Here is a 144,179-nt window from a genome sequence, read left to right as displayed (position 1 = left end):
GAAATTACTAAGGTTAAGCAGGTTCCCACAGTGTATTCAGACAGCCAAAGCTGTATACACTTGTGTAAAAACCCAGTTTTTCACGACAGAACTAAACATATTGAGATCAAGTATCACTTTATCAGAGACAAAGTGACCCAAGAGCTAGTTTCAGTTCAAAAGATACCAACAGAAGAAAATCCTGCTGATATGGGAACCAAAATTGTCACCCTTCACAAATTCAAGCTTTGCATGAATTTGTTAGGGGTAGACACTGGAGGATAACCTAAAGGAGACTCGAGCTAGGACCCTCAGAGAAGATCTAACCTAGTACAGGTTAACTTATATGAGGAATCAGGTGGAATTTGTTGGAATTAATTCCCCATATAAGTCAACCTGTAACTATTACTAAAGTTAAAATAGTTAGTTACAATCCTAACTAACCTACCAGTTTTACAATCCCACATCAAGACTGTTAGCAGTTATTCCCTAACCGACTTTTCTCAGCTACAATACATATAAATAGAAGAACAAAACAGAAGAGACTTACAGCTTCAAAATACTTCTCAGATCTCCAGAGAAAAGACGATGAAAACCTTAGACCTAGAGAGAGAGAGAGTTTCTCTCATGTGAAAATAGAAAGAAAAGAGTGAATTAGAGAAGAGAGAAGAGAGAGGATCTGTTCGATCCTGAGTGAAAGAAAATAAAGAGAAAGCTTGAGAGAGAGGTTGTACATACCTGGTTTTGAAGAACTGAGAGCTACCAGACGATTACTGTGTCTTGGAGCTCAGAAACTTGATGTAAACATCGATCTTGATAGTGGATTGTGGCTGATCTTTCTCTGAGGCAGCTCACCAAGGACGTAGCCCCAATTTCAGGGGTGAACCTTGTAAAACTCTCTGTGTTTGTTATCTCTCTCACCCTAATCTTTGCACTTGTGTATTGCTTCATTTTCTGCATAATTTTCTTCATGGATCTGCTGAAAATCAGAGTTGATTCTCTCTGATTTTCTCTCAAGTTTTTTGCTAAACTTTTGCCCTAAGTTTTTCTCTGTGTTTCTCGAAGGCTGTTCAGACACAAAGAACAAATTAGTAAAGTAAAGGAAACAATAAAATAACATATAAAATCTTATACGTGTCAATTGTGTGTGGATCCAAAATTCAGAACAAGAAAGGTCAAAATTGACCTTGTGAAATAACCTGTGTGTGTGTGTGAGTTGTGTAGGATATATCTGTAATTTCCTACAACTAACTTGTATTTATACTAGATTAATATTACAAGCAATGATGGTAACATTACACATTACAATCAAATCCTTATATGTCATAAATCCTTAACACTAATTAATCTACAAATAGAACTAACACGATGTGGGAAGGATGTAAGGACATTGGTTTAAAAAGTTTGAAATTAATTCGTGTTAGGTATTGGGCAATACATCACCGTTTCATTTTTTAATCGCTTACTAATTTTCTTATATAGTGTGGGAAGCACCTAAAGTATAATTACCTACTAAATAAGAACCACGTTGACACATTGTTAGTATTTGTAATGAAATTGGATAAAGTGTGTCAGTTTTATTTTAAAATAAATTAGCAATGAAAGGTAGTTGATTCATGTTATATATAGTATTTTATTTCCACATATTATCAATGTAGGACTAACTCTAATACACCCTTCTCACATTTGGACTTGAGTGTAAGCAAAATAAAAAAGCTTTAAGAGACATACCACAGGGTTGGAGACATCGAATATTTTTAATTTAACTCTCATACCATGTTAAAATTACAAGATATGATGTATAAGGTTCCATCTCAAAATTATACCACACCTAAAAACTGACTACTGCTCGAAATATAAATATGTAATATAATCTTATGCATATATCGTATATGTTTTTCATAATGAAAAAAAGATGTATTTCTCCCGTTGGTTTAAATGCATTATATAGGCAATGCACTGAAGGTAGTAACAGGAAGAAAGACGTTACTTGAAGGGAACTTAGAATATAGGATCGTGAGAATGATGCTAAAAATCAGACTTCTGTTTACCAATTAATCAAACACATTTTTAAAAGAAACTATTTTAATTAATTAAATAAATAAATAATAATTTAATAAATAATTTTTCTTTTTATTTTGCTGTTTTTGTCTTTTCTAATTACAAATCCTAATTAACCCTTCATTTTGTTTCCAACAGAGAAAACAAAATGATACAACAAAAAGTAACACCAAATAACCTAAAGAGACACAAAGAAAGTAAAACAAAAATGATGAGAGAAAGAGAAAACAAGTAACTTATGTGTAGGTGGAAGTGGTGGTATGGTATGACCGTGTGAGAGAGAAACAAGTAGAAGAAGGATTTAGGAATGTGTCTTTAAGGAAACATCCGAGGATGACTCGGTGCTCCCTTAATTCCATAACATCAAACATATAAACAAAGAACACTATCACTTACACCTCTACCTCTACTTAAGGATGGTGGGTGGGGATCACCAAAATTTTAACAATCTTTTTAATATTTTTGTGATTCATAGTAATTAGGAGGTTTCACGTAACCATGTAATTAAATGTATTTTCTAATGATCACTACTAAAAAAAATGGTTTCTTGATTGTTTAAAATAGTTGGGTGAGTATTACCGTCGGATAATATAATTGACGCCTATTCTACTAACGTAAAATTGGGTGAAATAGACATTGCTGAAAAAAAGTTGGTAACAAATGTTACTTACCTTTTAAAACTAACAAGTATACATAACGATGGTTTAAAAGTGGCGGTATTCTCAATTATAGGCATCAATTTTAAACACTCACTTAATTTTATTAGTGACAATCTTTGAGAAAAAAAAACAAATTTTTTATCTATCATATTATTTATTGTAGTAGTGAATTCTCATAGTCCTCTAAGAATGAGTGCAATAGTGTAATTACATATACTATTTTTAGATAATTATAATATTAATTTTGGATATAATTACCAAACATGAAAATAAAAATTCATATGCAATTATTACAATTATATAGTTACTTAAACGCACCTAAATTCTTTATAAAATAGTTTTGTGAATTATTAAACTTTTAAATTTTCTAACAAAGTACTTTCTTGATAGAAAATAGTTGTCCAAATAAATACCAAGGCACATCGTTACAATTTTACTACATCATTTAAAAATAACAACAAAACAATAAAATTACAATATATATATATATAACAAGAAAATATCAATAGTCTGTATTTTTTGTATAAAAAGTCTTATAAACTGTAAAAATATTTAAAATTTCGTACAATCTTGTAATATATATATATATTTTTTTTTTACATTTTTGAATATTTATAAAAATTTTCCTTTTATAGAAGTCTAAATTTAATTTGAAGTTATCAGAATGTTCACAGAGAAATTACCCCCATATACTATTTTTTTAACTTTTTTTTTTTTTAATTTACATTTTGGGTTTCTAAAGTGGTTTCTCCGATAGTTTCTATGTGGGTTGCTATACGATTTTTGGTTGCGATTTAGGTTGCTCTGCTAGTTGCAGTAGAGGTTTTTATGTAGAATTCTATAAAAATGCAAAAAAAAAAAAAGTTTTAAAGTGTAAAAATGAAAAAAAAAAAAACTCTATTTTATATAGGATAAATCAAATATATGATTTGATTTTGATTTGGTTTATAAAATATATAATTAATTATTTAAAAATTTATTAGATAATTAATTATAATTTTTTTAATTATTAGATTTTGATTACTAAATATTCTAATTACCTGATTAAATTAAAAAATTAATTGTCAAAATATTTTGACAATTAATTGTGACACACATACTGATGGAGTATAGAATACCGATTCCCAACTCACTACTCATTCTATATATTACAATAATTATATATAAAAGAGTTAGAGAGAGCTTGAAAGTGCAATTACCGATTCTAATGTTGTTTTCGATTTTCTTTTTCATATTTAGAGGCTTGTAGATCAAAGCTCTACGAATCAATAAATGAATGTATTTTGATCTTATTTTCATTACATTTATATATGTGTTTGATATAAATTTAATTCTTAATTTCATAATCGTTCATATATATCATATAAAATTATAATATAATTAAGTTTTATATATTTAAAAAATATAAGAGAATTCAATCGGATTTTTTCTTAACAAATTTATTAAATGTATATCTTAGAATATCTAAAATAATTTAATTTTTATTTTTTTGTTTATTAAAATATAAATTTTATAATTATTTATTTATATTTTAAATATGGTAGACATTTTTTATAGTCTAAATTTACATTAAATTTTATATATTTAATAAATATAGAATTAAATTAAATTATTTTTTCTTATTATTATTTAAATTAATAATTTTTATCTTTTTATATATGAATATCTATTCTATATAAAGTGTGTCTATATAGCCGAATTTTAGTTTATGAGAAATTCATGGGTGACTTTTTATTTATATTAAAAATAAAATAGTCTATGAGAAATTCATGGGTGACTTTTTATTTATATATAATAAATTAAAAATAAAATAAATCCCCTTAAATCAAAAAAAAAAAAAAAACATCATTAAATAAAAACAAAAAAATGACTCAACATCAAATCTTCAATTACACAGCATGTAAATTACTCAACATCAAATCTTCAATTACACGATACATGTAATTACTCAAACATCACATCTTTCAATTATAAAAAAAAATGACTTTTTAGGAGGGAAAATATGATTGTCTAATAGAGCTAAAACAATATGTTTCTAGTGTGATGAAAAATTAAAGCAACAATTTTGTTAATATCAAAAAATTTGTAAAATCCGAAAGAGTTTGGGCACAAAGAAATGATGTTTCTTTTTCTTACTCTTTCTAGAATCAATATATGAACAATAATTTGAATTAATCTTATAATCTTAATTTTTTAATTCAATTAATAATTATTTGTTACGTAATTATTAAGTCTTTTCCCTTTAATTTTTCTTTTGTTGATGATGCTAATTTATTCATATTTTGATTTCTACAATTTTTATGTTCAGACCATTAAGGTAGTGTTCTACTAGGGAATCTAACGAGTTTCGCCCCTTCGCTAATGGCCTTTAAGAGTTCAAATTCCAGTATTGTATAAATCTTCAATTTGTTCTATTTCTTATATTAACTGAAATTTTGTTACTTTTTTTTTTTTAATTTACAACTTTATTAGTGACATTCATGGAAATTAGGGTTTCTTTGAAATATACAATTAATGAGCATTACTATTTGATCATAGTGTGTTTTCCATGGCTGAAAACCTCAATAATCTTAATCATTTGATATCAAATAAAATAAAATTATCATTATGTATACATTATGGTTATTTAATGAGTAATTAGCGTGTTGAAATTGTCAAGCTAATATTTAGAATTGTTTATAATTGAACTGTTTCTTTGTCAAAATTAATATTAAGTATATTTATATGTTTGTAGGTTTATCTATTTTCTTTTAGATCAATCATACTCATATAGCAAAAAAATCATACTCATATAGACATGTTATTTTCATTTTGTAATTTAGATCTTCTTAGTCATTATTTAGTTCACTTAAACCTTTTCCGATTATAGTAAGTTTTATTTCTTTTAGGTACTCTATTACAAAGATCTGTTTTACATGTATTATTTATTTTTGACTATGAGGATGTGGATTTCTTTATTGGGAAACATATAACGTGACAAATTATTGTTAATATATTAAATAATTATTTTTGATTAATGGGCTTCATATATATAACTTTGTATATTGAATTTTTTATTCAAATAATTATTTTTAATTTTTACGTGATTATTTATTGTTCATATATCTAGAACCCTATTTGATTAAAGTTAAAATTATAAGATTAATTAATTTGTGATTTCTTCCTATACACATAATAATAATCTCACTAATAACTAATAATATTTTTTCTTTAATTTTTAATTGTATAACTTTCAAATAACATAGAAAAAAATTAGCATAAAATTTAATATACGTGCCTCGCACGTAGTTTTTTGCTAGTATGTATAAAATTAATAACATTTATTATACTCATCTTTTCTTATTAAAAGAAAAAAAATTGTGTGGCGGCCATCAATGGATGCATCCCAACGAGAGTTCAATTAAAGTCGAAGCATGTGGAGGTACCGTATTATGTCCAGTGTCACTTGGCAAGTGTATTATGCCTTGTTTGGTTACTTATCAGTTTGCTTGGAGTTATTGGTGTGTGGTTGTTTTTGGCCTTGGATCCTATGGTTGCCGATTCTTTTGGGGAATGGATCTGTTTTTGCTTGATTGGATAGGAGAGAGTGTGGTAGGATGATTATGTTGTGTTGGGCACTTTAGTATATGCTAATCAACTTTTGTAGAAGGGAAAAAAGAATCTTATGGATGTTGTTGTTAATTTATGTCGGGGTCACTCTTAATCAATGGAAGAAGCTCAGGATATAAGTCTTCTTCCATCGATGAATACTTCGTGTCTTGCGGAAGGTGCTAAGCTGTGGACTAAACTAGATGTTGACAATTTCAAGATTAATATCGATGCAGCTATATTTGAAAAGGAAGACAAGTTTGGATACAATGGAGTGATTAAAGATCATCATCGTTTTGTGGTGGCTGGTATTTCAGGATTGAAGGAGGGTATTGTACTTCCTGAGTTGCTGAAGTTTTAGCTTTGAAGGAGGTGTTGTCGTGGCTGAAGCGAGATTTTCCAATAGTCAGTAGCATCGAGACCAATTGCTTGGTGTTGCTCCAAGTAGTTCGTAGTCTTAAGGTGATGCAATCTACATTTTGGAGGTGTTGCGGAAGATTGTAAATATCTTTTTGAAGTTTTTAAGTTATTGTTTCGTTAAATTTTGTTAAACGATCTGCTAATGTAGTTTCTCATCAACTTACGAGAGCTTTACTTTTAAATGCTAATTGTATTTTTTCGAGCTCTAATATCTCGAGTGATGTTTCTGTCATTATTGAAATTGAGCTGGTCTGAAAAAATATTTCAATTAAAATAGTAGTATTTTTTTTTAAAAACTAAAAATAGTACAAAACAAAAGAGGTGTTTGGTTATACTTTTGTTTTTTAATTTTTTAATCACAAAAATAAAAATAAAATTTGTGTTTTCAAAATTTTGTTTTTTTAAAAAATAAAAATGTGTTCTATAATTATTTTTTTTTAATTTTAAAAGTGAAAAACAAAAGTGTGTTTTATAATTTTTATTTTTATTTTTATTTTTTGATTTTATTTAAGTGCGGTCCAACTTCAGATTTGGGGCCGGGGTTTGAGTTTGGGAGTGTGGCCAGGGCCAGAATCTTTGTTCCAAAATCTACGTTGGGGTCGAAGTCTAAAATATTGATTAAGAAAAAAAAAATTATTAGAAATAATTTTAAAAGTTTTTTTTATTTTGTTTTTAAATTTTTTAAAATTTTAATTTACAATTAAAAAATTGAAATATCTTTTTGGAAAATATTTTTCATTTTTTAATTAAAAAATAAAAAATTAAATAAAAATCCTACATATATTAAAAGAGCCAATAAATATTACTATTCATGAAAAGGTCAACCAAAAAGAATGGTTTAATGGGATTGCACCTTTTATTCCTTCCATGCACCTATATATATTAATAAAATATTAATAAAATTATTCAACAATCAAAAATTTACTACACTTTCCATAATTATATACCCCTCTCTCATCTATTCTACATTTTATCACTATTTTCTTCCTTTTTTTTTTTAAAAAACTTATTTATGAATCTACATCATTCAAGAAATCAGTATATTAGCTTTTTTTAAATGTATTTTGCAATTTAATAATAAGAAACCACAATAAATTTCTTTAAATAAAAATAATTTTATTCTAAAGAGGAAAGTAAATTTATAAATAATTACAAAAAAAAAAAAGAAACTAATAATGTTTAAATGACTACCAAAAATACTATTTTTAGTGATATTTTCACTAATAGTCCAAACAAAATTACTTGTTACTAAAAAATAATATTTAAATATAAATTGTTATTAATTTAATTTTACTCACAATATATTATTAATAATTATAATTTTTGTGATTAATAATTTTAGTCACGGATTTTTTAGAAATAAGAGCATCAACAATAGGAGCAATTTTTAGTGTTGCTTAAGTAAACCCATTATTAGCTCTTACCCAATTATTTATTTTTTTTTGAAATTATTTCACAAATACAAAAACAACAAAAAAATTACAAAAATACGGTTTCATGGAATTTTAAATATTCTTACGATTTTTTTTGATTTTATTTATATAAAATACGGTTTTTTTATGTTGTACTCTTGTTAATTTGTTGTTGTTTTGATGTTATTTTTATGTTACTTTTATGTAGTTTTCTTGTTATTTTCGTGTTGTTTCTATAAAAAATTGTAAAAATATATATATAAAAAAAATTAAACGTAAAAATGTAATTTTTTTTTACATTTTTACCTTATGTAATTATCTCAATTTTTTTCTTTTCATAAAAAGAAAAGAAAAAAAGCAAAGCACCATAACTATACAACAACGACTCAATTACGTTAACTTTACAAATTTCTCTACCTTTCTCCTCTACCTCCACCCTGAACAAGTAACTCCCCATACAACTCCCATTGCTTTAATGTAGGAATGATGATTTATGTTAACACACAATTTTTTTTTATTATTTTAATCACAAATTTAATTGTTACCAAAAGTTTTTTTTTTTTTGAAGTGTATATTAACTTAAATACGCATATGTTTACCATGACAAAAAATACATATTTTTAATTAATATTTATACCTTACAATAAAAAAATTACTGTTAGACTTTCACGCCCTACCTCATCTCATCTCTTTCATATATTTATCCTTTTTTTTTCTTCATTTTTTAAATTTACACTGTTAAAGATGAGCACATTAATTATTTTTTTTTAGAAAAAATGCATATGGTAATTTAATAATTAGAGACCATAAGTAAATTTTTTTTAATAACATTATTTTATTTTGAAGAACAAATTAAATTATAAATAATTACAATATATATTAGCATAGATTTGTATATTTTATTATGAAAAAAATACATATTTTTAATTAATATTTATAGCTTTCTCCGATAATATCTCATGTGTATTTAATTTAATAATTATTTTAATTATAGTAATAAATTTTGAAATAACTAATACAATTATATATATTAGCTTAATATGTAATTTTAATTTACCTTTATCATTATGTTTTTCATATTAAATATCTTTGCTAAATATTAATATATGCTTATGTGAATTTAATATAATATTTATTAAAATAATATTAATATATTTTAAATTAATTGATACTTAAAAATTTCTTTAAAATATAAAAAAATTTCGAATAGAATTATACATAGTAATGATGGTTTAAAAAAAAATAGTAATGTTGGTAACTATTACCTTTTTGATAGTTGCTATTTAGTAAATTTTTTGTGTTATATATTTTATTTAGAAAAATTTTGTATTCTACCATATTTAATTTTAATTGAAGGAACTTTTTATTATTATATCAAATTTTTATGTATGTGTAATTTCTAATTTTACTTTAAAGTTTAGTATCAAATGTATTATTTTTTAATTTTTTGAACAAATCAAATGTATTACTTTATTAAAATTCTTTATTATTATACCATTTTCTAAGTATGTATTTTTTTTTTCTTTTATTTCAATGTCTTCTAATACATATTGTATTAAAATTATATGGTCGATATATATATATATATAACAAAAAATATTATCAATAATAATTGTAATAACTATTTAAAAATTTTATTATCAAATATATTTATGATACAAATTATTGATATTCATAATTTACTTTCAATTAATTTTTTGATAATACCTACGATCTTTATATATTTTTTTAAATAATTTATCTTCATAATAATAACATATGATTTTTTTTTTACATACAATCTTCAACTCTATATATTACACGTGCAACGCACGTTCAAAAACTAGTATTGTTAAAAGGATCAAAATGTTGACCTTTTTTTTTTTTTTTTTATAAAAAAAAAAGGAAAAAAAGAAGCAAATGTTATTGTTTTCTTCCACACTAAAAAACTATATTCTTTTTATTTTGAAGTGGAAAGACTCGAAACACCAGAAATACCATTCCCAGACTCCCAGTAAAAGAAAGCTGCGAGTAAAGTAACGAAACAAGGAAACAGAGAGATTGTTGCACTGCAGCGTCACCCAGTGGAAGCTACAAAGCAAAGCAAAGCAAAAAGGGTGGGTCGGTGGGAGTTTGCCAAGCGATAAAAGCTGGCTTCGGATATCTGGAAACGTCTTTTCCCACGACGACGCAGGGCTCCGCTCATTCCACATATTCAAATCGGCTTTGCCCCACTATCTTTCCTCCCTCCCACTATGCAGATCAACGTCTTTACGCTCTGCTCCGGCCTTAAATTCCTTGGCTATCTTATGATTCTATTGGTTGCCGCCATTATTGCCGTCTCTTACTACGCCGTCGTTGTCTTCATCTGCGGAAATCAGCTCCTCCGTGGTGGTCTTCACTCATTTTTCGGTTTCTCTGTCATCATTATCTTCCATGCTCTGGTAATACTCACTAACTATTCGCTTCACACCAAGTTTTAATTTTTCACTTTTGGGTTAAATGGGAAATTAGGAATTTTGCTGTTCAGATTTTAAGTTCTGGTTTTCTGTGAAATTGGTTGAATGATACATTGGTAGTTGTCACGTAATGGCTTTCTGAAGGTGTGTTTTTTAAATTTTGAATTAATTCCTTATTAGGATCCAGAAAAGAAAGTCATAAAAATAAATTCGTAACATAGTCTCAGTAATTGGAATGCTTTCAGCAATTGCTATTATTTCACTAACTTGAATCGCGTTTGATTGTTGGATTCACTTCACACTTATTATTTATTTATTTTGCTCATTTATTTTGGGAATAGACTGTTAAACTTATTTGTTCACAAAAGAGTCTTTATGAGTAACTGGTTTAAACAAAATCATTATGGATCAAAACACTTGTGAATTTCCCCTGGTCAGCATACTCCAATTGTAGTGAAATCGTCTGTGGTTTTTATCTTTTTAACAGTACTAATTACCTACAAAAAAAAAAAAAAACATTTAAAGCAGGCTTCTTGTCACTCACTTATGAGTGAGGCTTTTTGTTTTGCAGCTTATCTTATTATTATGGAGCTACTTTAGGGTAGTTTTTAAAAACCCAGGTACTGTCCCTGAAAATTGGAAACCTTCAGTGGAGGAAGATAATTTGCAGGCTAGTACTCATCCTACACATTCAGATCAGGTAGCTCCTGATGCTTCTTCTTCCACACAGTCTTTAGATGGAATAGAAAGAAGACAGCCTGGCTATTGCACTCGTTGCCAAATTGGCAAGCCGCCACGTTGTCATCATTGTTCTGTTTGTAAGTTAGACCTTTTGATGATTTGAGAGCTGTTTGTAAGTAAGCTTATCGATAGGTTGAGAAATTCCTACGATGCTTGAATCTTGGAGTTGATCATGTTATTGATTCAAAAGTTTTATAGTTCTTAAATATTGTGTTTTTGTAGGCCAAAGATGTGTGCTTAAGATGGATCACCATTGCATTTGGGTGGTGAATTGTGTAGGAGCTCAGAACTATAAGTTTTTCCTTCTTTTTTTGGTAAGCTCACATGCTCTATTCAATTCATTACTTAATCGATAAGGCCGCTAAGTGTTTCAAGATTTATATTTTATGCTTATGGAATTCTGTGTTTGAAGCTAGGAAAAAACCCTTCACACAAAGACAGAGTGATTGGCTCTTTTCTTCAATTTGTTGTTTGACTCTTTTATCCTGCTTTTTTTTATTTTTTTTTACTTTTTGGCATAAAGCTTTATACGTTCCTGGAGACGACATTGGATACTTTAGTTTTGCTGCCTCATTTTGTCAAATTCTTTGGTGATGCCAAAAATCGTTCCACTTCTGCTGGAAATCTTGCTATTGTTTTTACAGCTTTTGGTAAATAGTTCCCTTATTAGTTGGTGTTTTTTCTCTGGATATTAACCCTGCTTCCACTTTTTATTCAAGTTGCTAACGATTGACAATGTTTTATTGCAGTTCTTAATTTGGCCTTTTCATTGAGTCTTCTTTGTTTCATTATTATGCATGCATCCCTTGTATCTAGCAATACTACATCCGTAGAGGTAATATCTACAAATTTATACTTTATGTAACTTTGATCTTGCTCATTATGCTATCTGTATATCCCATTTGGAACTCCATACAGCATGCCCTCTTAACTTTGACATGCTCTGATGTGATTTAATAGATTTTATTCCATTTTTTTAGTTAAATGCATGCTTGGTTTGAGTTTGAGTATGGCTAACTGAAAAAGAAACCACCTCACACACTTTTGAGACGGCTCATTTTCACTAATTATTATTGTACATGGCAGATTGTCTCAATATTAATTTATATGAAAACTTCTGTAGGTTTATGAGAAGAAAAGAGCAGTAAGATGGCAGTATGACCTCGGAAAGAAGAGGAATTTGGAGCAGGTTTATTTAATACAATTATCTTTCACGTTGTATTAAGCAGCCCATCGTTTTGCTTCAAATTTTAGATGCCTCAGTGATATTGTCTTCTCGTTAACCATATTCATTCTTCTACTTATTTCTTTTTTTTTTTTTTTGCCTCAAGGTTTTTGGAAAGAAAAAGGCACTCTGGTTCTTCCCATTGTTCTCAAAAGACGATTTGGACAACATACCTGCACTTGAAGGCCTAGAATTTCCAACACGTGCTGATGTTGAGGTTTGAGGCCTGCAAGCTTGGAAGCACACAAGCTTACAACTGACCATCCAATGCATTATGGAATGATTTTCATGTATGACAAGGTGTGTGTCACAATTTGTTGCCAAATTACTACTTACAATTAATGTTGTTGTGTGAAGTTGTATATACATTGGTTTTAATTAATTCATATAAAATTGGCATATGTTTTGGTGTGCTAAGTTGAAGTGGAACATCATGATACCATAACTGACTAGTGAAAAACTGAATTAATCTTTTTAGGATCTATTTCATTGTCATATTTAACATGATTTAATGTGTTAATTATGTTATTATTTTTTTTATTTATTAATGTGGGGAGGCTGTTAATTTTATATTGACATTATGTCTGTATTAGCTGGGTGGTATGCTATGTCTAGGCACACTTTACCATGGGCATAGCCATTTTGGGGGACATAAACCGTGTTTTCTTAGTCACGCAATGCTTTCTCATCTTAATTTAGGATCTCTGTTTTTATCTAATAGCCAATAGGGCTGAGTTCTGGTTTCAATCTCTATTATTTAGTTGGACCATGTTATTAAATTAATAACTATAGGCTATTGAATCGAAAAAAACATTGTTATATAACTAGATTTTTGACCAATTTAATTCTGATAATTTTGAAGGCAACCTGTTGAATTTTCAAGGGGCAATAGAAATGAAAATTGGGGAGGGAATATGCACTCTCTTGAGTAATGTTATTTTTTTTCCATGCAGATACTAAAAACCATGTTTATGTGAATTTGAATTTGAAATTAAAGATGAGTTTTTTAAACGTTGCACACCTTATTTATTTCACCAATAATCTAATAGTTTATTATATATTTGTCAACTGGTTTTTTTGCTCTAAAACAGAGGAACATTATTGGCTGACTGAACTGAAATTTTCATGTAAAATTATACTTGAGTGATTGTGTTTTGTATTTGAGGTGGAAAAAATAAGGCAAGGCCAGGCAGGTGATGAAAGAATTAGAAAAAAAAAATGAATATGGAGAATCATGTGAGTGAATGAGATTTGGGTTAAAGAAATGATGAAATAAAAGTTTTGATTAAAATGATTGCTAGTTTGTGAAAGTGTGGAAACAGAAGTTACACTTTAGCTAAATATCATCGTATTAAATCTGATTTTAATTAGGTTATAAACATGTTTTTTGTTTTAAATATTAAAGCACTTGGTATTTATTCTTTTAAAGGTTTTCCTCAGGACCCTGAACTAATAATAGTGGATTAGTCGTTTGTGAGTGAGAATATAATTTGGCAGAATTTTCTTAAGCTAGAAATTTGGTTGTTCCTTCTATATTCTTTTTACTCTTATTTATAGGAATAGGATAATAATTATTTTTTTAATATAATCTTTACAACAGTTATGAAATATGAAGATTTTTCACGTTTCATATATCTAACTAATTAACTACTTCAATTTTAAATATACCCCCAAGTAATGTAAAGTAAAATAAAATCTTTATGTCACTTGAGTAAATAGAAATTGTATAAATGCTTCAAATTATATTTTATTTAAAATTAACTAAAAATATGGCTTTGATTATTCGTTGGTCTAAGTGTTTTTTACCAACGATCCATTCGATTCGATTAACCTAACTTATAAATGCCTGATCCTACTTTTGCCTCGATTATGTTGGGTTAAATACGCTTGGTGCAGGATTTTGAATATTGAGAAAAACTCTTCGCATGACTAAATCACTTATCTTAAATAGTCTTTCTCGAACCCTTTAATTAAAATGTCTTGCGATTCTTTGTTGGTGTGCATCATTGCGTATATGAGACTCATCTCGTTTTTTTTTTAATCTAATGATTATTGCCACAATTATGAGTTTTGTCCTAGTTGTAAAATTTGTGCGTATGGGTTGCAATATTAACTTCAACTGGTAGTATTACTTCTGAGTCAAATGCTAATAAAAATAGTATGTGTCCTGTCGCAATTTTCTCAGTTGTCTGATGTGTCCACAATACTTGTGGCGATTCAGCAACCCCCCTCTCCCAGCAGGTAAAGAACCCATGAGGTTAATTCCCCATATTGCAGATAAGTAGGGGGAAGTCATCATGTACAATTCTGTAGGAAGTACTCGAAGTATACGAGAGAATCTCTGACACTTATCACACTTTTATTTGTGTCCTTATTTATCGTAGGCCAATAGTACTACTGTCGAATTATCTATTTAGATAAGCTTTGCCAACTAACATGATTTCTACAAAAGCCCTCATGTATTTTCTTAATTAAACTCTCGATTTCTGCTGGGAGTACACATCATAGTAATGGCATTGAGTTACATCTTCGGTATAATTTTCATTCCACAATTGTGTATCTCGGGATCTTGTACATCAAATTTCTAGCCTCATTTTTATCAGATGGAAGTTGACCAATTGTGAGATATTTGAATATTGAAGTCATTCAAGTTGGGTTCGCATTTATCATCTCGACATTTTGGTCATATGTTTCGTAAATGCTTTGGTGCTGGAGTCTCTCAATCGGTACTACGTTGATGTTATCATTCTTGAATTGTGAAGCTAATTTTGTCAGGGCATCGACGTTTGAATTCTGTTCTCTTAAGACTTACTTGATTTTATAATAATCAAACTTCCCTAAGTTATGTCGAACTTTTTCTAAGCATCTTGTCATTTTAGTCCCTTTTGCTTGGTATTCTCTCCACATTTATATTACGACGAGGGACATTGGTCGACACATGTTGAGTTTCATGTATCTCAACCATTTGGGCCTACAATTTTTTTTAATAAATTGTTAGAGTTGAACAGAAATTAAATATATAACGATATGCTAAAGGATATAAAGTTATTTGCAAGCAGTTGTTGTGTGTGTTCATCACGTATTTGTTGTTCTTGTGGTGGAACTATTGTGACTGGGAATACAATTTGGTAGAATTTCTTTAAGTTAGAAGTTTGGTCGTCCATTCTACATTGTTCTTACTGCTATTTATAGGGATAGGATAGCAGTTATTTTTTAATATAATCTTTACAACGGTTATGAAATATGAACATTCTTTATGTTTCATATATCTAACTAACAGGCAGAAAATAAAATGCAATCGCTCCTATTTTAAATAAGATAACTGCCATATTTGATTTAGTCTTTGTATTATATAACATGCGTTTGCTAAGGAGCTTGATTGTTTGAAGTGTCGTCCTTTAGAAATTTGCCAACACTTATACTTCGTGTGACTTATCTCTATTGGAGAACGAATTGATTACATTTTTTAGGTGAGAAGAAAAGCGAGCTTAAGCAAGTTAAGCCTCTCAATATATATAATGTCAACATCAAGATTCTTCTTGAATGTCTTATGAGCTTAGGCCCCTCAATTGCGTATCATGAGTATGTTAAGCACCTAACAATGAATGCTTTTAATATCAACTTATCCCAAGGAGATGGCACGTTAGCTTTATATTGCGAGGAGGATATATATTAATATCTCTGAGTGTTTTTTTTAAACGAAAATAATCTTTATATTAAACAGAAATATCTGCTAATACAATGGACTGAAGAGCAAGGGGAACATCACTCTCAGTAAAACGACGACTTGACCAATAAAAAGCACCACGTGCCATACAGTGCGCGGTTTTGTTAGCAGACCGGTTAACATGACCAATAGAAACACTACTTAAAGAAGATAAAATAGATTGACAATCTTGAACAAATAGACCAAAAATATAAGGCATAAAAACCGAACTAAGAATAGCTTGAACAACTAAAATGCAATCTGTCTCTAAAATGACATTTGACTTGTTATTCTTCTTTATCCAACTAATTACCTCTTTGACACTTAGAATTTTTGCAATCTCGGGTTTGCAACTGACAGAAGAAATAGTTGAAAATGCCTCAACTATTCGACCATCACAGCTGCGTGCTACAAACCCAGTACTAATCTCATTTGTGTCTTCAAAAACCGCCCCATCCACATTAATTTTTAACTGTCCAGCAGCCGGTTTGGACCAGTGGTCTCTCGCCTCAGCGCGATTGGAAGCTAGGGAGACCAAGTCCAACCGCTTAGAGTGAGCACACTTCCATTGTCGAAGAGTGGTTCGAGCCAGCCAAACAACCTCAGCAGCATTACAACTTTTACCATTCCAAAGCATATCATTCCGAGCCTTCCAAATTACCCAACCAACCATGACAGCTTTTTCAACCAACCCCATATTGCCTACTGCCAACACTTCCATAAACCAGTCAAAAAAATTGGTTGCTGCAGAATGACCAACACCTAACGCAGATCTGAGCCAACACGAATGAGCAAAGGAGCATTGAACCAAAACATGGAATATTGACTCTTCCCCACAGTTGCACAACACACAATGTAAATCCACAGGAACATGTTTACTATGAAGTTGAGTACGTGTAGGCAAACAACCTGAAAGGGCTTTCCAAGCAAAATGTAAAACCTTAGGAGGAGTTTTAATCTTCCACAACATCTTCCAAACATCATCCTCCATGGAGGAGTTCCAACTACCATTGACTGACTGTAAGTGATTATAGGAACTTTTGACAGTGAAAAAACCAGTTGGATCCTTATTCCAAAACCAACTATCACTCGCAAGATTAACACTCAAAGGCACCTGTTTGATGAGCTCAACATCACGGGGATCAAACAAGTCCTCAATAAGTTCCAAGTCCCATTGTCTACTATCTGGCTTCATGAGTTGAGACACTTTACAATTGGCCAGTGCCGGATGAGTAGATACCACACACGGGTTGGCCTCAGACAAAAGCCAAGGTGTGTTAAGCACCGCAGTAGATGAACCAGGTCCTATTCTCCTACGGGTACCGTCCCTGAGCAGCGCTTGTGACTCAAAGACACTGCGCCATATAAAGCTCGGATTGCCACCCAACCCGGCCTCCAAGAATGAACAGTTAGGAAAATATCGAGCCTTATATATCCGACCCACAAGGGAATCTTGGTACAGAAGCAACCGCCAACCTTGCTTACCCAACAAAGATAGATTATAATCACACAGACTCCGAAAACCCATCCCACCAGAGTTCTTATGTTTGCATAGTTTCCTCCAACTAAACCAGCTCACACCCTTCCTACTACTCGAGCTCCACCAATACTTAGACATAAGGCTTTCCAAATGTGAACAAGTTCTCAGAGGAAATAAGAACATAGACATAGCAAAACTGGGCAAAGCTTGCGCTACAGTTTTTATTAGAACTTCACGCCCAGCGGTAGACAAGAAATGACCCTCCCAGCTTTGAATGCGCTTCTGCATTTTATCTTTCAAAAACCCCAAAATGGCATCCTTTTTTCTTCCCATGACACAAGGGAGGCCAAGATAAGTACTACTTTCATCAACAAGTCTCATTCTAAGAATCCCACACAATCAGTCTCGAGTAGCATTAGGCACATTAGTACTGAAGAAAACAGGACTTACTGAAATTAACTTGTTGACCAGAAGAGATCTCAAATAGTTGAAGCAGATGTAATATATTCGAAGCCTCTCTATCATTTGCATGACAATAAACATAACTATCATCTGCAAAAAACATATGAGATATAACCGAAGTACCATTAGCAACCTTGCAACCTCTAAGCCTACCATCCCGCTCGAACTTCCGTATCAAAGATGAGAAGCCCTCAAAACAAATAAGAAATAAGTAAGGTGATAGAGGATCACCTTGTTTAATACCCCTCCCAGGAACAATCGGTCCCAGCTCATGTCCGCCATGAATTATTTTATACCTCACAGAGCTAACCGTAGCAATAATAATATCAATGAACCGCAAGTCGAATCCCATTTTACTCATCATATCTTGAAGAAAGCCCCACTCCACCCGATCATAAGCTTTACTAAGATCCAGTTTGAGCGCCATATAGCCTTCTTTACCTTTACGCTTTCTTTTAAGATAGTGCATAACCTCAAACGCTATCATAATATTATCAGTAATAAGGTGTCCCAGGATGAACGCAGATTGATTTGAGGATATGATCTGAGGCAACACTTCTCTTAAACGATTCGCAAGCACCTTAGACACTATCTTATACAAGACGTTGCACAAGGATATGGGCCGAAGGTCACCCATTGAAGTAGGCTGTTTCTTTTTTGGAATCAATACAATATTCGTGTCATTCAGTCCATCAGGAATACTGCCATTCGCAAAGAATTGACAAACTTGGTTCATAACATCACTCTTCACTATTTCCCAGTATTTTTGGAAAAAACCAAGGGTCATACCATCAGGACCAGGAGATTTATCAGGATGCATATTAAACAGAGCACTTCGAACTTCTTCTTCCAAAACCGGCCTAAGTAAAGACAAATTCTGATCCACGGTAATCGAAGGAGTAATCTCCTCTACCACAGTTCAGTAATCGACCACATTTGAAGTAAATAAGTTAGTGAAATAATCAACCATAACGTTCGGCAACTCTTCCTCCCAAGTAACCCAATTACCCACATCATTCATAAGCCGAGTTATAGTATTGTCTTTCTTCCTAGAAGTAGCTTTAGCATAAAAGTACTTACCGTTACTATCACCTTCTTGAAGCCACAACTGTTTAGAGCGTTGGCGCCAGAACACTTCTTGTTGATTCATAACTTCACTAAGATTCAGTTTAGCCTCCCGAAACTTCTGAATGGATATAGCATCACGCCCCTTCTTCCAATACTGGATTTCCCGCTTGCAATGGCTAATTCTTTGCTTAAAATTGCCTGTATAATCTCACCCCCACACTTGAAGAGATTCCCCACAATAAGAAATTTTCTTCATAGCATGCTGACCCTCACAAAGTACCCAATTATCTTTAACAACCTGGCGGCCCAGCAGTTCACAAAGCCAGGCACTTTCAAAACAAAATTGACGAAAGGACACCGTCACAGAACGTACCGTCGGTTCAAGAAACAGCAGGCAATGATCTGAAGCAGAGACTTCCAGATTATGTAGCTGAGCCATACGAAACCTCTGGAACCAGTTGGAACAAACAAGAGCTCGATCAAGACGAATCTCAACCCATGAATCGGTGCCTCTCCCACGCTCCCAAGTGTAAGGATACCCGATTAGCTCCATATCAACAAGATCACAGTTAGACAAAGCTTGATTGAAACCATCTACCTGTTGGAAATTATTTTACCAGGATCTTAGATCTACTCACAAGTATGTTGATTAACACCCTAAATATGAACTTTCTAAAACGATGAAATAAACACATATAAAGTTTAGGAAACCTTACATTGGGTGCAGCGGAATTAAATGACTCCTTCCGTTCAGATCTCTAACCCTTGTATCCTTTCTGTCGCAGAGTATTATCAAGATCTAAACCTGGATCTCTTTCTCTGAATCTTTGATGCTGAAAATCTTTCTTCACGATCTTCCTCGCTATGATTGAGGTATTGCTTGCTGTGTGTGGGCACTACTCTAATCACTAAGGGGTTTCAAAATTCTAAGGAAGAAGAGAGAGAGAGAGAGGCGGCCAAAGGTAGAGAGAGAGGCTCAGGTTTTTCTGAATGAAAAGTGTAATTTTCCTGAAGCCTTCACTACCTATTTATAGCATTCCACTAGGGTTAGGTTTGAATTATTTGGCATTAAAATAATGAAAATATCAGAGGTAAAACTCCTATAAAAGTGGCCGGCCATGGCTTATTGGATTTGGGCCTCACTTTTTGCAATTTTGCAGTTTTATCACTTTTGTATCTGATTTTCTCAAAAACGCCAATTTTCTAATTCAACCATTTAAATGCCAATTCTAACTATTTAATAACTATAAATAATTATTAAATAATATTTTCATTTATCATATTTATTAATTGAACCATACAAAGTATCATAATTAACAAATATGCCCCTAATAACTCTTTCTTTACAATTTCGCCCTTACTTAGTGAAAAATTCACAAATTGACATAGTCTAATTTGAGAATTATAATTGATTAATCAAAACCAATTACGTGAGTCTTACAAAAATATTATCTCAACTAGTGCGGGGACCATGGGTCTATATAACCGAGCTTCCAATAAGTAGATCAAGAATTTATCACTAAAATTCACTAACTTATTAATTCTTCGTTGAATCCACGCATATAACTTAGAATTGCACTCTCAGTATATAGAATGCTCTACATGTTCCACCATATAGACACATCATTAGTTATCCATCGTTATAATCCTAATGTGATCAATGATCCTCTATATGAATGATCTACACTGTAAAGGGATTAGATTACCGTTACACCCTACTATGTATTTTATCTTTAAAACACTTGACCCCGTATAAATGATATTTCAGCTTATGTGAAATGAGTACTCCACCATTTATGTTCGTTTGGTCAAGCTCGAAGAAGATCATCCTTTGCTTACTATTTGTCAGATAGAAGCTATAGATTCCATGTTTATGTTAGCGCTCCCACTCAATTGCACTACCGTATTCCCAAAATGTACGTATCACCCTGACCTAAAAGTAGGCTTAACTAACAAATCAAAGAGCACGAATAGCCTTTCAAGATAGAGCCTAATCATAACGAGATTAAGAATATTTGATCTAGGATCAACTAGGCGATATTGACTTGAATAGATTTTACGGTAAGTTTAATAAATCTAAGTCAAAGTTCAATATCGGTCCCTTCCGATGCATACTCCATGCATCCAACCTGAGCTTTACTTTAACCAATGCTCTGGAAAGAACATAGCACTTCTCCAAATGCAAGTAAACTCTGTTGTAGATTATCATATCAGTAAAACCACGTGTCGATAAATCTAGGAAACTTTATTCACATAGTCATGTTTACTTTCCAATGTGTTGACAGCACAATAAACAGGATCAAGTATGTGAAAAGGGTTTCAGATGAATTCATACATTATGTACATATAATCATGAAATAAATCATGTGAACCATGCAACATTAAATGTTATTTCTGATCTATATTAATAAGTAAATCTGATTATATTGAAATGAGTTTTATTTAGGGCATAAAACCCAACAACTTTTACATTCAAAGGTCCGCAGACATCAGAATGCACTAACCCTAGAGGGATTTTGGCACGCTCTCCCTTTGCAGAGAAAGAACGTTTAGTCATTTTTTCTTCTAGGCAGGACTCACATACTGGCAGTTCACCTAAGACGATATTTTTCAATGGACCGCCTCTGGTTAGCCTATTGAGTCTATCAAAGCCTATATGACCTAAACGTAAATGCCATAGATAAGTTTGATAATCATTATCAATCTCTTTTCTTTTGAGCTTTCTAGGTTTAACTACATTGAAAAGTTCACTATTTAGTGAGATTTTAGTATTCGGTCTTAAAACATAAAGCCCTTGTTCCATGGTAGCAACACATATTTGAAATCCATTACGAGAAATTGAACAATTTGTACTCGAAAAATTCAATATATAAGATTGTGTTTGCAAACATGAGACACTAATCAAGTTTCTACTAAAGTTTGGAATAAATAAAACATTTTCTAAAATTAAAAATCTTTGTTGAAACTTGATGCGGGCTTTTCCTCTAGCTTTGACCGACACTAATTTGCCATTGCCAACTTTAAGCTTTAACTCCCCTGGAAGCAGATTTTCCCAAGTTTCAAGCAACTGCAGTGAAGAACATACATGGTTAGTAGACCCAGAATCAACAATCCAGACGGATTTGTCGTTCTCTAAAACACATGATTCAAAGACAAAAGCATTACCTTCGTTTGAATTATTTAGAAGCCTGGGACATCGTTCTTCTTGATGTCCCTTTTCATTACAATTCGAACATAGAAGATTATGTCTGATAATTGTACTTGAAGTAGCAGCTTCGTTAGATCCTTCATACCTAGTCCTTTTCCTCTGATTATGAATTGCAAACCCAGGGGGATCTATTGCAATCAGATTCCGTTCATGGGCTCGTAATTCTACTTCGAGTTTGTCCATGTCGGAGGAGTTGAAATTGTTGATCATATAAGAAATAACAAATTCATTATACTCCGGAGGAAGACTATTAAGGATGAGTTGGACCCATTGTTCTCTTGATAAATCAATCCCTAGTAGATTTGCCTTTTGGAACTTCAGATTCATCATCAACAGGTGCGAGTTTATGCAACTATCACGAGGCATTTTCACACTATAGAGTTCTTTTGCTAAGATACTAACTAGGAGAGGATCGGGGTGAGGGTTATTCATAATGACACTACAACACATCAATAAAACAAAAGTAAGGTTTTGGTTCATAAATTCATACACATGTTCAGAAAATAACAAATAATCACATATGTTATAGAAATACTAAATCTAACATAGTTTATTTTCCAAGGTCTTTCAACAAACTGATACAGTGTCCCGTTTAGGCGAGAGTCAAAGCATCATCCATTGAATAGAGTTGTCAACTCATCTAAAATGATAATCATTCTAGCAACCTTTTATTCGATCAAGATTGGAATTCAGCGTTGTCTCATTTAGGCGAGAGTCAAGGCAATTTTATCTTATGAGCTTCCACCATTGTTTCATAATTTGCAAGTCAAGTATGGTCGCCACCATTCGGGTGATCCATACCATACAAAACACTTACAAACTACTTATCTTTCGAGATTAAACAGTGCGAAATTGCTAATGAACGTTCCTCCATTAGGGAGGATTACTCACTAAAACAAACGCGATGTAAAACCAACAATGGAGATCGAATATCTCTTGATTAAAAGCTCATTTTTTAAAAAATATATGTATTTTGTATAATCATTTTATTCGATATTATAATAATGAAAAATTACAAATTAAAGTTGGTTTAAATAAAAAATCAACTTCAATTAATTTTCAATTATAATTTAATTCGAAAAATAAATTCGAATAAATATCGAACAAGTTCCATATTATAATAATGAAAAATTACAAATCAAAGTTGGTTTAAATAAAAAATTAACTTTAATTAAATTTCAATTATTATTTAAATTCGAAAAATAAATTCGAATAATAAATGGAACAAATTTGAAAATATCTTGTTTAAGTTGTTTTAGAAGAATCTAAAAAAAAATCAACTTAAATATCTTTCAAATCAGATTTAATTAAATTAAAATTAAGTTATAACCACTTAATTTGAAAATAATATTCCATTTTCAGTTAATATTCGAAAAGATATTAACTCAAAAAATATCTAAAATATTCCATTTTATGTTAATATTCGAAAAGATATTAACTTAAAAAATATCTAAAGAATCTCAATAACCAATGCCTAAAATTTCTCAACTTAATTTTGAAATTTTAAATCCAAAAGATATTCAGATTTAAGTTGGTTAGTTATAGATGTCGTACCCACTACTATGGCTCCCAACTCTCACACAAGGCTCAAAAGAGAGGAATTTAACCTTAAAATGAACAACTGTTATTAATTGAATAGGCCCAAAAACTAAATGGGCCTAAATAAAATCTATCAAGAACTATGACATTTTATTTAGCAACAACAACGTATATGCATCTATAATGAAATTAAACACATAGTCTCACACAGGCACACTTTGGATGGGTCCTATCATATTGCTAGGTCATACACAGATGAAAGAAGATTGTAAATATACCGGTTACAAATTATTTACTTGACCAAGGGAGCCATGAGTTAAAATCAGATCATTGGATCTGTCAACAAGTTAACCATGACTATTTGCAATTAAGCAATAATAGGTTTTAAAAACTTACAAACAAGCTAAAAACACATACTCCTGCAACAAGTTTAGCTAGATAGTTGGATGTAGGATTTATTTAATTTTAAATAAATAATTTCGAAAAATAATTAATTAAATAAATAAAAATTTATTTTCGAAAAATTAAAAAAAAATTAAAATTAAACTTACAATTTTGAAAAATTAGGTTTCAACCAACTTAAATATCATTTCAAAATTTGCTAACTACTTTTAAAAATTAAATGTTATTTTATAAATAAAAATTAAATAAAAAATTAAAAAAAGATAAATGAATATCTTTTCAGATTTTAAATGTAATTTAAATAAATAAAATGACAAAATTTAAAAGTTAGCAAAATATCTTAAAAGTTAGCAAAATATCTTACATCTATTTAAAATTACATGATTATAGTTATCTTATTTTAAATTTAAATAAGGTCAAATTATTTAAAAAAAAAATTAATTTAAAAAATTTAAAATCTGACCTTAAATTTAAAAATAAGATAAGATATAATCAAATTTAAAAATAAGATAGATAATTAAACAAAAAAGATAGATATTGACTATTTCAAATTCAAATTACACTAATATCATGAATTAATTTTAAAAAAATATTAAATAAATTAATTATGATAATTAGAATTGAATTAAGAATAGTAAATGTATAAATACAGAACTACACAAAAAATCGGAAGTTAATTCCATGAAAAAAGCATGAAAAAATGAAGAAAAACGAAAAAATTGCAAGCTGTACGGACGGGATGCTGTGCATACCCGTCCGCGCGCGTGCATGGGTGCTGGGCCGAGAATCCACGGCGGAATGAGTGTCACGCACGATTTCCGCGCGCGCAGGGGAGATTCAGCTCAACCCCGATTTTTTCGAAACTTCAAAAAATCATAACTAATTCAAATTAAATCGAAATTGAGTTCTGTAAAAAAGTAACTTGCTTAATTTTTTCCATACTATCCAATAAAAATAATTCGAGAAAAATATATTCAATTATTTTTCACGAAAATTCACAAACATCAATCAATCATCAAATAACACTCAATACAACATGATACCATCCAAAACATCAAACAATCGTTTTAAAGTCCAAATTTCTTGCAAGCAAATCAATTACCATGGCTCGAGGCCGATTCTTTGAAATTATTTTACCAGGATCTTAGATCTACTCACAAGTATGTTGATTAACACCCTAAATATGAACTTTCTAAAACGATGAAATAAACACATATAAAGTTTAAGAAACCTTACATTGGGTGCAACGGAATTAAATGACTCCTTCCGTTCAGATCTCTAACCCTTGTATCCTTTCTGTCGCAGAGTATTATCAAGATCTGAACCTGGATCTCTTTCTCTGAATCTTTGATGCTGAAACTCCTTTTGCTGAAAATCTTTCTTCACGATCTTCCTCACTATGATTGAGGTATTGCTTGCTGTGTGTGGGCACTACTCTAATCACTAAGGGGTTTCGGAATTCTAAGGAAGAAGAGAGAGAGAGAGAGGCGGCCAAAGGTAGAGAGAGAGGCTCAGGTTTTTCTGAATGAAAAGTGTAATTTTCCTGAGGCCTTCACTACCTATTTATAGCATTCCACTAGGGTTAGGTTTGAATTATTTGGCATTAAAATAATGAAAATATCAGAGGTAAAACTCCTATAAAAGTGGCCGGCCATGGATTATTGGATTTGGGCCTCACTTTTTGCAATTTTGCAGTTTTATCACTTTTGTATCTGATTTTCTCAAAAATACCAATTTTCTAATTCAACCATTTAAATGCCAATTCTAACTATTTAATAACTATAAATAATTATTAAATAATATTGTCATTTATCATATTTATTAATTGAACCATACAAAGTATCATAATTAACAAATATGCCCCTAATAAGTCTTTCTTTACAATTTCGCCCTTACTTAGTGAAAAATTCACAAATAGATATAGTCTAATTTGAGAATTATAATTGATTAATCAAAACCAATTACATGAGTCTTACAAACAATATTATCTCAACTAGTGCGGGGACCATGGGTCTATATAACCGAGCTTCCAATAAGTAGATCAAGAATTCATCACTAAAATTCACTAACTTATTAATTCTTCGTTGAATCCACGCATAGAACTTAGAATTGCACTCTCAGTATATAGAATGCTCTATATGTTCCACCATATAGACACATCATTAGTTATCCATTGTTATAATCCTAATGTGATCAATGATCCTCTATATGAATGATCTACACTGTAAAGGGATTAGATTACCGTTACACCCTACTATGTATTTTATCCTTAAAACACTTGACCCCGTATAAATGATATTTCAGCTTATGTGAAATGAGTACTCCACCATTTATGTTCGTTTGGTCAAGCTCGAAGGAGATCATCCTTTGCTTACTATTTGCCAGATAGAAGCTATAGATTCCATGTTTATGTTAGCGCTCCCACTCAATTGCACTACCGTGTTCCGAAAATGTACGTATCACCCTGACCTAAAAGTAGGCTTAAGTAACAAATCAAAGAACACGAATAGCCTTTCAAGATTGAGCCTAATCATAACGGGATTAAGAACATTTGATCTAGGATCAACTAGGCGATATTGACTTGAATAGATTTTACGGTAAGTTTAATAAATCTAAGTCAAAGTTCAATATCGGTCCCTTCCGATGCATACTCCATGCATCCAACCTAAGCTTTACTTTAGCCAATGCTCTGGAAAGAACATAGCATTTCTCCAAATGCAAGTAAACTCTTGTTGTAGATTATATCATATCAGTAAAACCCCGTGTCTGATAAATCTAGGAAACTTTATTCACATAGTCATGTTTACTTTCCAATGTGATGACAACACAATAAACAGGATCAAGTATGTGAAAAGGGTTTAAGATGAATTTATAAATCAAATAGACAAGCGATTGATTAAGTGAACTAAAACATACACAAATGAATGAAAAATACTTATGTTTCTTTATTGATGTTAAATAAAATAGATTACATTAAAATTGAGTTTTATTTAGGGCATAAAACCCAACACTACCAGCATCTGTGGATATCTATTACCTCCTCTTTTATCTGCATGACTAGTAGTATTATTTAAATCGCCAATAATGATACACCAAGGAAAAGAAGATTCCAACTTTAATGATCTCAATAAATCTCAGGTTTTATACCGAACAACTCTATTAGGTTCTCCATAAAGACCCGTTAAACGCCAAGGAGAAGAAGCTACTTCCGAGATTTGAATATCAATGTGATGAAAAGAATAGCTAAGCAGCTGCACATCGTCCTCATTACACCAAAGCATGGCCACCCCACCACTATGTCCTCTCGCATCAACAAAATACAATCCATCAAACCCCACCGCAACCCGTAACCTTTCTAACTTGTCCTTACGACAGAGAGTTCTCAAACAAAAACAGAAAATTGAGTTTCTTTTGGATAATATCTCTGAGTTAATTTATTTTTATATATTTTAAATTTAATTTATATTTATATTCATATTCTTATTTTTATTTTATTTTTAAATTTTCATTCCTTTCAATTAAATACCACATAAATGTATAGTTTTATGTTCCATATAGAAAGATTCATATTGTTTTAGGTTTACAATAGGGCAAGCAGAGAACCAGTTGAAACTCATGACTTATAACCGTTCCCTATCCATGTTTATTTAGGCAGCCAATTAAAGACTTTTTGAGCTGATATTTATTCTCTTGACTTTTTTATTTATTTATTTTTATTTTTTCTTTTAAGATCACTTGACTTTTATGTATTAGTAAAGAAACAGTTAACTTATGTTTTAGTAAGTACTACACGTATCTTTGATTAGGTGTAGGGGTGGTAATTCATGTCATGATTACTATAACATGATATGAACTTGATAGGAATTATTGTGGTTATAATCATAAAAAATAGACGCAAGTTAAAATTAGATTGAACTCGGATAATACGATTATTAATTGGGTCAGGTTAAAGGTTAACATATATAATATGAAATTGACATGAATTGACCCATTTATATATAATATATTATTAAAATTATTAATTTATAGTTAAAGTATTATTAATTTTCATAAAAAAATATATAAATTAGGAAAAAATTACTTACAAGAATATAAGATAAATAATTAATATTTTGATATTATAAGAATTTTATTTATTTTATTGATTATTTGTGATAAGTTGAACATAAATATATAATCGACACGTGAACACGATAAGTTAATACGAGAATATGATTGATTGAGTTAGATTTTAAATTTTTTGACACGCAATATATATACTAGGTGAATGTACGTGCCGAGCCACGTATTGCTAATTTCATTTAAGATTTTAGTCTTTTTAAAATTTTAAATATATTTTATTTTTAAAGATTACGAATTTTTTTCTTGAAAAAATTAAATATTTATATTTGAAATATCTTTATATTTGAAAAAATTAAAGATAGAAATAGTATTTCTGCTAAACCATGACACTTGAATCATCGGGGCGAATTAACACCAACCAATAAGAAAGAAAAAAAACAGAGAACGGTTTCAAGGTGGAGTATTGTGTTTAATATATGAATTTGCACGATCAGATTTAGAACAATTACAAATAATGAGAAAGTAAATACAGAATTAAATCTAATCAAATTTAAATATAAATGGTATATGATTTAGATATTTTTAATTAATCTATTTAATATTTAATAATTATTTAGTCAAAAAAAATATCTACAAACATCATAGTGAAAAAAATAATAACAATAAAAAAAATAGTTATCCTTATATGATAGAAAAATAGAAAAATTAAATTTTATCATCAATTAAAATTAATAATTATACCTGTATAATTAATAGGTTAAAAAAATAGTAATGACCTATATTATAGATAGATATATAGATTATGGAGTGCAAATTGGACTAATTTGATGACTCTCTATTGCCAAAAATTTATTCACATTAGAATAGAAAAAAAATTAATAAAGCAATTAAAAAGAATAACATCACATTATGTATTGGAATCAAAAAAATAAAGATTTTTTTAAAAAAAATAAATAAAAAAAATTATTAATATTCTCCCTATATAGGTTTGTTAGAGAGATATGTGGCTAAGATGATTTTTTTAATTTAAAAATAGATTATTAATATTTAAAAGATTGTTTAATTTTTTGGATTTAATTATTGGGTTTATTTGTTAACTGGAGATCAAACCTAATCGTTAAATTTAACAGAATATTATTTTATTTTTAAGTATATTCTGTTAAACCAAAAAATGCCGTTAAATAGACACTTTTAATATATAAAGATATGGTTGAATTAGGGTTGACAAATTAAATATATCAACCTAACACAAATATAACACAACACAAATTGCTAGCTACCCCTAATTAAATGTGGTATTTGTGGTCAAAAGTATGTTAAATAAAATTATAATACACTGCGGCCGGTCTTGAGATAATTGCCACAATAGATTATATCCTACATAGAGGTAGTACTAAATTAATAACAAGTTTTTGTAATTATTTACTAGACGTGATAATAACATGACAATATAATAATAAAATATCATTTAATTTATCTATATGTTTTTGAAGCATATCTATAAAAACTGTGAGATAATGAAAATAAATGATGATAACGTGGATGAATGGTTTTCCTTAATTACCATTTTCTTTTCTTGCTGAAGAAATTAATTATTCTTTCCACCAAAAATTAGTGAAAGAGAATTCTTACATTCAAATGCCATTCTAGCTAGTATTATAATTATAACATTGTTAATACACCAATGCTATGATACCAGTACATATCAAAATCATGCATTCAATATATAGTTATATATACATATATATATGTTATAGATTAAAAGAGAGCTCATGTAACATGCAGGGCGTTGCTTTCATGGTTAGTTGCAAGAGCAGTATAAGCCACGTATTATTGCATTGTATATAATAGCATATATAACTCCCATCTCCAAATCCAACCCTCTCTCTCTCCATATATATATATATATATATATATATTTATATATATAGAACAAAACATACTGGGGAAGGCAATATTCTATTCGTAGCCGCACCTACATAAACCCTCCTATTCTAATCTAATAATCTCATCATCTCACATTTAATTTGTCCCTTTCTTTACCGCTTCACTAGTTGATCCCTCCTAATTCTCCTCTTTTTATATTTTTTATTTATATAAATAAATCTTAAGAAAAGTAACTCTGAAAATGACATGTTGGGATCAATAATCTTGTATATATACATTATTGTATTTTTAATTAAATTGGCCTTACTTTTTTCTTAGTAGTTTCACAATCAACAAGCTATAGATAAATAGATATATCATTATTGTAGCTAAATAATATTAATGCCCATTACAAGTAGAAGTAGCCATAATATTTTCCACACATGTATACATCACCAACTTATAGTCCATCTTCATATTGGCATTGACCAAACTCATAATACATTTATTTTTCCAATCTGTTTTTCCAGTTTGCTGAACTAAAATTTGAACAATCATGACATAAAAAAATGTCAGGAAAAAGATGAAAGGAGAATCATGTAAGTATCATAATTTTTCAGGGTCAAGAGAGGATGATGTATAAGCGGGCAGTGAAGGAAGAGCGGGTACTGAAATATTAATGTTGTTTGTAACAGTTTGGTGATGAGCAGAGGCATGAGAAAAGACCAAAGAGACCCAAATAATGAGTGGGGTAATAAGGAGAATGAGTCCAAAGGGCACCATCCATAGCTGTCTATTATCAGCGTGATATTCAGATTCCCACCAAGCTAGTATCAACCCACCTCCCAAACTCACTAAAAGAGACACAAAACAACCTATGCTTACCTTCACAATCTTCTCCACTACTTTCTGATTTGTATCTGATGATGATCTAATAATCTCTGCCTTGTTCGATCCCATCAAAATAAAAACACTCAAGTAAAATATTATATTCCTGTTGTCAAAGAAAATAACCAATTTAAAATAAAAACCCCTGTTTTGAATTTCTACATATTCATAAAGAAACATACAACATACCTAGTATTGGTTGAAGCCGAAGGGATATGAATCAAAACTCAGAAGGGTCTTGAGTTTTGGAGAGAGAGAGAGAGTTATATAAGTAAATAAAGTAATTGGGATATATGAAGCTATATATGAGACGTGGCTTTCTATTAAAGTTGTTATTTGGTAAAGGGACTAAATATGTAAACCAGAAAATGATTACGTCTTTCAGTATTTAATTAACTCAAGCTAGCCACAGGTGAAGTGAAGCTATCTGGGGTAGTATTTGTTTTAAATGAAAAAGAGTGGGTTGTTACATACGGTTCATTTAAACTACTTTTTTCTAAAAAGAAATAATACTTGGGGGGTGGGTTAAGATATTGAGTTATTATGATTATAAAAAGAAAGTTTTGTGTAATAGTTATTCTTGTCAGTGTAACGTAGATGGCAACCATAGCTGGACTGCGACGTTTTGGCACTCTGTTTTTAAATTAATGCTCTCTTTATATATAAATTCAATTGTTTATTGTTTGCACTTATTGCTTTACCTCTATATATGGCACTCTATATATACCAGTTTTATAAATGACTTAATAATCTTAGTAGGGGTGTACGTCGGTCGGTTTAGTCGGGTTATAGCATATTTTTATTAACCCAATATAAATATCGGGTTGCAAAATTTAATCGTAACCCGCCCAATGAAAATTTAGAAAAAGTTCAACCCGCCCAATGATTTTGTCGGTTTGGTCGGGTTAACCCGTCCAAACCGTTCTTCATTTTTTTTTTTATAATTATTATTGTTCGTTTCTAGAATTCAAGTAACAAAAAAGTTAAAAAAATAAAAATATATTATTTATATTTCAAGTTAAATAATGCTATAGTTTAAATTAATTTTAAGAACTTTAATATAAGATAAATATAATTGAGTAAACATAAAATAATTGAATAAAATAATAAAAAAAGTGATAATATAGTGTAGATTTTAAACTTTAACTTCAATATCCAAATACATTAAAAATTATTAACTATAAAATCTAAGTTTTAAGTTAAAAATTAAAATGTCCAAACTTTAAATACAAAATAATTTAACTAATAAATGTAATTTATATAATATAAGATATACACTTTTATTAAAAAATATATAAATCGGTTTAATTCGGTTTATTCGGGTTAATTGGGCGGTTTAGAATAATTTGTAAACCACCCAATATATTCATTGGGCGGGTTGGATTTTCATTATATTATTTCGGGTTGTATTTTTTGTCGGTTTATTCGGTTTGGTTTGGGCGGTTTATTCGGGTTGAGCGGTTTGTAAATTTTATTGAACACCCCTAAATCTTAGTCACAACCTGACTAAATTGGAAATATAAAAAGCTACACTTTTAAAACTCTAATCGCCTTAGTAGATTATAGCTTCATTTCACAAAAATATTGTCGTTGGGATAATTATTATTATTATGACTTTTGATATTTTGATAATGCTGTCATGAAAAAATACGTCAGTTATAGCCGATTTGACTTTGTGGGGTCACTATACTGGTTTTCGGAAAAAAATGATATTAACATATTGTTTTAAAAATATCTGCTCTTACGAAAATATTTTAACACAATTAATTTAAAAATAAATTATAATTAATCCCAATAAAAATCAATTATCAATTAGTTCGTAAAGGAAACAAACAACCCATTAGTTTAGTGAAAATATGACGTGTATAAGTACAGTGAACATGTGTGAATATACTATACACGTCATATGTGTACGTGTGCGCATATACTGTACACGTGTGATTATATGCACACATGGGCATGTCTACACAAAATATGTAGTTGCCTATGTCGTTTTTCTCATGAAAAATGCTAATGTTCAAACTTGAAAGAATTCAAACGACGGAAGAAATATATGAGCTTCAATTCAGTACTTTTTTTAATTAAAAAAAAGAGAGTAATTGATGGTTAAATCCTCCTCACTTTTATTTTACTTGAATTTAATTTTTTAAACTTAAATTTTGGTAGAAAAACTTACCAAACTCATCTTCTGTTTGTATTTTTAAAGTAATGTATTAGTTTATCATTTTGCCTATGTAGCTAGTGACACATCACCGCTAAAATTCAATATAATTACTAAACACTACAAAAAATTGCTATTTTTAGTAATAACGTTTTAGTCACAATATAATTTTTTTTGTGACTAAATGTGACTTTTAGTCACAACAAAAAATTATTTGTGACTAAAACATAGTATTTAGACACAAGTTGTTACTAATTTAGTTTTATTCACAACAAGCATTGTGACTAAAAATATATTTACTCACAACAAGTATTGTGACTAAGTCTAAAACTACATTTAGTCACAACAAATTGTAATTTTTGTGACTAATACCTTTAGCCACGGATATTTTAGTCACAACATAAGAATAATAATTTATAATTAATCACAACTTGTACTTTTAGTCACAAATTTCGTTGTGACTAAAAGTAAATTTTTTTATAATTACATGTATATCTGTACACGAAAGTACAAATATCACATTTATATTGTTTAATTAATTTATATTATTTTAAAATTAAAAAATAAATTAAAATAAAAAACATTTCAATTTTTTATTAACTCTTAATAATAATAATAATAAAACTTAATTTCTCTCTCTCTCTCTCTCTCTCTCTCTCTCTCTCTCTCTCTCTCTCTCTCTCTCTCTCTCTCTCTCTCTTTTCTGTCGATACACCAGACCACCATAACACCATACCTACCACTACCACAATACCACCATTCTTGCCACCACCCACCACCATTACCACGAGAACTATGTTTACTCTATTATTCAAAATTAAACGATAATAAAAAGGAGAATTATTTTACTTTTTTTTAAGACCAAAATTAACAAATAAAATTAAGAAAATAAATGAAATGTGATACTATGATATTCAAGAAATAGTTAAAAGTTAATCTCCACCCTCAACAATCATCCTTATTTACTAATAACGAATGTGATTTCAATTTTCCAATCAAATTATTAATTCCGCAGATAATATTAAAGCAAACAATTATCCCAACCACCCTATTACAAGTAATTAAGGTGAAGTGCTCAATAATTGACTCTTTTAACTAAGTAATAAATCTATGAAGCATATAATTTATTTAACTTAGATAAAACTTTAAATTCATTGGAGATAGATTAATCTAGGCAATAAATTAATGAAGCATATAATTCATTTAATCTAGGTTCTATTATTCATCACAATTAAAAATACTTTTGACAATATCAAAATTACAATTTATCGCAAACACGTAGAATCCTAAACTATTAGGTGAATAATAATCCTAAGATGATAATAGATTAAAACAAAACTTAATTCAGTGATCATCTAAAGATTAAAATAATAATCATGGAATTGAAAATAAAAGAATAGAAACAATTCAATATAATGGAAGCTAAGAAAATAACATTCATCATAAAAATTAAGAATTCATATCTCGGGCTTTGAAATAACCCTTAACTAAAAAGAAACTACTCCAAACTAGTCATTATAATGAAATTAATTCATAATAAAAAGTAAAAGATTAAGAAGAAGAAAAGAAACTATGGTGATGAACAATTGATGACGCAATCTCCTTCTTCTTCTCTTTCTTGCTCTGAGTTTCTCTCTCAAAAACACAGCCTCAAAGTCCCTAAAAACGAACCATAAAAGTCCTATAAATACTCCCTAAAAATCCTTTGATATAAAAAAGATAAAATTTTAAAAAGAAATCTATAATTGTGTCCTTGTCGCGCCGAAGGGAAGTGTTTGTCGCGACCACACCTTCCTCTCCACGGCAAGCATTCTCCTTCGTCGCGACAACATCGCCTTGTAACAATTTTACTCATTTGTTGCTGCAGTGAATCTCTAACCTTCGCTACAATGTCAAATCTCAGATTTTGGGACTTTATGAATTTTCAAAACTCTAGAAAAATATCGTTTTGGTGAGTCCTTTTATCCTCCAAACATTACCTAGTCATAAAAACATCAAATCAATTAACTTTCACTCAATTCACTTTTAAACTCCCAAAAAATTATAAAACTACGAGAAACACTAAAGATGTTAAGAAACAACACACTTTAAATATGAAAAGAATTAACAATTTTATAACCTAAAGTGCTCTTATCATTGAGTGTGATGAGTTGTGACATCAATTTTTAACAAAGAAACCTTGCTATTTTTTTTCTTTTCTAAAAGTTACTTGTTAAATGATTATATTCTTTCTTTTTGCTTTTCAGGAAGTAATTCGAGACCTGTAATTTTCTTGAAGAAATGATTTTATTAAAGCATTAATTTATTATGAAGTAGAGTTGAATAAAAATAACAGCAACTCAAATTATAAAGTGGTTAGTTTACATGTTCTAAATATATATTGTTCACTACATAATCTTAAAAATTTGATAGAAGAAAAAAATAACATGATATGTTGTTATGCTATATGAAGTAGTTTAATTAGGTAGAAAAGTAACTTAATATATGTATTTTGGCGTTCTATTTAGCTTTGCTAAATAACCTAATAAGTAGCATCAAATTTCAATTGCGTCGAGATTTTATTTTGTTTTACGTATTTTTTTTACTTACAAAAATTAATATATATGTTTATTTAATAGAAAGAAAGTAATCTATGCATGCTTTGATTTATAAAATAATTTAGTAATTTTGTTAAATTTTCTTTCTAGTTTTTCATAACTTTTTCTTTTCTTTTTTCAGGAAAAACAAATAATAGCATTTCAGCACTACAAAATGTTTTTTAGCATACAAAAATAAAGCTTTGCATTATTATGATTTATAAAGTATCGTGTTACCTCATAAATAGAAATATTTTTAGTGTGTTGAATAAGTAAAGATTTTCTTTTCTTTTTTTTTTTAAAAAAAAGCCTACTTATTTATAACTATAAAAAATCATAAATAATAGTAATTTGTCCCTTACAAATAGAAATTAATCCTTGAAAACAAGCAATGTTTTTCATCGAAAATAAGAATCCAACTTATGTTCATACAAAAAACATAAAACTACTACATCTTCTTCTTATTATTAGGCTTTTCAAGTGCCTCTTCATCAGTCTTGTGCCCTTTCTCTTTCTTCTTTTTAGCATGATTGTAAAGACAAACAATAAGTCGACTATCACAACAATTGGTAATGTTTAATTTAGGAAATATGTCATTTATGGTCCTATGAACTATGTGATCAACAAAAGCAATTACAAATGCACCACAATTATTGCTACAAATATGTACTTGTTGAGCAACACCTTTTACAAATTTTAATGCTAAAAGATGAGACCTTGCAACTGTATACTACTACAACCTTGGCCTTTAGAGGCTGTTTTTTCACTCCCACTTATAAAAAGGGAAGCTAAAGGGTGTGAAAATACCCGTTTTTTTCGAAATTGACATTTAGAGGCGGTTTTTTGATAAAAACCGTAGGTATAAAATTGCATTATACCATTTAGAGGCGGTTGGGAAATAATTTTTTTTTTTTTTTAGGTTTAGCCCTATGCCGTCGGTTTCTTTATAGGAACCGACGGCATAGGGTACACGTGTTTGCTGACACGTGTACCCTATGCCGTCAGTTATTCTATAATAACCGACGGCATAGGGTTATATATACAAACCCTATGTCGTCTTCCTCATTCACCTCACGCGAACCAAACCAGAGAGCACAGCCACCACCAGAGAGAAGAGAAAACCCTTGCCAACCACCCCTCCGCCAGCCCTTTTCTCCCCCATTTCTCAACCATTTCATCCCATTAATTTTTGTTGCAAAATCTTCTATTTTCGATACTTAATCCTATACACCCAAAAAGTTTTAATTTTTTTCCCTATTTCACTGTCATCCGACCACCATTTTTTGTTGAGAAAACATTGAATCTCAACCTCTTTTAAGGTATAAATATAGTTTCTATTCATTTTTATAATGTACATTGTTTTATTTTTAGTTTTTGTAAATTATTTTTTGGGTTTTTTAATTTTAATGGTAATATTGTTGTGTTGTATGTGTATAGTGCCCGGATTTTTTACGGAATTGCTCGTCGGATTGCGGTTATTAGGTAAAAATTTAAAGCTCAACATATAGTATATATATGTAATTTTATATTTTATTGAATATGTGTGTATATAATGTGTGTATATTAGTGTGTGTATAGTTTAGAAATAAAAATTTTAAAATTAAATTAGTGTGGGAAATAATTTTTTTTTGAGATAATAGTGTGAGATATAATTGATTATATATATATGTATGTATAATTTAGTAACTAAGTAACTTGTTACTATTTTTAATAACTAGTTATAAGTAATGAAATAATTATTTTTGCAATTTCGTTGTATTTGTTTATATTGTAGGTTCGGTATAATTTTGTGTGTAGTGTATTTGAGCTTGCATTGATAGGTATATACTTTAACTAACTTTTTCTTATTATATAATTAATTATCAATGCATGTTAGTTGAGTTTGAATATCTTAAATATTCATCCGTAGTGAAGTAGGTTCTGCGAATACATGTACTGCGGTCGGATGGGTGGATAAATTTTGTATTGGTTATCTGTTTTGTTTGTTATTTTAGGCACTTTTAAAATTTTTGGGAACGTCCAATTACGGTAGTTGTCTTTGCCGAAATTTCGGTAGAATTAGGATAAATCTTACTAAAAAAATATTAATATTTACATCACCCAAAGAACTAATTAGCTATAACATAGTAATAAGATGTTAGGTCACTAAAAAATAATCTAACCATTTGTTATGTTAGCTTACTAATCTAGTGAAAATGGTGACCTTAATTTTAAAATTTCTTTCAAAATTGGAATCAAACATGCCCAAAAATTCATCTTTGCCATAACTAATAAAAAAAATAAAAATAAATCCCAATATCATTTCAATCATCTTCTTTTTGGGTATAATTGATGACCATTGTAATGATTAGCTACATGGTCCACAACATGTTTAACACTTTACTAAAATCACAATCCTTAAGCTAAAAGTCATTCATCATTACACATAATAATAGTAATAAAAAAAAAAGTTACTTAATTATGGAAGAAGAATACAAATGCAATAACAGATAAAAATAATAAAAGTAAATTAAAGCAAAAAACACATTTCTTATGCTTAAATCATTGATTCATTGTTCTGTTAACCTAAAATAGAAACCCAAAGAAATCGAACGAGACTTACTTCCATTAACATACTCCAACTCGGGAATGACTTGATATATAGCTTACTTTATATTGTGGTTGTGAATGCTCCTAAATCATTAACATATTGTTTATGCTTTTAATATTTCATATACACTACTTGTTATATATATAGCTAACTTTGAAGTTTGTTTGTTAATGGTGTAGACATGGCGAACTCGGAATCAGGATCTGATTCGGGAGCAGAAAATGAGTGTCCAACCACAATACCTACACGAGGGCCGACGCAAATGAATGAAATATCCAAACTAATGGATCGGGGCAAAAGAGTGGCCCTCGAAGTTAATGATAAAGGTCAATCTTGTGGAAAAAGCTACGCGAAGCTCGTATCCACTACGGGAGTCGGATGTCGGCAGACAATAGGGTTGGCTTATAAAAATTGGAAAGAAGTCAACCAGACTCTGAAAAATAAAGTTTGGAAAGACATTCAGGTAAGCTATTATTTGTTAGAATTTTGATTTGTTTTTCTATTACTCCAAATGTTGACTCTAACCGTGTTTGTTTTCCTTCAAAATAGACGGGGTTCATTGTGCCGGACACCTTCAAACATGATTGTCTCATCCTAGCTGGGAAGTTAATGAAAGACTTCAAGAATAGGATGACAAAAGACATCATAATGCCCGCGTTGAAAGAGAATGATCTGGGACGACTAGCACAAGTCCCTGAAAAGCACCCGGAGATCGACGCTGCTGATTGGTGCAAATTTGTTGAAAGTCGACTAACTCCTGAATTTCTGGTACGCTAATTATATTAACACTAAGATAAACTCTTAAATACAAGTACATGTATCTAATGTATTTTTTTGGCATTGTAGGAATTGAGTAAGGTGCAACGTGAACGTTCCTCAAAAATTCAATCCAGACATCGAAGTGGTCGGAGTGGAATGGTGAACGTACGGGAAGCTGTGGTAAGTAATACTAAAAATTTAATGTGCTATAATGTGCTATAACGTGATATACAATTTAATTGGTACTCATTTCATTGTTATAACGTTATGTAGAAAAAGGACCTCGAAGTTGCAGATCCTCCCCGCCACCGTGTTTGGATTAAATCTCGCACCAAGAGTAGAAAACTTGTCACTGATTACGACAAGGAAATTGCCGAGAAGATAGTAAGTATATATTAATCCTTAATTGAGTTCTACTCATGAGTTAGTGTATATAATTCATATACTAATTGCTTGAATATATGCGTGCATTAGGCTCAATTAGAGGAGAAGCTTAGTCAGGGACAAATTCGGGTCCGGGGCCAAAACGATATCCTCACGCGGGCGCTCGGGACACCGCAGCATCCCGGACGTGTCGTGGCCGCTGGGTATGCTATTACTTCAAATGTTATTTATTTAGTTACACAAATGAAATCGTTGCTAATTTGCATTTTATGATTTGTAGGTTCCTGACCAGGGCATCTCAACTGTTCGGCAGGAAGAAAAGGGAAGTGTTTGATGTTGTGGCTCGGCAAGCGAAGGAGATTGAACAATTAAAAGCCGAAGTCGAATCCCTTAAGCAGCAGAGGAACGCTGCCGAACAAGAGGAAGAAGGAGAGGTGGCTGGTGAGGCGTATGTTCCACAACCATACGCTCCTCATGATGAGGTACAACCACAAATTTATGCTGAGGAGTTCATTTCCCTCAACGACCAAGGTATCCTATACAATTTTGATGACCATGCGGCCCTTAATCAGCAAGTACATCTCTGCTCTGACAACATCGACAATATTGTGGCCCGAGGGTATTTGTACGAGCATGTGGGTAAGATCAAAGTTCACTGCCAGGATTACGATGATTCACATGCTCAGATCATGGTTTCGGAAATCCTGCAAGAGGACGCTGAAATCCCAGTCCCAATTGAAGAGTTCAGATATGTTAGGGACGTGTACCAGATGTTCCTTCCTTGGCCTAAACACTTAATTTTAACAACCGAGGTAACTTCTCAACTGAAATTAATTATTAATGATTAGTGGAGTTTGAATATCTTCAATATTCATCCGTAGTGAAGTAGGTTACTGCGAATATATGTCTTTGCGGTGGGATGGATGAACAAACTACTGTTATATATGTGTTATTTGTCGTTATACAGCCATGTTCAAAATTTTTGGGGTCATTCAATTACAACCGTTATGCTGCCGAAATTTCGGTAGAATTTAGATAAAATTTGATATATATATATATTATGTTCTGTTTTGTTTAGGGTCCACTCGCTCAACCGCCCTCAAGACGTGATGCGTCAAAGGGGAAAGCTCCGATGCTTTCTCCACAAAGCCGTGGTGCACGAGAAGATGAGTTGTTCACGGAAGAGAAGATGGCGTTGATCCCTAATTCGCTAAAATGGATGATTCATGAATTCCTAAGGCTCAAAGATAAACGTGATATAATCACAATTTCTGTCCCCCGAGGATTCATTGCACCGCGTACCCAGATCATTTTATACGGAGAGGATTTGCGACAGTTGCTACGTGTAACTACATCGGCAACTGTGGAATGCCGTTTGGAATGATGTATACTCTTCTTTAATCTAATTAACATTATATCAAATTATAGTTAAATTATTATAAGGCACTAACACTTTTTTTGGCGAGCACATATGGGAGAGCATCAACGGTACGAGAAAAATTTTCAAGTTTTACGACCCGCAGCTTCTCACGGTGCATGGGATCAGCGATGAAGAACAGAGTCAGTCTTTTGACGATGCGGCAAGACGATTGGCTAATTGGTTATCATTAATGAACAGCAACCACCAAATGTTCTTTATTCCTTGGAATATCGGGTAAACTTTATTAAATTCTTTAGTGCTAATTGTTCATTTCTATATTATGTCTTCAAATTATTTTTATACTATCTTACTTATATTCCAATATAATTTTCTAGGATGCATTGGACGCTAGTGGTGGTTGCGCCAAGGAAAATTATCCATTTAAACCCTGTAAAAGGCCGCCCAATTCCCGAAGAAATAGAACAAATGATCGGAAGGTAATTATTTAATGACTTCTTATGTAACGAATTTAAATTAACTAACGAATTGAAATGCTAATATAATTTTCCCAAACAGGGCATTCATGTATATAGGGGACGCACATCAGTATCTTGGCCCGTGGCAAGGAATTTCACAAGCAACCGTCCAAGACAACCTAAAAGCCAAGAATGCGGTTTTTATGTTTTGAAATATATCAACGACATCGTCGCACGTGCCAACCCCAACCGTTACATAGAAGATCAAAAAGCTGTAAGTTTTAATTATTGATCATAGTATATAAATTTTATAATAACAAATATATAATATACATATACATAAACTAATATAAATTTTTAATTTTTTTAACAGTTTGGGGGTAAGAAGCAATACGATCCAAAAACAGAATTGTTATCACTACAGCGAAAGTGGATCGAACAATTGATGGCGGTGATTCACGGTGACGATTGAGGTTCAAAGGTCGAAGAATTTTTCTTCATTATGTAATTTTTATAGATTAACTTGTAATTAGATTTATTAACTTATTAATATTTTTAACTAATTTTACATGTTTGTGTAATATTTAATTATTTTTATGAAATCAAATTATATTTTTACCCAAATTTAATTACTATTTAATTTAAAATGTAATTAATATATAATTAAATTAAATAAATATGTAATTTAAAATTTAAATAAATATGTAATTTAAATTAAATATAATAATATATAAATTAATAAATATAAAATTAAAATTATATAATTAAATTAAAAAAAATGAAAAAAACTGAAATCTGCTCACTTTTGGCGTCGGTTCCTACAACCCCTATGGCGTCGGTTATTGGCTAGGAACCGACGCCATATATACCCCTATGGCGTCGGTTCCTAGCTAATAACCGACGCCATAGGGGTATATATGGCGTCGGTTCATATAAACCCTTTAGCGTCGCCCTGATAGGCGTCGGTAGCGAATTTCGCGAAAACCGACGCCTAAAGGGCTTAAAAACCGCCTCTAAGGGGTGTTTTTGTAGTAGTGATATGGATCTTGATTAAAGTCTATGGCTGCTCTCCTATTATAGAAGTCAATACACTCAAAAACAAAAGAATCAACACAGAGAATGCCTCAATATTTGCCTCAATATTTTTCCCAATAGTTTTCTTATTCTTCTTCTGAGTCATTGAATTATACACCACCAAGCATCTCTCCTTAATATTAAAATGTACAAGAATATAGTGTTATTTTACTCCAAATCCCTTTGCTTGGAAAATCACATAGTGAGCAACCTGGATCAATTAATGAAAGAGCCTTGTACATTATATAAAAAGTAACCTAGAACTATAAGAGTGAATATGAGATTAGGTAAATCTACCTTACCAAACAATAAAAACTATTAGGTAAATCTAAATCTACAAATTAAAGCTATTAAGTTACCCTAATCTAAGATAAATAATCTAAAGTAATAATGACTTATAAATCTACAATGTTACTTTGGAAAACATACTATACTTACATATTGGTACAATAATTTGTAACATTTCTTACTTTGAAAAATATGAAATAACCATGACTTATACATATTAAATAGTTTAATCCATGTGATTTGTCTTGATAAATGTATATGATACTCATCAAATATTAGCAATATTTAATGAATCCAAAAGAGGTAACCCCTTGAATGCTTTATAAAGTAATCTGGTTATCTAAAAAAGTAATCTAATACATGTATTTTGACATTACATTTCACTTTATAAAATAATATGGTACCATTAAAATTGAATTTTGTGTGTAGAAATAACCTAATATGAGTTGTTACCTTGTAAATTGAATTTGATTGAGAATGCTGGCTTTATGAAGCATAATAAAAATGCTAAATATAATCATTTACTTAATTTTTTAAAGTAAACAAGTTAAGTTGTAAATAATAGAAGTAATTTGCTACCTTGTAAATTGAATTTTGTTGAATTTGTTGGGTTATGATAGAATTTTACGAAGAAAGTAATATGTTTATTTACAAAATAAATCATGACATATGTATTAATAATATATCTAATTGAATAACATGTTAATTTGAAAAGTAACCTACTTGTTTATATATTAGAACTTCAAAAAGTAACTTGATTTTTTTATTTTGGATTTTGGTATACTTTGTTGAGTTTTAATTACATTTTTGCATAAACTAACATAACTGATGAATTTTAGACATTGTTGTTGCTTCAAATAGTAAATTGGTACTTTTACCTATGATTTTTGTGTAGTTTGTTAATTTTAATTTTATTTTGCATAAAGTAACATGTTAGTTTGTAAGTAATCTAATATCTATATCAATCAATATGGCTGAGTGTGTTGAGTTGTGACTGTATTTTTTAACAAATAAAGTTGTCATTTTGAAAAAGCAACTTAGTAGTTGAATTTTCAACTTTAATTTTTTTCTTTCTAAAAGTAACATGGTACATGTAATGTACGTTGTGCTATGGTTGCACAAAGTAACATGTTAATTTAAAAAAGTAACTTGGTTGTTGAATTTTAATCATTATTTTTACTTTAAAGAATAACCTGATGCTTTTACTTTTGATTTTAGTAGTAATAATTAATTCATATAAAGAACCTTTATTTACAAGTATTTACAATAATCTTTCAATAATTTGTTTTTCTAGTAAGGTTAGTATCAAAAAGTTAAAATAGAATAAAATAATCTAAATAATAGGTCAAATATTTATTTTTCTCAATTAAAAAAAAAAACTAACTTGTGAAACATAAATATATATATATTAAATTATAAATTCAATAATAATAATTAAGATAAAATAATAAATTTTTCAAAAACATAATACAAATCTAAGTTGACAAATAAGATATGGCTTTATTTCATAAAAACTTAAAAATATGAAAATATAATTCCACACAACTAACTTAATTAAAAAAAAAGCCATAAATTAAGTAAAATTATAATTTTTCCACATTTATCAAACTTTAGGAAAAAAAAATCCATATTCTACATAATTGTTTTTTTTTTTTTTTTTTCTTTAAATTCTTGGGAGTTGGTTTGGGTAAGTATGGCCTAGTTCACCAAATTTTAGAAATAACACAATCTTATTTTTTTGTATGTACCTAAACTATATTCACCTTTTATATATGGAATAATTACATATATAAGGCACTATTTTTTGTAAAATATTTATATTTTTACGTTCAAAGAATGTTTTTTTTTTACATTTTTACGGTTTTCCAAAAAATAACACGAAAACAACATAAAATCAACAAGAAAACTACATAAAAGTAACAACAAAAAATAACATGCATATAACAAAAAATCAACAACAAAATTAACAAGATTACAACATAAAAAGACCGTATTTTCTATAAATAAAATCAAAAAAATTGTAAAAATGTTTAAAATTCTGTGAAATCGTATTTTTGTAATTTTTTGTTGTTTTTATGTTTTTGTGAAATAATCCCTTTATATATTTTGGCCAAGGCCTAGCCCACTTAGCCCAAGGTCAGGCTTGTTAGGCTTTGTTCAAAAATAAACTATAGGTAAATGGAATTCATGTTGAACTACTATATTTTTCTAAGTCTATTTTATATTATTTACATACGGTCATATATTTTATATTACTTTCTTTGAATATTCTCTATTTTAATTAAGTACTCGTATAATTTCTCTGAAATATATATGCGCATTGTCTCACACAAAAACTCGCACAGCAACTCAACCTTGATTTGGTTCCATGGTACTAAAGACCAGTGGCACACCCAAAGCTTTTGTTCATCAAGGACATAAACATATATAAAAAAAAAATCACAAAAAATTTATAAATATTAAATAATGTAATTTAGAAAAATTCATTATAAAGATACTAAATTGTAAAAAATATTTATGAAAAAAACAAAATTGAGGAGGGGGTGTTAACTCTCAAAGAAAGATAAGAACGAAGCAAGTAAGCAAGAAAGAGGAATTGTTTCATTGATTGACCAAAGGAGAAGACAAAACTTCTTATATACAGTACAATAAGCACACGTGCAGGAAATAAAACTAACTGAAAGTTAGTTACAACAGAACTAACTAAGCTAACAGAAAATAACAAACACTAACAAACAACTGAAGCTTACCCTTAACAACTCCCTTCAAACTTAGGGTGGCTGAGCAAACCACACCAAGTTTATCTCGAAGAAAATAGAACCTGGAACTGGAGATTGGTTTAGTTAAGGAATCTGCAATTTGATGCTCAGTAGAAACATGTTGAACAATGATTTGTTTGGACAGAGCCTTGTCTCGAACATAGTGAAGATTAATTTCTATATGCTTTGTGCGAGCATACAAGATAGGATTGGCAGACAGGTGCACAGTACTTAAATTATCACACCAAATCAAAGGAGGAGTGGAGGAGAGCAATGGTTGGATCCAACTTAACTCAGTGACAACAACAACCAAACTGCGGTATTTAGCCTCTGTATATGGAGATGGTAGCTTGCTTTTTGGATTGCCAACAGAGGAGGTTTCCACCAAAGAAGATGCAGTAACGTATGGTTAAGCGATGATCATCTCGATTAGCAGTCTAATTTGCATCACAAAAAGCTTTAAGATGCAAAGAAGAAGAGCACATGTTAAATCAGCAGAATTTAAGTGAAGACCATAATCTAGTGTGCCTGCAAGATACCTTAAGATCCTCTTTACTGCAGCAAGGTGAGATTGCAAAGGATTCTTCTTAAATCAGCAGACTTTGTTCACACTGAAGGCAATGTCAGGTCTAGTTATAGTGGTATATTGAAGAGCACCAACCAAGGACCTGCAAGCAGTAGCATCAGTGATAGGGTCATTGCCATAGTTAGATAATCTCAAACCAATATTCATAGGAGAATTTTGAGTTTTGACTCCCAACAATTCAGCTTTGCAAAGAAGATCCTGTATGTACTTTTGTTGAGACAGAATAATGCCTTGTGTTGTGTGAATGAATTGAATGCCAAGAAAAAAAATTCATGATCCCAAGATCTTTCAAAGCAATTTTGGAACTGAGGGCTTTGATTAAGTTTGAGACTTGTTGATTGTCATTGCTAATTATGAGAATGTCATTAACATAGATGAGAATGTAGATGACACTAGTTGGTGTGAAGGAATGATTTTTGCTGAAGTGAAACCAAGTTGTAGTAAGACTGTAGATAATTTCTCAAATCAAGCCCTTGGAGCTTATTTGAGACCATAGATAAATTTGTATAACTTGCAAACTTTGTTGGGATGCTCATGATCAACAAATCTTGGTGGCTGCATCATGTAAATGTCTTCATGAAGATCACCATTAAGGAATGCATTATTAATATCTAATTGTCTTACTAACCATCCTATGGAAAGAGCTATGGTGAGAACAACACGAATTGTTACTGGTTTAATCACTTGGCTAAAAGTTTTATGAAAGTAAAAGCCAACTTGTTGATGAAACTCTTTTGCTACTAATCTTGCCTTTAACCAGTCAACTGTCCCATCTTTATTCTCTTTAACTCGAAACACCCATTTACAGCCTATGGGTTCTCTATTTGACGGTAGATTGACTTGTGTATAGGTTTTTTTTTAAAGCATTATTTTCATCAGACATTGCCACAAATCATGCATTTGGGATCTTTTAAAGCACTTTTGACAAATGCAGGGGTTAGAGAAGCCATAAGAACTTTGGGTTTTCGAATAATTGATTTTCCTCTGGTTGTCATGGAATGTTTGTTAACTGTGGCAGCAATTGAATCATGTGGAGCAATTGAATCATGTGGTGCAACAATAGTGTTCCTAGAAGCAGCTGTAGTACAAAGTGCAATTGGTGTTTCTGTTGCAATAGAAGCAGGAAGAGCAGCAGTAGGTGTCTTTTGACTTAGCAGAGAAATATTTTGGCTCAAACTGTACATTGTTGGTGCCAACTTGTTCTGAAGTGGAGCTGCTAAACCCAATAGGAGATATGTTCATTTGGACAGCGTTAACATGTCCAGAATTATGTGAAACATTGGTCTGAGTGGGAGCTGCTTGGGTAGTAGCAACAGGAGCTGCTTATGAAACAGCAGCAGGGGCATTTGAAAGCGTATGATTAAATCCAGGAGGTGGGAATGGTAGAGTGGGTTTTTGAGGTGAACTATGAGAGAGAATAGTTCATGAGATATGTGATAAGGATGTAGGCTGAGATGAATGTTGAGATGCCTCAGTGGCATAAGAAAATATATTCTTATCAAAGAGAACATCTCTAGAAATGTACACTCTACCATCCTTGGAGAGACATTTGTAACCTTTATGAGAAAGGCTATAACCAATAAAAGTGCAAGGTTAAGACCTGTATTGTAATTTGATACTTTGTTGTAAGGCCTTAAGTTGGGATAACATAAACATCCAAACACTTTTAGTGAGGATTAGGCAGGTTTGACAATGAATATAATTTCTATTAGTGGTAAGTGATTTAATTGTGGTGAGGGCATTCTATTAATGAGGAAGACATCTGTTCTATAAGTTGCATCCCAAAATTTTAAAAGGCATGTTGGCTTGTGCTAAAAGGCTTAATTCACTCTCTACTATGTGCCTATGCTTTCTCTCCACTATATTATTTTGTTCATGTGTATGGGGGCATGAAACTTTGTGTAGGATGCCAGATTATTGTAAAAAATTAAGTGAAGGCTTGGTACTCTACACCCCAATCAGACTGTATTTGTTTGATTGGCAACCCAAGTTGAAGCTCAACTTGTGTTTTGAATGTAATAAAAGTGTTGAGTGCCTCATTTTTTGTTCTTAATTAACATGTAAATCCATGTGTGCCTATAGAAACCATCTAAAAATAAGATATAATATTTATATTCAGAAGCAAAATTGATGGGGCAAGACCCCATAAATCTGATTGTAAAAGTTGTAATGGTTCAGTGTAGATAGTGGTGGATGTGGGAAAGGAAAGCTTATGGTGTTTTCCAAGACAACAAACAGAACACAGTTGAGAAAAATTATTGTTTTTATTGTTGGTTTTAATATTACAAGTAGTTAATACATGTTGAACAATAATTCTATGATGGGGATGGCCAAGTCTTTTGTGCCATAAAGAGAAAGAAATGTTTACATCAGTAAGACTGCTTGAATTACATTCTGTGTCTGCTGTTGGAGACTTGGAACTGAATGGTTGACAGGTGTGAGAGGTGAGAATGTTGAGCTGATTGGAGTCAAACTTCTACAGGCCTTTCTTAAGTTTCCTAACAAGCAAAGTCCTAAAAGAGACCTGATCCTTGATAACACAATGAAAGGAGTAAAATTTAAAGAAAACACCATTATTTTGAGAGAATTGAGAAGTACTGAGTAGATTTTTAGTAATTGATGGCACATGTAATAAGTTGTTTAAAACAAGATTTTGAGAGTGAAAAGGTGAAGTAAAGTAAGATTGACCAATTTTTGAATTTGTAAACTTGTTCTATTGCCCATGTGCACTTGTTCACCGAGGTAATTGTTGCTGGTGCTGAGATTCAACTCATTGGGTGTGAGGTGATTTGTGGCACCTGAATCAGGGTGTCAATCTAGATCATTAACCACTTCACGGGAGGCAGAATAGGCTTGAACTTCAACTATATTAGCACTGTTGTTGCCTTGAGCAGTCTGAAATGACTCTGGTCCAGTGACTGTCTTATCGAACTTGTAGAAGCATTGATAAACCGTGTGTCCAAGCTTGTGACAAAGCTTGCACTGTGATTTTTGTCCCCCAAATGGTGGAGATACCATGTTCTCGAGACAATCCACCTCTGAAGTTTCCAAACTGCCCATGAGAGGAATTGGCACCAGCTCTTTAACCAGGAGGAAAATACCCAGGATTAGGAGCATTGTTCATAGAAAAGCCTGGGGTAGGACCTCTGTTAAATTGTCCAGATCCAAAACCAGTAGGATTTGGTGAGAAGGAAGAGGAGCCACGACCAGCTTGAGATTTGGTGTGAGCAAGATTAGCTTCAGTCTTGGCAACATCAAGATCTTTAGCCGCCTTGTCCAGTTGAACTTCTTGGGCCATTAATAGGGCCTCAATCTTAGGAACACTATAAGCTTCAGTTCTTGTGTTAACTAATGAAATGAACACATTGTAATATGCTGGAAGACCATTGAAGATGGCGTCAATGTGATCTTGTGCAAATGTAGGGTGACCAATCGATGTCAGAGTATCAATTATGCTCTTTATTTTGAGTAGATAGTCTTTAAGAAATGCCTGCATTTTTGTATTGCAAAGTAGAATTTTGTATTGTCCAATCTTGGCTCGATTAAGATATGTGTAGTATTCACGAAGGTTGAGCCAGATATGAGCTGCAGAGTCAAATCCAGCCATCTTTGTGAGTATTTTTTCATACATTGACGAGAGGAGCCAAGATACAAGAATATTATCTTGTTGTTCCCAGTCTTCGAACTCAGGACTAACTCTGTTTGCAGCTCGATCTTTAGTGGTGAGAAACTAAGGTGGAGCACGATTTGGTTCAAGAAATCATTGCACGCGACTACCTTTGACTGCTGCTAGGACGTGGTGTTTCTATGGCAGATAGTTGAACTCATCCAGGCGAACAGAAAGAGAGTGAGAGAAAGAAACAAGATTAGTTTTTGGTAAATTAATTTGTTGAGACAAACTTGGGGGAGTCGACGATCCACAATTGTTGACAACTGAAGAATGCTCCGTAGAAGAGCAATTAAAGCTATGATACCATGTGAACTCTCAAAGAAAAATAAGAACGAAGCAGGTAAGCAAGAAAGAGGAACTGTTTCATTGATGGATCAATGGAGAAGACAAAATTCTTATATACAGTCAGTGACGGACGCAGAATTTTTACTTCGTGGGGGCTTATTTATCATTCAAAAATATTTATACCTATATTATAATCATTTTTACAATATTTATTTAATTTTATGGGGGCTTTTCTACAATTTTGATCTATACTTATCAAATTTAAAAAATTACATTTAATTTTTTTAAAGGCAATATTTTTGTTAGTGGAGGCTATAGCCCCCACATTAAACACTGTGTCCGTCCTTGTATACATTACAATAAGCACACGCAGGAAATAAAACTAACTGAAAGTTACAATATAACTAACTAAGCTAATAGAAAATAACAAACAACGGTAGTTTATGTTCCCTTAATAGGAGGGTCCTAGCTAATAACTAAATTCCTACATTGTGACAGGGCTAAAGACCATTGTTAAAACAAGCTATATATGTCCTATATATCATTATGTTCCTTAATTGCTTGTTTTACATTTTTGTAGTAAGCTAGCTTAGGTTAGGTTAGTTTCGAGTTGTCTCCTCGTAAAGAAACTTGTTGGCTCGTAACTTAGCCTTTTTTCTTTCCCTTCATCTGCTTTGTTTGGTTTAAATTTTGTTCTAGAATATATATCCTTGTTTTTGTGGTCGAGTATATATCTTCGATCACCTCCTTTTTTCACGTGTAAGAATAATATCTTTATCAAGCTAACAGGGACGTAGGAGAAAGGAACTTAATTGAGGACAATAATAAGTCCAAGACAAGGTCTTAACAAAATCACTCCTTATAATAGAGCACATTATTACTCAATTCACACTTCATTATTCTACAATATCCAACGACTTATAAATTAGAAAAGAAAGGAACTGAAATGCTGAGCTAGCTGCAAAAATTATTAAAACTTGGATCCATCAATTGTCACTATTGTTTAAACAACGAACATTTATATATATATATGATGACTTCATTAATTAGCTCATTTAACATGTATATATGTTTGATGAAAGTTAATCTAAAAAGCTATCTTGAGAGAGAAGTGGTGGGAAATTAAGCGAGTGTACGTAATATGATATGTAATAAAGAAGAACAATATTAATCTGTCCCATTCGGAATATGCGTAGACAAAGTAATGTACTCGGCTAATACACGTCACTCATGTTGAGGTGGAGGATAAGCAGAGCTTCTTTCCAACCCAACCTTGGAACGCTATATATATTTACTAGCGAGTTATATATATATAAGACCCACACCAATAATTATATGACACCTAAAAAAAATATTAGGCACCCTTAATTTTTTTTAGCAACTACCTTTACCAACTCATTATTGAATCAATGATATACCCTAGCGATCTCTAAGCAAGGCTACCCCAACAGAACAACAGCCCCCCATTAACCAAATCAGGCAAAGAAGCAACCCCCGGAGACACATCACAGACGCCTTGATGCAACTCCGCCTAAACCAATTACCACGAACAAAGCCAATCGAGAAAAGAAACTGGGAGACCAAACCCAATGTTAAAACAGAAAAACTATATGTGGAGAATCAGAAGAATTAAGACCCCCGACCAGAACCACTTAGAAAGAGTCGATGAGCCCTCATTGGAGAATAAGAAATAATTCACTACTCTACGGCTGCTTGAGTAGAGAGAGAATAACAAGAGAGAAATTAACTCTAATAGGTTAAACATTCTACTTTAGCTAGAGTAGACACCTTTAATAATAAAGAGATAACATAAAAGTTGTTGAAATTTGATTAAATTTTTAAAGTTTTTTAATAAAGCAAAATAATCATAATTTTAATATATGTTCAATCTAATTTAATTATAATTGAATATCTAATTTTTACTTTTGTATGAGATTTGATAATTCAAAATCTATTTGAATTGAATTTGTGTATCATTAATATATTTTAAGTGAATTATTATTTCCTTATTTTCAACTTTTCTTAGCACAATTATTATATCTTTATTATTAGTGAAACACATCATAGACATGAAAAACTAAAAACAGCTAATTTTAATTCATTTTGAGGCACCCAAATACCAATAACAATCCATTTCAAAAAAGAAAAAACTAATAATAATAATAATAATAATAATGAGATGAGCCATATAAAAGAACAAATGAGGTTAAGCAAGAAAATAAATACAATAAATGATGAGGCCTATCCAAAGAAAAAGAAAAGGAATATGGTAGGCAAATTAAATTTTTAATTCAAATAATTATGATTTACAGGAAACATGAGAAAACAATAGCATTTTTGGACGTTTCCAATTATTGCGTCCTACCTCAACTTATGGCCACGTAACTCGTAAGTGGGTGTGGGTCATGTCTAAATACCAATTTGCCCATGTCTCTAAATACAAAAATACCCTCAATGTGTTGTCAATATATTTTTTTTCGAAAGATGTTGTCAATATTTTATAAACAGTATCTTTTTATTTTTACGTTAATAAAAATAGACAAATTTGCTATCTAGTTTTTTTTTTTTTTTAAAGGTTTAACCCATTGCAAGAACTTTATGAATTCTTTCGTAGAATGTAATTTTATGAAGATTTTTAGATTTTTTAAAATTGTTCCCCACAATTGAATAATTGGCAGGATTGAAGCTTCCTTCATACCAAAAAAAATATAGTTTGTAATAAACCTAATTTAATTCATCTATATATCTTTTAACGCATCTTTTTCAAAAGTAAAAATGGCATTTTATAATTTTGTATACATTATTTTAATTAATTACAAAATATGTACAAAAAAACTTATTATCATTTTCTCATACATTTTTATATATATTAAAAACTTTTTTTCAATTTCTTTTATAATATATATGGTAATAATAATTGATTATTATATATATATGCTAATATTCACTATGTTTATTTTTATGTTTACAATTATAATAAAAAAATATCCAATAATATAAAACATGTTATATATGTGTTTATTTTATTTTCTATTAATTAAACATACTAATTTAATAAACAAAATAATAATATTCACATAAGTTTATTATATCACTCTATGTGTGTGATGTTTATTTTTTAATAATTTTTTAGAAAATAAATAATATATATAAAAAATTGTTTATCTTTTTCTTTGTTTATTGTGTCATGTTTATTTTTTCTAATTAAATAATTTTTGGAGTTTATAAAGTTATGTTTGTTTATTTATTTTTTGATATAAGAAGGGAAATTTGAATTTCCATACTTACAAAACCCCATTATTTTTTTCCTAAATACATACTTACTAAAATTGCTAATATATGACAATTTTACTAATTTTCCAAAACTAACCCTCCCATTTGAATTCAACTCTCAGCCGACTCTCTCTCTCTCAACTCACCAACACCCAACGCCACCCATCAACCCCAAACGGTGACCCACGAAACGTTCACCCACGCTCAACCCCAACCCCAAACTGTCACCGATGCTCAACCCACGGAACCCGAAGAAAACCCCAACAACCCCAGCCCCCAACTCCTCTCTCTTCGTCTCTCTAAAAGCTGGAAAAAAAAAAACTCCAGTGGTCCGATGGTCGGACCATGGGGTCCGACCAATCGGACCCATCGGACCCATGGTCCGACCATCGAACCCAACCCCTCTCTCTTGGAAAAAAAAAAAACTCCGGTGGTCGATGGTCGGACCATGGGTCCGATGGGTTCGATTGGTCGGACCCCATCGGACCCCATGGTTCGACCATCGGACCACCGGGAGTTTTTTTTTTCCAGTTTTAGAGAGACGAAGAGAGAGGGGTTGGGGGGCTGGGGTTGTTGGGGTTTTCTTCGGGTTCCGTGGGTTGAGCGTCGGTGACAGTTTGGGGTTGGGGTTGAGCGTGGGTGAACGTTTCGTGGGTCACCGTTTGGGGTTGATGGGTGGCGTGGGGTGTTGGTGAGTTGAGAGAGAGAGAGTCGGCTGAGAGTTGATTCAAATGGGAGGGTTAGTTTTGGAAAATTAGTAAAATTGGCATATATTAGCAATTTTAGTAAGTATGTATTTAAGAAAAAAATAATGGGATTTTGTAAGTATGGAAATTCAAATTTCCCTATAAGAATTATACTTCAATAGAAAATTCGTTCACTGATTCATTAGAAAATAATCAATATATAGAAACAATAGAAAAAAAAATATACGTATTTTAGTATAGTATACATTGTCTATGTCTATTTTTATGTTTACAATTATAATAAACATACTAGTAATATAAAATACTTTGTATATATATATGTTTATTTTGTTTTCTATTTATTAAACATACTAATTTAATAAATAAAATAATAATATTCAGATATGTTTATTATATCATTCTATGTGTCATGTTTATTTTTAGTAATTTTAAATATTAATTTATATTTATATACATTAATGTTTATAATTTTGATATTGTATTTTATTAAAAGAAATCTTATTAAATTATAATAATTCATACTAAAATATATAATAAACATTTATCTTTTAATAAAAAAAAAAAATAACTTGTTTATTTTTATAAAACTGTTTAATTAATTTCACGAAATTGTTTATTTTGAGTTTTAATAAACATAGTTTATTATTTAATGATTAAAATGTATGGTTTCATTTTGTAATAAGTTTTCAAAATATATAAGTTCTTAAAATAATTTTTTTTTGTACATTTTTTGTAATTATGTTATTTGTGTTGTACATTCATGAAAAAAGTCCAATAAAAAATGATAGCAAATTACAAAATTGATTTATTATGAAGTTAATTAAATATATATAATTTCAGTGCGAAAGATTTATATTTGTGCGAGTTTTATTATCAAGTTTATTTTGGGAATAATTTTGAACTCTCTTAAACACTTGAATTCGACATTTTCTATATCTCTGAACTAAATCTCACCAATTAAAACTTATAAATTACACAAGTTTAGTTTCAGAATTGAGTTACAAGAATTTATATTTATATATATACATATAATTATTTATTCATCAAAGAATAAAGACATAGTAATTACCAACAATAATGTTTTATACTTCACCAACTTGTTAAACATGTATGTTTTTCATCCATTTATTTTATTTATTTTTCTCAATCTAAACATAGTAACCGAAAAAAAAAAAAACATTAATTTTTTTTTTTTACTTTTTCGTGTTTAAATTTCTTTTCTTCTTCATTTTTCTTTTCTCATATGTATTATATGTTTCTAATATTGGGATATGATTTTGTCCTGTGATGTACTTTCACGGAATGTATTCCGTGGTACATTAGATGGGTCTTAGGGTACATTAAATGAGTGTCAGGCACGTTTCTTGTAACGTCCTCGCGTCAAGCCTCCATTGGGCCCTTACACCCACGGAATGAATGGCTCTTATACACGAGTACGTCACTCTGGCTGCTTCATGGACTGACGACTGGCCCTACAGACCAACACGAGTATTTTCAGCGAGCTTTGTCCTCACTCACACGCATCCTGGGAAAACTTCCCAGGAGGTCACCCATCCTTGAAATTGCTCCAGGCCAAGCACGCTTAACTATGGAGTTCTTTCGAGATGGGCTACCGAAAAACAAGATGCACCTTGTTGATATAGGTAGTACCAATCAATCCATTTAAGCCCTCTTCAACTGTGTAGTCCCATACCTACGGTCTCGAATCATCCCACTCGACCTTCCCAGGGCGGTGTGGGATTGCACGGCTACCCGGTGTTTCCTTACGGATCACGGGACTACCGATCGTCACAATCACCCCCCCTTACGGGGTCCGACGTCCTCGTCGACCACACTTCCGGCTGGGTCAAGGCTCTGATACCATTTGTAACGTCCTCGCTTCAAGCCTCCATTGGGCCCTTACACCCACGGAATGAATGGCTCTTATACACGAGTACGTCACTATGGCTGCTTCATGGACTGACGACTTGCCCTACAGACCAACACGAGTGTTTTCAGCGAGCTTTGTCCTCACTCACAGGCATCCTGGGAAAACTTCCCAAGAGGTCACCCATCCTTGAAATTGCTCCAGGCCAAGCATGCTTAACTATGGAGTTCTTTCGAGATGGGCTACCGAAAAACAAGATGCACCTTATTGATATAGGTAGTACCAATCAATCAATTTAAGCCCTCTTCAACTGTGTAGTCCCATACCTACACAGTCTCAGAATCATCCCACTTGACCTTCCCCAGGCGGTGTGGGATTGCACAGCTTACCCGGTGTTTCCCCTTACGGATCACGGGACTACTGACTGTCACATTTCTACTTTTTAACCTTAATTACCTCTAGATCAATCTCAGCTGTCAGATCAAATAACTCCCTCATCTGACGGCTGCCGTACATCACGGATTACAATCCGTGAAAGGGACAAAATCATATCCCTTATAGTATTATAATGAAATGAATCATCATTTAACAATAATCAATGGTATCATGGATCAGTACGTTGATTTGTCTATATATAAATATGGTAAATTACGACATAAATACCCACTACAAAAAATTGCTACTTTTAATGACAACTTTTTAGTCACAAGTCACAATATAAATTTTTTGTGACTAGTCACAACAAAAAATTATTTGTGACTAAAACATAGCATTAGTTGTCACTAATTTAGTTTTAGTCACAACAAGTATTGTGACTAAAAATACATTTAATCACAACAAATTGTAAATTTTGTAATTAATACCTTTAGCCACGAATCTTTTAGTCACAACATAGAAATAATAATTTATAATTAGTCATAACTTTTTTTACTGTTAGTCACAAGTTTTGTTGTGACTAAAAGTAAGATTTTTTGTAGTGACCTAATGTTTTAGATTTTATACACTTAAATACCTAATGTTTATTTTCAGAGGCAAAAATACATAATGTTACAATTCTCTTACACCGTTACTACCACTTCCGTTAACATGGATACGTGAAGGGTTCAGATGTATTACATTTTTTTTAATTTTAAAATTAATATTCTTAATATCAGAAATTAAATGCTACTTGTTTCAAAAAAAAAAAAAATCAATTCTCATAACAATTTTTACATGATATGGCACTTCAATTCGATAATCATTTTTCATATATTGCACTAGTTCACTTAACTATGGTAATTTAGTATTGTATCTCTCTTATTTTTTTTTTAAACAAGTAGCATTTAGTTTTTAATATTAAAAATATTAAATTTTAAAATAAATTAAATAAATGTAATGCATTTGGGCTCTTCACGTATTCATATTTATGAGTTAGAGGAAGTGGTAGTAAGACAATCGTAACATTAGGTATTTTTGCCGCAAAAAATAAACATTAAATATTGAAGTGTATAAAATTTAAAATATTAGGTATTTATGCCACAATTTATCATGTAAATAAATATATATTATATGCAATTTCTAGTATATTGGCTGAAAGGCTTGCGGTTTCATATGTTTTGGTCAACATATTATTCTTGTGGTTTTGTTACTCTTTAAATATATTTATCTCAATTGTGAATAGTTACTTTTCTTTATGGACAAATTCTTATATATCAATAGATGCAACTCTATTGTGAATGATTGTCTAAGAAGATGCAAATGTTACATTTATGTTAAAATTAACACTTTTTGCTAAAAATAAACACAAAATTCTGTTAAAACTCAACAAAAACGGTTAAGACATAACATTAAGTATTAAATAAACATTTATATAATAAGTAAGATATATGAATCCTTTCACTTTTAGTGTAATTTTTTTTGTATTGTCTTAGATGTGATTGCACTTACTTTAACTAAATATTTTCTTTTGGCTTCTAATAATCCTGTTTGGTGGTCTGATTATCATTTGTGTATCAAAAACATTATTATAGTTGATGTAATTTGATTAATGAAGTTTTCTTAGTCATCGACCCTTAAGAGTGCTCATCTAATTTAATTTGTACTATTTTTCTTATGGTGTACTTGATCTGCACTAAGTGCGGATTTCATATTTTGGATTTAATCCAATTTGCACAATAGCTCAAATCTAATCCAATTCAATCCGCAAAAGTACTAATTTGATCGGTTATTTTAAATTGATTACTTTTCAATAAAATAAAACAAATTATTGTTGTTTTATGTCTCCAACAATAAATTAAAATAAATAAAATATAACAAACAATAAATTCAAAGGAATAAAAAAAATATAAGTACGTAAAAAGAAATGTTCAATTTTATTTTAAATTGTATGTAAAAAAAATAATACGTAAGAATAGAATATACATTTGATAAATTAAGTTTTAAAATATATTTGTATTATATGAATTAGATTTTTAAATTATTATTTTTTTACATTAAAATGTTAATTGTATAAATAATTTTTCAAAATTTATATAACTATGTGTGGATTGAATTAGAATTTATATATGTCAATTAACATCTAATCCGTATAATGCAGATTTTTAATTTTTCAATCTTATGTAATCCGCACAAGTGTAAATATTTACACTTTTCAAATTACATTAAATTATATGGATTAGAGTGTGTTGCCCTTAATTTTGTCCAAAATACGTGGACCAATGCGACCGCGACACGTGGATTTGAGGAATATGGTTTTGAGATAATTTGGCTAAGTCTTGTTAAATCAAGGAGATCAGCAAGAAACATACCTCCCGAAGAGGGCATAAGGGGTCCACGTACTCCCAGAGGGCAAAGCTATAGCAAAGCACCTCCGGGAGGTATCAAACCCCATCTGAACAGTCACCTCGCATTTAATGCTGCATGGGAGAAGGCGTATTGGAATTGCCATAAGTATTAAGTCTGACAGCGTAACTCCCGTTCTACAGCTATTATGATTAATAAGTCTAGTGACGGCTACTTTATGAGGAATCACATCATTCAAGAAGGGATAATGGATTACATCCACCTAACCCTTAAAATACTTAGGGTATAGACCATGTATTTCCTATGTTACACCTGTTGGGAATGTGTGCCCCTACTGAAAAATATAGAAAGACACGTAGCTCGGTTTTAGAGATCACCCCACAAAAATACTATAAATACCCCCCAAATAGATTAAGGCTAGGGGTCGAGAATTCTGGGTTTTATAAAAACAAAAGAGAGAAAAGGTACCAAGAACATTCTCTGTAATAAATACTCTCATAAATACTAAAGACTCGTGGACTAAGGCTCATTAATGTCCCAACCACGTAAAAATCTCGTGCATTAAACTTCTTACAACTTTCTTACATATTATTAAATTGGTTGGCGAAAATCTCGGTCAACAGAGTGCAAATTGGATTAACAATTTTATAAATATCCCTATTTACATGGAGGTGGAGTTTTACTAAAGCTATTTTTCTATTATTAAAATATTCATAAATATGACAATTAAAAGATATATATGATAATAAAATTTTGAGATAAAATTGTGTAATTTTTATCCAATTTATATATATATATACATAATTATATATATAACTAAATTTTACTGATTTGAAGGATACTTTAATGAGATTTGTCATTGAAATAACTACCATCTTCAACTATATAAAAAATAATTTTTATAGTAGAAAATTCTCTAAAATGTAATACTTTTTTTTTTTTTTTGTTAAACTAATAGTATTTTAATACTATTATTTTATAAAATTAATTTATATTTAACAAATTTAAATTATAAATTAAATAGTATTAAAATAATTAAATACTTACTATAGTAAAAAATAAAATTAGAGTAATAATAATAAAAATAACTTTCAATTTTAATTTTTTAATTATTTTAATTTAAAATAATTAGAAAATATATAATTAGAGATGCTCTAATATGAAAAATATTTTAATCTTTTTATTCGGTTTTCACATGCATACACAGTAAGGTAGCAACCTTTGAAAAACAATCACATTAACATTTGGAAACTAATTACTTTCGTTTCAGTCCAGAAATAAGTTTAAATCACATTGGAAATTATTACTTTGGAAATGATATGCATAGTGCATCCTCATTTTAAATATTTTAAATGAGTAAAATAAAAAATTGTTGGTATTAATAATAATAGAGTGAGTGTAGTCTGTACGAGGGGAGGGAGTGTAAAATATGATTAGGCTGAGAAGAGTGAAAGAGGGGTGTTTTGGGTAATTAAAGAGGCACTGCGTAGGGCACGTGAAATTTCGCATTATATGAGATGAGAATAGAGAATTAGGGATAGAGATGGCTTTTGTGGGGCCCACATCCGTATCCGCATCCTTCTCTGGGCCCCACACGCTCTGTACACTGAATTCTGAATAATCATCAAATAAAATACCATCTCCCAATCCAATCTTCCTCTCTCTCTCTCTCTCTCTATTTTCCTCTCTTCTTTCATATATCTATCCATATCACACAATATAGCACAATCAACACAATACCACAACTTTGATCCATCGACTCCCTTTTTATCTATCTCTATATATTTATCTAAATATATATTTGGTTGGTTGGTCCTCAGGATATAATGTCTGGAAACAAAACGAGAGCCGCTACACGCACCCGCGTGGGGAAGTACGAGCTGGGAAGAACTCTCGGCGAGGGCAGCTTTGGCAAGGTCAAGTTCGCCAAGAACCTCGATAATGGAGATTTCGTCGCCATTAAAATCCTCGACCGCGAACAAATCCTTCGACACAAAATGGTCGAACAGGTTCGTTCTTTTTCTTTATCAAATTATCACTCAGAAAACTCAATTATTTATTGATTTAAGTTTTTTCTGTTATTCAACACAAATTATTTGTTTCATTGTAGCAAAATAATTATTGTAGAACCCACTCATCAAAAAAAAGAAAAATCATTTATGATGTGAGACGTTAGGGATTATTTGCATCTGACATACGATTAGATTCCACATGGCTTTTTAATCTGTTTCTGTAGTTCAGAATATACTGTTTTCATGGGTTTCAGTAATTTCTCTCTCTCTTCTTTTTTGTGCATGTTCTAACGTTGTTACTTTTATATATATTTCTTTTATAATATTTTACAAGCGTTAAAACAGAAATGCTGTTACATTATTCTTTACATAGGACTGCACGGGTTAAACGTAGGTTCTATAACTATTCAAACCTTTTTATTCAGAAAAATATATATATATATATATATATTCAAAACTTTTTATTATATTATAAGATTAAATGCATCACATTATTACGGATTACACACCAAAATATGATGTGTATTCATATCAATCATTCATTTGTTTTTTAAAAGCGGGACCCGATCATTTTGAATTGTATGCATGCAAATAATGGTGTATATTATATGTTATATATATTGTGTGGTCTGCGTTTGTTATTATATTTATCTATTTATTAAAATATTAATAAGGGAATAAATGAACATAGCTTTTTCTCTCTAAAGTCAATCTAGTTATATATATGCTAATGTCAACCAGAAATGACAAATTTGCTGGCGTTTTTTGTGGTTTAATTAATAATCAATAACTAATAATATTACTCACTTATTCGAATCTAATTTAAAATGGATATAATTTTTAACAAAATTAAGATTATTGTCACAGATTAAGAGAGAGATATCAACAATGAAGTTGATCAAACACCCAAATGTCTTAAAACTTTTCGAGGTAAAGAAACATTAATTCTTACTTCCTTCACACCTTTTATTTCAACTATTTTGTAAACAATGTTGAATTAATTTGTAATGCCACCTCTGTCATCTGTTCTTACATTATACATTAATTAATACATCAGGTTATGGCAAGCAAAACCAAAATTTACATTGTTCTTGAGTTTGTGGATGGTGGTGAGCTCTTCGACAAAATAGTAAGATTTTTTTTCTTTATTCTTTTTTGGGGTTGAGTTTTACATTCTTGGCTTAGTGTGGAATGTGGTTAGATTGTATTAGTTTGTTTTAACTGGGCACATGATTATGAACTCACTAGTACTTATCCCTTGCTTAATTACTTAACTCTTATCTGACTCTACTCTATGATATAGGCCAAACATGGGAGACTTAAAGAGGAGGAAGCTAGAACTTATTTCCAACAGCTAATAAATGCTGTCGATTATTGTCACAGCAGAGGGGTTTTTCATAGAGATCTAAAGGTTAAATACACTACTTTTTTACTGTTTTTTATCAAATCTGATCAATTTTTATATGAGTAAAATCTTATGCTTGTTCAATATTTTTATTGACTTTTCAACTATCTATATGATAAGGTACATTGTTAACATGGTATACAATAATGCATGATCTTTTGCAGCCTGAAAATCTTCTTTTAGATTCCTACGGTTTCCTTAAAGTTTCAGATTTTGGTCTCAGCGCAATTTCGCAACAAGTACAGGTGAGTAGTAGAGCATACAGTTTCCACTTCTTTTGGAGCTAGATAATAAATATTATTGGTGGGGTTGGGAGAGGTGGAGTAAGAAATTAGGATAAGATCGATATTGTCATAGAAAAATACATGTTTAATTTTTAGGAGAAGTATATACTAATTATTGAAATGGTTAATTTATTAAGCTAGTTCAGATGATCAGTAAGCAAAGAGTCTTGAAATATATATAAGAGAGTGTCCCACTACGTACTTAGAATAGATGCATGTCGGATTATTAACTCACTTATAAGACAACAATTATTTACTTTATTAATTGTCAATTAATTTTGTGTGTAACCTTTTCAAGCACATCTTAAGGCTTATTTTATTTTATGGCCATTATATATGGCTAGATATTGATCATATTGTTTATCCAAATTAATTCTTGTTTACAGGGAGATGGGCTGCTTCATACTGCCTGTGGAACCCCAAACTATGTTGCTCCTGAGGTATCTTGGACAAGTATTTTAATTTAAAGACATGGATTAATTTTACAGCTTATATATGTACATTGTATTATATTGAATTTTGTTATATATAATGTAATACGGTGTGTGAAATACATCCATATATTGCATATACTCATGTATAGTATTTTTATAATTATGACAGGTTCTCACTAGTAAAGGTTATGATGGCACATCGTCTGATGTTTGGTCTTGTGGGGTTATTCTCTTTGTCCTCATGGCTGGTTACCTGCCTTTTGATGAGCCAAATCTCATGGCTTTGTACAAAAAAGTAACTATACTCAATTTATATAAAGATGATGGCATATGTGATCACTTACGTACATGACACACAAGCACACACTAATGTATTCTTACTATATCCAAATCAGATTTGCAAGGCTGAATTTGGATGTCCACCGTGGTTTTCATCTGGTGCAAAGAAACTGATTAAGCGTATTCTTGATCCGAATCCTCTTACAGTGAGTTCATATACAAAACCCTGCTCACTTCTAATTACATCATGAAGTTTATATTCTAAGCATTTTTTTTAATTGGTTGCTTTTCGCTAATTCATACTATTCTTTCTTTCTTTTATTGGGCAGAGAATAACAATTTCTGAAATCTTACAAGATGAATGGTTCAAAAAGGGGTACCAGTCAGCACGTTTTGAAAAGGAAGAGGATGTAAATCTTGATGATGTCGATGCTGCTTTCAATGACTCGAAGGTGAAATTTTTTGGTCATATATATGTCATTCTCTTTTGTTAGTTTCGTCTCTCATATATTTATCTAAGATAACAAGGCATTGCATTTGCATGTGATTTTTCTAACCTTCTTTTTTTATTTCCATCTTGAGACAACACACTATTTATGCATATATATATTTAACAATAAATTCAGGCATGCAGCTGAATGAATGAGAAAACAAAGTACGTACCTACATAAACTACTTAATCATATATACTTGTTGATATTGCAGGAAGGATTGATAACAGAAAAGAAAGAGAAACCTGTTTCAATGAATGCTTTTGAGCTTATATCTAGATCACAAAGTTTCAATCTTGAGAATCTATTTGAGAAGCAGTCTGTAAGTATCATATGATTCCCTGGTTTTCTTCAATATAATTCGACTATGTATTGTAGAATATGCAACTTCCCATTTTAGTTCTTCTACTTGTTTTGCTGCTAACTATTTTTTTTTTCTTTTTTCTTTTCTACAATTTTGATTTGATGATTTTGTGATATAGGGTCTTGTGAAGAGAGAAACCCGTTTCACATCTCAGAAGCCTGCAAATGAAATCATGGATAAAATTGAGGAAGCAGCAAAGCCTTTGGGCTTTAATATTCGCAAGCAGAACTACAAGGTACGTACGTAGTCTAATTAATATTGTTATATATGCTCCTCTCTTGTTCTATTTATTTATTTTCCAGTTGTAATTGACGGATGTTTTTGGACAACACAAATATTTAAGCTCAAAGAAGACACATAATTATTAATTATGGTTCAACTAAATTGCTTACATCCATGTTAAAGGATAAAATTGTGATTTTAACTTTTTTTCGTTTTTACCAAGCTCATTATTTTCATAATTTTACTTATTTATTTACCTTTTTATGCTCACTTCAATTTTTTACAGATGAAACTGCAAGGTGATAAAACTGGAAGAAAAGGGCATCTCTCTGTAGCCACTGAGGTATTTCATTATTAGTTAGGGAAGTGTATTGCATTTATTCTTTCCAATATACAAAAACTTTTGTGAGGACCAAAACTAGTATCAACTTCATTTTTATACATGACAACGAGGCAGACACACAAACTTGATACACGTTTATGTGGCAAATAATTTCACTACTCATACAGAAATTTATATCAAAATTGGGAAATAACAAAAAATTATTATATAAATTGTACAGAATTGTAAGAACAAAATTATTTATTTACACGCCACTGCGGTGTAATGAGTACTTTGTTTTCCAAATTCAGGTATTTGAGGTGGCACCCTCCTTGCACATGGTAGAGCTTCGAAAAACTGGTGGTGATACACTAGAGTTTCACAAGGCAAGTTGTTTCTCTTGTTTTGAGATTGTGTGTTGATTATTAAGCTCAACTTGACAGAAAGAAACAGAAGCCATATATAATAAATGCAAAAACTATACTACTTTTTTCTATAATTCCCAACCATACAAAAATGAAAGATCTAATATTGCCTCATTATTAAGTTGGCCAACTTGAGACTATATTAATTGATCTGGGCACCCCACACTCTTTTTTTCTTTCCATTTTTTACAGTTCTACAAGAGCTTCTCATCAGGTTTGAAAGATGTCATGTGGAAAACTGAAGAAAATTCAGAAGAAGTGAGGTAATCTCTCTCTCTCTCTCTCTCTCTCTCTCTCTCTCTCTCTCTCTCTCTCTATATATATATATATATATATATACAGAGAGAAAATTAAAAATAGTATGGTTAAGAGTTCTGACTTGTGGGTGGGTGCAGGTGATAGGAGGAAGTGCCCCTTTGGGTTCATTGCTTCATTGATTGCTCTGATAGTATCCCAATGCGCATTTCGAATAAATGCACGCCCAACTCAATCCTACAACATTGTAATATATTGAATGGTCAATCAGTCCAAGACATGGGAAGATCGAGAAAAGTCAAGAGTGGAGTTAGTTACTAGTTAGACCGCAGTAGCTTCATATCATGAATGAAGCCCTGAAAATAATTGATAGGCTGTGGCTCTATTCTATGACTACTATCCCCTCAAAAAACCAAAATGGACTTTATTAATTCAATTATGTTATCTCTCTAAACAATATGACTTGTCAAGTTCAAATGATCATTACAGGGATTTCTCTATCTGGAGCTTAATTGTGATAGAAGAATATTCATTCTCTTTTTATCATATTGTTCCCTGGTGCTCTGTTTTAAAAAGACTATTGAAATTTCGGTCATTAAACTAATATTTGCCAACCAAATTATTGGCTGTGTCTCTTAGGGCAAATCCAATGCAAGCTACCTTCTACTTACTTTGGTGGATCTCATTTTTCATTTTTTAATTATAATACTTTTAAACTAACCAATCAAAATAGAAAAGAAAAACAAAAATAGCTAGCATCGCTGCTACTGTCCAATAGCTCTCAAATGTTTATATTTGAAAAGTCAAATTTTTTTTTGACAATAGGTCTTATTTTTCTGAGAGCCACATCCAATAGCAACTCCATTAGAGATGTTGCACTTGCTTCTCTTATGTTACACTTATTTTAGTATTATTAACTAAGGGTGGACATTCGGACTAATCCAATATTTTTTTTCTCATCCGTTCCAATTCAATTAATAATTAAATAAAATATCACCCTTTTTATTTAAATTTATTACTCCATAAACATATAAATGTAATATAACCAAATATTTCAAATAATTAAAACAATATTTCTAAGTAAATAGAACAAAACATCATGAAAATGAATACATAAAACAACTAAGTGTTACAAATTTAAAAAGAAAAAAAATTCTAATAAAAATATAATTAATATATATTATGTTTTTCAATATTTTTTATAATATATATAATTGGATTAGATTGATTTTTAATTAGATTTTGAGATTGATATTCAATAACCGATCTAATCCAATTAGAATATAATTTTTAACATCTAATTCAATCTCATTGTAATTGGATATCTAATTTTTTTATAATTGGATTAAATTAAATCGATTTAATTGGATTAGATTGGATGTTACCCACCCCTAATCTATTAACCACTCAACAAAATTAAAGGATTCATTTCACCTTGAGGAATGCTACGCATCTTTCATAAATAATCATGAAATTGTATCTTCAATAATATGATAATACTTATATTTAAAAATATTCACTCAAAAAGTTAAAACATAAATTTATAAAATAATAATTATAATATTTCATATTTTAATTAAATTACGGGAAACATATATTTTTAGGTTTGTTTGGTATGTCATATTACACCGTATTGTATTGTATTGTATTGTATTGTATTGTATTGTATTGTATTGTACTATATTGAATTGTATTTCATTTTATATTTTTATGTAAAACTATATGTGGTATTGACTTTTATGAGTACCTAAATATATAATATTTTAGTATAAATTAAAGGTGTACATAGTATTACATAAAAATATGATATATAATTCAATTTAATATAAAACAATACAATACAATATGATCTAATACAACGTACCAAACAAACACTTTAAGTCTTAGATGCAACTTAAAGTAGCTCAATTGAAGTTACAAACACAAATCAACATAATTATGTCATCACATATATGCTCTATTTAATGCCTCATCGCAAGGTCCAAAAAATTTATAGCTTATAATAGATTATGTCATATCGTTGCCTAAGAATGCTCTCTTCCAAGATGTGTCACTTGGGTTGATGACTTTAATGGCCTCCTCTATTTGATATTATTGTTCGCGTTTTTAACTAAAGACAAGTGTCACCGCTAGTTTAGGCCTAAAGTGAAGCTAGGTTAAGATTAGGATGATTTTGGAGAATATTCCTATTCTATGTGGACTCCATGTCCAAATGCTTTAATTGTCTGGATGTAGTTGTCCAAGTAGTTTATCACACCTCCTTCAAGGCATTGATCTGGATCTAGGTTAAAGTGTTTTGGATGAAAAATTTCTTACAGAGGCGGCAACAAACGTCTGACACAATGTATAACGACATCTCCCCTTTACACATTTGTCAATCTTTCTATGAAAAGAAGAATAAATGTGGGATCATGGTTTTATTACTCTAACATTCTCCTTCCCACAAAGCCAGGCATGTAACAATTAAATGTCTTTGTCAGTTTGAAAGCAAGTATGTTCTTGATCTGCCACATGCATCTTATTATATTTGTTTCCGAATTATGCATCCATGAAACTTAAAAGTTCATATCCTGGCATGGCGTCAACCATTTGATCTATTAGAGGAAGTGGAAAGCAGTATTTTGGACAGGATTTGTTCAAGTCAGTGAATTCAATACACATTCTTTAGGTACCATTAGGCTTTAGAACAAGTACTAGATTGGCAAGCCAGAATGGGTATTGAGCTTCCTAAAGGAAATTAATTTATCGACTTCCACCTTTACTACTTTCACTCATACTAAATCTAGTGGTCTTCTTTTTTGACGGGTTGGATCTGATTTTGAATCTATATTCAGAGCATGACAGATTTCATGAGGACTGATTCCAGTCATGTCAGAATGGCTCCATGCCAATACGTCACTATTTTTCTTAACGACTTATATAATTTTCTCTCCAATTGCCGGATGTAGATTTTTCCCTACCAAAATGACTTTAATAGGATCTTCATTGTCGATGCATATTTCTTCTACCTCCTCAATTGGTTCGAGATTCTCTCTACTCCCACTTTAGGGTCTAATTCAACTTCTTCCCGAACCACCCTAGTGCTGGTTGAATGAGTATTCTGAGAGCATCATGATTCTCTTCTCGGACCGTAAGTACAATTTTTGGCTGAGATATTGTAACATTTTCTTACACTTTTCTGATCACCCCTTATCATTCTAATGCTCTTGTTTTCACTTAGGAACTTCATACATAGACGGTGGATGGAAGTCACAACTTCAATATCAACTGGAATCAGTCGCCCTAGGGTAATGTTGTAGGTAGTGGAGCAATCCACTACTACAAAGGTAAAATATTTAAAGGTTGTGACTATGTTACTTCCAAAAGTTTCCCCATTCATTGTAACTAGAAGTTAAACTTTTCCAATGGAAGTAGGGTGTCACCATTAAAGCCTTCGAGTTGAACTAGAGAAGACATCAGATTAGTTTTTACTGAATCGATAGCTTGAAAAGAAATTCTGAAGAGATTGTTGACAGAACTTCCGTTATCTACAAGAATTCTGGATACTCTCTTATTTTCAATTTAAGCTTCAATTGCCAACGAGTCATTGTGTGGAAAATACATATGCTTAGCATCATCTTCTGTAAAAGTGATCAAAAGGTTCATCATCCGTGGACGTTCAGCAGGTATTTGTACGAGATTATACTTTTCTTCTTGTTCAAGCTCATTTTAATACCTCTTCTGGGCATTTTGGGTTTTTTCGTCGATATGTGGGCCTCCAAATATTGTTACCACGTGGCCATCTAGTGTTGGTGGAGCAACTTTAGGTGGATACGAATTTCTTGGTCCACGTGCAGCAACAGGTCTTGCCACTAGCATTTTGTACCCCTTGATTGGCCTGTATAGGGGGAGCTAGTATTAGGAGCTTACAAAAAACCTACTCTCTAGGAAGGATTTACAGCTCTGGGTCGTCCAGGAAAAAAATCTATTTGTGTTCTACCCCTTGTCTGGGATAGATAATGGGTATCCGAACCTAGCTGGATAACTTACCATTCCAGACCAAGCCTTCAATTTTGTCCTTTAGATAGTCGCACACTCATTTGTAGTGTGCCCAATATCACCATGGTATTCGCACATTTTACTCGGGTCCCTTTTATATTTTCCACCTTTGAACATCGGCAGTGGCTTTCTATAGTAGACAATGTTACAAGGAGCTTTGTAAACACTCTCACAAGTATTGACTAGGCTTGTATACTTGGAGTATCTTGATTCTTGACTCTTCCCCTTCTTTGAGGTATCACTTCTACTTAGAGCTTTAGAACTTCTCTTATTTTTGGAATGACTTACGTTTGATTCTAAAACTTATATTTGTCAGTTCATTTTTTCAGGAGCAGCACTATATCTGGTCTGTGTCACTTCAAAGCCGAAAAGACTTATTTGTACAGCTGGTTGTCTAGAAACAATAGGTTCATACACTATTAGAGTTGTGAATGTGCTTGCCGAAGGAACAATAGTTAGAGCAAACAACTGCGAGGCTTAAGTTGTTGTAAAACTAGTAGATGGTGTTGGAAGTACTCCATAGGCTTCATCATAAGCCTCTTCCAAGTTAATGAATCCTTGTGCTCTAGACAAGAAGTCGGACAAGGAATCAACACTTTTTCGTTGTTATTCTCCCCATAAGAATGATCCAATAAATAACCCTGAGGTTAAGGCCACCATCTTCATATCATCATTAACATTTTTTGGCCACAACATTCATCATTTTCTTTATATACTTCTTGAGAATTTTTTTTGGTTGTTGCTTAATGTTAGTTAGGGAACTGATTTCAATATCGAAGTCCTTCGCAACTATAAATTGTTTTTGAACATTACCTGTAGATCTTTCCAATTATGAACAGATCTAGAAAATAATCTTTTCCGCCAATCTTTTACAAAAATTGACAAAGTCAATGAGAAACAGAGGCACTTTGCATCATCACTTGCCTTGCCACTTGCATCATTTAGGTGTATTTGGATAGATGGGCTTTGGGGTCTATCCTACTTTCATACAAATCTATTTGTGGCATTCTGAAATGTTTCAGAAACCGTGCTTCTATTATCCTTATCACACATGGTTCTATATTCTCCTTTTTTGAATCAGGTACAATTCAATTTTGCTTCCGAGAAATTTATTTTGTGAGCTTTGAAAACTTTTCAATTTTTTATTCTAAATGCCATGGTTTCATCTTGAGATTCTCATCTATAAATTCGATCATTCATATGGTTTCTCAAATCATATCTACAAGGTCTCACTTTCTCGCTTCTAGCTTCTGCTCTTTTAGCATTTAATCATGCCCAAATTAAGATCATTTGTTGAAAGACGTCCACTTCCATCATCTGATACTAAATGAATCTATCCACATCATCACTCCAGCTAGTAGAACTCTCAGGATGATTTTTATCTTTTTTGGCGGTGGGATTTCGTGCCTGAGCATGAGACTTTTTCTTACGCGCAGTTCTGACTCTAGAATCAGTCTAGTGACCTTGCCCTGAAGTATTGGTTTCTTTCTTTTTCTTAATAGGTTAGCTGGCGGGATTTTTGCTCTTTTGATGATCATTGGGAGTAGCTTTCTTAGAAGTCTCTACTATTTTTCCCTTCTCTTAATCCTAAGGAGGATTATGGGTGTCAGGATTTTTAGGATTCGTTTTCTTAGTATTGTTATCTTGAGGAGCAACATTATCAAGTATATTCTCGTCAAGATTATGATTTCGTCCTCTAAATATTACTTTCAGCATCGCAAATTTCTTCAGCATTAAACAAGAAAATTCTTCTTGTGCCACCAAGTTCTGTTTTGTTGCTTCTTATTTTTTGGTCACCACAATGACCTCAGGATTTGGCTCATTGTGCTCACTTCCCTTATTGATGTAGTTGTCTTTCGGATCTATAGGATCAAGATCCTCAGTTTCATATCTTCTTCTTCTCCTTCATCAAAAATATCATTGTGAAGATCTTGCTTATCGTGTTGTGCTAATGAAGCCCAAATTTGATTCGGGTGAGTACCAAAATTAGTGTGCAATTATTGATGGTATCACAACTTTCTTTAACTCTCAATGAAAGTACCAAAATATTAACTGAGATTTTTGGAAATCAATAATTTAAATATATGAGCCAATAAAATATAATTCAGATAAAATAAAATAAGAACACTCAATGTTTTTACGTGGTTGGGGCGTTAACTAGCCTTAGTCCACGAGTCAATGTTATTAAGAGAGACTAGAAAAACTTAAGGGATTACAATAAGATATGAGCACTCTATTTTCGCATGAGTAAATGAGCCAATAATTTTTAACTCTTTGCATGTAAGGTTTGTGTGGTATTTATAAATTATAGAGGTCATATTAGTTACCATTTTTCCTCTAATGAAAAGTTTTACAAATATAATATTAACTTTAAGCTTATCTAGCAAAGCCCGACCCATGGGATGCTAACGTGGAGGCTATACCATGATGCTAGTTGTCAAAACCGTGTCCTATCTTCGTGGAAAATTAATGACACTTTAATTGCTTGATTGCAAATTACCTTATTTTCTTATTTAGTGAGATATGATCTTCCATCCTAGATTATAGAAAGGTAATTCATGATCTTGTGTGATCTGGTAATGGATATTATATTGGGCTTCTAGTTACACGCTGAAGGCTTTGTCCGGTTATAGAATACTATGTCTTTTGAATACTGATCATGCTGAATGAGATCTCGCCTGAACGAGTTGTTCCATGTTCATCCGAAAGACCAATGGTTTATGGATCCAATCCAATGACGTTGTCTGTGTCTATTATTGGATCTTGAATATATAAACTGTATTTAAAAAAAAACAGTTATAAATAATAGATATATATAATATATGGTTATCTAATTTTTTATTAATTATTATTAATTGTAATTACTATTTATTTTTCATAATCTCTAAATTTGTGACTCACTTACTTATGTAAATAGGTGATCACCTTATTAAAATAAATCACTCAGAATACTCTCTCATTCGATGAGTCTCATCTGCTCTCTTATAACAATTCAGCAATTCAAAATTCATAGACATATAATTAATATAGAGATTTTTACACCTCATGTCAAAATTGACATCTTTTTTACATTTTTATCAATACACGGTTTTTTAAACTTTTTTAACTTTTATATTTTTCAATTTTACTTTTCAAAAAGTTTCATAATTACAAAATTACCTTTTCCCTTCTTCCTTACACACGTACACGCACGCCACCTCATAACTCCTTTTTTATTTTTTTTTTTGAATTTTTCATTTCTCTGATTCTTCCACTCTTCAAACCGTAGCTTCCCACGATCACCATTCTCAAGCCCTAACCCATTTCTTCTTCCCACGATCACCTTCTCCAAGCCCTCACCCACGTTTTCCTCAACCTACATTGTCATCCTCCACTATTTTTTTTCTATATAAATGGCAACCACTAGAAGTGGTTCGAAATCACCATCTCTGGCGAAGAAACTTTCTAAAAAATCGAAGAAGCCTCCAACTGTTACTTCCAAAGTCGAAGCTAAGATGGGGTTAAAAAAAATTGCTAAAAATTTAGTGGGTGATGTTCCAGAGACATCGGGCACTAAGAAAAGAGCCCTTCCAGTTAAGGCCGATGCTCCTAAGACTAAGAGAGCAAAAATTTCCAAGTCTGCACGCGATGTAAGTTTCTCTTTGTTGTTTTTAAATTTTTCTTTAGTTTTTTTCTGGTTGTTTTATTTGTGGTGTTACATTTGATGATTTAAAGTTTTTCCCATTTTTTGTTCTAGGTTTCCTCAGATTCTGATTTTGAGGATGAAGTGCATGCTGAGGACCAAAAGCCTAAAGTTAAATCGAAGGTAATTTAAAATTGCTTGGTTTCATTTTATTGTGTTAATTTTTACATGAGCTTTTTAGGTCACTGATTTAGGTGTTTATTAGGATATTTTTATGTTTTTTTGTTGTTCTTTATGTATTTCTGTCATGTATTGTGGTTGATGTTGTTTTGTTGTTTTTATTCAGTTGTTGTTTGGTTGTTGAAAAATTGGCCAGTTCAATTCGTATTGTGTTACAGTTTTGAATTGCTTCTCCCCATTGGTTGTTTATATGTTTATTGTGAATTTGTTTTCGGTTGTTTTACACACTATTAGTATTTAGAAGCATTTTACTAATTTCAATTGCAACAAAATCTTTCAGTGTTGTTTATTCTTTAGTTTTGTATATGTTTATTGTGAGTTTTTTCTCGGTTGTTTGTCACACTACTATTATCGACTACCATTTTCGAAATTTCATAACAACGAGCTTGTACAGTGTTGTTAATATTTTAGTTGTTTTTTCTGTTTATTGTTAGTATTTGTTTTTTTTTTTTTAAGTTGTGACAGTGTTGTTACTGTATTTTTTGAAAGTTGTTTATCTCTTACATTTATCATACTGTAAGGGTTTCATAAACGTTGTTTTTAGGTTTTTTATTGGTTGTATTTTGGTTACTACATTTTTATATCTTCATTGTTCTTGTATCTAAGATTTGATGCTTATGTTTTACTTTGTATTTCTTTTTTTTTTTTTTTTTGCAGGTCCATGCTAGGACCTCAGAGAAGGTTGAAGGATTTGACTTACCAAAGAAAAATCCCCCTAAGGTGTTCTTTTTTTTAATAAAAAATTATTTTTATTATTTGTTTTCTGTTTTTGTTTTTGTTTTTTTGTTTTTGTCCTGATTTATTTTGTTTCAATTGATACAGGAATGGGATTATATTTATGACCAGAAGAATCTGTTCATTGCGAAAGCCTTTTCGACTGCTACTTTCCAGGTGATAGAGAACATTAAGTCTTGTCTTTCAGATGTACAGCTTGAAATGTTTTCCAAAACCTGTTTTGGACATTTCCTTAACCTTCCTGATTTTAAAGTTCAACCCCAAGTGTTTCATGGGTTGTTGCTCCGGGAGGTTCAGCAACCTAATGATGCTGAGTTGTGGGTAATGATACGCGGTGTTAGGCTTAGGTTTAGCATTGAGGAGTTTGCTTTGATTACTGGGTTAGACTGTGAAGGTGACTGTAGTGTTTTAGATTTTAAGCAAGACGTTAATAGTCTTTGTGAAAAATATTGGCCAACTTCGTCCTCTATCACTAAGGAATCTGTTAGGGAATGTTTTACCACCAAGAGGTGGGGTGATTCTGATGAGGATGCTGTGAAGTTGGCAGTTTTGTATTTTGTGGAGTGGTTCTTGCTTAGTGGCACTAAGCATAAAAATGTACCTAAGTCTATTTTAGATGTTGTAGATAGTGGGAGGTACAATGAATTTGCTTGGGGCCGGAGTTCTTTTGAATTGACTATTTCCTCATTGAAGGGTAAGCTTGACAGTTGGGTTAAGGGTGTTAGGAAGGCAAGGAGTTCGGGAAAGAGGCCGAGTGTTTTTTACACTTTGATTGGTTGTCCTCATGTTCTTCAAATTTGGTTCTACGAGTGTTGTAAGTACATGAAAGGTAAGTACTGCCAAAAGGAAAACTCTCGTATTCCAAGGATCACTCAGTGGACATGCAATAGTCAGCCTACTTTCAAAGTTTTGAAGACTACTATTTTTGATGTTTCCAAAGATAAGGTATATCTGTTTGTTGTAATTTGGTTTTTCAGTAGTTGTTTTTATGTTATTTTTCATTATTAATAATCTTCATAATTGAAATTTTCATTTTGTTGTTTTTTGATCAGCTGCAACTTTCAAATATGAGGCCCACGGCTGGTGAGTTCAAAGCTTTGAAACTGAGCAGTTTCAAGTTTGACACTGACTACAACTCTTACAAGAGTCTTCCTGTTCCCGAAGAGCCAACTGTTGCTCAGAGTGACATTTCTGTCAAGCTTGATGCTTTTTCTGAGAAATTTGATGGGTTGGAGGTGAAGATCGATTTGTTGCATACTTCCCAACAGAAGATTTCATCTGATTTGGTTGAGTTGAAAGAGTTTGTGTCTGCACAGTTTGTTTCTTTTGGTGCTTAGATGGCTTCAATGCAGACACAGTTTTCTACTGTTTTTGCCGATTCCTATGCCAAGGTATGTTAGTTATTCAATAGTTGTTTTTCGGTTTTTTTTAAGTTGTTTTATACTAATTTAAATTGTAATTTCAATATAGGACAAAGGCAGTGACTCTTCCAATGATGATGGTGGAAGTGGTGATGAAGCAGATTTTGATTTAGATGAATCTGAAGAAACTGATGACAATGAAGAAGAGAATGTTATGGGTGATGAAGAAGGTGAGGGTAGTGAAGGTGAAGAGAAGGATGGTCAAGCTGATGAAGATTCTGACTCAAAAGAAAAAAATGATAAGGGCAGTGATGATGAATGCACTGATAGTGAGGAGAAGGTAGATAAGTAGACAATGTAACTAGGTTTTAGTTACTTTGTGTGGTTTATTTTGTTGTAAGTCCGTTTTAGGTAGTGGTTTTGTAATTCTATGTTCTTGTTATGTCTCTTGTTATGTTTTATTTTTAAAAAAAAAAATTTGCAACTATTTTTCAGACTATTTATTTGTATTTATTATGTTATTTATATGGCTGTGTTTATAGATTATGTTGTTCGCAATTTATTGTTGGTCTTCTTATTTTACTTGTTGTTTTTATTTTGTTTTTAAGTTGTTATGTAGTTTTTTTTTAGTTGTTGAAGTCTTTCACAAAAAAATAACTTCACTTTTTTTCCATTCTCTTTTTCCTTTATTTTCTGTATCAAGAATTTCGTTGATTTCAATGACGGGCCTACTCAAATAGATGTTGAGGCTACTGTTCAGTCCGGTGTAAAAGCAGTTGAGATTATGGTAATGTTGCTTTTGTGTTGTTTTTTGGTTGTGTAAAGGTTGTTATTTTTTAACCATGCTCTAATTACTTTTTAATACCATATATAAACAGATGTCTTCAGATGGAATTGGTGGTGATTCTTTTAAACAGATTTCAGTTTCTGAAAATGTTGAGGTTACGGATCGTCGTCTTGTTTGTTTTGAGGTATATTTTTTTTTTGGTTGTTTTTTAGTTTTTTCATACTTTTTGTGTTTAACACTGTCTTTTTTCTTTCATTTTTATGGAAAAAATATATTAGATGGGTGCAACAGGTCTCAATGTTGATTCTAACATTGAACTTGAAGATGACCCAATTCCCGTTGAAGAAACTCCTCTTGTTGACAAGAGGAAATCTAAGAAACCCATAGCGCTGACGTCTCCGTTTATGGAGTATGACTCTTCCATTTCTAGTTCTAAAGATGGTTCTGGTTATGGAGTTGTTAAGTATGTGGCTGGGTTGTGTCCCCTCGATGATAAGATTGGTGAAGATGTAGAACATAAAGACGAGAATGATTTTGACTTGTGGCTTGGTGAAGGACGCCGATCGAAGAAAGATCCGTAAGTGTTTATTTTCAGCATTTTTGTTGTGTTTTTGTATTTTTTGTTTTTTACTTTACTATTTATGTTTCAATTTTTTTTTTTTTTATGTTAGGCATGACAAGGACAAGGTTTACTTGAAGAGTAAGGATAAGATTGTTCCCCCTTTTCGTTTTGGCGTGGAAGATGTTGCAACCAAGATGTGGTTCCACAAGCTTGCATATCCTGGCCAATGTTTAACTAATTCTGTAAGTTAATTTATTTTTTCTTTTGATTTTTTCAAAAATTTCAGTCTATAGTTTTCTTCATGTTGTTTGTTGGTTGTTTTTTAGTTGTTGAAATATAATTCATTTTCTGATTTTCGAACATTTCTCATTTTTTATTGTTTAGCATCTGGACATCATTTTTTACTATCTACGTAAAAAAGGAAAGTATGCAAAGGAGCCAAAGGTTAAGTTCACAACCACCGATTGCTTATTCTTCAAAACCATTCATGCTTTGTATGAAAAATTTATTGCACAGAAAAAAATCTTTCTTTGATAAGCGCTTGACATGCCATTGCTGATTATATCAGAGGTAGAAAAATGTTATGTGGTTCCCCTTGGCATTTGTGCGATCATGTTTTGTTTATCATCCATATGGAGACTGAATCACATTGGATTCTTGGTCGACTGAATATTGAGGAAAGACGTATGTACATGTACAACTCCTTGTCGACTGCTATGAAAGATAGTGCTGCTATCAAAGCTTGTCAGCCATTTGCGGTGTTGTTGCCCCACTTTTTTGCTTTGTTTGATGAGTTCAAAAAGGAAAACAAACCGGTTTGTTTAGACCCTTTCGAAGTTGTTAAGGTTGATGGTTTGCCTCAACAAACCTCGAAGTAAGTTGTTTTTATTTTTTATTTTCAAATGTTTTTTAAATTTTGTATGTTATTTTCCTTTTTTTAAGTTTTTCTGCTGTTGTTTTTTGGTTGTTTTGCAGTGACTGTGGTTGTTTCGTTGCATCGTTTGCCGAATACTTCATTGATATGAAACCGATTCCTCCCATATTTGATGTTGAGAAACACCGTGATAGGCTTGCTGTGTTGTTCTATAAGTATGCTCGCATGAAAGAAGTGGATTTTATTGATAGTGAAGATGAGGCTCCTCCAAAGGGTCCAAAGAAGAATTTGTCTTAGTTATCTATTGGTTGTTGTTGGAAATACTACTTTTTTTATTTAGCTTTTGTTTTTTCTATTACCAGATTATGTTCATAATCATAGACAAGTTGTTGTTTCTATAATGTTTTTTTCTTTATTGGAATTGGTTTTTTATTTGTTCATATTTTTGGATTTTTAATTTTTATATTTAGTTTAACTCATGACAGCATACTATTAACAACCTTATTACAACCATCTGACAAACAACTAAATTGCATTTTAATCACTTTATGTAGTTTTTTTTCCTTCTTATTAATTTCAACCTTCTTCCACTCATTTAATTATTTAACTATAATATTTGATGTTCTTTTGTATATTAATGATAATAATACCAATTCCCTATTATCAATATCTCTCCACATAAAAAATCACAATAAAAAAATATATGTAACAACCAATCGTAATATGCAGTATGTGTTTTCTAAATGTTTTAATATAGTTGTTTTTTGGTTGATGTGTAGTTGTTTCTACTTAAATCTATGTAATTCTTCTGCAGGTCTTTTTGTTATGTCCCTTTTGTCCACACTTGCCACACTTGTTTTGTTTCTTTGTTTCCCAAGCTGCTGCCATTCTTCTTTTCCTCGGCCTTCCAGACTTGATTCTTTCCTTTGGAGGTAACACTATGATGTCTTCAAAAAATTCTGGAAGTTCCCATTCTCTTACGTTTGCAACTGGGTATACTGTTTCTTCATATGTTTGCAGCCATGCTTTTGATGTGTAGTATTGTGCACAATAGTTGTATGTGTTTATGTTCAAGTCCTTCATGACGGCGACTGCATGGTTACATGGCATTTCATCTTTTTGAAATCTATTGCATGTGCACGTCTTCTCCTTCAAGTTTACTATTCTTATTCTGTCTTCATCTATCACCTCAAACAGGTTTTGGTTTGCTGGTTTCACCTGCATGTTTTAAACCAACTTTAAAACAACCAAAAAACTATGCAAAAACAACTGTTTTCATTTTACTTTATGCGAACGATAATCTCAACTTACTGTTAGTCGCAATGACTGTACATAGTTCCCTATGAGTTTTTTCTCAGATGATGGTGTCAGCCTTGTTGTGCATTTTTGTGCCTCCTTTCTATTATTGTATGTCCACTCTTGCATTTGTGCCCTCAAGCACTCCATTAATGTTGTGACTGGTGTTTCTCTTCTTGCTGCTAAATTTGCTGAGTTCAGTGCCTCAGCTATGTTTGATGTCATGGTAGAGTACCTATAATTTGGACAGTTTCTATCATAGTTCTACTTTTGAAAAAAAACTCAAACGCAACGCAAAAACAACGCAAATACAACGCTTTAAATATCTGAATATGTCATTAATTTTATCCTTTTTATTTGTTTTCACCTGTTGTTTTCTGAATGATACCTTGACCATTTTTCATGGCCAATTTTTTCCAGGTACGGTCTTATGCGCTTATCCAAGTTGTCTAGCTCCCTCATATGGAATTCAAACTCCATTTCTGTGTAAGCTTTTGCAGCTGCAAAGAATGGCACTCTGAAATGCTTTGCATTTTTTTTGAATTTTGTTTTGAGGTTCGACAAGAGGTGGAAGATGCAGTAGCCATGTGTTATTTCAGGGAACACTTTCCTAGTTGCTTTGATGATGCTTTCTTGTCTGTCTGATATTAGGCATTGACATTCTCGAACCCCGAATGCTTCTTTTATTTTTTTTAAGAACCACTCCCACGATTTATCGTTCTCAGAATCAACTATGCAGTATGCTAGTGGAAAAATTTTCGATTCTGCATCTTGTGTGTTGGCAGTGAGCAACGTGCCTCCATACGCGACCTTTAGGAATGTACCGTCTACCACGATGATTGGTTTGCAGTTTGGCCAACCTTTTATAGCAGCATTCAATGCAACAAATGCATATTTGAAACTGTCATCATCCTCTTTCTCTATGTCTATTAATGTTCCTGAATTTTAATCAAACAGGATTTTGTCAAACAACATGTACGCAACGAAATAACAACGCAAAAACAACTGTTTTTTCACAAATATTTTCAAAGTAAAATTTTTAAATTTTTTTTACCTGGATTTGTTTTCTGTAGCATGTACAGGTATCTTGGCAAGAGATTGTACGACTCTTTAGCATTTCCATGTAGCTGGGTTTGTGCTCGCTCTTTACTACGCCATGCTTTCATGTAATTCATCTTTATTCCGTATTTGTCTTTCATTTCTGTCTTTATGTCTGCAGGGCTGCACTTTATTTTCAGGTTCAAGAATTTTGGTTTTACAAAATCTGCTATCAACTTTGATGTAGCTTGTCGTTGATCTCCAAATCTTATTGTAACTGCACATGTGTGTTCTTCTTCGTAGCTCCTTATTATGAATGTTTCTGTGTTTCCATTTTTTGTAGCCTTTAAACTCCATTTGCAGTTTGTGTCCAAACACATGTTTAACGCCCAAATGTGACTTCCACTAGCGGTGGTTGTAGTATAGATCGGGCGGTCGATTCCACAGGAAGGTGATTATAGACAAAAGCGTTAGTAGAAAAATAAAAACAAAAGGTTAATAATAAGTGATAATAGTAACCAATGATTTTGTGATTTTTAATTTGATAATAAATATTAAAAGAGAGCAAATAGATGTGTAATCAATAGTAAAAGAGAGAAAGGCTTCAAGAATCATCCATATGCTTGTTTAGCTATTTTGTACCTTTGATTCACTAAGTTGACACAAATGATGTAACATTAAAGTTCATTATATTTTGAGTATACAAGTTCTTAAAAATAAAAGAAATAATTTAATCTTATGTAGAACCTAGAAATGACATTATACATCAAGCAATAATGCAATAAAAGATTAAATATAAAACTAAACATCAATATTATTTTTACTAAATAGTAACACATAGAAAGAGCATGACTAATCCTATATATTTTTAGTAAAAATAATGACAAAGAGATAGAGATGGAGATGGAGGTGATAGTGAAGGAAATGTACATTAATATTACTTTTATTAATTTTTAGACACATAGGGAGAGCATGACTAAACCTATATATCATTTAACAAAAAGTAAATAAAAATGAACATAAAAGATAGAAATGAGCAATACTACCATTACTATAATCACTAAATAAAAATATATAGAAAGAGCATGACTAAGTCTATATATATATTTGGTATAATAGCATAGATAGTATAGATGGAAGAAGAACATAAAAATAAAAGTGGAATATGAACTTGCATTACTCAAATAAACATTACAACAAAAAGTGAATCAAAGATACAAAATAACCTCACTTTGCATATGGAATCATCCCTAACCTTCCAAGGAAGATTAGGCCATTATGCTAATCATTCTCACAAAATTTCTAAAGAGAAAAGATGAGAAGAAAGGTTGAGAGAATTTTGCTATAGTTTTTCTACACTAAAAATTACACTCCAAAAATTACTAAAATGAGCTCCTATTTATAGAGCCATAAAAGGACTAAAAATAAATAAATAAAAATTTGGGATTATAAAATAAATATTAAGATTAAATTTGACATTTCAAATCAAAAATAAAATTAATATTATTTTTGTTATCATTGTGATTTTGACTTCTACTCTTTGGATGAAGGTTGAGTGTGGAAGAGGAAAATAGGGTTGATGATGACCTAGACTTATCATCATTGCATCACATGCTTTGGAAGAGACAAAATTGATGATGACCTTCATGGGCTAGGCTTAACCTTTTTGGGTTGGGTTGCTTTGGACTTCAACAAAAATGTCATTTTTTTCTTCATTTCTTTTCAACTTTGCTCCTTCCTCTTTCTTTCAACAAAAATACACTTTAATTCCTACAAGAAAGACATAAATTGAATCAAAATCAAATATTTTCATTTATAAAATATATTACAATAATTTCATGAAAATATCAATTAAAACTCAATTTATTTTATTATTTAAAATAAATAAAAGTGTATTTTTAACCACTAATCACAACCCCCAACTAGCTTATTGCTAGTCCCTAGCAATTTAAGCGGAGAAAAAGAATAATCGAGTTGAATAAACAAGTCAAATCACGCAAAAATATCCAAGCATTTTCAAAATATTAGTAGAGAGTTAAAGATTGCTATCAGTGTTATTTCAGTTGTAACAACAGAGTTGTGTGTGTGTGCACCAAACTGTATTTATTTTATTTCAAGTCTTAACACAAATAGTATCGAAAAATCTCAAAAGTGTAAAGGTCTCAACTCCAATTTTTTTTCACGGGTATTGAAAGTATTTATATTGGAAGGGTGACACTCTTTGGAGTTGAAAATGTAACAATTAACGCACAAATGAGAGAGGATAAACTTTTTAGGACAAGCAATTTGAACAAATATTGATCACAAGATAGACATATCAAACCAATAGAATTCAAATGACAAACAACCTTTGGGATTTACATGAAAAACTCACAAGATAAAGAGCCAACTAACTAACTAATAAATAAAGAAATATAATAACAATTTTTTTTTTCTTTAGAGAGACATGTGATGCTTCTCTTTTTTTTTTTTTTAATTAAAATAAACTAACATGAAACTTTTTTTTTTAGATATGGAAAGAATGGAGGAAAATAGAAATAAAATGATATTACTTTTGCTATTTTTATTCTTTTTTCTCAAAAAAAAAAAGATGGAGACTACTTGAAAATCAAAAGAAAATGATGTTGCTCTTGTTTTTTTTTTTCATTATATATATTTTTTTGATGATTTTTTTTTCTTTATTTTTTTTTTTTTTGATTTGATGATCTTTTTTTTTTTACTTTTTTTTTTTCTTCTTTTCCTTTTTTTTTTGACAAGAGACAACATATAAAAATAAAGATATAAAGAAATACAATAAAGTTACAAAGACATAAATACAAAGGCTCTTTTAACATAAAATTAATCCATCTAGTAAATGTTATGTTTGAAATTCCAAAAATTTGACTTTGCCAATTCAAATGATCAATAAAAGTTTAAAAGTTGTTTTCTCAACTCTCACAACTCACCAAAAATGAAAAACTTTACACTCAAAATTTTTCTTAACTATATGTGTTTGCAACCATTTTACCACATGTTTGGAAAGTGCACAAGAGAACTCTGAAAATCACAACTTGGTAACAAAATATAGCAAATATTGACTCAAACTGTAATTTTACAATCATGCTTGGATAATTTTGAAAAAAAATTGACTTAAAAATTCAACAAGACAATTATAATTTTCCAAATGAACGCTCACCAGAGCTCACCACCCCCAACTCAAAATTAGACAGTGTCCTCAATGTCACAAAAAATATGAAATGAAAAAAGATAGGGAAAAGTGTACACCTGATTGACGACAATATGCACGGAGTGAGAGTGGAGATATCCTGATAACAGTAACCCAAAACAAACATAGAAAATAAAAAAAGATAAAATAACTTAAATAAACTTACTAAAAACATAAAGATAAAACCTGATTAGTCATTGGTAGACAGAAGTGATCTCCTCAGGTAAGTCTACCAACTATATGTTTGTACTATCCAGTATCAAAAATGAACTTTCTGTTATCCTTCGTCTCAAGAATTGATGCATTGGTGACATTTTCAGGATAAAGAAAGTATTTGTTCTCAAAATCATGGAGGAAATGGTATGCTTGGTTGCTTGAGAAAATTTTACAAATTTCCTCCACAACTGTGTCTATCACATCAGTATGATAATACTTGTTTTCATTTGGAATGACATTTGGAAGGGTTGGAAAAATTTCAGGATGAGAAATATTGTCACTCCAAATAGTAATAGCATCATCCCCATTGAGTTTGCAAGAGATTGGGGTAGAGGGTGATGGTATTATCTCAATTTGTGGAGGAAGAACATTGTTTGAAATTTGTTCATTGAATTCCATATTGTCCTCTACTAATTGAGTGAGCAAAGCACTTTGGTTTTCACTCATCTTTCTTTCATTCTCTAGACTAGAAAAGAATGTTGAACTATTTTCCTCTAGAGATTTGCTATTGGTAAATTGAGATGAATGACAAAACGTATAAGCTTTCTCGGCAAAATCTAAATCAATGGGTGCATTGTAATTGTACTCAGACTTCCAACTACAGTCAATAAGATTTTTCCAGTTATGAGTATCATTCTTATTATCAACTACTTCGTAGTCAAAATAAGGTTCATCATAAACTTCATATGTATCATCATACTTAGCTTTCAAAACATCTAATTTTTTAGTTAATAAAATTACTTGAGCTTGAAGTTTTTCTCTTTCGCTAAGTTGAAATGCACCATTAAAATTATTGGTACCATCAGTAGTACTATAATTTGCAAAGTTTCTACATGAAGCATAGTATGTTGGAAAATAAAACTCAAAACGTTGCTTCTCTTCTTCATTCATTTCTCTTTTATTTTATTCATAGTTTTTTTTTTTTAAAAAAAAAAAAAAATTAGTATAAGGTACAAAAATGCAATATTACAAAGACTAACACAAGAATGCTCCCAGGCCGATTGGAAAGGTTGCCAAGGTACCACTTCGTCCCGACCTTTCCTAGACAGAACCGAAGTTCCCAGGTAAGGTGGAGGGTACACTAACGCAAACCTTATTTAAAAACCAATCTTTCTTAGACAGAACAAACTCGGTTTGTGTCATATATATTATTACATTGTTGTAAGAAATACTAAGTATTTTATGATTTTTATATATTTTTTGTATTTTATGATTTTGTTTAGAGTTGCTAAAATCTAGATCAAAAATAAAAAAAAAATTAAATTAAATTAAAAAAATAATAATAATAAACAAAAAAACAAAAAAATAATATAAACTATCACACTACAAGAAAAGGTGTTTTTGCCGGCGCATTTAGTGACATGCGCCGGTAAAAGTTGTCGAGACTACCAAAATTGTGGAATCCCAAATTTATTTTGGGTTTACTTTTACCGGCGCACAAATGCGCCGGTAAAACATTGCAATGCCGGCGCAGTGAAGTAAAATGCGCCGGTAAAACGTAACAACATTAGGCGCGAGAATTTGCCGCCTTTGATTTCATTTTTGGGGCGCATTTGTTCTTTTACCGGCGCATATATGCGCCGGCAAAAGGCTAAAAAAAGTTGGAGGGAAAATTCCCGCGTGTGTTTTATTTGGTAGGTGAGGACACTTTTACCGGCGCACTTATGCGCCGGCAAAAGTGTTAGTAAAACGCGCGTTTTACTGGTAGGTCAGAGTAAATTTTTTAAAGAACTTTTACCGGCGCAATTGGATGCGCCGGTAAAAGTTATAATATGTATCAGGGGGCACGAAGCCCCCTTTCTTCCCCATTTTCCTTTTCCACAAACAAACCGCCCTCTCTCTTTCTCTCTGGTTCTCTCTCTCTCGTTCTCTCTCGTTTCACTCTCAATCTCTATCAAACTCTCTCAATCTCTCTAAATTTTTCTCAAAATCTCTCTTTCCCACTCAATCTCTCTTTGTTCATCTATTTTTTCCCCAAAAAAAATAGTCCGATCACCATTTGTCTTCACCACCGCCGGCTGCACCACCGCACCGCCGCCGTCCGCACCACCGCACCCCCCAAACGCCGGCTGAAAGGTATTTTTTAATTTTAATGTATTGTTTAAAAATTTAAATTTATATATATGTGTATGTGTATGGTATATATGTATGTATATGGATGTGTATGTATGTATACATGTGTATGTGAGTGTATATACGTATATTTGTGTATGTGTATGTAGGTATATATGTGTGTACGTGTATGTATGTATATATGTATGTATGTATGTATGTATGTATATATGTATGAATATATGTATGTAAAATGTATGTGTATATATGTGTATATGTGTGTATGTGTATATATGTGTATATGTGTATATATTTGTATATGTGTATATGTATGTATATATGAATGTGTGTATGTATGTATATATGTGTGTATGTATGTATATATGTATGTAAATATATATGTATATATGTGTGTATGTGAGTGTATAAGTGTATGTGAGTGTATGTGAGTGTATGTGGTTGTGGTTGTATGTGTTGATATGTATTTAGATATTAAATTTTTAATTTGATTTTACTTTTTTATGGAATTAGGTCCGTGTTCAACCGCTCGGGATTACCGCAAGCTGCCACAAGTTGTTATTTTTGCACTCGATTCAGGTATATTTTTTTGCTTTTGCTTAGTACGTAGTAGTTTTTGATATTAGTTTATATGTATATGCATGTTAGTGAAGTAGGTTCTGTGATAAAATTGACTGCTGTTGGATGGGTGGATTATTTTTTTGTTTATATATTGTCTTGCAATATTTGTTTGTGTTGTTTATAGGTTTTGAAAATTTTGGGTTTACAATTTTTAAGCCGTTATGCTGCCGAAATTTTAGTAGGTAAAATGTAAAATTAATTAATTGTTTAAAAAAAAATTAAGAATAACTAGCTAAAGTAATTGTTGATAAAATAAAATAAATAAAGTAAAACATAAAATTGAAATTGGAACATGTAATTTAAAAATTTAGTGAAGTAATTTTATTTAAAAAAAAAAATATTTTCAATTTAAATAATAAATAATTAGAAAAATATTTAATTAAAAAATGTAATGTATAAGTTAAAATGTAATAAAGTGGTATTAAATGTTTTTAAAAAGTTAGTAATTTTAATGTAAATAATAAATGATAAAAAAATATTAATAAAAGTAAAAAATAATGTAATATATAATTTACTATATATTAAAATTTTTAAAAAGTTAGTAACTTTAATTTAAATGAATAAATGTGAAAATTATAAATTACTACTTATTGTTTAATTTTAAAAAGTAAGTAAGTGATATTATTAACTTTAAAAAGGTTGTAATTTTTAAGTTAAAAAAAGAATAGAAAATTATGAAATAACTTTTATAATAAAAATTAAAATTTAATCAAGTGATATTTTTAAAATTTTAAAACTTTTATACTTATAATCTAAAAATAAAATAAAATAAAATTTTAAAGTAATTATATTTAGAATTTAATCAAGTTATCATAAAGTAAGTGTAACTATAAAGTAACTATAAATGAGCATAAGATATTAAAATAGCATAAAATTAAATTGTTTTTATCTTTTCTTCATCTCTTTGGTTATACACCAAAGATAGGATAGAACAATTGTATTTGTATTATCACATAGTGATAATTAAATTTTTTTTCAATTTTACACATGCACGAAATACCTTAGACCCGTTTGGAGAGGCTGAGTCAGTAAGGACTCTTAAATACGCTTCTCCAAATTATCCAGGACTGTTTGTCCGCATGGATAGTTTGGGCTTGTTTTATACTTATAGTATGATCTATTGCTTATTTGATTATTTCATTAGTAGATATTTTGGTACAACGTCTTCTTACACGTTCTTGTAAGTCGGCAAACTTAATTACTACAAGTTTGCTAACTTATAAGAACTATTGGGGAGGTGCTTCTTAGAAATTTTTACAAAAATGAAATAATCTTAAGAGCGTAGATTGCACTATATGTATATTACAAACCTGAATGGGATAGGTTCTTTACCCTTTTAGTAATGGAGTGAGAAGGTGGATTAGGACACGGATGGGGAGACACCCTTTGTACAGGAAAACAATTCAGCTGAAACCGAGTTCGTTGTTCAACTTCCACAGTTGGATGATGTTGACTATGTTCGCCATGATGTCGACCCAACTGAAGTTGCAAACATCCATCGTGTGAATTCACAGCCTCAACAATTAGATGATTTCATTGTCGATGATGACAACGAGGATCTAAATACCGAAGAAGACAACTCCTTAGAATTAGAGAGTGACAGTGATGATAATGCTGTATATGTAACTGATGATGAGGATGATGAATTGTAATTGACATAGTGTTTTAAATAAAATAAAAATTACAACCCTTCTTCTTTAATATGTTTGCAATATGTTAGTTTATTTTAAATAAACAATATGTGTTGTATATGTAGTATGTCTACACCAGGTGGCAGCAGTTCGAAAAAGAAAGGCGTCAGAGGTAAATACAAGGGCAAGAATGTTGAGGAGGAGCTCTCCAAAACACAATCTGCCAAGTTACCGATTGAGGTGCACGCAGACCGGCACCCCGTAGGCAAGAACGGAAAAAAAATTCAACAATATGGCCAAATGGATGACTCGGATGTCTATCCCCATTAATAAATTCAAATGGGAAGATGTCAGTAGAGCTGACATCAACGCACTGTGGGATAGACTTGAGGTATGCCTTACTAATTTTTTTAATTTCTAAATTACTATACTCTTATTAAATTGTAATTAATGTATTAATGTGTAACTTTTTGCAGACCAAGTTTATCCTCCCACGAGATAACCCTACATTCGTAGACTACGGTGAGTACGAGATGTCAAAGGGTTTACGTGACTGGAGGGCAGACTGCAAGAAGAAGTGGATACAAAACATTGAGGAGCTTGGACAGGAGAGGGCCGACATGTCACCTCCTGAGGGAGTAACTCAAGAGGTGTGGAGTGACTGCATCGCTTATTGGAGCACAGACAAACAAAAGGTACATTTTTTAAAATTTTAAATTTTGGTAATGTTTAATTTATATAGTCAATAATAAATAATTAATTGTTAGAAAAATTATTAATTTCAAAGTAGAGCGGAAATAAAAATAAAGAAAGTCGGGGTAAGATGAAATTTTTAGGAGGCTGGGGCTCCAAGCCCATTGTTTCACATGTTGTCGAAGGGGTAAGTTTATATTTAACTATCATTCATTTAACTTTTTCTATTAAAATAACGAGACTAATATATTTTCTCTTGAAAATAGGCTAACCCCGACACAGGAGAACTGCCAACTGCGGTGGAAACTTTTCAAAAGTTTCACCATAAAGGCAACGATTGGCGCAACGAGTTCGCGCAACAAGCTTACGTAAGTTTACGTTTTAATTCAATTTTTATTTATTTCTTTCAATTTATTTTGTGTTAAAATTAACCATTTAACTTACTTGTTTAATTGTTTTAGGAGCAAATGGTTGAAATAGCGGCAACTCAACCAGCGCCCACTGCAGATGAGCCCGAAGAGCCTGCTGTCGATCCTACACAGTACCCCCGAGACTTACCTGTTATGACGCAAGTACTCGGGGAACGATCTCGGCATCTTAGAGGCTTTGGTCATCTCCCCAGACTGAAGGGAGTTGGGGCCAAAAGAGCACCTGCCACGCATCCTTCGGCCAACCGACCGTTACAATGGAACAAGACGAGGCTTTACGAGAAAAAGTGGAGGAAGCGGAGCAGACAACTCAACATACGAGGCAGCAGTATGAGACACAACAACTCTACCTCAGACGATTCCAAGATCAGTTTGAGTATCTTTCTCGAGCTGTGCCGGGTTTCAACTTGCCTCCCATGGATCTTCCACCATTGCCCACTCCTGGTGCTGGATCATCGGCTGCTGCTGGTGCTGGATCGTCATCGCAGCCTCCCGAGACTCAGAGAAACAACGATGACGACATTACCCGCCTATAGAACTGTACTTTTTTTATTATCCAGTTCGAACATTTAACATTTTGTTTATATACTGATTTTAGTAGTAATTAATGTTGGTTTATCTTGTAATGTAAATTATGTTGGTTTATTTTGTTAATATAATATTATAATTATTTAAAAAAATATAATTAATTATATTTAATTAATTAATATTAAAATTAATTAAATATAATTAATTAAATTTTTTTAAAAATAAAATTTAATACTTTTGCCGGCGCAATAGTGCGCCGGTAAAAAGTGGCAAAAACAATTGGCGCCAACAGTCAGATTGGCGCCAATAGTTTTGCCGGCGCACTATTGCGCCGGCAAAACCTAATCATAGCAGGTTCAAGGCGGATAAGGGCATTTTTTAACACCGGCGCTTATTTTTTGCCGGCGTTATTCCTCGCCGGTAAAAGGACGTTTTACCGGCGCAGTTAATGTACGCGCCGGTAAAAAGTCCTTTACCGACCAAGCTTCCCAGATAAGCTTTGCCGGCGCACAACTGCGCCGGCAAAGCTTTACCGGCGCAGTCAGTGTACTTTTGCCGGCGCAACAATGCGCCGGTAAAAGCTGGATTTCTTGTAGTGTCACACTATAACAAGTACTAAAATAAAAAAAAAATACTAAACAATAGCTATTATAAAATTAAATAATAATTTTTTTTAGGAAAAGCAAATAAAAAAAAATTATATAAATATATATGTGTGTTTTTTTAATCAAGAAATCATTTCTGATAAGGAAGATCGGATAAAACCGCAACCTTAGAGCATACTTTGAATTACTTGATAATTTTTTTTTTCTTTTCTTCACAAATATTTACACAACATAAGCTAATATTTCACAGGAAAATAAAATGTAACAAAAAAAAAAATTACTAACCTCTTGATTGTAGATTTCACTAAGCTTTTTTAAAAAAATTACCTCCCCGGCAACGGCGCCAAAATTTGTTTAACGCCCAAATGTGACTTCCACTAGCGGTGGTTGTAGTATAGATCGGGCGGTCGATTCTACAGGAAGGTGATTATGGACAAAAGCGTTAGTAGAAAAATAAAAACAAAAGGTTAATAATAAGTGATAATAGTAACCAATGATTTTGTGATTTTTAATTTGATAATAAATATTAAAAGAGAGCAAATAGATGTGTAATCAATAGTAAAAGAGAGAAAGGCTTCAAGAATCATCCATATGCTTGTTTAGCTATTTTGTACCTTTGATTCACTAAGTTGACACAAATGATGTAACATTAAAGTTCATTATATTTTGAGTATACAAGTTCTTAAAAATAAAAGAAATAATTTAATCTTATGTAGAACCTAGAAATGACATTATACATCAAGCAATAATGCAATAAAAGATTAAATATAAAACTAAACATCAATATTATTTTTACTAAATAGTAACACATAGAAAGAGCATGACTAATCCTATATATTTTTAGTAAAAATAATGACAAAGAGATAGAGATGGAGATGGAGGTGATAGTGAAGGAAATGTACATTAATATTACTTTTATTAATTTTTAGACACATAGGGAGAGCATGACTAAACCTATATATCATTTAACAAAAAGTAAATAAAAATGAACATAAAAGATAGAAATGAGCAATACTACCATTACTATAATCACTAAATAAAAATATATAGAAAGAGCATGACTAAGTCTATATATATATTTGGTATAATAGCATAGATAGTATAGATGGAAGAAGAACATAAAAATAAAAGTGGAATATGAACTTGCATTACTCAAATAAACATTACAACAAAAAGTGAATCAAAGATACAAAATAACCGCACTTTGCATATGGAATCATCCCTAACCTTCCAAGGAAGATTAGGCCATTATGCTAATCATTCTCACAAAATTTCTAAAGAGAAAAGATGAGAAGAAAGGTTGAGAGAATTTTGCTATAGTTTTTCTACACTAAAAATTACACTCCAAAAATTACTAAAATGAGCTCCTATTTATAGAGCCATAAAAGGACTAAAAATAAATAAATAAAAATTTGGGATTATAAAATAAATATTAAGATTAAATTTGACATTTCAAATCAAAAATAAAATTAATATTATTTTTGTTATCATTGTGATTTTGACTTCTACTCTTTGGATGAAGGTTGAGTGTGGAAGAGGAAAATAGGGTTGATGATGACCTAGACTTATCATCATTGCATCACATGCTTTGGAAGAGACAAAATTGATGATGACCTTCATGGGCTAGGCTTAACCTTTTTGGGTTGGGTTGCTTTGGACTTCAACAAAAATGTCATTTTTTTCTTCATTTCTTTTCAACTTTGCTCCTTCCTCTTTCTTTCAACAAAAATACACTTTAATTCCTACAAGAAAGACATAAATTGAATCAAAATCAAATATTTTCATTTATAAAATATATTACAATAATTTCATGAAAATATCAATTAAAACTCAATTTATTTTATTATTTAAAATAAATAAAAGTGTATTTTTAACCACTAATCAACACACTATGTTGTATTCTTTTGTGCAAGATTTCACTACTTTGTATTGAAATGTCTTCTTGATTGCAAAGTAGCATAGTGTACTTATCAATGTTTCTTTGTCCTTGTAAATTTGCCCCTTCTCTATTGTTTCATGTCGTTTGTCATTGATGATAATCATTTCTGTGTTGTCCACTTCCTCTTCTTCTTCCTGGTTGTTTTCGAGTTGCTGTACCATTTCTGCAGCCACAAGCTTTGCATAGTCGGTGAAGTCGAAATCTTCATCTACTGCTGTAGTTTTTTCTCTGTTGTTTTCTGGTTGTTGTATGGTTGATTCTGATGACACTGTTCCTGTTTCTAGGAAAAATGTATCAACTTCACCAGATCCCATCGTCTGCGCAGATAGTTGTTGCTTGGAAGTTGTTGCCGTGTTGTTTCCAGGTTGCTGCAAGTCTTCCTGTGCTGCGTTGTTGTCATACGATTCCATGATCATATTGTTCCACACCATTGTTTGGTTAGGTGGTGCCGTGTTACTGGTTTTGTTCACACACAATGGGTACCTTGTGAAATCAACCTCCTTCGTTAATAGCTTTATGTAAAACAACAGACTTTTGTCATCCTTGATTTGTAGTGGTTGGCCTCCTTCCTTCAGTTGTAGTTGTGTTGATTCAGGGTTGCATTGGAGTTCTTCCATCATTATTCTCATTAGTTCCTCAAAAGTGCACTTGGTCGAAATTAATTCTCCACTTGATTCATAATCAACATAGTTTTTGTGGTCATCCCAATGCCCATTGCTCTGCACCAATATTTGTAATGGTTCCGTATCCTGAAATAATGTAAATTATTTACTTGGTTCAGTTTTTGTAGTTGCAAACAACTATTTTAATCTGTCAAAACAACCAATAAACAACTCTTTCCAGCAATAACTTATGCATCTAACACTTTCATCTGGCCGACTATTTATATAGGTTAAATCAACTATCAAACAACTATGTTAAAAGCAATCAGTAATTAATAACAATAGATTCATATTTTCTAGTTTGTAGATCCCAAACAACTATTATTCCACTGTAAAACAACTTGTAAACATCAGTTTTCAGAATAAAACACTGTAGCAACTATTTATATGCGTTAATGTTTATTTTCATGCAAACCGTTGTTGTTTTTTTCTCAGCTTCATCAATATTTCATTATTATTTCAATTTAATCCGGTTTTCATCAATTAATATCAAATTTCTAATCATCTACACTAAAAGATGTTTTCACGTTCACGAAAAAATTTGTTTACCTTCAATTCTCCTTCTGATTCAATCATGGGTGAGTTTCTTTGATTTCCAGCTCTCCTTCTACTCGGTTCTTCTCCTCTGATCGCGATTTCTTTGTTCAATGATTGTTGTTTTTGAGTTTTTTTTGTACATCAATGGAGGTTTCCTGGTTTTTTTTTTTTTCCTTTCCGTTTTTGATTTTGGATTTTCGGGATTCAGCTTGTTTCCTAGGAGTTCTACATTTTTTTAGATTTTGATTTTGCTGGTTTTGGAAGAAAGATGGTTGAGATTCGGTTGTTGGGGTTGGATCGCTGGGTCACGAAGAAGCTTGCGGCTGGGTCACGAAGAAGATGGTGTTTCCGTTTTGCTTGGCCGGCATTTTTGTAATTAACAACTTTCTAGTTTTTATTTTTGTTTATTTCCTTTTTTAGGATCATAAATATAAATTTATTACATTTTTAGTTTATAATAGAAAAAATCTCATTAATATATACATCCATATGTAAAATAAATTACAAGTTATAGAACAATTTCACAAAATCACTATTTATCCAAAAAAAAAAAAAAATCATAGGTACGTCAAAAAAAATCATTGTTTGCAAAAAAGAAAATAAATAAAAAATCACAAAATCATTAAATAACACGCGCACGTACAGCTATGGTTCACTAAACAAATCAACATAACATACACGTGTCCCTTACGAAACGATGACATGAAATGAAAAGAGAGAAAAAAAGGTAGCCAAAAACTACGTACCATTATTCTCTCATTATTAAGAAATGTTAGATTTGGGAATAGGAGCCATGACAGATATTATATAGATCATATTGTTAAATGACAACCAAAGCCAAAGCTGAAAGGTCCACACAACTTGCTCATTCATTGACTTGATGAGTAGTTTCTGGTTAGCAGATATATAGTTGGAAGAAACATTTGTTTCTCTTCTACCATATAAATATTTCTTTTTTTAAAAAAAAAATAAAAAAGGTCAACCAGTCTACAATATAACTGTATATAATATGTATGAGATTAATTGTATGAGGCTAAAATATTAATTGATCAATCAAGTAAGGATAATGGGTCATAAAACACGTATTGCAATAGTCATGACCTATAGACATACGTATGCTGTATATATAAATATGTAAACAATTCGGTAGGGGAATTGTTTTTATATTCTCTCGATTAAGGGTATCTCAATTGATGTACTTGTAATTATAATAGACAATAGACATATTATTGTTTAAAAAATTAATTCCGAATAATAGCTAAGAGATGATAAACTTAATTAAAGTATTAATATATATGTTTCATGCACGTAGATTATGTTTGGATAGATTAGAATAATTCCAATTTTTTTATATATAGTTCTGTTCTGTTCAATTGTTTAAAATCACTCATAGAGATAAACTAATTATTTTTACAACTTAAATTTTTTAGCAGTACCAAAAATTATTTGACTTCCTTTTTTCTTTTTCTTTTTTTTTTTAAAAAAAAAATAAATAAATAAATCTCACGATATGTACCATATATGTGTATATTGTGTATTGAAAAAATAATGAAAAATTAGAGTGTATATATATTCTTACAAAAAAATAGAGACTTTTATATGGCAATAAAAACATACATGCCCATACTATTTTGAAAAACCGTAATGTTCATTATTTGAATACTAAAAACATACATGCCCATGGCCATACTACATAATACTAATAAGTAATAAGAAAGTTGGCTGGATTGATTCCAACTAGAGTTTTTCAACTTTTTAAGGTTGAAGTCATACGTGATCGGGGTGACGAATTAGGAAGTCAAAGTATCCCTACAATATACATGGTCTATTATTACTATTTAGCTTGCTTATTGGACAACATTTTTTTGTCCACTTAATTAGTTGTTTATCAAATTAGGTTGAAACTTGAGACAAAGAATTTCGTATAAAATAAAATTAATTAATAAATATATATATATAATTCTAGGAAATTATAAGTAAATATAAATTGTAAATTGTATTAACGTAAGAAATTAATCAATTACTTTTAAAAAATAGTTTTGGACAAATCAATATCACATACTAAAAACATATTTATAACCCATATAAATGACACTTAATGAATTATAAACAACGTGAGTCATTTAGTTCTAATATATTTAAAAAATATCACGTGTATAATTTTGTTTGTGTGGTTATTTTTCTAACAAATTAAGAATCTCGCAAAATTTTAGAAATAGAATAAAAAGAACTAAGGTGTCACCTAGACTTGTTTTGTGCATATTGAAATAAATCCTCATATACACTGTCCAAATCAACACTAATACAGTTACAACAAATAAAATAAAAGTACAACAAACAAACTTTGGCCTTAACAAACTCTTACACTGAACCAAAGTTAGTTGCAAATTTAGTTAACTTTTGTAACTAACTTTCAGCTCGCTTTCTTGAGTCCTAGATCTACAAATGCAAGAAAAAGATAAACTAGGAAACAAAGATCGAAGAGGAGAAGGAAGAGACTTACGGAGCTAAGTCTTAGAGCCTAAGGGTTTGGGCTCAGAGGTTCGTTTCCATGAGAGAATATACACAAAGAGAAGAAAAATAGTAAGAAATAGAGAGATAAACACTAAGAGAAATACATGTAAAAGAAAAGGATTACCAATCAATTATCTGTGATTTGGAATCCATTATTGTACTGTGCTGATCATTGAAGATCTGGTAGTGGAAATGAGCCATTTCTGAGGTGAGCTCGAAAGAGGATGTACCCAGCAACATTTGGAGAACCTCTATAAATTTGGTGTTCTCTATTCTTTATTTGTCTTTACCATCGTATAGTTATATGTGTGTATATGTGTTTGTCGATTAATCTTTGATTTGGGGAGGGTGAGAAGGTTTGTTTCAAGACTGATGAGAACTTTGAGTTTTTGGAGAAGACACTCAAATCTAGGGTTTCAATTTGATAAGGGTGTGTGTGAAAGTGATTAGGGTTCGAGAGTGTTCTGTGAGGATTTTGTTTACGATCACAACAGTACATTTTTTATATTAGAGTTAAAAGTCGTTTGACTCGGAGAGAAAATGTCTAAATTAACCTTGGATACTTGATTCATTTATTTTTGTGGGGTATAGGGTAAAGTTGACATTCCTTACAGTGGAATCAGAACCATTCTTGGAAAGAAAGATACAACAGAAGCAGGGACATTGAATAAGGGGAAGAAAAAAAAATGAAAACCAAAACATTAAGAACATATTGCATACTTTTAGAAATTAATACGAGCATATTTGTTAGGTTATTTTGGTATTAATTTTAGATTAAGTTTAGTATATTTTTAATTGAGTTTTAATTGTGTTTGGAGTATTTTTACGCTTGTTATCGATCTTTTATTTTTACAAATTTAAAATAAAAGAAGATTAGAAAAATATTAGAGAAAAAAGATGGAAAAAAAGATAAAAATATCTCACAAAAAGATGATATTTAAAATAGAGAAAATTATGCAAAAATAAATAAATAAATAAATAAAGTTGAAACATCAAGCCTGAATTCGACTATCTTCTGATTAGATTTTGAAAAAAAGTCAAAACGTAAAAGTTCTAGATCTCTCTTTTATCTTTCCGAAAAATCTTGAATTGTCCGATTCTAAGCAATATCGAGAGAGTTATGGCCAAAATACTATCAGTCAATGCAGTAGAAAAATCACCGTCGAACGAAGCCATCTGGTGAAACTCCCACACGGGCCGTGGTCCAGTCCTTTAGGTGTCGCGTGAGTTTTGGTGGTTTCCTAATTCGAATAGGCATTTAACATGTGCATTTTTATATCTTTTTAGTCTCTGAAAGCCTATATAAAGGGTGAACTGGATTTGATTTGGGGGAAGCAATTTAGAGAAAAAAAAAAGTAAGAATTTCAAAGACAGAAGTCAATACTGGAGACATTCTGCAGAGGGTTTCCAGCATTATTTTATTCTCTATCTTATTCTCTTTCTTAAAGTTAATATGTGTGATTTTGCTTCCATGAACATGTGTAGCTAAACACTTTATTAGGGTTAGATGGATATTGTTTGATATTGCTTTATGGTATTAATATGATTTATTTTCCTCCCAGTTTCTATGTATTCTATTACATTCGTGCTTAGCTACTTTTAATTGTCTGATCACCAATTAATTGTTTATGATTTCAATGCGAGATCTGAGAAGTGAGTGTCAATTATGCTATAGTGAAATAGAACTGAATTTCGATATAGGACGAGAGTACCTATATGGTTTAGATAGCTTATAGGGTTTCTGTGTTTAATGCATGTTGCATGTTAAATTTATCACGAGAGTAGAAAGTTTGCATGTGATTGAGATTTATATATCTGAGAAGACTATAAATTACCTTAGTAAACCTGCTATTGCATAGAAATTGATAATAGGGAGATAATCATATTAGGCTATAATCAATAGAAACAATTGAAGTCGAAGCCCTAGTTTTTAGTAACTATTAATTTCCTTATTTGCTTACTCTTTCACTGTTTTTACTTTCTAGTTTTAATCCTTTCTTAATTTTTATTCAACCAAATAGAAGTAAAAGTTTAATTTTAACGTACTTAACTACAATCCTCGTGGGAACGACCTCACTCTTGGTGAGTTTACTACTTGTCACGATACGTGCACTTGCGTGTGCAAAATATCACAACAATATTTTTAAACCTAATCTTTAATATTTCTTCATTTAATTCTATTACATAGAAATAATAAGTTTCATTAAAATGGATATTGACCGTTTTGATGGCTTAGGTGACTATCGAATCTAGAGGAAGAAAATTAGGGATTGTTTGCCCAAAACAAACTATTGAAGGTCCGGACTGAACCAATAGAGTGGCATGTTGAAACAACAACTCAAGAGGAAGAATTGCTAGAAATAGCAACAAGCTTAATAATTTTCAACTTATCAGACTCAATAATAAGATTGGTTGAGAAGGAGAATACACTAGCAAAAATTTGAAAGAAAATGGAGATACAATTTCAGAAAAAGTCTTTCATAAACAAGATCTACTTGAACAAAAGAATCTTTAGTTTTAAAATGCGTCATTCAAAGACTCTGGAACAGAACTTAGATGAGTTCTTAAGATTTTATATTGAGTTAAGAAATTCAGGAGAAAATAAGACATTGAGTGATGAGAATCAAGCCATAATAATTCTTAACTCATTGCCAAAATCATAAGGGAAGTTAAAACTGCAATAAAGTATGGGAGAACTGATTACTCTTGAGGAAGTAATCTCAACACTAAAGTCCAAATATTTAGAGATGAAAGTTGAAAAACCTAGGAATCCTAAAGGAGACCTAAATCTAAGCAAGGGAAGACCAGCACAAAAGAAACCTTGGCAAAACAGAGGTAAAAGCACTAGCAGAGGATCACACAAAAGGAAACAATTATCACAACAAAGGAATATCTAATTTAAAGGACCTTAAAATCCCAATGGGTGTTACCACTGTGGAAAGCTTGGACATTTCAAAAGAGAAGTAGAGAAAAGCCTAATTCAGATCATCAAGAAGATTCAAGCAAACAAAACAAGAGCAAGAATGACCATCATAATGCTAACTTAAGTGATGGTTATGATAGTGGAGATATCTATGTGGCTGATCCATCTTTTAAAGATGATTGGATCATTGATTTAAGTGTACTTTCATATGACTAACAATAAATCTTATCTATTTGATTATATGGAATTTAAAGGTGGAAATGTCATCCTAGGAAATGATCAGACATGCAATATTGAAGGTTCATGTTCTATCAATTTTAAAGTGTTTGCTCAAATTATTAGAACTTTAACTAATGTTAGATATGTGACTGATTTATCCTGATACTTAATTTCTATAAGTGTACTTGATGATATGGGAATTGTAAGTAAAATTGAGGCATGAACTATTAAGTTGGCTAAAGGCTTTATGACAATCATAAAAGGACAGAAGAATGGTGGTCTATATAAGAGCATCTCCAATGGAATATCAAAAAGGAGGTGTATTGCTATATTTTAGCACACTCGAGAAAAATTATACTGCAATAGTGTTTTAAAAAGTGTACTAAATTTGACACATGCTAAAAGTTGTGCCAAATTTGGCACAAGATATAGCATTGTGCAAATTTAGCCTACAATAAATGTTACCTTTTTATTTACTATAATACCACTAATTATTATGATTCATTGACTTTTACTAAACTTTATTTACTTTATTTACCATATATCATTATTTAAATAATAAAAGAATAAAAAATAATAAGTTTTGTATATTCTCAATAAAATATGAAATGACCATCACTATAATCAATTATTTTTTATTTTATTTTACATCTTGTGCATTGGAGCACAATTGTAAATAGTGGGTCATAGTACAAACTCATTTTTTGTGCCAAATTTAATACAAATTTTAGATCTTCCATTGGAGATGGTCTATTACCCGCAAGGAAGTCCAATGGCTTGCTGCCACAACATTAAAGAATAACATGTAATAGAAGACATTAAAGTTATCTTATGGCACAAAAGACTAGGACATATTAGTGAAAGAGGCTTACAAATCATGAGTGAACAAATTTTACTTGGTAAAGAAAAGGTAACCAAGGTTGACTTTTGTGAATTTTGTATATTAGGAAAACATTATAGATTAAAATTTCAAATTGGCACACACAAATCACAAGATATTCTAGACTAAGTTCATTCTGATTTATGGGGACCTGATGTTGTGAATTTTCAACACGCAAGTATACGTATCGTTTTCAAGTAATAAACTTACAAGAGTGAGGTCAATCCCACGAGTATTGTAGTTATAAAGTACTAATAAATTAAATTCCCAATTCTATTTCACAATAAAATTTTAAGGAAGAATATTAAAATCTAAAGCAAATAAAAGCAATTAATTTAGAATGAAAATTAAAATGATTAGAGTTTAGGGTTATTAACTTCAATTAAATCTATCTTATATTTCTTAATATAACTTAATTCTTGAATATCAATTTCTATGCAATAGCAGATTTACTAAAGTAACTTAAATTCGGGGTAGGATATATAAATCTCAAGTTATATCTAAGTTTTCTACTCTCGTGATAAATTTAAACATATAAGAGGCATTTTTTAAAGAAACCCTAAATGTTATCCAAACCACATAGGTACTCTCGTCCTATATCGAAATCTATGTCTATTTTATTATAGTAGAATCAATACTCACTTCGATCAAATTTTGAATTGAAATCATAAAACAGTTAATTAGTGATCAAGTAATTTAAGTACTAATGAAATAGATGAACAAAAAAAATTGGCGAAGAACTAAATCATATTAAAATCAAAATTAGGGATAGTGCCTATTTCTTGTCTATTGTTGATGACTATTCTAGGAATGTGTGGATTTTTTTGTAAAAACATAAAAATGAAGCTTTTTAAAAGTTTGTTCATTGAAAATTACTTGTTCAAAATCTAACTAACAGAAAGCTAAAAACCCTGAGAATAGATAATGGCCTAGAATTTTGTAATGATGAATTTACAGGATACTGTTAAGATAATGGAATTTAAAGGCACAAGACATGAGAAAAATCTCTCAACGAAATGGTGTTGCTGAGAGGATGAACATGAAAATATTTAATAAGCACTACAAAAAGAAACTACATTTAGTGACAATATTTTAGTTACAACATAAATACTTTGTGACTAAATGTGACTTTTAGTAAAAAAAAAAGTTACTTGTGACTAAAACATAGTAATTAGATACAAATTATCACTAATTTAGCTTTAGTTACAACACGTATTGTGACTAAAAATACATTTAATCACAATAAATTGTGATTTTTGTGACTGATAACTTTAGTCACGAACCTTTTAGTCACATAAGAATGTTAATTTATAATTAGTCACAATTTTTTTGTTAGACCTTTTGTAGTGAAGCCCAGGTGCATGCTTTTCAATGTAAGAGTTGAAATAATTTTGACACTAAATTTAATGATAGCATAACAACAAATTTAATGTACTCTTTGAAAATGTTCTAATTCACAATGTAAGCTAAAGAAAAAGAACTTCCTTTGTCAGTGATTATTTAAGGCAGGATTTACAACCAATTACATAAAATATATACTCTGCACTTCACCAAACAGAGTAGCATTTTAAATGCCTCTTTTTTCGTTTTTTTTTTTTTTTTGATGAAAAGCGTATTTGATTAAACAACAAGTTAGACATCACGGTTATTACATAAGATGTTTGAAGGGATGGTGGATATCACCAAATTAACAACTTGTGGGAAAACGCCCACTTAACTATATTATGGGTAACAAAATTATAAGTCTTGTCGATATTAGAGAAAATATAACTAAAAAAACAAGAAGAGTAACTATTACAAATGCCTCACCTATGTATAAAAGTTTCTTATATATATTATATACAGTACCATCCTTCCCTAATGAAATAAAAATTTGTTATGATAGAATGTAAGATCACGGGGCAATATATTTATTGGATTTATTTTAGTTTAGTTATGATATTAGATACATTTGGTGAGGAAAAACATAAAAGGAAATACCTAACTAGAATATCCGAGGAGAATAATGCTATAGCTAGGGGACAAACTCAATTTTATTTTTATTTTTTTTTTATCAAGTACTGAGAAATGGAGACAAAATCCAAACAAATTTCTTGTAAGAATTTAACCAAACCACTCAAATTAATATTATCTTTATAATTATTGTTTATTATTACAAAATAAATTAAAGTGACGATGGATATTTATTATTAACTTTGGGTTTCATCAGGAAGCGCTATATTATATAAAGACTGGTCAATCGGATGCTAAAATTGAGAAGGGCGGCTCAACTCAACCTTGTGACTATTCAGAGAAGACAAAACGATATTTTTGGTCATATATGTGAGTTTTCGTGTGCCAGTTTCATATCGATCCTATGGTAACAATGGCATTTCGAACTGTATACATTTTTTTTTCTTCTTCTTTTTATCTCATTTATTTTTCTTTTTAAAATGTCTTAGCGGTTATGTTGACTTCCATATATTTTCCCCTTTAATCATATCGACCTTTTCACTCTAATTAATTAGGACGTATATATTAGTAGTTTTCACAAAAAATATATGGATCATGATCATCCAAGTCCAATTTAATTGTACTTATATTGTATAGGGCAAGTAATATATGTGCAAATTAATAAACAAAACAGAAGTGCATTTATAAATTTTAATAAGAACACGTAATTAATTACTATACTTGTATGCATTTTAATTTTTCTTTGTATAAAATTTATGTGTTTAACGTAGAGATATGGAATATGGTTATGTACACTACTTTGATATTCAATTTTATATATATTTTAATTTAATAAATAATATGAGCAATCGCTAATTTGATATCGTGTTACGTGATTCTAATATTAATACTCTTTAAGTTTAATGCATTATCTTATAGTACCACATTAATTACACTCACAAGTACTCTAAAGTTCTTTCTTGTACTAAATTATAATTTCATGATGTCATATGCAGCATATTTTTTTCATGCAGTCATAATGCTGACTAATATTTTTTCATTAAGTTTTAATTATAATGTAAATATCGTAGCGATCTTTTACATGTATGTACGTACGTATTTATAAGATTAATTTTGGTTTTCTCAACAAACAAAAAAACAACTAATTTTGGGTTTACTATAAGTCTATAAAATCCAAGAGTAAACACATGCATATAAGAGATTTATTAATTATTTGTTATTAGCGGATCAATTAATTAATTAAAGCTTGAATATGACACTGATATATAAATCTATATATAATATATTTGATCCCAAAAGATCCCCCGTATTTTAACATCACAATCATTATCATTTATCACCTCACTGATTCAGTATTGCATTAGTACTACTTTTATATTACAACAAATAAATTAATGAAGAAAAAAATGCAACAGATTATTAGAGGAGAATGCGCCAAATATTTACATAATTCTCGATTTCTCACTACTGAAAAAATGTCATTTTCAGAATTCATTTTGACAATGTTCATGATTATTAGAGAACTTATTAGTTATTATATATAGGGCAATTACAAGCTAGCTCTTAATTAATTAATTACAAGCAAACAGATATCAGACTCAGCTATATATTCTGATATAATTATTGTGATTATTATTTAAAATATATTCAGATGAAACTTCTCACGAATTTAACTAAAATCAAGCATCATATCCCAAGAAAAATAAAAACTGATCAAATTAATCAATTAAGCATGAAATTAATTAAGTTCCAGTGGCCAGCCAGTTGACTTTTATAATTTCCCAAATTTCAAAAGGGGTTAGTTGCCTTGTTTTCATTGTTTTATATTCGGTACATAATTAAAATAAATCACTAATTAATTAACCTATAAGTAGTTCTTTTAATTAGGAGAAACCTTCAAGTAAAATCAACAAGAAATTAAAATGGTTCTCTTATTAGTGATATATGGTACACAAATTAATTGTCAAATTGATTAATGTTGTTAGAGTTTCAAGTAGTAGTTATGAGTCTTTATTAAAATTATATAATAATGCTCAAAATAAATTAATATAGAAAATGACAATAAACCTATATCAAAAAATCGAGTCAAACTGTACATACACTGTTCATTTAGCTCATTTCAATGCCTATAATAATTAATCGTAACGGGTTCACACACCAGAACCAGAGTGACCAGACAGCACCAAGAAATAATACCAAAAAAAAAATAATAATTAATTAATTATATATTTATCAATATGATATGTAAAGTGCATTAATATGAAAATTAATTGAGATTTCTTGACAGTGCCAACTCATCAATATGTGATACGTAAGAGACTTTGTCTAGTGGAATGATTCCTTGACTCCTGGAAACAAGTTATATATATATAACATTACCTGTAGTTTGTAGTACTATTAGTTAATCTTGTTCAGCTAAATCTTATATTTTTGGTACCAAACTTGTATAAAACATATCACTTAAATTGTTTATAGTTTGCGTCTGTTGAGAAAATTTATATATTACTAAGCTCCATAACATTCAGTCATTCACATACGTACGTGGCCAAAAGTCATACTGTCTACCAGTTTTTTTATACGTGTTTTGGATAGGTTAGCGGTTACCTTCTTTGACTACTCATTTATTGTTACTTTTCTGGCTAGTCACCTGCACCCACCGCCCATTTCTCAAATTTAATTCATCCCTTCTCCCCCTTTTTAATTGCCACTAAAGAGAAAAAAAAAATATTTCTAATAATTTACATTAAGTAAATATGTGAAATTGTATTATTAATTGAGCTTGCTTGAAAGAAAGCCTACTAATTGGGCCAGTAATTGTAAGTGGTTTACCCTAAGGCTACTTATCAACCACAACATAACAACATTTTTCAGGCTAAAAATCCTTGAGTCTAAATAGGTGTGTGTGATCTAGTTGTGATTATGATTTGAGCCCACAATACAACCATTCCGATGGTAGTTGAGCTATATATCCTTCATTGGAACTACTTGACATTAATTACAAAAAATAAATAAATAAATAAAACTCTTCTCAATAATATATTCCAGCTTTTCATTCAAGTTTATATAATACATTATTTATTTTATTATATATAGTTTCACCATTCCTATGGTTTAGCTAGGTATACTTCCAACTCTCTTTCTCAAAAACCTTCCTAAATCAAACTATTCTCAAACGTGTAAGGCTTTGATTTCAATTTCAACTTTTTGTTGGAGTATTTATAGTTGAGCTTCTTATACACTGCAAAAGTACCTTTTTTTCATTTTTTTTTCTCTCTTTATAAATTTAAACACACACAAAATTGTACAATAACAGCTCATTATAGGTTGGGAAAAATTAAAAAGAAACAATGAATAACAGTATAGACATGGATAAGGAGAGATTGACGGCGGAGATGGCTTTTACAGACTCTTCATCGGCCGTAATTAGAATCCGGCGACGGTTGCCGGATTTTTTACAGTCTGTTAAACTAAAGTACGTCAGACTTGGTTATGGCTATTCATGCAACGCAGCTACTGTTCTGATGTCTCTTGTTGTAATTCCCCTCGTAGTATCTGTAATCATTCAACTCACCGGTCTGAAACTTGACCGAATTCCTGAAATTTGGACGAACCAAGCGTTTGGGCTCGAAAGCAAGGACGCCGCCACCAGACTGGCCGGCTCAGCCTTCTTGCTCTTCCTACTGGCCTTGTACTTGACCAAGAGGGCCAGACCGGTTTACCTTGTGGACTTCGCGTGTTACAAACCTGGCGACGAGCATAAAATGTCAGTAGAGACATTCTTGAAGAGGTCGGAACAGAGCGGTTCTTTCACTGATGAAACGCTCCATTATCAGAAGAGAATCTCGACAAGGTCCGGCCTTGGAGATGAGACTTACTTCCCCCGTGGAATTACGTCTAGCCCACCAAATCTAAACATGGAAGAAGCTCGGTTCGAGGCTGAGACTGTCATGTTCGGCGCCTTAGATTCACTCTTCGCCAAAACAGGGGTTAAACCCAGAGACATCGGAATACTAATAGTCAATTGCAGTTTGTTTAACCCAACACCTTCCTTGTCCGCCATGATTGTCAATCATTACAAGCTCCGCACGGACATTAAAAGCTACAATCTTGGGGGAATGGGGTGTAGTGCTGGCCTAATTTCAGTTGACCTCGCTAAGGATTTACTTAGAGCGAACCCAAATACTTACGCCGTTGTGGTCAGTACAGAGAATATTACCCTCAATTGGTACTTTGGAAACGACCGTTCTATGCTTCTCTGTAACTGTATTTTCAGAATGGGCGGCGCCGCCGTGCTCCTCTCGAACAAGTCCGGGGACAAAGCCCGGTCCAAGTATGTTCTGTCCCACACAGTGCGGACCCACAAAGGAGCCGATGACAGAAACTACAACTGCGTTTTCCAGAGAGAAGACGAAAAAGGATTTGTTGGGGTTTCTCTGGCTCGTGAGCTTATGGCGGTGGCCGGAGAGGCATTGAAGACGAACATCACCACTTTGGGTCCTCTTGTTCTGCCATTGACAGAACAGTTTCTTTTCTTCATGACCCTGATCAGAAGGAAGCTATTTAACTCCAAGGTGAAGCCGTACATACCGGATTTCAAGTTGGCTTTCGAGCATTTCTGCATTCACGCCGGCGGGAGGGCCGTACTGGACGAGTTGCAAAAGAACATGCAACTCAGTGAGTGGCACATGGAACCCTCGAGGATGACACTCCACCGATTTGGGAACACGTCCAGTAGCTCGCTCTGGTACGAACTGGCCTACACAGAGGCAAAGGGTCGGGTTTCCAGGGGCGATCGGGTCTGGCAGATCGCTTTCGGGTCGGGTTTCAAATGTAACAGTGCCGTTTGGAAAGCCCTCAGGGCCATTCCCGCCGGACAAAGTACTGGGAATCCATGGAATGACTCGATTGACCGGTACCCGGTTAAAGTACTTACTGGTTAGGGATGTCCACGTGGCCAAATGTAAGTGGTCGAGGATTGTCCACGAGTGAAATATTATTATTTTTAATTTAGTGGTCGTGTTTTTTAGAATCCTGAAATTACTATTTTACAATTAATGGATCAATTACTTTTGTCTTTGCTATACTATGTATAATGTATATCAGCTGACAAAAAATATATTAATATATGTATATCACCATCTATTTTCATTTTTGTCGATTTCTCATTACTTCACATATTTTATTTTCCTCAAAATTCTCAATGAGAAACAACACTACTATTTAAATATTTGAGAAGTTGATGTGAATATATAGCCACATATGGATATATTTATATTCATATTAATTAGACTTTTTTCTAAAAAAAAGTAAAAAATAAACTGAATTGTTCACCCAAATTTCCAATTGCCTTTTTTAAAGAAAAAAAGAAGCAAGAAATGAGTTTAATAAGCAATGCCAAATTTTATATATTTTTTTTTCTTATTTTAGAAATTAGACGGTGGTATTTGTTAATTTCGAAAAGGATAAAGCTTAATGTTAGAAACATGGATTCGAAATTACTCTAATAAATTTAATCACGTGATAATTTTGGTTAATATTAATATTGGATGCATGCACGTCTCAATTTAAAGTAAAAGCAAATAAAAAGAGTCGTTTAGTAAAATAATGATAATGAATAAATCAACTACGGCTTTGTGGATATTCCAAATAATTGGGATTTTGGGGGCGTGGTACCGTGGGTCGGTGGGTCTTACAGTTTCTTTTTCTTTATTTTTTTTTATTTCTTTTTTAAAATGGAAGCCTACAGTTGTTTCTGCTATAAAGATTAAAGAATAAAGGGATTTTTTTTTTTATTTTAGGCTAAAATAACTTAAAATAAATATTTATACTATTTCAATCAAAAATAAATATTTATACTATCTACTCGTTTTAAAGATACTATTTACAAAAAATTTTATTACAAAAATAAAGTAAGGATGTGAATTCCATGTGCAAAATGAGAGAGTGAGATACACATATGGACAATATAAGCGAGTGAGACTCACACGTGAGTAAGGGCAAAGTCATTGGCTAATGCGTGCATAACTGTAGCGTCAGAAATGCGACAGTGTGACTCTGTCGCTGCCACGTGACAGTTTCAACAAAGTAAGTTTGAGCATGTTGGATTGCTTTTTCTCAATGCAATAGTTATGCAAAAACAACTAAATAGCAACACTAAAACGATTTGACAACAACCAAACTCCAAAAAAAAATGGTAAATTGCGGCATAAATACTTAATGTTTTAGATTTTATACACTTATATACTTTATCTTTATTTTTGGAGGCAAATATACCTAATGTTACAATTCTCTTACACCTGTTACTACCACTTTCGTTAACTCATAAATAAAGACACGTGGAGGGTCCAAATGCATTACATTTATTTATTTTTTATTTTAAAACTTAATATTCTTAATATCAGAAACTAAATGCTACTTATTAAAAAAAAAACAGTTCTCATAATAATGTTCACATATACTGCACTGGTTCATTCAATTATGGTAATTTAGTTTTGCATCTCTCTTATTTTTTTTTTTTTTGAAACAAGTAGTATTTAGTTTTTTATATTAACAATATTAAATTTTAAAATAAAATAAATAAATGTAATGTATCTGAGCCTTTCACGTGTCCATATTTATGAGTTAACGGAAGTGGTAGTAACTGATGTAAGAGAATTGTAACATTGGGTATTTTTCTCTCCAAAAATAAAAATGAGGTATTTAAGTGTATAAAATCTGAAATATTAGGTATTTATGCTGCAATTTACCCAAAAAAAATATATTAAACATTAAGATATTACTTTAACACAATTAAAATTTATAAATAACACAACAACACCGTTAAAAAGGCAACTAAATGAACATATAAAAAATATTTAGAAATTTTTTGCAATAAATATAAAAAATTATGAAACACATAAACTAAAAAAAATATATATACAAGTTACACTAAAAATAATATTTTAAGAAAACTTAAATTGATTAATAAAGAAATGCTCTCAAGTGGACAACAATCACAAACATATCTCTCTTATATTAAATGTGATTATATCACATAAATTGTTGGTTTAATAATTTATTTTTATTTTTCTATTAAAATTAACGGTTAAAATTAATATCGTTAAATCAATCAATCAATTATTATTATTATTGAAAAAATAAAATAATTTTAAATATCTTAATTTAATTTATTTATTAAATATAACTTAGATAATTATTTAAATTTATTAACAAAATTAGATAATTATTTTTCTATAGAAAAATTAATTTAAATTATCAAGGAAAAAAAACATTAACCACCATTGAAAATTGAGGATGTCATAACCTTCATCTTTTACCGGCAGTTGAAAATTAGTATAAGATAAAAAAAATTTATTAGTTGTTGTAGAGTTGTAAACACGTTGTATGCGTTCATTTATTTTGAAAATATGTTGGCTTTGTGTTGTTTTTACATTAAATTTTAGTTGTTAAAATTCAAAAATTTCTTAAATTTTAATTATTACGTAACTATTGTAATTTTTTCAATCTATATAAATATATATATTGAAGGCAAAAAAATATAAACAAACATTAACTATTACAATTAAACTAATACTTGATCATAAACTTTAGTAATTTTTTGTTATAATTGTTAACATGTATTTAACAACTATATAAACAACATGAAAGCAACGTGTTTAAAAAATTGATGAAATCAAACAACGTGAATACAACTTTACAACAACTATAAAGCAACAAACAATGTTACTACAAAATATTGATTTTCGATTGCATGTAAAGCATGAGACTTCTATCATACTTTATTTTTAATAGTGAGTAGAGCTTTTTAACTTGATAATATAGTTGTATGTGTGTTGTTGCATATTAATAATGTAGTTGTATCTGTCGTTTAAATTATGTAGTTATTTTGTTAGTTTACTACAATTTTGCGAAAAAAATTAATTAAATATACAACAAAAATACAACTACAAAACAACACTAAGGGTGTGTTTGGAAAGCCACAATGTAATTGGATTTGTGTGTAATTGGAGGTAATTATACAATTTAGCATGTTTGTCTGACCATGTAATTACACTTAACTGTGTAATTGGAAGTAATTGAGGGGTTCCAATTACACTCTCCAATTCTCATGACCCCCCATGAGAATTGAATGTAATTACACTGTGTAATTACTAAAAACTTTCCACATTAAACATTAGCTACTAAAAATATTATGACAAACAAGATATTAGGAATTCATATGTAATTACCACCTCATATCCAAACACACCTTGCATTTTAAAATATAGTGTAATTACTACACTCTGTAATTATCACCCTAGTAATTACCCTACCTAGTAATTACACAGTTATTTCCAAACGCAACCTAATTAAATATGTAAATTAATTAGACATCAAAAGATATTGTTGACAACCTTAAAAAAATGAATTAGAATACACGGTCCGCGACATCCCTTTACCAATGCCACTGCCTGCTAAGGGGATTACGCACTTATGAGGGTTTTTAAACCCTAATTTCAAAGAGAGAGGGGAGCTTTTGAATTTTGAGACTTTTGAGATACGAAATTAGAGGCAAAAAGTGACTGGAGATATACCACCATTGTTTATTGACAAGTTCTTTCATGTTTCTAAGTTTAATTCAATTGTTCACAATGACAATGAGTGGCTATATTTCTAGTTAAGGTGTTAATGTAATTTTTAATTAGGGTGTTAACGCAATTTCTAATTAGGGTGTTAATGGATATTGTTTGATATTTTTCTATGATTTTAATGCAATTTTAGTTCTTCCCTAATTACTTATGTGTATCTATTTTATTTATATTTAATGTTTATAATTGTTTGATCACCAATTATTTGTTTATGATTTTAATGCAAAATTTGAAATGTGAGTATTGATTATGTTATAGTGAAATATACATAGATTTCGATACTGGACAAAATTACCAGTATGGTCTGTGTAGCAATTAGGATTTTTAATAAGACTATATATTGAATTAGTTGATCCCCTATCACATGAAATTAGAATAGGAATTAAAATTGTATTGGATCATAGGAAATTGATACAATTAAAATTAATTGTCCTAAACTTTTAAAAAAAAATTAGTTTATTTGAATTTATTTTAATTTTAGAAATTGAAACCTTTATTTTTTATTTAATATCGAAATAATAAAATAAAAAAGAGAAAAATAAACTAATTGAAATGAATATATTAATTATAAAAATATATTGAATTTTGAATTGTTTTTTATGTTAAAATGGTTTTTCTTTATCCCTCGACAATGAGTTTCGATGTATTGAAAGTATGTGTATTTATAAAAATATATTAATCATTGTTATTTACTTATTCTTTTATTGCTTCCAATTTAATTTTAATTTCAAATGTTCTTAAAAAAATAATTATATCACGAGATAGAACCATGAATTTAATTGTTTATTAGTACTTAACAACAATTCTTCTTGTGATTCGACCTCATGTGTGAGTATATTATTTGTAGCTATCGGTACAATTGCGTAGTTAAAAATTTCACACAATAATAAATAATTGTACGTATTGTGAAAAATAATAAAGTGTGATGTATACAATAGAATTTGTTATACAGTGATTGAAAGGAGTAGAAGAATTAGTCAAGAAAACCAACTCTGGTTTAGAAATCTTCAAATTATGTGATGGGGTTCTGGTTTTTCATTGTTTTGTATATATTTATTATTTAGACTAAGAGCAAGCTAATTTTCGCAGCCCAACTCTACAAAATAATGAGCCTACTAGGATTTGAGCAGCACAATCCACGTGGCGAATCCAGGTTAGTCAGATCTTCAGAATGCAAAGCTTTCTTGCAAAATAATTTAACATGTGACATGTGAGTCATCATATTCGAATGGTTAGAGAAAATGAAAGGGTGACATTGTTGTGTAAGCTTTCTCTAACTTATACCCATCAAAGGATCATGTGCAAACATATGGTAGTTAGATGGAGGCTAAGATTTGTTGGACTCAGTCCTAATTAAGTCATACATTAATTTAGAGAGTCAAACACTACAAAAGGAGTAAAGGGTGTTCCCTAGTCAAACTTACCATTTTATTTGGTAATCTAAAACTAAACCACTTCCACTTGACTGGAGTTTTTCTTTCATTCTAGTATTTAATTCACACTTATAAAATTATGATATATAAATTCTATTTAAATAAATAAAAATTATTATACATTTTAGTAAATATTGAACCTTGTTAATTTAATATTACAGCACAAGTGTGAAATATTAAAATATGACAGAAAAAACAAAAGTTTGTATTGGCATTTATCTTCAAAGAATAGAAAGGAAAAGAGAAGCACAACATAGAATTCTCATTTCTCACAATTGTTAGTTGTCAATATTATTTGGTGCGTGACTTCGAAAATGAACAATACTATTCAGGGCCGGCCCTGAATATAAATAGGCCAACATTTTTCTTTTTGTGTGTGTGTTTGTATTTAAAATTGAATTTGTCATTTATTCAGCCTATTTTGCAAAATTACCTTTGGGCCTTAAATTTGAGTGGGCCCTAGACATAAACCTAGCCCATCTCTCAGCTTAGGGTTGAGCCTAATACATTCATTCTGATCCTCTGGATCATCTCATCTTAAGCCACTTGCCAAATTTAGACGAGAAAATTAGACTCTATACTTTTTTTTTTTTTTTTATATTGTCTTCTTTTATTTTTATCCTTTTTCTTAAAGTCTATCATTTTTATCTCTTTTTTTAAATACTTTGCCAATTTTATCCATGTCACTTTAATATACTCTTCATGTGACTCTTTTATGTGAGAGTATTTTGGGTATAATATACATAAAAAGAGATATGTTTCAATTAAATATAAATTAAAGATAAATTTGATTAATTAATAAATAAAAGAAGTATTTTTCAATATACTCCAATTTGGACGACAGCCTACAAAACTACGATGCACTGCATTTCTCCTAAAAAAATATAGTAATATATGAAATAATAATATAAATTAGTAAGAATTTATACCCTTAAAATGGTCATTCTAGTTCATTTAATCTGTTTTAACATTTAGGAAAACTTTATAGTATACTTTTTTTCTTTATAATTGTTGTGAATATTGTACTAGTTTAAAATTACTTATAAATTTTTAGATTGTAAAATTTAAACAATTACTTACTATATGTATAAAAAAATTGGGCACTAATAAAATATTTAAATTTTATTTTTTATATCCTTACAAAAAAGAAAAATATTTTCTACAATATAATCTAGAGTAAATACCATTTTAAATCTTGTGTTTTGCAAAAGTTATTAATTGAACCCTCTATTTTGTTAAATGACAAAATGGAATATATACTTTCCAAAATAGTAAAAATAGGATCCTGAGTTCAATATTTAATAATTTTATTTTTTAATATAACCAACTTTAAGACAATTTTTAATACGAACAGATACAAAAAATGTAACTAGTTTTGTCATAACATCTCTAGATCAGATTATTATTAAGTTTTATTTTGACTAAAAATTAGTTCAGGGTCCTATTTGTATAATTTTAAAAAAATACATAGTCTATTTTGTCATTTAACAAAATAGAGAGTCAAATTAAAAACTTTTGCAAAACATAGAGTCTAAAATAGTATTTACCCTATAATCTATTTAAAAGTTTTAAAAAATATATGTAAATAGCCATAAATAACTATAATAATGTGCATAATTATTAAAAAAAAAAATTGAAAATTTCTGCAAAAGACTGAAAGATAAAAGTATAAAGAAATTTTTTAAAAAGTTTTAAGTGATGTCTAGTATTTTTTCTAGTTGCCATAACATAAGTAATAATTTTAAAGGAATATTATTAATCTAGAGTGTCATTTAACAAATAGAAATCTTCAAGTAGAAAAACCACTCAAACATATTAAATGTGGGGTAACGTGATTATTAGAGTCTATTTTCAGGAAAATGGAGTAGTAGCCCATTAATTAATCTTAAATAATCAAGCCACTTCCCTCATTATATTTGCGTGTGATTGGCTAACAAAATCCCCAAAATCCAAATTGGGCATTCTCAAACCTCAACCAGAAACTAAACCAAACCATGTGGGCACTGCCCTACCTGTCCCCACCCTCCCAACTCCATCTTCTCCTCCACCCCAATTCCAAAACCAAAACGCCTCGCCCCGTCTCGGCCAATTCCCATCAGCCACCCCAAAACGACGTCGGAGGCTTAGGCCGTACCAGTCTCACAGCTCTACACTCCAACTCCAATTCCAAACCCACCACCACTACTACTCCAAACCCAATCCCCAAAAGAGAAGCTAGAAGTGAAGAAGATGAGACGCAGATTAGTGGGTCGGATGTGCTTTGGGCTATGCAGAAAGCAGCCGCCAAGAAGAACAAGCTGAGTGGTGGTAAGAGTATGAAGAAGAAGAAGAAGAATATGGTGATTATGAGTAAAGGAGGGTTATCCTCTGTGGACGGTGACAGGGAAGAAGACCTTGCTGGTGTTCGACCCTTGTGCATCAACACTGAGTGGGGCCCTAAGTTGGATGAATTGGAGAAGAGTCTTCGGGAGCTTTATCAGACAAAGTAAATAAGAATGGAGCTGTGGGAGGGAACTGCTTTCTTCAATATAAAAACTTCAACAATCATTCATCCTTATGTAACTTATGTTTGTGTAGTTTTTCTTCTTGGCCATTCAAACTTTTCATTATTTGGTTTTGGTTGTTGAGAAAATAAGTATTTAGGTTAATATCAAGTAAAAGAAATGTAAATTTTTTTTGTCTCCAATTCTCTATTTGGACATATCTCTTTACAATTTGGCCAACTAGGAAGCAAGAGGCTTGCTATAAGGATACAAATATGAAAGACTCTAAAATACATTATAGCACTAGACGATCCACTAATGACATTAGATACCAAACAACAATTGTAGGTTATGGCATTAAAAAGAGAAACCACTATTATGAACTTGGTCTTCAACACTCGTCATTTGGGAAATTGGTTCCACTTGAGACTAAATGTTTCAACTTTAATAGTTGACCCAAATAAATAAAGTATACAACCATTTTCTTATATTCTCCAGTTTCAAAAAAAAAAAAATCTTAATGAAATATTTCATTACAAAATCAATGATGATCAACATATTAAAGTGTAAAACTTTGCTTAAAGAGGAAACACTATTCTATAGTCAAAAGAAGGAAGAAGATTGATCAACTTATTTAAGCCCCAAACATGCAACTACAAACAATTTTTGGGTTCACACATCCAACATATTTGGCCTTTTCATTATCAACGAAGAAAGAAGAGCAATAAAGAGAAAAGCAAACGAAAAAAGAGATGAAGCATAACAATGCGAGTTGTCTCATTGTGTGGCACAGGCAATAAGAATAAATGCTTTCTCTGATGGGTGTCAATAAAAAAATGCTAACACAAAAAGCATTACAACCAGATAAGTTATACATAAAATACTTCCTTCCTAGCTGTCATTGAGATATCACCAACATTAACTTGTGATACCTCATTTCTTTTTCTACTCCTAACGACCCTTTTTTTTTTGTTTTTTTTCTCTTTTTTTGCTATAATTTTTTTTTTTTGAAATTCCGGGACAGGGATCAAAGGGGTGGGATTGTTATTTTGTTCCAAGGGATCATCATCCAATCACAACATATCTCTTTCACATAACAAGAAAAGAAACAGAGATAAGCTGAAATAGTAAGCTACCACTAGTAGGGTCTGTATCTCCTGTTACGACTTCCTTCATCACTGCCACTGCCTCCTCCTCGCCCTGCCTGTCCACTTGGACCATTGTTTCGATCAATTCTCCTGGGCCGAGGAGTGGGCATCTGTACACCTGGCTGCTGACTGCACAAGCCCAACATGGTCAGAAATGTTCTTAAGAGATGGAAAATGATGTGATGAATATTGAGTAACTACTTACAGAACATAGCCAATTCGCCCATCTGGAAGAACCATGGGCACCATTTGCATTCCGGCTGGCATTGGTCCACGACCATATATCATTGGCTGTAGATCATGTACACCAATCCAATTAAGAAAAAGCAGAATAAAGGCCCAGTCGAGACAAGACTCAAGAGTAAAAAACTAAAAAACAACCGAATAACAAGCCAAGATAGCTTTTAAGGTACCTGCTGAAACCCTGCAGCAGCAACACCATATCCAGACCCTAGAGTGCCATAAGGATTTCCAGGAAAACCGCCATAGCCTGGGTGGGGAAGATGGCTTGCATGAGGTGCGGTATTGTAAGAATAAGATCCATCAGGTTTTCTATCAGTCTGAGGCTTGGCAAGGACAACCTCTAGAGCTTGGCCTGCAATTCATATCCACGAAAGATTCAGTATATCTACGTGTAAATTCAATTTATATAATAGTTATTCCAAAGGAAGGAGTAGGTTCAGTTCAAATGTTGGAAAATATTATGCCCGTCCAAAAAAACATTTAGGAAAAATCAAAAAACAAGAGCATAGCTTGATAATCCAATAATACCCTTCATTACTTGTAAGAACCAAAGAATTGTACCTTTTCTCCTTAAAATCTTACACCTAACCTATTAATTATTTTCATTATCAATTCAGTAAAATAAACCTAAAATCAATTTTTTGCCAAAAGGCATCCAAATCCCCTAGTATTGAATTGAAGATGGGAGTAATTTGTAATATACAAGATCTGCCACAGTTATTCAATATGAACCTAACAGAATCGCCAGATAAAGTACCATCAATTTCATATTTCTCTGAGTCTTTGACAGCCTTCAGAGCACTTGACCTTTCAGCATAATGAACGAAACCAAAATCCCGCTTGCCTTGCCCACCTTTGCCAGGTGGCATGACTACTTTTGTCACTTCACCATGACGCTGGAAAAGCTCCTTCAGTTGTTCAGTGGTAGTATTCTCAGGAATATTTTTCACGTAAAGAGCCTTCACCTGAGAATGAGAGAAAGCATATAAAAAAAATACATAGCATGTACCACATTAAACCCTACACTACTACAATATTTTGGGATGCAAAAAAAAAAAACTATAGATAAGAGCTTGGTAGTTCTATTTACCAACTTAACAAAAAATGATTTTTTCATTCACATAACATTTTAGAAGCTGTAAAGAATACAGTAATTACAAATACTTTTAATTCCACCACTGTTATCTTAATTGAAATTTACCTGCGCCGTAGCTGTCTGATCAGGTGTACTCTTTGGATCAGCCCATGTAACAGTAGGAGTATTTCCATCAAGCTTAAAGTTAGAACTTGACATTTTTTGTCTTGAATAATCAGCACATGCATTATTATAATACAAGACAAAAGCAAAACCACGATTTCTGGTTGGAATTTGAGGATCCTGAAATTGAGCAGTACAATTGAACAAATAAAATTAGTTGTCATCACCCATCAATCTCTGTAAATTCATATGAAAGCAAAACAAAGCATAGAGAGAAGAAGAATAACAAAAGAGTTTACCTTTATTAGTTCAATGTTTTCAACTCCTGGACCAACGTCCTCAACAACTTTCCGAAATTCATCTTCTGTCCAGTGCTTTGGAACATTACCAATAAACAATCTGTGTTTGGTTTCAGACAGCGAACATCTTAATGTTTTACCCTGCAGAGAAGTTTAGCAAAATTAATACCAAAGCAATTGGAGCATATTCCAGAATGTGTATGAAAAAAAACCTGAAAGTCTTAAATAGTAAGAAGCATCATGACTACCTTGAATTCTTTACTATGTAACTCTTCAATGGCCTGTTGTGCAACTTCTTTTGTTTTAAAAGCTACAAAGGCATAGCCTTTATTCTCACCAGTCTCCCTGTCTTTCATCAACCTCACCTGCAAAAAATTAAAATCAAAACATCATCATTAGCAGTACCAACAGAAAGAAAATACTAAATTCACAAGGACAAGAAATCATATTTTACCTCAACAATATCACCTATATTATCACATAAATCCCTCAAATCTTCCTCTGTGACTTCTCTAGGTAGTCCACCAATGAAAACTTCAGACCCATGAGGAGGAAGAGCAAGAAGTTCAGCGCGCTTCTCTTGCTCTTCTTCGTCAATAGGTGAAACAGGCTTATCTTCACCTTCTTCCACAGATTCAGCAGTAATGTGGCTTCTTTCTGCATCCGGTGATTGTTCTTTATCACTAGCTCCATTCATAGAATCGTGTGCTTCTTCAGCATTCTCTTCCACATTTTCCTCATCTTCTCCATCACTACCATCTTCATCTAATTGTTCTTCAACTTCATCATCCATCTCTTCCATGTAATTTTCATCATCAAAATCCACCCGTTCATCGACTTCTGCTCCTTCTGCCATGACTTTTTCAAGTCTCAGCTTTTATCATCCAATATCCCACCTAGAACTGCTCCTATGTCACCTGCACTATCACACACATTAAAAAAAAAAAAAGCACAGAAACCAATAAAGACTCAACAAAATGAAATACTAGCTGCTCTAGGCTCTAGCTGATAACAGAAATACACTTAAGCTTAGGAAGATTGCTCTAGTAACAAATAAGCGATAAACAATGTTCAGGAGAATAAAACCTCGAAAAATCACTTAACAAACGACAAAAGAGAAAATTCACTAGTTTGCCCTATTGCCTCATTTTCATAGAAGAGATAGTACAGTGGTAAGTGGTACGTACCAAGTGCCACTGCAACCACACCATTTATCAACTAAATTTTCTTACCTCAGGTTCATTTCAGTGAGAAATAAAAGAAAATATTAACAATTCCAATGCCCCAAATTAAATTAGAGGACAAAATTATAGTTCAATTTATGAGGGTTTACGTTTAACACATACCTTAAAGAAACAAATGAAATCGAAAGCACAATACTTCAAAAAGAAATACCGATAAGGGTTACAACCAAGGAAAGAACAGCACAAACCATGAAACCCCATAAACCCTATTAGGGGAAGAGACCCAAATGATTAAAGAGGGCACCAATCAATATAAAACAACATTCTAGAGCCAATCAATAAATGCAACAAAACCCATAAAAAAATATAATCAAAACAAACCTAATAGACATGAAAATTTGAGGATTCGAACTTAAAAATGAATCAGAAGTGAAACGGAAAGGGAATACGAATACGAAGTGTGAGACTTTGTTACATACCACCAGTGGTGCAAATTTTGAGGGAGGAGATTTGGGTTTCGCGGTTTTGGGTCCTTGAGCTATGATTGGGTTGGAGGAGAAAGAAGGTGAGGAGCGGTGCGGGGCTGGGGTTGGTGCTGGGGCTGGAGCTGGAGCTGGAGCTGGAGCTGGGCTTTGATGTATCCGACGACGCCAAATTTGGGGTTTTTTATTTGGTGCAGAGCCCTTAAGAATGACCCAAATGGACAATAACAAATTAGGTTTAAACAGTCTATGATCCAATCAAATTCAGCCACGTAACCTCTATGCCATTTAATTTCATCATTTAGTTTTTTCTCACTTTTTATAGCATCGAATTTCATTTTCTTGAAAAGCGATTTATAGCATTTTCGCCTTTCTATTTTGTAAAGATATCACTTTGCTTATTTAAATATACTCTGTACTGTACAAGAAGTTAAAATGAAGATTATAAACATCTCCTTTCTAATATTTGCAAAACAAAACCTAAATATGATTTACTTTTAGAATATTCGATGAGTAATTTGTAGAAATTATATTTTATACTCACTTTATTTTATTTGTTTTAATTTTTACCTTCATTTCTCTATTCGTTAAGATATATCCTCTTTTATAAATGATGTCTCTATTATACCCCTTAAATTAATGTAAATTATGTGTTACATTTAAGTGGATAGCAAGGATATTTTAGGCAACTCACTCATAGAAGTGGATAGATTTTAATAAAATATAATATAAGGGTATTTTTGATTAATGAATACAAAAAAGAGATATTCCTCAACTTATTCCGAGTAATTCGGCCCTAAATTTTTTGAAGCCCATTGCAACATGTAGTATTTTTTTCTTAAAAAAAATTAGACATTTTATTTGGGGATTGGTATACACTTAAGTATAGGGATATTACCTTTTACTAGCACTTCAAATAATTTTATTAAATGTTTTGAGTATGTATGAGTCCACACATGTTGTTGCACTTTTTAATAATTTTGATGCCTTTTACGGTTTATGTGCCTTTTATGGCGTTTGTGCCATTTTTGTGGCTTGTCCCTTTTAGTTTATAGTAGTTTTGTGCTATGATCACTTGGCAAGAGAAGTAATCTATTTTGTGCTCATGATTTCTATTTCGACTGACTTTTCTCTTTTAACAGATAAGTATTTCAATTCTTTTAAGTCATTAAATTAAAGATGGATTAATTTACCATCTTTCTTTCGCTTTATCTTTTTTCATTATATTGTGTGGTAATACAGTTTTATGTTTGGTTGTTTTGTAGGTTGTTTCGTGGAGAGTCTACACTTACAGAGAATTTATCGATAAGTTTAATTTTAAATATAATATGTTGGATATTGATTTTTTGCAGTTTCTTATTAGGATGCTATTTTGTTGTTACTAGCCAAAGGGTAATACCTTTGACTAGTTTTTCTTAGAAATTTTGGTTGATTTTTTAGTTTTTTAGTATTGTTGAGCTAGTGATATAGGTTGTGTTTTAAATTCTAAGTTTATTTTTAATTTTATTTTGAGAAATATCATTCTAATATAACTGTATTTTTTTGGTTTGGTGTTGTGATGTTTTTCAGTTTTGCTAGCTCTGACGACAATTTTATATTGGGAAGGTATCTTTTCAATGTGATGGGCTGTTGTTTGATTGTGTTATTAGCTTTATTGTCTAAATTTTCTGGGGCAGTTTTGTCCCATGTGGCTCGGGATAAGAATTCTGCAACGCATGGTTTGGCAAAGCATGCCCTTCGGTTAGACGATGAGCTATCCTGGCTCGAGGAGGTGTTGTCGCCGATTGTGGATTGTTGTTTTATTTATCATGTGTGATTTTAATCACCGCGTCAAAAAAAAGTACATGGATATTTTTTATACTTTTGTTAGTACTTTATTAGCTTTGTATTTGCACCATTTTTTATGGTTTGGATGCTTTTTATGGCTTTTATGTCATCTTTATGGCTTGCTGCTAATTGTTTAGGGTAGATTTGTAGTATGATCAAAATGGGTAAAAGAAAAGTTTCATATTTGGTATTCATGGCTTCTGCAAACGACTTTTGAGATTTGACAGATAAGTGTTTCAAGTCTTGATATTATATGAATTGTTTTACAATCTTTATTCACATTGTATTTTTTTCATTAAATTGTGTGGTAATAGAGTTTCATTGTTATTTTGTAGGTCGATTTTATGGTAGGCCTACTGTTACAGACTTTGCTGATAAGTTTTTAATTATAATTTATTTGAGAGTTTACTATTGAGATTTTCTTTTAGTTCTTAATATCATCGTTATTTGTTTTATAGATAGTTTGTGGAGCATTCTGATTTGTCAATGAGTTGGTGTGTAGTTTTCGATGTTACAAGTTGAAGCTCTAGCTATTTTGGTGTGCTGTTTGAGAACGTTATAGCTTTATTGTCTAAATTTTCGGGAGCAGTTTGTCTCATGTTGCTCGCTTATTTTTTGCAGTTAATGGTTTGACAATCATGCTCTTCGATTAGACAATGAGCTATTCTGGTTCGATGAGGTTACTGCGCGATTTGCGAATATCTGCATCGTAAATTCATGAGTAATTCTAATCACTACGTCAAAAAAAATATAAGGATATTTTCATATATATCTAAAAAAGTTAAAAAAAAAATTATAAAAATACAGTCGTATAAAATTTCAAATATTTTTTGCGGTTTATAAGTTTTTATTACAAAAACATAGATGATTTATTTTATTTTTTTGAGTTGTAATCTTGTTGTATTTTGTTGTTTTATTATTATTTTTATGTTGTATTTTTATTATTTTTATATTGTTTTCATGTTATTTTATAGGACACGTAAAATTGTAATTAAAAAAAATAAAAATCATAAAATTGAACAAAAAAAGATTTTGATAAAATGTGAAAAAAAATTATTTGATTGTAAAAATATTAAAATTTTGTGGAAAAATAATATTTAATGTAAATTTCTTTTAATTAATTAATCTCAACTAAAAAATTAAAAGTAATGTAGTATTAAGGCCTCCGAACATTATTCTCATCTTAGATTTGTTGTAATAAGCTATTCTGTTTTTTTTTAAACCCCCCCCCCCCTTTTTTTTTCTTGTTTACATTTAGGGTTTCAATTTCAATATCATTGAAATTATAAGTGTCAATGGTGTCTTGTATTTTTAATCCAAAGTTGTTGTTAGGTCTTTTTTTGGCAATTTAGTTCTCAAAATATAATTTAATTAATGTGCATTTTATGGAGCATTCAATTTGTTTTTATCAACTCTAGACCCTTTTTCCAGGGGGAGTTGTGTTTGGTACTTGTGAACTTATTTGGTTTAAAAGTTAGCATGTTTCTTTAGTTATTGTTGGTTTTCGATTGTGTTACTCAGGGGGAGTAGTTATTTGTTATGGCTAACTTTAACTTGCAGGTACTTTGTGTTAAAAATTATTTTGTTCATCTAAAGTGCCAAAGGGGGAGATTGTAAAGTCTTTTTTTGGCAAGTTAGTTGACAAAATAATTTTTCCATTTATGGTAAGATTGGTGTGCATTCATATTCGATTTCTTACCTTATAAATTCGGATTGTAGTTGCCATTTTCCTTGTTTGGAAAGTTGCACTTTCAGCTGAACTTTCCTTTGTTGAAAACTTCTCAAAAGAGAAGGAATTCTCTTTTGGAAAGTTGTCTTTTTTAGGGAAACTTTGATTATTGCATTTTCCTTATTAATTTCGATTGTATCTTGATACAATCAGAATATCTAATCTGGTTTTGGCAGGAATCAAGCTTCGAAAGAAGATCGGACCCGATTTGAGTAAGTTTCCCGTTTCTGGGCAGATCTGCTTCGTCAGCATCCGAATCTGATGTAGCAGATCGTGTTTGTTTTTGGAAAGTTTTTGTACAGCTGCTAATTCGAAATTGTGGTTGCCTCTTTGGTTTCTATGATCTATAAATAGAGCCTAGAGAGCAACCATTCGAATTACCTCTTCCATTATTCATTTTCTACATTTATCTTTTGAGAGAAGAGAGTCTTTCTTTGTTTTGTGAGAGCCTAGTTGTTCATCTAGGTTCTAGTTTTTCTATTTCTGTTCTTACTCTATCCTAGAGGTTGTGAAGAACTACTTGACTGAACAAGAGATTGGTCTTCGGGAGAAGACTTGATAAAGCCTTACTTCGGGAGGAAGTAAGCACTTGGTCTTCGGGAGAAGACTTGTTGAAGCCTTACTTCGGGAGGAAGTAAGCACTTGGTCTTCGGGAGAAGACTTGTTGAAGCCTTACTTCGGGAGGAAGTAAGCACTCACACTTCAAAGACGAAGGGAGTTCGGGCTTGAAGGTGTTTCAAGAAGTCAGATTCATAAAGTGGATTACAAAGGATTGCGGCAATACTTTAGAGGGAGTCTAAACTTGTTTAAGTCAATTGTCTTTGTAATTTTGATACTTTATTAATTGATTTCATTCTCTGGGCGTGGCCCCGTGGACTAGGAGTGTTCGGGAGAACACTGATACCACGTATAAATCTCTTGTGTCAAGTTATTTATTTTTCTACAAATATTTTATATTCTGCCTGTTCTGTTTTGCTGTAGCAGAATTACTTTCTGCTGCTGCAAACGCTTACAGTTTTTATATTTTCGTATATACAACTGACATTTGCAAAAACACGGTTTTTTTTTTTTTCTTGTTTAAATTTAGGGTTTCAATTTCAATATCATTGAAATTATAAGTGTCAATGGTGTCTTGTATTTTTAATCCAAAGTTGTAGTGTTGGTATTTATTATGGCTTATTGGTTTTATGATGTACAAACACAAAATGGAAGATTGTGGGTTGGAATACTCTGATGAGGAGCTTGAAGAACAAGAAGTTTGATATGGAGAACTAATATTGTTAAATATTATTATATGAAAATAAAACATATACACTCAATTTGCAAAGTAGAATAATAAAAGACATATCGAGCGTATATGTGAACGCCAAAAGAGATCGTAATACCTCCAGGTATTGATATTTGAGATTCAATTCCAATGTTGCTTCAAATTGGATAATCGGGCTTCCAAGCTCTCTCTACTCTCTTAGATAGAATTTTACAATTTCGCACAAAATGAGTGAGAAGTTTGGAGACCAAGACCTTACATTTATATTTAATACACGATCCTTGTATTACGACCAACTTCAAGAACCTTGTATTACAACCAACTACAAGATCCTTGAGATGTTGAATGTTTATTGAAATAACATCTCGACAATGTTGAAATATCTCAGTTCATAAATCTTGTGATTCTTATTTATATTAGGTTGCCTCATAGGTTGAGTCCTGAGTTTATTCTACCTATCCCACAATGTACTTGTTGGGAGAATTATTATTTATGTCACGTGACATATAATTCGTCTTAATTATTAAATAGTCCCAAAAAAAATAAGTATAACATTATATATGAATTAAAATTTACCTTAATAAATGTTATACCCATATTTCAAGCAATTAATATGGTAATGACACATATTAAAAAGCTAGAAAATGAACCAACTCGTGTTATAAAATAATAAATATGTTCAATAAACTCGTTTCGAAAAATACAATTGGTAAAAATATTTAAACTCACCTTTTCAAAGATAAGGGCGAGATGTGAATAATAACTACCACTTTATGAGACCAACAAGATGAACAACCAACGTGAAAGGTCCATCTCGGGATACACAAAATACATAGTAGAACGACAATGCTTAGAAAGGGTAGATAATGAATTCATTAAAGAGCTTGCAGCTCATTGACCCACATACTCATAAGTATGTTGAAAGACTAAGGGAAGCAGTCCCAGTACAATTCATCTCGGGATTGTCGCACTATAATAGTATCTCACGTTTGTTTCTCTCATTATTTATAGAAGGACACGAGAGGTACTACCCAGAATGTACTTTGGCGCAGAGAGTCGCCTTCAGAATAAAACAACTCAAGAAGATTATTTGCATTGCAAGATGAATAAGCATAGTCAACATAACTATTTATAGATAAAGACAAGGAACAATTATGCAATTATTTTATTATCATCCCATGTGATGTAAATACGAAACGTGGGACTGATCCACGTTTCATGACAGTTATAAGGATAAGATCCCAAGGAAATATCTGTCACCCTAAAACTCCAATAAATAGGAACAAAACCTAGGGAACAAGGGACGACCAATTTGAGAAAAGAGAGAATCATACAAATATTTTCTTGTATTCTGTATATGATTTATAAAAATCCTAAAATAAGATGAACTCGTGGAGTGTGAAGAATTAACTTCAAAACCATGTTAAAAAACTTGTTGTCATTTATTATAATTATTATTTATTTAATTCTAGAGTGTATTTATTACTTCAAGGCTCATTCATTGGTTAACGAAAATATGCATTAACAGTTTGGTGCTTTCATTGAGAGCCTTGTAAGAAAAAACTCAGAAAAATACCCTCTTTGAAATATATTCAAACTTTCTATCCATGGCAGACGATACTCCTCGAAACGAAGATACTCAACCAGGAGGAACAATATAACGTCCAGGAAAAGAACATCTGAATCCCCATAGGACAAATACGACTGAGACTCCTTGCTCGGGGGGAAAAATGGTGAAGTATTTGAGCAAACTGGGGAGGAGATTCCAGAGAGACGTAATTAGGACGCTTATGATCCCATTGGATACGTGCCATTAGTAGAATTAGAAAATAGACAACTCTGACATCGATTGGCTTAATCGAATTAGAGGAATGCAAAGTTAGAGCGTGAGGCTGCTGCTATACGGGCTGCACGTAGTGATGCACCTCCTAGCCAACAAAACAAATCCACTAGGCGACCTTATGAAAGGCCTAGAGGCTCAAGGACCAGAAGACATGGGGAAATTCTAAGAGGTGATAACTACGAAATTCTTACTAATCCCTAGGATGAACTTCAGGGAATATAAGGGATATTCAAGTGGATGATGGAGGCCCCCAAAATCCAAGAAATACTGGCATTAGAGAAACTCGACCCAACGATCCTGGAACTTCCCGCGGAAAGACAAATCATGGGAATGTGCATATACTTGAAGGTTAGTGAGAGTAAAATTTGTTTTTTTATTTTATATGTGAGCGATATTCTTCTTAGATCCAATGATAATGGGTTGTTATGTGAAGTAAAATAATTTCTTTCAAAGAGCTTTGAGATATAAGACATGGGTGAAGCATCTTATCTCATAGGCATTAAGATTTGTAGAGATAGAAATCGAGGCATCTCTTAAGTTTATCTCAATAAGCCTATCAATAAAGTCTTAGAAAGGTTTCAGATGAAAGATTATTCACCGAGCGTTGCTCCCATTGTAAAGGGGTGATAAATCGAATTTGAGCCAGTGTCCAAAGAATGATTTTGTAAGACAAGAAATGAAGATAATTCTATATGCTTCTGTTGTTAAGAGCCTAATGTATGCTCAGGTTTGCACAATACTCGACATTACTTATTCTGTCAAAGAGTTAGGATGATTTTCAAAGTAACCCAGGGATAAACCACTAGAAATCTTTAAAGAAGGTTATGAGGTACCTTCAAGGTACTAAGGATTACAAACTTATGTTCAAACGAACCGACAATCTAGAAGTAGTTGGCTACTTAGATTCAAATTTCACTTGTTGTACTAATTTATGTAAATTAACATCAGGTTACGTGTTTATGTTTGCTGGTGAAGTTGTGTCAAGGAGGAGCAACAAACAAACCTTAGTTATTACTTCTACTATGGAGGCGAAGTTTGTTTCTTGTTTTGAGGCTACATCACATAGTGTATGGCTAAAGAGTTTCATTTCAGGCCTTATAGTTGTTGATTCCATATCAAGGCCATTAAGAATGTTCTATGACAATTCAATTGTTATTTTCGTGGCTAAGAACAACAAAAGTAGAAGTCGACCATCCCCGCTTATTCCCCACCGGGGAGCGGGGATGGGACATGGACGGGGCGAAAAATCTCCTAATAAAAAAATAAATTTATAATAAAAATTTAAATATTAAACTACATAAAAATTAAAAATATTACACATTAATTATTATTTAATAAACTAATTATTATCCAAAACACAACGTAAAAGTCATAAAAAAGATACTAATATACTTAAAAAATACAAACATAAATTATAAATTATAATTAGAATAAATATAAAATAAAATACTAAACGAGTCCTGTTAAGACGGAGAGTGTGATCCCCGTCCTTGTTCCTGCCCCGTTTAACACTACTATGTTCTCCATTTAGACGAAAATCCCGCCTCATTAAGGGCAGGTTCCCGTGAGGTCCATCTCATGAGGAAATGTGCATCCCTACTCTTAATACTAATACTTTTTTTTTTTTAAAAAAAAAAAAACTGAAGAAATTAATAAATTTAAAAATCTCTTAAATTAAATCATGATAAAAGTTTCAAGTTTCTCACCAACCAATAACATTACATTTACAATGATAATAACAAAATGAAACAACAAAACCATGATAATCACAAGAATTTGATGGGAGTGAAAGTGATCATTCCGAACCATAAACGCTAGCTAATACCAATCAATACACTCCAAAATAATGAATTTTCTGTTTGAGGATAACAATCTTAGTTTATTTAATCATTCAAAAGGATTGAATAATCTGATGAAGAACATGATGAGAACTCCAAACAACATCAAACCTCATTGATGACAGAGTCTATGATCTGTTCAAATAAATTATTGTTGGATTTCAAACGAGTGCAAACCTTTGCATCGCTATAAATTTTTCCTGGTCGACAGAAATAATCTTTACTAGCGGCACAATGAGCGTCCTCTGTACACCTACACAAACCTTCCAATGCACAACCCTTCTTCACTATACTTAACCCATCCTTAATTCCCAAAACTTGGTCACTCCACTCACTTGAGAATAATTCCAAAGGGTCATAAGCCTTTTTAACCTTCAAAAACTCTTGACCATTCTTGTACTTGTTTAAAACTCCTTCAAAAGCTATGTTCCTGTTCTTCCCCCAATGGGGCAAAGCTCCATATTTAAACACAGCCAATTGCTCAATTTCTTCAAGTATGTCTTCATAAAGTCTTGGAACCAATGGATCTTTGCTTCGATAATAAGTGATATCAAAATCAATTGCATCTCCATCTTTACCCAAATAAGCAGTTGAGGCCGTGACATAACGCATGAGAATTCCATTGTAGCGTTCTATGCCACATAAGGCCTTTGGTTTTAACTTGACAAGTTTTTGAACATCTTGAATGAAGCTATTGACTAAGGACAAGGCTACACTAAATGTGGTTTGGTAGAAAAACTCACCCTTAATGTTGGGGTCCCATGCACACGCTGTCATATTTGCATCTTCAAAACTATCTAAACATGTTCCTGATGCTTGGACTTTGTGTTGAGATCCAATTACTGGATACCCAGTAAACAAAATACCTATTTAATTTGAATAAATCATTAGTTGTAATCAATAATAATGTTAAATCACTCCATAATCTCATGACTCACCATCGTTTGTTAAACCATAAGCATTTTCAGTAAGGAAAGCAGTGACAAGCTTCGCACTAATGCATTTTCCATCTTCATCATTTGACGATTCTTGATTCTCCTCTATTACATTATATATGATTTAATTAGTAGTGAAAAATGACTATAGGTGTTTTATTAATCATTAATTAATAACTATATATAAATTACCTGTGAGCCTGCCGAGTGCTACTACTTCAGAGGGGGCAGAACGAAGTGGAATGAAATCGTATAAACCATTGCCAAAAGTGTTGGAAGGAACTCTGTCATCAACTCTGTAAACAGCTTTTTGCTGAGCAGGGTACCATGTTATATCTGCAAACTCGTGCTTCCTACCAAAACTCCCAATTTCATCTCCCAAATTGGAGTCATCTTTGGTCACGTAACTAATTGACCTTTTGAACAGAGTCTCTAATTTAAACGTCACCTATATTATAAATTATTACGTCAAAATTAGATAATAATTTTAACTAATCTTGTTTTATATATGAACAGATGTAATTAATTTTTTATTATGCAGTGAAAATATTATTTTAATTAATTTTTAATTCGTTGGTCTATTATTAAAATTTGAAACGTTAATTAGGTGCCTAATTAATTTTAAAATAAGTAGTATTAGTTAATGACATCGTGCTACCCCCATTTATTAAACAAAAAAATTGGGAGCCATTTTGGTTCGGACTAACCAATTAATTTATGAGAAATGTTAAATGGTGCCTAGCACCATTTTATGTGTCAATATTGTTGTAGGAATTTACTGCTTTAACCCTACACCAACAAAGGCTTAATATTAGTGTCAAAGGTCAAAAACGACCTTTACCTGTCTAATTTAATCTTAGACTAAAACGACACCGTTTAGGGCACACGACACCAAATCTTGTGTCGTTCAAAGGCTTTGGTTTAAAGACTCAGTAGAAGAGTCTAGAAACCCTAAACACCAAACACAGCACACACACAGCCTCTCTGATTCGAAACCCTAGCAGAGCAAGTTCTCTTTGAGAACTTGCTCGATTCCAAGCCAGAAACCCAGAATCAAACCCACACACACATAGATTTAGATTTAGTAAAATGAAAAACAAGAGTGAGGGAGAGAAAACACCAGATTTGTTTCAGAGTTCACCCAAAAATTAGGGCTACGTCTCTGTCAAGCTCGTCTCAGAGATTAGCTTGATATCCACTATCGACAATGATGCAATACAATGATTTTGGAGCTTCCTGTCACAAAATCGATCAGGTAAGACTCGATTTTGTTGCTTTTACAAGTTTATTGTTTTTCTCTCTTTCTGTTGATTGTAATCTGAGTCTTACTTTGTGTTCTTCTTGTGCATGTACTTCTCCTTGCTTGATAATCCTCACCACGAGAGTTTTACTCTCAGATCTGGACCAGTTCTCTCTGGATCTTGGATTTGGGAGCTCGAGGCTAGGGTGCAACCTTCATCACTTCTCTCTTTCTCTCTGTTCTGTGTTCTGAAGTAGATCTGGGTTTATTTGCTTTGATTCATGTATATATACTTGTTGTAGAGTCGGTTGATCAAAGTCTTAGGAGTTAGTTACAATTTCAGTTGTAACTAACTACTAAGTCTTGATCCACTAGAGGCGAAGCCACCCTAGGATTGAGTCCATTTACTTGTTTTTGTTTTTGTATTTTGCTGATGTGGATATTTGTGTGTAAGGGACTGGTTATAAGTGGAATTTACTCAACAATTTCCACCTGAATTCCTCTTATAACCAGTTCTGATGTTTGATTTGTTGTCTCTGAGAGTCTTAGCTTGATAGGTCCTACTTTTAGTCTCCTGAGTCGATTCTTAACAAGTTCATACAATTTGTGAACTTGTTAAGAGTCACAATCTTAGTTCCCATGTCTGCTGGGTTATCCTTAGTAGGCACCTTCTCAATGTCTATTTCACCTTGTGTCACTTTATCCCTGATAAAGTGATACTTGATTTCTATGTGTTTTGTTCTGTCATGGAACATAGGATTCTTACATAGGAATATGCAGCTTTGGCTGTCTGAATACACAGTAGGCACTCCTTTAAGTAGGTTTAGTTCTTTCATTAGACCTTTTAACCATATTGCTTCCTTTATAGCTTCAGTTGTGGCCACATACTCAGCTTCTGTAGTTGATAGTGCCATAACAGGTTTAAGCTGAACTTTCCAGCTTACACAATTACCTCCAATTAGAAAGAAATAGGCAGATGTAGATCTCCTATTATTCCTATCCCCTGCATAGTTTGAGTCACTGTAGCCTTCAATTATAGTATTAGCTTTCTGTCTGTTGTAGGTTAATCCAACCTTAGTTGTCCCAAGTAGATACCTGAACACCCATTTCATGGCTAGCCAGTGAACTTTTCCTGGATTAGCCATGTATTTGCTAAGTACACTCATAGAAAATCCCAAATCAGGTCTTGTACTTACCATTAAGTACATTACAGACCCTACAACATTAGAATAGGGTACATCCTTCATAGATTCAATTTCCTTCTCTGTCTTAGGGCATTGCTCCTTAGAAAGTGTGTACTGACTAGTAATAGGTTGCTTAACAACCTTAGCATCCCTCATTGAGAACTTATCTATGATTTTCTCAATGTAATCTTCCTGTCTAAGTACTAGTTTTCCTTTGTCCCTGTCCCTTAGTATAGAAATCCCAAGGATCTTGGTAGCATTTCCAAGGTCCTTCATTTCAAATTCTGTCTTGAGTAGAGCCTTAACCATATCAACCCTAGACCTTTCTTGACTTATAATAAGCATGTCATCTACATAAAGCAATAAGTAGATGACATCCTTTATAGAGTCTCCCTTGTAGTATAGGTAGGTGTCATGATAACTTCTGTTGAATCCATGCCTTATCATAAAAGCATCAAACTTTCTGTTCCATTGTCTGGGAGCTTGTTTGAGTCCATACAAGGACTTAACCAACTTGCAGACCATGTTTTCCTTTCCCTTAATCTCAAATCCCTTAGGCTGTTCCATATAGATCTCCTCTTCTAGGTCTCCATGTAGAAAAGCTGTAGTAACATCCATTTGATCAATTTCCATGTCAAATTGATTAGCTATAGATAGCATTATCCTTATGGTCTTGTACTTGGCTACTGGTGAGAATATCTCATTGTAGTCAACTCCCTCTTTCTGTGTAAAACCTTTGGCTACTAACCTGGCCTTAAACCTTATAGGTTCACCTTCAATTACCCTTTCTTTATGCTTGTAAACCCATTTACAGGCTATTATTCTTTTCCCTTTAGGCCTTAGAACCATTATCCAGGTCTGGTTTTTCTTTAAAGATACCATTTCTGAATCCATAGCTTTAAACCATTTCTTAGCATTAGGCCCTGTCATAGCTTCTTCATAGGTTTGAGGTTCTGTACTTAGAGATTTCATAGCAGTCATGAAGGCATAGGCTATGTCTTCATTCCAGATGTTGAAACTATACTTAGGATTAGATTTAGGTGTCCTTTTCTCCCTGTCTCTAGTCAATTGGTAGTCATCTAGAGCTTCAGTGGGTTGAACAACTTCAGTTTCATCTCCCTGCTGCTCTTCTTCTTGAGTTCCTTCTCTGTTAGAGCTTTCTGTTTGTTCCACCTGATCCTGATCAGGTTCACTTCCAGCTGGTTCCACCTGATTTATATCAGGTTCTTCTTGATCATCTAATTTCCATAGAGTAGGGTCAAATTGTATTGTACCTACATGGTTAGTTTCTACTGTACCTGCAGGGTTAGTTTTAAGCAAACAAGGAAATTCATTTTCTTTAAAAATAACATCTCTGCTAATTATAGTTTTGAATCCACCTTTGTCCCTTAGCCAAATTCTGTAACCCTTAACTCCTTCAGGATAACCTAGAAAAACCCCTTTAATAGCTCTAGGTTCAAGCTTACCAATACTCTGGTGCACAAAGGCACTGCAACCAAAAACTCTTAGGTTTGATAGATCAGGTGGTTTACCAGACCACCTTTCCTCAGGTGTTTTGAATTCAATGACACTTGAGGGACATCTGTTTATTAAATAAGCAGATGTCATGACTGCTTCTCCCCAGAAACCATGGGACAAACCAGATTGCATTAACGTACATCTGGCTTTGTTCAGAATGGTTCTGTTCATTCTTTCTGCAACACCATTTTGTTGTGGTGTTAGCCTAACTGTTCTGTGCCTTTGAATACCTGTTTCTCTACAAAACATGTCAAATTCATTTTCGCAAAATTCCAGACCATTGTCTGTCCTTAGGTTTTTAACCTTTCTATTAGTAAGATTTTCAACAAGTGTTTTCCAGTGTTTAAACCTTTGAAAAGCATCATTTTTATTTTTCAGTAAGAAAATCCATACTTTTCTAGAAAAATCATCAACTATAGACAGAAAATAGGTGTTACCTCCATGGGTTGCTGTCTTTTCAGGGCCCCATAAATCTGAATGTATATAATCCAATATACCTTTAGATTTATGTGTCCCTGTTTTGAACTTCAGCATATGATGTTTTCCAAGTATGCAATGCTCACAAAATTCCACTTTGCTGATTTTATCTTTGCCTAGTAATTGTTGTTCATTGACAATTTGCAAACCTTTTTCTGCTAAGTGTCCAAGTCTGTTGTGCCATAGTATAGCTTTAGCATCTTCAGGACTTTGCAAAATGTTGCTCTGTCCAACAGTATTATTACTTCTAGCTATAGGTTCCCCTATCCTATAGTATAGGCCTTCTTTCTTAACTCCTTTAATGATAGTCATAGATCCTTTGCAGATTTTCATTTGTCCATCTTTGATCTTGCTTTCTATTTTCAAATCATCAAGCACACTTAGTGAAATTAGGTTTCTAGATAGATTAGGTACAAATCTTACCCCAGTTAGTGATCTAGTGACCCCATCATGCTTCTTAAATGCCACTGTTCTTGCTCCTTTAATGTCACAACTTTGGTCATTTCCTAGGATCACTTTGCCTTTAGTTGAATCCCTGAAATCAGTCAAAATAGATCTGTTATTAGTCATATGAAATGTACAACCTGAGTCAAGTATCCAATCATCTTTAAAAGATGATCCTGCAACATAAACTTCCCCATTTTCATAACAGTCACTAAAATTTGCATTTTGGTGATCTGTTTTATTCTTAGGGTTTTTGGATTCTGAATTGTAATCAGTTCTTTGTCCATTAAACTTGTTCTTTCTGTTCTTGTTCAAGAAATAGCAGTCTTTCTTGAAATGTCCAGGTATCCCACAGTTGTAACATCCTTCTGTGTCTTGTGGCCCTTTAGAATTTGATCTACCCTTGTTCTGTCCTCTGTTTGGACCCCTGCTATGGCTTTGGCTCCTTCCTTTTCCATGCCAAGGCTTCTTCTGAGTAGATCTGCCTCTACTCAGATTTAGTTCACCATTAGAGCCACCATTTCTTTCTGACTTCATCTCTAAGTCCTTAGATTTTAAGGCAGAGATAACCTCATCAAGGGTGATTGAGGTTCTTCCATACTTAATTGTTGTTTTAACTTCTCTGTAAGTTTCTGGCAATGAATTAAGTATGATGATGGCTTGGTTTTCATCACTAAGAGCCTCATTTTCCCCTGAGTTTGCAAGCTCAATGTGCATCCTCAAGAACTTATCAAGATTTTGATCTAAGGACTTGGATTGGTTCATTTTGAACCCAAAAATCCTTTCCTTGAGATAAATCTTGTTTGTCAAAGATTTCTGTTGAAATTGCTCTTCTAGCTTTTTCCAGATCTTTGATGGAGTCTCTTCTTTATCTACCAATCTTATTATTGCATCTGATAGATTGAAGATTAGAATTCCAGTAGCAGTTTCTAGGTATTCTTCTTGTTGTATTTTAGAAGTTCCCTCTGGCCATTCAATAGGTTCATCTAGCACCCTTAGTAATTTCTGTTGAGCTAGGAGAGACCTAATTTTCCTTCTCCAAATTCTGTAATCCCCTGTACCATCAAATTTATCAATATCAACTTTTATGTTACTCATATTAATAAAATTGAAAAAGAAACAGATAGAGTTTTAGAATTTCTCAGTTTGTATTTCTGAATTTTGAATTTTGAATCAGAATCTTGATCTTCTTGCTGTTTGAGTGTTGTTCTTTTGTCAATCTTTCTTTCAAGATTTTCCTTGCCAATCCTTCCTGATATTTTCTTGAATCTTTGTTGATCTTCCTTAGCCAAACCAGGCTCTGATACCACTGTAGGAATTTACTGCTTTAACCCTACACCAACAAAGGCTTAATATCAGTGTCAAAGGTCAAAAATGACCTTTACCTGTCTAATTTAATCTTAGACTAAAACGGCACCGTTTAGGGCACACGACACCAAACCTTGTGTCGTTCAAAGGCTTTGGTTTAAAGACTCAGTAGAAGAGTCTAGAAACCCTAAACACCAAACACAACACACTCACAGCCTCTCTAAATCGAAACCCTAGCAGAGCAAGTTCTCTTTGAGAACTTGCTCGATTCCAAGCCAGAAACCCAGAATCAAACCCACACACACATAGATTTAGATTTAGTAAAATGAAAAACAAGAGTGAGGGAGAGAAAACACCAGATTTGTTTCAGAGTTCACCCAAAAATTAGGGCTACGTCTCTGTCAAGCTCGTCTCAGAGATTAGCTTGATATCCACTATCGACAATGATGCAATACAATGATTTTGGAGCTTCCTGTCACAAAATCGATCAGGTAGGACTCGATTTTGTTGCTTTTACAAGTTTATTATTTTCTCTCTTTCTGTTCTTTGTAATCTGAATCTAACTTTGTGTTCTTCTTGTGCATGTACTTCTCCTTGCTCGATAATCCTCACCACGAGAGTTTTACTCTCAGATCTGGACCAGTTCTCTCTGGATCTTGGATTTGGGAGCTCAAGGCTAGGGTATAACCTTCATCACTTCTCTCTTTCTCTCTGTTCTGTGTTCTGAAGTAGATCTAGGTTTATTTGCTTTGATTCATGTATATATACTTGTTGTAGAGTCGGCTGATCAAAGTCTTAGGAGTTAGTTACAATTTCAGTTGTAACTAACTACTAAGTCTTGATCCACTAGAGGCAAAGCCACCCTAGGATTGAGTCCATTTACTTGTTTCTGTTTTTGTATTTTGTTGATGTGGATATTTGTGCGTAAGGGACTGGTTATAAGTGGAATTTACTCAACAATTGTTATTGCCCCAACTAAGTATCGAGTCCCATATAATTTAATGTAATAGCTTTTAGAGAGTATCGTTAGCCAATCGGAACGCGACATGTCGAGAAGGTGCTAAGCACTACTGGTGCCTAACAACAATGTTCTTAATTTATTATAGTTTCTTCATTTGATAATGTCTACGCAATTTGATAATGTCTACGCAAGTGATGTTTTGTAACGTCCCCGCTTCAAGCCTCCATTGGGTCCTTACACCCACAGAATGAATGGCTCTTAAACACGAGTACGCCACTCTGGCTGCTTCCTGGATTGATGACTGACCCTACAGACCAACACAAGTGTTTCCAGCGTGCTTTGTCCTCACTCACACGCATCCTGGGAAAACTTCCCAGGAGGTCACCCATCCTTGAAATTGCTCCCAAGCCAAGCACGCTTAACTGTGGAGTTCTTTCGAGATGGGCTACCGAAAAACAAGATGCACCTTGTTGACATAGGTAGTACCAATCAATCCATTTAAGCTCTCTTCAACTGTGTAGTCACATACCTACACAGTCTCAGAATCATCCCACTTGACCTTCCCCAGGCGGTGTGGGATTGCACAGCTTACCCGGTGTTTCCCCTTACGGATCACGAGACTACTAACTGTCACAATCACCCCCCCTTACGGGGTCCGACGTCCTCGTCGACCACACTTCCGGCTGGGTCAAGGCTCTGATACCATTTGTAACGTCCCCGCTTCAAGCCTCCATTGGGTCCTTACACCCACAGAATGAATGGCTCTTAAACACGAGTACGCCACTCTGGCTGCTTCCTGGATTGATGACTGACCCTACAGACCAACACAAGTGTTTCCAGCGTGCTTTGTCCTCACTCACACGCATCCTGGGAAAACTTCCCAGGAGGTCACCCATCCTTGAAATTGCTCCCAAGCCAAGCACGCTTAACTGTGGAGTTCTTTCGAGATGGGCTACCGAAAAACAAGATGCACCTTGTTGACATAGGTAGTACCAATCAATCCATTTAAGCTCTCTTCAACTGTGTAGTCCCATACCTACACAGTCTCAGAATCATCCCACTTGACCTTCCCCAGGCGGTGTGGGATTGCACAGCTTACCCGGTGTTTCCCCTTACGGATCACGAGACTACTAACTGTCACATGTTTACTAGTTTTCAACATTAGAAGTATGAAATTTATAATTATATTATTATTCAGACACTATGATTAAAAAGTTATATTTTATTGATAATTAACATAATTCATTCAGGTTGTGCTAATCAGTACAATAAAATATTATTTTATTAAAAAATTGTCTATAATCTTAGTCATTACCTATTATATATAATAATAAAATCTATTTTAATTATAATAAATTATGATATTTGTGATTAATATTTTTAGATCAGGGCAAATTTTTGATGAAAATTAAGTATTATAAATGTGAATAAAATATTTGTAGTGGGATGAGACTTCATAGATATATGTTTAAAGTCTACAAAGTTAGCCTGAACAAAAGAACATAATTAATAGTGTTTTTTTTTCTTTTTCAGATAAAAAAAATAGTGCCTTTGCTTTTCTGTTTTTCTTGGTAATACTGTAATTTGTCTTAAATTTATTTTTCATGCTTTATTTTAGTTTTTTTTTTTTTTTTTGGCAAGAATGATTTATTTTAGTTGACGAGTTCCAGATTGATGTAAATATATTGTAATAAAAAGGACAAAACATAAAGGAAACTGTAGCAAATAATACCTAAGCACCAAACTTAAGTTTGTTAGGTAATTAATTAAGATATATATACATATAAGGGTATGCTCTTAATGGGTATTACCCATGTATAGGTATTTTATTCTTGACCATTGGATCAAATATCTAATGGTTGATATTTATAATCATTAATTAAATATTAAAAAATTAATATTTCCTATTTTGTTATTCTCTATATTCCTAAAATAGATAAAACTATTAATAGAAATAAAAAATTTATAAATAGAATTGTTATTTAAAAAATAAAACACAACTAAAAAATTAACAAACTATTTTTTTTTAATAAAAATTATTTTAAAGATTAAAAAGAAAAAAAGTGTATATTTATCTTTTTAAAAAATTTCTTCATACTAGAATTCTAAATTGTATTACTGAAAATAAAAAAATAATAATTTTAAGATTTAAACTGTAATGCACATAAAATGTATAAGATTTTTTTTTAAACCTAAAATCTTTAATTTTATAATAATTAACAATTATTTATATGTTTTTATTTTTTTAAAAAATACTTGAGCTTACCAAATCTATAAGAAAAAAACCAATGAAGAAAATTTTAACAAAAAAAAAAATGAAGGAAGAAAAAAGTATCATAAACATTATTGAATAATGGCGATTGCCAACACAAGAATTTCAGCACAAAAAATTATATTTGACCCCTAGACAAGATTATCATCTTCCAATCCTAAAAATATAAATAATGAACAACACCTCATTAGTTATTCTAGGAGAATGATTCATGGTAATATCAAAAAAATCATTGGATGGTAATAATATTTTAGCCTAAGTAAGAACTAAGAAGTATTGTAGCATTTTATTTTTAAGAATATAAATAATATTAAGACAATTGGATTCCACAATCAAGCTCCTATTCTTCTAATAAAAAAAACACATTAATATACATGTAAATGATTTTTAGTTTTACAATAATAAATTATTAATAAACTCATAATTTCATAAAATAATAAAGTAGTAATTTTAATTAATTTTTAAAAATAATTTATAATTTTTTTTTTCAAATTATTAGTTGTAATTATTATTTCCAATTTTATAAAAAATAAATATAATTTTTTTTTAAAAAAAAATAATTTTTAGAAACTTTCCATAAAAGGTTATTGGATTATTACCTTATTAATTTTTTTTTTTTTTAGTTCCCATCAATGGGTATTACCCATTAAGAATAGTTCCATACATATAATTAGCACCAACATATTATGCTAAAATGTTAGTAATATTAAGAAATTAAAATTTTATATTTTAATAATACAATGAAGTACAAAGTGTAATGGGGAAGATTGTTATTGACTTATGTACTCATAATTTTGATTCCAATGATTTAAGTATGATTTTTTCTTAATGTTTTTATGAAACAAATGAACTATATATGAAGCTTAGAAATTATTGGCCAATAATTTTACTAATGTAATGATCTTTTATGCTTGATGGAAATTCAAACCGGTTATAAGAAAACTTTTTTTAAAATTGAACATGATATGATGATATAATAGAAATCGTTCATATCAAAGACAAGATTTTAACAATTTGGTATAGGTGTGAATTTAAATTTAAATGAATATGTGAATTAAATTTGCTATTAATAAATTACATCAATAATGATATGTCTTAATTAACTTGTCCAAAACTTATGGCGTTTGGTTAGAGGTAATGAAATGGAATGGAATGGAAAAGAAACAATTTTCATTCCATTCCTTTGTTTGGTTGCATTTTAAAGTATTGGAATGGCATTCCAATGGAATGCTCTTTCCACCATTTTGGTGGAATGACTATTCCATTTTAAAAAGAAAGGAATGATCATTTCAATGTAACAAGAAAAAAAATTTAATGATTTTTTTATCAATTTTTTTTATGCATTTTAAATTTTATTCCATTCCATTTCTATTCCTATTCTCATTCCCATTCCTATTCCTATATTTTCATTCCTCCCAACTAAACGCCTTTGGTTAGAAGGAATGAAAATATAAGAATAAGAATGAGAAGGAGAATGAGAATAGGAATAAGAATAGAATGAAATAAAATTTAAAGTGTATAAAAAAATTGATAAACTTGTAATATTGGAATGGTCAATTCTTTCTTTTTAAAATGGAATAGTCATTCCACTAAAATGGTGAAAGAGCATTCTATTGGAATGTTATTCCAATTCTTTAAAATGTAACCAAATAAAGGAATAGAATGAAATTCCATTCTATTTTATTACCTCCAAAGAAACGCCACTTAATTAAGGAATAGATATTAATATTTTTATATCTATTCTATATAAAGTGTGCCTATATAACTGAATTCTTGGTTTATGAGAAATTCATGGGTGACTTTTTATTTAAATTTAATAAAATAATAAAATATTATTTATATATAATAAAATAATAAAATAAAAATAAAACAAATCTCATTAATATTTGAACTGATATTTGATGCTAATTATTCGAGAGTCACAACCCTCTTTCTTTCTTTATTTTTATGTAAATATTATTCTTTTAATTAAATAATATTAATAACAGTAAATATTTGTTATTTTAACCAAAGAAAAAAAGCTAAAAGATTAGGTGGAGAATCGCATCCACTTGCGATGATAAATATAATAAAAAGTCTTCATCTCAGAAAGTTCACAAATATCATCACGTAAATATTTTTGAACTGCTCCAAACATCTTCTAAACAAATTTATATTCAATTCTTTAAATCTAGCTCCGTATAGAATTCTCAGTCCCTCCAACTAGGGGTGTTCATCAAACCGCCCAAATCGCTCAAACCGCCCGCACCGCACCACACCGCAAAAAAAATGCGGTTTGAAATTCTTTGCGGTGCGGTCGCGGTTTGAATTTTTCCTAAACCGCGCGGTGCAGTGCGGTTTGCGGTTTTGAATTGTTAATATGCGGTTCAAACCGCACCGCACCGCATATTATAAAAATACCAATTTTTATATTTATTTAGGTCCAATATGTGAATATTCAACTTAAAGTCTACTATTCTTTCAAAAAAAAAAAAAACTTAAAGTCTACTAATTATTGTATTGTTAACACTTAATTTTTTTTTTCATATTTATTTTCAAGTCTTATGGTATTTTGACAAGTTTTGCTCAAAGTTTGTTGTATTTGTGATAGTTTAATTATTTAATGATAGTCCAAACCGCATAAACCACAAAAATCGCACCGCACCGCACTATTTTTTGCGGTGCGGTTTTTGCGGGTTTTTAATTTCGCGGTGCGGGTGCGGTTTGGAAAATTTGAAAAACCGCATGTGCGGGTTGGTTTGAAAAAATAGTCAAAAACCGCACCACCCGCACCGCGAACACCCCTACCTCCAACGATGAATCATTTGATATACATATATTTTACTGTATTTACTATATTTGTTTGAATCACATGCTTATGCATAATATAGATTCACATGCACAGATATTTATTACTCCATAAATTATCTATACGCTTTAATATTATTCATTTTTTTCATTACACCCATATTAGAAATTCTAAATTTATGTTGCTTAAATATTGACTCTCTGTACTCAATTATTTGTGGATTCATGTTCAATTATATTATTATTTGTGTAAAATCTTTGAAATGTGAGTATATTTTTAAGCATTAAGGATGTAATATCCAAATCTACGTGGATTATTTTTTTTCTACATAATATTCCTTAGGATTGTGTTCATTTATGTGTACAAAATGTGTTATAGGCTCATCATTATTGCATTATAGAAGACTATGTGGAGATTCATGTGTCGTCTTTTGAATGAAATTTATCGACTATTTACTATTATTTATTGATTATTATTTTATTGGCACAAAAAATAAATTTGTGGTAGATTTAAATTAAATTTTAGTATTATGCTCTAATGCACAATTACGAAAATATAAAATTTAATATCTAATTAATGTTTTTATTAAGAATAAAATAAAAACTAATAACTTTATTATCAATTTTATTACTAATGGAAGATAGTCTTACGTGTTAAATTTACATACTTTTTAGCACATCATTAGATTTAGAGTATACTTTTTGTTAAATGAATTACATTTTAGTTTTTCACCACTTATTTGCATCTCTATTGTAGATGCTCTTAGTGATTGTTGATTTATTTATCAAAGCTAATACATTAATTATCTTAAATTATGAACAAGAAATAAGAGTTTAGTTTTGAAATTTTACACATTATTTTTTTTTCCCAATATATATATATTATGATAAATAATTACTTTAAAATAAAATTATTTATTTAATTAAACTATAATAATATTGTATAGTATAATAATTAAAAGTTAACTAAAATATAATTAAATATACGTACATTGTACGTAACTTTAATCTAGTATATATATATATGTGACTATTAAATGATTATATTTGTGTTGTAACCATCATGATCACATTTTTTTTACCTATAATAGCAGGTTACTAATAGGTAAATATTCTTTTTTTTTAGAATTAATTAATTATAATTAATTATTTTCTTAAAATAATTAGTTAAATATTTAACAAGACCTCTTTTAGTAATTAATATTTATAAATAATTTTTTTATTTATATTTAAATCCTTACTCTAATTATTTTAACAATTAAGTCATTTAATTATAATATTTACAATAAAATTTATTTATTTTTTTTACAAAAATTAAACTTCTTCTTACACAAATTAAAATTCTTTTCTTACAATAAATTTTTAAATAATTAATTATTTTTAAATGATATTAAATTTTTAAATAATGTAAATGATATTTTTAAATGATATTAAGCGTTTGGTTGGAAGGAATGAAAATATAGGAATGAGAATGTGAATGGGAATAGGAATAGGAATAGAATGGAATAAAATTTAAAATGCATAAAAAAAATTGATAAAAAAAATCATTAAATTTTTTTTCTTGTTACATTGGAATGATCATTCCTTTCTTTTTAAAATGGAATAGCCATTCCACCAAAATGGTGGAAAGAGCATTCCATTGGAATGCTATTCTAATACTTTAAAATGCAACCAAACAAATGAATGGAATAAAAATTGTTTCCTTTCCATTCCATTCTATTTCATTACCTCCAACCAAACGCCACCTAACAAGTGTAGCCATTTTTTTTTCGAATTTTTTTTTCAACTTATTTCACTTTTTACTTTTTAAATATTTAAATAAAAAAATTAAATAATTAAGTGTAATAATTTAAAATTAAGATTACAAGTATAATAATATTTAAATTATGAAATTATTTGTGTATAATTTTAAATTATAAAAATTTTTGCTATAAAATTTTAAATAATTTAAGTGTAAAAAAATAAATTACTAAAAGATCCTTATATAGTAATAAATTGTAAAAAATTAATTAATAATTATAATTAATTTTAATTAAATTTTTATAAGAAATTATTAGGTTACTTTCAGGTTACAAGTTATTTATTATTTATTTTTATTTAATTTTCAAATTAATCACAACCATTTAATAATAATCTAATGGCTTAAAAAAATATAACCATAATGGTTACAATAAAAATGTAACCATTGAAACCTCTTCCATATATATATATTCATAAATTAACAGGTGCCGTTTGGTAACTCTATTTTAATTAGTTTTTTTTTTAAAAAAAATTAGAAAAGTAAAAATATTTTTTAAAAATATATTCTATAAAAATATTTTTACTTTTCAATTTTTTAATTAAAAATCAAAATATTAAAATTTTTGAAAACAAAAAAGGTCACTCTCATTATTTTTTAAAACAGTTTTTTTAAACAATGTTTTGTACTCCGACCAGACTTGGACCCAAACACCTAAACGCGGCCCTGGTCTTGGTGCCGAACCTCGCACCTGACTCGGACCCAGACTCGACTCCGGACCTAGACCCGACTTAAATAAAATAAAAATAAATTTTGCAGAACACTTTTATTTTCTATTTTTTTAAATTGAAAAGCAAAAGTGGTTAGAAAACAATTTTTTTTTTTCAAAGACCAAATTTTTAAAAACAAAAACTTTATTTTCATTTTTGTGATTAAAAATTAGAAAATAAAATTAGTTAGTTAAGTATTTAATACATTATTTTTCACAATAATTAGTTAACTCTTGTTTTAATGGTCTTTTAAACATATTCCTCGTTATTATTTTAGTTAAACAATAAAGACAAATAATAAAAAAAACAAAAATATTAAAATGTGTCTGGTAATATTTTTCTTAATTACTTTTTTATTTTTTTTTAATTAGAAAAATAGAAATATTTTAAAAACATATTGTATTTTTACTTTTAATTTTTTAATAAGGAATTTGTAGTGAAATCCTTTATGTTTTGAACTTTATACACTTAACCTCTTTATTTATTTTTTTTTTGTGGCAAAAATCCTTTAAGTTTATTTTTCATTTTATATTTATATAAGGTGTCAGGGTTAGATATTACCGTTAAATACCAACTGTGTTACTATTGTATCGACTTCGAAGCTTTACTGTAATATATACACAGGTGTACTACAATGGTCATCAAGTTGATATTTAACGGTAATATGTAACTGTTGTGTCTAATTTGCAAAGAAAGATAAACTTAAGGGAGTTTTAACACAAAAAAAAAAAAAGATAAGGAGGTTAAGTGTATAAAAATAAAAATATAAGGGAGTTTCGCCGCAAATTGCTCTTTTTTAATTAAGAATCAAAATTTTTAAAAATTTGAAAACAAAAAAAAAATATATCTTTTAAAATTTTTTAAATATTTTTTTCTCTTAATTAATATTTTGGATTTTGAGTCCAACCTGGACTTTCGAACCCAGACTCTAACTTAGCTCTAGTCCCGGATGGACTACGGCCTTGGCCCTAAACCCCGACTTGGACCCAATTTAAATAAAATTAAAAAATAAAAGTAAAAATAAAAGTTACAGAACATAATTTTATTTCTATTTTTAAAAATAATTATAAAACACAATTTATTTTTTAAAAATAATATTTTAAAAACACAAACTCAATTTTGGAATTTTTTAATTAAAAATTTAAAAAATAAAAGTGTTACCAACGCTTCTTAATTAATAATAAATCAACTTATACCTGTGAGATAACCCCAAGAACTCCAAGTGAGACTTTGTGATGGTTTGAGAATAAATTTGTATTGGTTTAGATTTGTATGGGATGGATATTAGGTAGTGTAGTATGATGATGTTGATAAGTTGATAAGTTGGATGATTGGTGGGACAAGGAAGAGTTATGTAGAGTTTTAATTTTTATGTGTGTAGTAAGAGAGGAGACAAGGTAGTAGGCTAGTAGTAAAAGACTTACTTTGGCTACTCAAGCTTGGTTACAATTTGGAAGTTTGATGGGGTATTTAT

General features: G+C 31.2%; 13 protein-coding genes and 1 long non-coding RNA gene across 16 annotated transcripts; 9 read left to right on the top strand and 5 right to left on the bottom strand.

The window, feature by feature from the left end:
* The first annotated feature begins 10,012 nt into the window (after positions 1-10,012).
* LOC115707764 (probable protein S-acyltransferase 12) lies at positions 10,013-13,030 on the top strand. The gene is made up of 7 exons (XM_030635820.2): positions 10,013-10,542; positions 11,129-11,375; positions 11,521-11,612; positions 11,822-11,948; positions 12,048-12,133; positions 12,422-12,487; positions 12,630-13,030. Exons 1-7 carry the CDS (start codon positions 10,354-10,356, stop codon positions 12,744-12,746), a joined length of 924 nt encoding a protein of 307 aa, XP_030491680.2. The 5' UTR covers positions 10,013-10,353; the 3' UTR covers positions 12,747-13,030.
* Positions 13,031-30,675: 17,645 nt separating this feature from the next.
* Positions 30,676-31,847, bottom strand: LOC115704694 (uncharacterized). Its single transcript, XR_004009294.2, has 2 exons — positions 31,394-31,847; positions 30,676-31,310 (listed from the first exon to the last, which is right to left on the bottom strand). It is a non-coding gene; the product is annotated as an uncharacterized LOC115704694 (long non-coding RNA).
* Positions 31,848-38,915: 7,068 nt separating this feature from the next.
* Positions 38,916-39,789, top strand: LOC133029157 (uncharacterized). Its single transcript, XM_061101647.1, has 4 exons — positions 38,916-38,994; positions 39,081-39,299; positions 39,378-39,470; positions 39,564-39,789. Exons 2-4 carry the CDS (start codon positions 39,141-39,143, stop codon positions 39,687-39,689), a joined length of 378 nt encoding a protein of 125 aa, XP_060957630.1. The 5' UTR covers positions 38,916-38,994; positions 39,081-39,140; the 3' UTR covers positions 39,690-39,789.
* A 20,555-nt stretch (positions 39,790-60,344) lies between these two features.
* LOC115705435 (CBL-interacting serine/threonine-protein kinase 9) lies at positions 60,345-65,912 on the top strand. Its single transcript, XM_030632771.2, has 15 exons — positions 60,345-60,809; positions 61,680-61,742; positions 61,870-61,941; positions 62,116-62,223; positions 62,382-62,462; positions 62,888-62,941; positions 63,105-63,230; positions 63,331-63,420; positions 63,544-63,666; positions 63,920-64,027; positions 64,188-64,304; positions 64,578-64,634; positions 64,925-64,999; positions 65,231-65,301; positions 65,434-65,912. The coding sequence occupies exons 1-15, from the start codon at positions 60,627-60,629 to the stop codon at positions 65,435-65,437; spliced, it is 1,332 nt and encodes a 443-aa protein (XP_030488631.2). The 5' UTR covers positions 60,345-60,626; the 3' UTR covers positions 65,438-65,912.
* Positions 65,913-72,121: 6,209 nt separating this feature from the next.
* Positions 72,122-76,904, top strand: LOC115704173 (uncharacterized). Of its 2 annotated transcripts, XR_009685047.1 has the most exons (3): positions 72,122-74,873; positions 74,981-75,319; positions 75,399-76,904. XR_009685047.1 is itself a non-coding variant. In XM_061106276.1 (2 exons), the coding sequence occupies exons 1-2, from the start codon at positions 74,130-74,132 to the stop codon at positions 75,263-75,265; spliced, it is 1,029 nt and encodes a 342-aa protein (XP_060962259.1). In that variant the 5' UTR covers positions 72,122-74,129; the 3' UTR covers positions 75,266-76,904. The 2 variants fall into 2 exon arrangements, 1 of the variants encoding a protein (XP_060962259.1); XM_061106276.1 differs by having other exon boundaries at positions 74,981-76,904.
* Positions 76,905-77,189: 285 nt separating this feature from the next.
* LOC115708210 (uncharacterized) lies at positions 77,190-77,952 on the top strand. Its single transcript, XM_030636422.2, has 2 exons — positions 77,190-77,512; positions 77,614-77,952. Exons 1-2 carry the CDS (start codon positions 77,217-77,219, stop codon positions 77,807-77,809), a joined length of 492 nt encoding a protein of 163 aa, XP_030492282.1. The 5' UTR covers positions 77,190-77,216; the 3' UTR covers positions 77,810-77,952.
* Positions 77,953-78,307: 355 nt separating this feature from the next.
* LOC133033384 (uncharacterized) lies at positions 78,308-80,226 on the bottom strand. Its single transcript, XM_061108117.1, has 4 exons — positions 79,863-80,226; positions 79,197-79,746; positions 78,824-79,043; positions 78,308-78,730 (listed from the first exon to the last, which is right to left on the bottom strand). The coding sequence occupies exons 1-4, from the start codon at positions 80,224-80,226 to the stop codon at positions 78,308-78,310; spliced, it is 1,557 nt and encodes a 518-aa protein (XP_060964100.1).
* Positions 80,227-87,861: 7,635 nt separating this feature from the next.
* LOC133029156 (uncharacterized) lies at positions 87,862-88,358 on the top strand. The gene is made up of 2 exons (XM_061101645.1): positions 87,862-87,980; positions 88,066-88,358. Exons 1-2 carry the CDS (start codon positions 87,882-87,884, stop codon positions 88,303-88,305), a joined length of 339 nt encoding a protein of 112 aa, XP_060957628.1. The 5' UTR covers positions 87,862-87,881; the 3' UTR covers positions 88,306-88,358.
* A 36-nt stretch (positions 88,359-88,394) lies between these two features.
* On the top strand, positions 88,395-89,246 carry LOC133033341 (uncharacterized). Its single transcript, XM_061108065.1, has 4 exons — positions 88,395-88,469; positions 88,549-88,650; positions 88,744-88,961; positions 89,066-89,246. The coding sequence occupies exons 1-4, from the start codon at positions 88,413-88,415 to the stop codon at positions 89,244-89,246; spliced, it is 558 nt and encodes a 185-aa protein (XP_060964048.1). The 5' UTR covers positions 88,395-88,412.
* A 2,463-nt stretch (positions 89,247-91,709) lies between these two features.
* LOC133032343 (uncharacterized) lies at positions 91,710-93,363 on the bottom strand. Its single transcript, XM_061106260.1, has 2 exons — positions 92,994-93,363; positions 91,710-92,531 (listed from the first exon to the last, which is right to left on the bottom strand). The coding sequence occupies exons 1-2, from the start codon at positions 93,018-93,020 to the stop codon at positions 91,725-91,727; spliced, it is 834 nt and encodes a 277-aa protein (XP_060962243.1). The 5' UTR covers positions 93,021-93,363; the 3' UTR covers positions 91,710-91,724.
* Positions 93,364-104,178: 10,815 nt separating this feature from the next.
* Positions 104,179-106,622, top strand: LOC115706065 (3-ketoacyl-CoA synthase 1). Its single transcript, XM_030633581.2, has one exon. It carries the CDS (start codon positions 104,818-104,820, stop codon positions 106,408-106,410), a length of 1,593 nt encoding a protein of 530 aa, XP_030489441.2. The 5' UTR covers positions 104,179-104,817; the 3' UTR covers positions 106,411-106,622.
* A 6,641-nt stretch (positions 106,623-113,263) lies between these two features.
* On the top strand, positions 113,264-114,216 carry LOC115708334 (uncharacterized). The gene has a single exon (XM_030636577.2). It carries the CDS (start codon positions 113,525-113,527, stop codon positions 114,017-114,019), a length of 495 nt encoding a protein of 164 aa, XP_030492437.2. The 5' UTR covers positions 113,264-113,524; the 3' UTR covers positions 114,020-114,216.
* Positions 114,217-114,766: 550 nt separating this feature from the next.
* On the bottom strand, positions 114,767-118,966 carry LOC115705556 (heterogeneous nuclear ribonucleoprotein Q). 2 transcript variants are annotated; one of them, XM_030632916.2, is made up of 9 exons: positions 118,565-118,966; positions 117,356-117,818; positions 117,150-117,266; positions 116,902-117,042; positions 116,606-116,782; positions 116,162-116,369; positions 115,575-115,756; positions 115,367-115,452; positions 114,767-115,290 (listed from the first exon to the last, which is right to left on the bottom strand). In XM_030632916.2, the coding sequence occupies exons 2-9, from the start codon at positions 117,755-117,757 to the stop codon at positions 115,152-115,154; spliced, it is 1,452 nt and encodes a 483-aa protein (XP_030488776.1). In that variant the 5' UTR covers positions 117,758-117,818; positions 118,565-118,966; the 3' UTR covers positions 114,767-115,151. The 2 variants fall into 2 exon arrangements, with proteins under 2 accessions (XP_030488776.1, XP_060962237.1); XM_061106254.1 differs by having other exon boundaries at positions 118,467-118,777.
* A 7,253-nt stretch (positions 118,967-126,219) lies between these two features.
* Positions 126,220-128,670, bottom strand: LOC115705069 (probable L-gulonolactone oxidase 6). The gene is made up of 4 exons (XM_061108022.1): positions 128,665-128,670; positions 128,199-128,454; positions 128,010-128,111; positions 126,220-127,937 (listed from the first exon to the last, which is right to left on the bottom strand). Exons 1-4 carry the CDS (start codon positions 128,668-128,670, stop codon positions 127,177-127,179), a joined length of 1,125 nt encoding a protein of 374 aa, XP_060964005.1. The 3' UTR covers positions 126,220-127,176.
* Positions 128,671-144,179: the final 15,509 nt, after the last annotated feature.

This window comes from Cannabis sativa, chromosome 1 (genome assembly GCF_029168945.1).
Source record: "Cannabis sativa cultivar Pink pepper isolate KNU-18-1 chromosome 1, ASM2916894v1, whole genome shotgun sequence".
In the NCBI taxonomy this organism is placed as follows: Eukaryota; Viridiplantae; Streptophyta; class Magnoliopsida; order Rosales; family Cannabaceae; genus Cannabis; species Cannabis sativa.
Note: the sequence above shows the minus strand (reverse complement) of the source record. Positions and strands in the feature narration are given on the sequence as shown.

What these genes read in the sequence shown, in the direction of transcription:
- LOC115707764 (XM_030635820.2), top strand. Translation starts at nt 10,354, where the DNA reads ATGCAGATCAACGTCTTTACGCTCTGCTCCGGCCTTAAATTCCTTGGC. An exon ending in AGTTTTTCCTTCTTTTTTTG is followed by an intron (nt 11,613 to 11,821) that starts GTAAGCTCACAT and finishes TTTGGCATAAAG; the next exon opens with CTTTATACGTTCCTGGAGAC. An exon ending in TATTGTTTTTACAGCTTTTG is followed by an intron (nt 11,949 to 12,047) that starts GTAAATAGTTCC and finishes GTTTTATTGCAG; the next exon opens with TTCTTAATTTGGCCTTTTCA.
- LOC133029157 (XM_061101647.1), top strand. Translation starts at nt 39,141, where the DNA reads ATGAAAGACTTCAAGAATAGGATGACAAAAGACATCATAATGCCCGCG. An exon ending in GACTAACTCCTGAATTTCTG is followed by an intron (nt 39,300 to 39,377) that starts GTACGCTAATTA and finishes TTGGCATTGTAG; the next exon opens with GAATTGAGTAAGGTGCAACG. An exon ending in TGAACGTACGGGAAGCTGTG is followed by an intron (nt 39,471 to 39,563) that starts GTAAGTAATACT and finishes AACGTTATGTAG; the next exon opens with AAAAAGGACCTCGAAGTTGC.
- LOC115705435 (XM_030632771.2), top strand. Translation starts at nt 60,627, where the DNA reads ATGTCTGGAAACAAAACGAGAGCCGCTACACGCACCCGCGTGGGGAAG. An exon ending in GTGAGCTCTTCGACAAAATA is followed by an intron (nt 61,942 to 62,115) that starts GTAAGATTTTTT and finishes TCTATGATATAG; the next exon opens with GCCAAACATGGGAGACTTAA. An exon ending in ATCTATTTGAGAAGCAGTCT is followed by an intron (nt 64,028 to 64,187) that starts GTAAGTATCATA and finishes TTTGTGATATAG; the next exon opens with GGTCTTGTGAAGAGAGAAAC.
- LOC115704173 (XM_061106276.1), top strand. Translation starts at nt 74,130, where the DNA reads ATGTTTTCCAAAACCTGTTTTGGACATTTCCTTAACCTTCCTGATTTT. An exon ending in TTGATGTTTCCAAAGATAAG is followed by an intron (nt 74,874 to 74,980) that starts GTATATCTGTTT and finishes TTTTTTGATCAG; the next exon opens with CTGCAACTTTCAAATATGAG.
- LOC115708210 (XM_030636422.2), top strand. Translation starts at nt 77,217, where the DNA reads ATGTTATGTGGTTCCCCTTGGCATTTGTGCGATCATGTTTTGTTTATC. An exon ending in TTGCCTCAACAAACCTCGAA is followed by an intron (nt 77,513 to 77,613) that starts GTAAGTTGTTTT and finishes GTTGTTTTGCAG; the next exon opens with TGACTGTGGTTGTTTCGTTG.
- LOC133033384 (XM_061108117.1), bottom strand. Translation starts at nt 80,226, where the DNA reads ATGTGTTTGGACACAAACTGCAAATGGAGTTTAAAGGCTACAAAAAAT. An exon ending in GGCCATGAAAAATGGTCAAG is followed by an intron (nt 79,044 to 79,196) that starts GTATCATTCAGA and finishes TCCAAATTATAG; the next exon opens with GTACTCTACCATGACATCAA. An exon ending in TACAGTCATTGCGACTAACA is followed by an intron (nt 78,731 to 78,823) that starts GTAAGTTGAGAT and finishes TAAAACATGCAG; the next exon opens with GTGAAACCAGCAAACCAAAA.
- LOC133029156 (XM_061101645.1), top strand. Translation starts at nt 87,882, where the DNA reads ATGGCCAAATGGATGACTCGGATGTCTATCCCCATTAATAAATTCAAA. An exon ending in CACTGTGGGATAGACTTGAG is followed by an intron (nt 87,981 to 88,065) that starts GTATGCCTTACT and finishes AACTTTTTGCAG; the next exon opens with ACCAAGTTTATCCTCCCACG.
- LOC133033341 (XM_061108065.1), top strand. Translation starts at nt 88,413, where the DNA reads ATGAAATTTTTAGGAGGCTGGGGCTCCAAGCCCATTGTTTCACATGTT. An exon ending in AGTTCGCGCAACAAGCTTAC is followed by an intron (nt 88,651 to 88,743) that starts GTAAGTTTACGT and finishes TAATTGTTTTAG; the next exon opens with GAGCAAATGGTTGAAATAGC. An exon ending in CATCCTTCGGCCAACCGACC is followed by an intron (nt 88,962 to 89,065) that starts GTTACAATGGAA and finishes ACTCTACCTCAG; the next exon opens with ACGATTCCAAGATCAGTTTG.
- LOC133032343 (XM_061106260.1), bottom strand. Translation starts at nt 93,020, where the DNA reads ATGATTGAATCAGAAGGAGAATTGAAG. An exon ending in AATCAGAAGGAGAATTGAAG is followed by an intron (nt 92,532 to 92,993) that starts GTAAACAAATTT and finishes ACATTATTTCAG; the next exon opens with GATACGGAACCATTACAAAT.
- LOC115706065 (XM_030633581.2), top strand. Translation starts at nt 104,818, where the DNA reads ATGAATAACAGTATAGACATGGATAAGGAGAGATTGACGGCGGAGATG.
- LOC115708334 (XM_030636577.2), top strand. Translation starts at nt 113,525, where the DNA reads ATGTGGGCACTGCCCTACCTGTCCCCACCCTCCCAACTCCATCTTCTC.
- LOC115705556 (XM_030632916.2), bottom strand. Translation starts at nt 117,757, where the DNA reads ATGGCAGAAGGAGCAGAAGTCGATGAACGGGTGGATTTTGATGATGAA. An exon ending in TACATAGTAAAGAATTCAAG is followed by an intron (nt 117,043 to 117,149) that starts GTAGTCATGATG and finishes ACTTCTCTGCAG; the next exon opens with GGTAAAACATTAAGATGTTC. An exon ending in GGGCGAATTGGCTATGTTCT is followed by an intron (nt 115,291 to 115,366) that starts GTAAGTAGTTAC and finishes GGGCTTGTGCAG; the next exon opens with TCAGCAGCCAGGTGTACAGA.
- LOC115705069 (XM_061108022.1), bottom strand. An exon ending in AGCACTCGGCAGGCTCACAG is followed by an intron (nt 128,112 to 128,198) that starts GTAATTTATATA and finishes ATAATGTAATAG; the next exon opens with AGGAGAATCAAGAATCGTCA. An exon ending in TTATGGTTTAACAAACGATG is followed by an intron (nt 127,938 to 128,009) that starts GTGAGTCATGAG and finishes CAAATTAAATAG; the next exon opens with GTATTTTGTTTACTGGGTAT.